Here is a 144,179-nt window from a genome sequence, read left to right as displayed (position 1 = left end):
CCCTTCCCATTACACTCCGTATGCTACAGGGATCTGGCCTCATAGACATCCAGAAATTGCACAGCCTTTCACTAATACTTTGGATTAAAATACTTTTTTTCTGCCTGTGATGCACGCAAGGTATCAAAGCTGCTGCAAAGGAAGTCGCTAGCACTCAGTTGCCCAGCCTGTGCATTTCTTACTGTGCATAGTGCTGAACTGCTCTCCAAAATAATCCCATGGATAGTAGGATTGTGGAAAGTGACACCCACTTTTTTGACTGTGGTCAAAGCAAAAGTCATGTCTGGTCTGTTGAGGATTTTCCTTTTATTAGAACCACCTAATCTCCTCTGCAAGATTTTTATATCACACCTTGTCATAGACTTGCTAAAATTTTTGTAACTTTAGACTGTCCTTCCTTTTTAAAATTATGAAATAGCATCAGGATTTTATTTTCTTTTAAATGAAGTCAGTATAACCAGTTGATACTGGTACCAATATCCATGAAGATTTTTTCCCCAACCTACAAGAATTCTTTAAAGTTTCAAGTTTTCTCTTAGACAAGAAAACTTTTCCTGTGGTATTGTAGGGTATGTACATGCAAAGTCAGTTACTTGGCAGTCTCTTCCTGCAACTGTACCACTGAAGGATGAGGAACATTTGCATGTCTGCAAAGAGAAGAGAGGCAACAGACTTTTTTCCCTCCCCAAACACACTTATTCCCTTCAGCCGCCAGCACTTTTCTCTCATGCTTAGGGCAATGTTTGGTGTTAGTCTCCCAATAAGCCTATCTGGAGAGAACATCAGCAGTGCAGAGTTTTTACCCAGGACAGATTGCAAAACCAAATTGCTTCTGTTTTTCTAAGCATTCGGACGGGCATCTGCCAAGATTCCTCAGTCATGAGCTACTGCAAGAAGCACTGGCCTCATAAATAGGGACAGAAATTCCTATGACACTCCAAAAATTTATTTCCAAAGAGCTCAGATTTTTCTAGCAAGCCCATTATCCTCCCAGCTCCTCTGTACTGAGTAGCCAATAGCGGCCCCAAAACAAAAATGCTAACTAGAATGATCTTCAGCTCCGAAAATATGACAGTTCACGCTGCTGACCATTACAACACTCCCTTTTCTCACTTTCCACAACATTTCTGAAGTAATGCCAAACCTACAAACACATTTTCTGTAATAGCAACAAAACCTCAGCACATTCACATTTCTGTGCATCTCAGGTACAGGACTGCTTACCTACCAATGCACTGGGCTTTTTGCCGCTAAAGTGCCCCCCGTTGAATGATTCAGTGTTGCCTCTGTGTTTAATTTCAGTCTGGAAGCTTTAAAGTTAGTGAAGGCTACCAGATGACGTCATTATTTCTTGATCCAATGGTTCAGCTTTACACTTTGGTAAAACAAACTGATGGGAAATGGCATGCTTTTCAACATATTCAGCATAAAATTTTTTCATACGGCAAATGTTTTTAATAAGCAGCAGTTCTCAAATGAAGCCTAAGGCTTACCTTGGTACTTCTGATGCTGTTTTGAACTTATGCACTCATTTCATGATCAGCTTTTCCCGGTACCTGTTTTCAATTGAAATGCTTCTTCTCATTAGTGCTAATTTCACTCTGGAATTAATGATTTCTTTCCCAATACATAAATGGTTCTCTTAGAAGCCTCTTTTCTGTCACATATATTATGTACACGTTGGTGCTGAAACATAGTGTTTCAATCACAGCATCATTTCCATCCTCCTTTTCCTCAGCTCCTCTGCAGTCACTGCTACTTCACATCATGCTCAACAGAACTAGGTACATATTTATTCATCCTGACCCAAAAAGTAATACAGTAATACAACCTGTTCTCTTTGTTCATTAGCCGATCGCCTGCTGGAGGAGAGTACAAGAGGGCTGAGCTCGGCAGAAACTCTCAGGGCACAAAAAAAAGCTTCCTATGGCAACTCTAAGGATGGTGCTTCTGGTCTGTCACCTCAGACAGACTCCCCAGGTGCAGCAGCTGGGCAGATGTGAGAGGCACAGAAAGCATTTACGGAGACACGGGCACAGATTTTCTACCGGACACTGCCACAGGCATCCTGCAAGTGGGTCTCGCTGTAGCAGACACCACGCTGTGGGGCTGAAACCCAAAAAACTCTTCTGGTAATTGCATCATTCCCCAGCTGATACTGCTATTAGTTGAGTACAGGGACCTCAAAAAACAGTGGGGCCTCTTTGCACTAGGTTATGATTTGGCCCAGTCTACATCCTTCTTAGTAAACAATGATTAGTTCCTCTGTGAAATCCTTCTCTTTGTCTTTAGTTAGGTGAAACATACCAGCCTATGAGGGACACGCCGGTTGGCAAGCTGAGCCTACAAAACAGTTGACTGATTCTCTTGGAAGCTCGCTCTCTCTTGCCTGGCTTCCAGTAATGCCTTTTGCTAGAAGCAAAGACCCTGAAAGATGCAGCAGCTTTGTAACAGACCTGCTTCCAGGTATTTCAGCCTGAAGGTGTGTTCTCCAGGCCATGGTATTAATTGTGTTGTTCTAGTTAGTTCAGCCTGATGGCTGGATTAAACTATCAAGGGCTCGCACCAATCCAATGACTAAGTGTCTTTGCTGACAGATGCTGTACATTCACCAGAGACAGGTCAGTCATATTTGCTCACAGGAATTGCCTTTTCTGTTTGTTTTGCCAGATTTTCACTTGTTGAGCTCATCAGGGAAGCTCTTCCCCACTTTTAAACTGTTTCATAATGACAGTTCAAAATCACCGGTATTACCAGAGAATTTCCATTTTCATTTCTTTCTCAAGGTAATTTTTTTTTTTACTTCTTTCAACCTGGCTTTCAGCCAGGTTTCTGAATCTTCAGAGATCCAGAAAGCAAAACTTTATGAACCCCACCTGGCTTCTAATGCTAGTATTCTCTTTTGCACTTCCCAAGTGAACTGATGTGCTCCACAGACAGGGGTTTGTGTTGCTTCTCAGTTGGTGGCATTCATCTGACTCAATATTCACATCTACAGGGCTCCCATCAATCTTTGGGCAAGGCACCCCTTGCACCCTTTATTGTCAAGGTAGGAAAATACAGTGTGATGTATCACATCTGAAAATAGACCTCCACCTACGATCAGGTGAATTATACCTCAAAAGTACTAACTTCCCACTGATCAGTAAAAATGTGTCTCAGACATAAATGTGTACGTCACAGGTATCTGAAGCTAGTGACATGAATCCATTTCTCCAGTCTCATTCTTACACAGCTCCCAGTTTTCCCATTGCCTTGTTCTCCTTGGCTTCCCACAGTAAGGGATGCCCCTATAACTGGCAATGTGGACTCAATTTTCACCTTTTGAACAGTGACAGTCCTGCCAGTCACACTGTGCAAGGAACATGCTTTTAGAGAGCACGCTAGAAATGCTGATCCCAATTATCTTTGTACTGGAGTTCTGTTTACTTCAGTGAGAATTTACATGTACCCCAAGCATGCTGGGGTCCGTCCAGGTGCACCTCCTGAAGACAGCAGAGCTCACCATACATGTGACTGTGCCTACAGCCACCAAAAGAAGTAGGCGTTGTGAGATTGGCACCTTCCTCCACACAGCATCTTCTCTAAGGGCAGCTTTGCGTCGTAGTCAGCACAATAAACACTCCCTAAATTATCTGTACCTGAGCCACAATGAAATTGATTCAAGATGAAGAACTTTTATTTCTAAGCAAAGTGAAGGTTTTGCCTGGTAATAGATAAAATTATAGTTTAACTGGCCCTAAAGGTGGCTGGCATGGAGTAAAGAGGCCATGTTCTCTGGTTCCTACTGTACTAAATGCATCTTCTAGCTGAAAGAAAACAGTGATTATCAGAAAGTCAATTGTAATTCTGCCTCTTTAGAAAAATTCCCATTAAAGATAAAGCCAATTTTAATTAGATTACGTATCCAATTACTGTAATTACATTTTTAAAAAATTCACATCATGAGGATGACCCTTTTAAAAAGGGTTACAAGAATAATTAGTGTATTCATATTAACCAAAATGTATTGGATAATATTTATACCCAGAAGGCAAAGTACATTACACATATTTCACCTTTGGGGAAAGCTTGCAAATGTTTTGGCAGTGGTATGAATATTTATAGGGAAGAGCGTGCTTTAGCAAGATTATATGAGAAAGCATTTATATGCTCACAAATTTTTACCCAAGGGTAAAGTATACATAAAATGTAGTGCAGAGATTATGGATATGCAAAGTACAATTTAAGCGGGGAATTTATATCGGTTTGTTTAATTAATTGGAGCAGAATACTACTTCCCTTATTTTTTTTGTGACAGAAGGGCCTACAGAATTCAAGTCTGAGCTTTCTTTCTGCTGATCAATGACAGCAAGAAAGATGCAGGGAAAGGGTCTTCCCCCCGCAAGGCATCACCTTGTCCATAGGTTAAACCATCCCCTTTAATGTGCTCCTGATCACACTGTGTATGCAATCTCATCTGTTACCTGATGTTACCTTATCAACTCACCAAGGAGTTGGAAAACACACAGGCAGCCCCTTGTCAACACTGCTCATTTAGGGGCAAATCCTCCAATTCTCAGTATGGGGAAGATTTGAAGATATGCCAAATAGGTTTGTTCATGCACAGAAGACAAGAAACCACATCCTTCTTCCAGGCTACCCACAGAAGGCACAGAGGATGTGACCCAATTTTACCGCTTAGGTACAGCACTGGCTTAGAATACTGCAAGGATGCGAGCTGTGCGAGCTCTTGTGCTGTGCACAAAATCCTCGCTGCAGACTACCAAGCACAACATACCACAGAGGTCTTCCCAGCAAATACTGCCGGTGCAGCCTAACCATTGGTTTTCGTCTGCTCTGCAGCTAATCAACAGATTTGGGAATTACCAAAGCATTATGTTCTTCCTCAGAAAAAAGCTCTCAGGTTTCCTGCTGGTGTTTGCGTTTACCCAATACTGCAGCATTTGGCCCTTTACTACTAAGATGCTCTGGAATGAGAAGTATGCTTGCAGCATGCACATAGACACCTTCCTAAGTTAGGTGAGAGAAGCTGTGATGGCACAGCTTTTGGCGAGACCTAGACATATGAGGAGGCTCTTGAGTCATTTGTTAGTTTGATTAAGTTAAGAAATTCATTCCTAATTCACATTTATATCAAAAATTTTTAATTTCTATAGCAGTTTGTATGTGGCCAGTCAAGAATGAGCAGACAAAAAAAGAGACAGGCTTAAAATGATTCATTCAAGTTCTTTCACGTTAATTTTCTTTTCACTGAATTATCAGCAATCATACTCGAGAATTCATGCCTTTCCTGTTTTTCAGAATTGTTGAATATTGTTTTACATAATTTGTAGCTGGGTATTCATTAAGCCATAGACTGTGACTCCTGCAGATCTTTACCAACACATGTGAAAAAGGTTCTAGCTTCTGAAGATGACCCTTCCCTTATGAAAGGAAAAAGTTACAATAAGTTGCAAATATTAGTGAAAATGGATGGTTGCTTCAATGCTGATATTGCCAGCATAGATAGCAGCATGAACGTGTACAATTTCCACAACTCACACTGTCATTTCCTGGTTTTTGTGCTTTCTTGCAAAATAAAGTAGCTCATGAACATCCTTAGGAAAAAAGCATAAAAACAAGAAAAAAAAGAAGTCTGATTCATACTGGATAAGTTGTCTTTAAAAACTGTTTTCAACATTTGTCCCACAATAAGGAGAAACTAGGAAAGTTGGTAAGTATGGGATAGCAGAGAGGCAGGTAAGTGGGAGAATATCAGGGTTAAATAAATAGGAAGAAAATGAAATTAATTTCTAATGTTCCTTTCCAGAAGTTCAAAATAAATAATCTGTAGGAGATTGCTATTGATACCTGCTGAATATCTATTATGCTACCTGGCAGGTATTTTGCTATGTAAGTGTTGTTTCTGAATACTATAAAGGCTGTACTTATATCAGCTTGGAAACACAAATCAAACAAGATATTTATGAATACTATCACTTATGAGGACATCATTCTGTGAAAAACATCTCTTTCTACGTGACGGCAAACACAATTCAAAGCAATCTAAATATAGGGAAATCCACTTCATGAGGTTGACGTTTTTGAGGCCAGTGTGAGCAATCGGTGCATTCGTGGTACTCAGACTGTGGTCTGAAAAACACATATTCAGATCAGAATATATTTATGGTATTTTCCCTTTCCAGAAGGTAAAATCATCTAAACCAACCTCTTGATCTTCTTTGTTAGGATGCTGTTTTCAATGGTTGTTTTGTACGATTAGAAACAGGTTCTACAGCAAGCTAAACCAGAAGGATTTCACCTGGGATTTCCACAGACAAAGGACTGGTCCTGTCCTTTTTGTGAAGCCCAAGACTTGTACCCTAGGCTTCCCCTGAATGAGTTCTGCATTTAGCTGTAGAAGAAAATAGGGTTTATCAAGTCCTCCTTTTTTTTAAACATAACGCTTGATGATTGAAGACTTCACAAAGAGTCATTATATCTATGCAGTCTCTACGTATAATCCTAGTATTACATGCCTTGCTTTGGCTTTGAGCTGCTGTAGGCTTCTTGAGTGGCCATGGACTAAGAGCCATGCTGGGATCAGAAAGCCAGCGATTCCACGTGAAATGCTAGTTGTAGAGCATCAGTCTCCCCATTCCTCCTTGGCTTTGAATGGCGTGGGGAAAAATACTGAGAAAACTGCCATAAGCATTTATTTCTTTCTGCCAGTGACCTTCTTAGGAACAAGGTAAGAGTGGAAAGGCAATCTGCTTCATCCAAACCTAATCACCAAGGAAGCCCCCAACCATCAGTGTTTTGAATCAACTACCTTGACAACACTCACAGCACTTATAATGGTGAAACCACCCTTTGACAGTTGCAGGTAACGCCTAAAGAGGCGCAGGTGGCGGTGCTCTCCCACTTGCTGTTTGTCCTTCCTGCACATCCCAAGAGTTACAATGGAAAGAGAAGTGATCTCCAGGAGTGCTCTGCCAGACCAGTGGTGGTCACCCTGTGGTCATGGAAGGTTTTGCTTCTGGCTTAAGGACTGATGCTTTGGGTAACTTCAGTATCATGAGATGCTGAAGATGACTGCCCTAATCAACTGCAAAATCTCTCTGCTGTACCACGCTAAAAAGCTTTTTCTCCTCAATGAAGAGACAACAGCTGCTGCTCATGGTAGTACATCATTGCCAGAGAACAACAATATATTTTTCATGACAGACTGAATGAATTATTTGTTGTTAGTGGACTGATGGCATATTTCTGATCAGGGCAACGCTCCTTTTGCTGGCCCTACCTGCTAACTTTGCCACTGCAGGCATCAAGAACTGCTGGCAAGATCGGGAAAGAGGCATAGACACCACAACAATAGTTCCCCCAATTCTTATTTCCAGGAGCAGAGCAGGGAGTCCCAGAAGTCCTCCTGTGAGGTGCCTGAGAACTGGTGAGTGAGTGGTGGGTGAAGGAGCTGTGGAAGGAGACAGACCAGCCAGGTTAGTCCGGTAACGGTTAGTGGGATCTGGCCAAGGGCTGCTGTCACCCTAGGGAGGAGGTGCTCAGTGAGAACGATTTCTGGAATCGTCCGCCCAGTTCCAGCTGTTCAGACAGCCAATCTCTCTTTTGTAGTAATGTACGAGTCTGTGGCATTCTGCTGCCGTAGTGGTCTGCAGCTTTAGTCAAAGCAACTCTGCTCTCAGCTCAACTCTAATTAAGGGTAGCTCTTGCGTAAAGTGAGTTAAATTCAGTAGTCACAGCCTAGACCCCATGGAAAATAGTCTAATTCAACTACAGTAATACAGTGTAATATATATATATAATGGAAATACAAAACCATGTAATTTAATTTGACAGGACTGGCAGTTTTTTGCTTAAGTCGGTGAAAATGAATGAGTACAAACAATGAACTTCCCTCTTTACTTCGATCTTTTATTGTTAGTATAGTAGGAAGGTGGTTTCAGGATGAGTTTGCACAGCAGCAACACAAATGCATTGACAATATGCAAATGTCGAGCTCTCTTTCGAAAATGCACATTTATAACTTTTAAATTTCTTAGATAGTTGCAGCAAATTGAATTAATTTTAAATATGGTCTGGACTGTTCTACATCTGTCCCATGTGCTCAAAGGAGGGAAGCAATTCTTCATGGAGAACCCAGGCGAGCCATGGCCTCAACCAGCTCTTTTCACCGAGACGCTTTCCTGCCCCTGCAAGTCCGACTGCCCTCGCCACCGCAGTCCTTCCGCAGGTAAGGCCCTGGCCCCTTCCCAGGCCAGGGAGAGCACCGGTAACCGCGCTGCCGCTACCGAAATGGGCTCGCAGCGTGGCAGGGCACTGCCGAGCTTTCAGCGCCCAGGGGCCACCTGCTCTGTTCTGCCATCACTGCTGCCCACAGAGACCAGTCGTGACACCGCTGAAACCCTTCACAGGGGAGAAAAAAAGGCACAGTGTAGATTTTTTTTTTTTCCCCTCCCCCCTCCCAAGAAGTTTGCAGTGCTACAGTCAAGGGGGGGGGACACCGAGTCTGGAAAACACTTGTGGTGGGACAGGAACGAGGGGATCCAAACGCCCCCTCCTGCCCTGGCCTGCGTTTTTGAGGCTCAGGGCCGTTTCCACAAGGACCCAGCCCCGGCCGGGACGCGGGCTTCCCACAGCCCGCTTCTCAACACCTTCCCGGCACAGAGGACCAGGCTGCGCGGTTGGGGCTGAGAGCGGGACCGAGAGCGGGACCGAGAGCGGGGCCTGGGGCTGGGCCGCGGCGCCCGCCTCCCTCAGGTTCCCGCCCGCCTCCCTCCCTCCCTCAGGTTCCCGCCCGCCCGCCTCCCTCAGGTTCCCGCCCAGCCGCTCACGGCACATGCGCGCGCTGCCCGCGCCTGCGCAGAGCCTGGCGGTGCGCTGAGGGGCCGGTAACGGCTCCGCGACGGCCGCGGGTCGCCATGGCGTACTCGACGTGCTGCCGGGTGGCCGTGGTCTCCTGCCTGGTGCTCTGCGTCTCCCTCCTGCTGCCGCGGACCTTCTTGTCTCGGGGCGGCGGGAGGCAGGAGCCCGGGGCTGCGCCGCTCGCAGCGCCCGCGCCGCCCGAGGGTAAGAGGCCGCCGCGGGCCCCGCCGCCGGCGGCGGCTCCGCTGAGGCGAGGGCAGGTCGCTCCTCGCCGCCAGTCCCGTCCCGTCCCGTCCCGTCCCGTCCCCCGCACCCCGTCCCGTCCCGGTGCGCCGAGGTCCGTGTTTCGGCGGCTGCTCGGGGGCCGAGCGTAAAATGCGGGCGGCGGCTCCGCGGTGAGCCCGGGGCGGGCCGGGCCCTCGCCGCCGGCTCGCTGGGCGGCGGGCCGCGCTGGGCCCGGCCCCGGGGCTCTCCGGCCCCGGGGGTGCTGCTGCCGCCGGCGGCCGGGCCGTGTGTGAGCGGTCCTGGGTTGCACGGCGCGTCTGGAAGGTGCTCTGCCGCCGGGTATGAAAACGTAGCGTAGTTAATCCTTCCCATAAGTGTTGCCCGCGTCACTCTCGTGCTCTGTCCGTAACCACGGGTGGAGAGTCAAAGATTGAATTTACCGTTCTCGCTGTGATTTACCTTTTTCTTTTCGCTTCAGAAAAAGATAGTTTAAAATCCTCCAAATTTCATTTTATTTGTTTTATGCAGGTGGGGTACTTAAGCTATTGAAGAGAGACATACTTTTTTTTTTTTTTCATTGTGATACATCACTTTTTATCTGAAAGCTTCATTATTTTGTTATTTTCTGTAAGGAATGCTTTTGTTGTTGCATGTGAAATAAAAGTTCATTTGAATTGTCTTCATTGTTTAGTTTCCTGCTCCACTATTCTAAACTTCGTTTTCATGCACCAGATTCTCATAATAAATGTGCCACATGATGACTCATTTAGACTGGTCCTGTCCATGCAGTCCCTTGAGCTGTGTCCTTGCCTGCCCTCCCACTCTGCATGTCCCCTCTTAAGTTCTAGAAGAATGGGTTCATATAAGCATCTCCCATTCTTTTTCTGTCTATTGCCTTTTACTGCAGGTTTTTCTCCCCAAGGTACTTCACAAAAGTAGCTAGTATCATAGCCCCAGGCCTTGGCAGAGAAAGAATTTTGCCCAGGGCTACCCACAAGCCAGAGGTGAGGCTGATGGAAGTACAGAGAACTTCTAAGTTGTGCTCGACGCTGTACAGGGACTCATGTTCAGTGACGTCTGCATCCTTCCAACAGCCTGGTTCTTATGTGACCATACACTTCAGTGACATTGATTTCATTTGGCCAGGGATTTTTAGGACATTCAGGCTGAAGTTACTGCTGAAACAATGTTTGTTGAACCGAAATACATGACTCCTATACTACAGCTACCCTTCCATGCTTGCTGTGTGTATTCTTGGTCTTTAGGAATTTGAATATAGGTTCATCAGCATTGCAGGTCTACGGGTTTATAGTTCTGTTGCAGAATCTCTTAACACTGAAAATCTGAATGGTAGCTGATTTTTTTTGGTCTTGCATCAAGAGCGGTACTGTGAGGGCATGGTGCTGGGCCCTGCAAAGGCCCAGCAGACAGCACAGGGGCTCAGTGAAGACTGGAGAGTTACCTGCCTGAAGCAGGGATGGGAGCTGACACTCTGGGAGGTGGTACCTGTCTCTGTTAACTTCTGCCCCTGTGCAGCTCCTGACTCTGATCCCACAGTGATGCCAGGTGATGGAGTTTGACGGACCCTTTTCCCACAGCAGTGCAGTCTTAGGCAGTTGTCAGTTAATGTTCTGGTGCTTCTTTCTTTGGCCAGAGGATGGACTGAATTGAATTGATCTGATAGAAAAAATAGCTTAAAAAAAAAAACAAACCAAAACCAACCAAACTTGCCCCCAAATTCTTTTCAGTGACATCTGTTTGATGGATGATGTTCATACCTGCTCTAGCACAGCCTGCTTTAAGCAGTGCTGTCATAAGCTGACTAATCACAGCCACAGTTAAATGCTTGAAATAGGTAACATAAATACTCTTTCCATCATCAATATGTAGTATAAATACTCTTTCCATCAGGAAAGGAGATCACAGTACAGCATGAGATAGTGTGTGCCTGGTGCAGAGCGAGCGCTTGGCGTGCTCTTCTGTTGCACTCCAGTGCCTGTCTTTGGCTGAGGACGTAATGCCTCACCTCAGCTGATCCATTTCAGATGAGAATTTATAGTCTATATTTTCAATTTGATAGCAAGAATTTCATTACACCTGCTCTGTAGACCAAACTTTATTTCACCTGAAGTTATTTTTTTATTGGAAGAATAAATCTTGATTGAACAGTTCGATTCATATATCTGTCATTAGTCGTCCTCTTCAGTGAACTGATAACTGCAGTTATCTGACAGAAGTTTCAGGGACTTGAAGTAATCATGTCATTCTTGAAGTTAATGAAGTGCTTATTGTAGTTGTGGGGGCAAAATGCCTCTGAATAAAACATTCTTAAAGTTTACTACCATTTATTAGAACTCAATGTTACCAGAAGGTTTCTTTTAGGAAAATGGTGAGCATAGCAGTAAAGAAGTTAGTATTATCTTTCAGACCGAAAGGTTGTTCTTTTTCACAGTAACAGTTTCATGTATATGAAAGAACTTATTTAAAGAATTTACTGTCAATGTATCACATTTCTAGTTTACTTCATGGACAGGCATTAGAATTTTTTTTTTTCTTAAGTCTTTTGGAAAATAGCAAAAAAAAGAGCTACTAGCAGTTTAAAAAGTACTTTTAGGTCTAGTGTTCATATATATATGCCATGCATTTTGTAAAGCTACTCTCTAAGTTGGTAGTTTAACAAAAACCTTACAGCTCTATGACAATAGGTGTATAGTCTGCATTCTTACGAACAATTGAGTGGCATCAGCTTTACAAGAAAAATACATGACTGTTCAGGTAAAGCCTCTGCCCAGCTTGGATTTGTGCAATGCACACATCAGTTGCCTGCAGGTGTCCTTACTTAAGAAAATTAAGATAATTCCATTTTGGGTAGCTTTTGTGTTCCTTTTTAACCTCCACCTGCAGTATTTAATAATGTTCAAGCATTTGACTGTGTCCACCTGTGTGGTGGTTTAAAGTAAGGATTTCAAAATTGTCATTCCTTCTAACCTTTTTTGGATAGGTTTTTAAATTTGTGTTGTTGGGAACACAGCTAGAGCTATTTTGTAAATGTCAGTAAAAGAGCAAGAACTAAATGGACACATACTGTGTGTCCAGTTCATCTTGGTGTTACGCAGTCTGCCAGGATGAGAAGTATTTATAAAAAGATTTAGAAAAGAAAAATATAAATGACTGCATGTGTAAAAAATCTAAAACATGGGTCTTGGGATAGTGTATAATACTGAAATAGAGTGGAGCCTCAACAATGAACCAAACATGAACTTGTAGTGTTATAAAAAAGCTTAATTACTTGGGCTTTCTGTGGGCAGAGGTGTTGGGGAAATTAGAGGGTGTTAAAGAACAGCAGCAGAAATTATATAGTGGCTTGAAAGAAAATTTAGATTAAATGTCAAGAACACAGTTTCTGAATAGATTATTCTAAGCCATTATACTAAACATGGACGCTATGCAAGAAAACCTAGGAGAACACTTTGAGTATAGAGAAGATCAAGTTACTTTATCACGGAATCTGTGTTTCTTTCTGTGTGTTGCCACTTGCAGCTTTAGAACCCTTTGGCCGATTCATCTCATTGGACAGAGAGAGAAAATAAATGTCTTATGAAAATACACTGCTGGGAGGGGCTAAAGATTGATTCAAGTGTCCTGAGATGAAGGCTTCAGTAGAAATGCTTCTTTATTGGCATCTACCAGAGAGGGAGGTCTTGCATATCCTACTTAGCAAAAGCTTTGCTTAGAGCACACATCTTCTTTAAATATCAAGTCCAACAGAGCAGGGGAGAAAAATGTACAAAACTCTGAGTTCTGGTTTACAGAAGCATTCATTTCTGATCTCTGTGACTGAAAAAGCAGTGGTTTCCTTTTTCAGTCACTACGATGAACAATTTACCAGGAAAATGTAAATGGCACCTAAGCATGCCTACATGTGGGAATCAGAGTGTAGTTTGAAGATAGGTCTGAGGACTGGAATTTGCATTGCTGAGGCAGGAGGATTGTTCTGTATTCTAATGTCACATGTTTTTTCAGTTAAAGCTTTTGCAGAACATCTAGCTGGTTTGTTCTTGGGCTGTGGTTTTTTTTTTTTGTTTGTTTGGTTTTGCTTGCACAGTAAGGAATAGTAAATGTCTTACTGGGAAAAAACATAATCTTAGCATTTCCACACCAAAGTAGTGTAACCATGGTTTGGGGATGAAAACAAAGAAAAAAGGCAGAGCGCCTACTGCAGAGCATGAGCAGAACTGTGGGTGCTGTCCTCCTGAGGAGCAGCTTGGTTGAGATTTGAGGAGTGATGAGAACAGCATCCTTTGCTTTGCTGTCAGCTTGGACAAGTCACACACACGTCCCAGACTGCCATTTCCCATCTCTAACCCTCCTCCTATGCTTCCTGGGGTCTGAAGAACATGCACATTTTATAAATTAAGTCATGTATTGTAAATCTCCTGATGAATGGAGTGCAAACTTAATGTAGCAACAGCCCATATATACTGTATGTCTGTAGTGGTTTAACCAAACTTTATTTTTTTATTATATGTGTATGTATGTATCCCAGCATTTTACAGGTGGTCACATGTTGCAGAAAGACATATTACTGAGACTAAGAGTTGCTGAATTATACAATAACTTAAGTCTAAATAACTTTATAAATAGTCAAGTTGGGCTCAGTAGCAATTCATAAGCCCCATTAGGTAGAATACATAACAGCTTTCTTGGAAAAAAGACACTGGGATGGTCTGAATATTATCAGCTGATTGGCTGTTGTATTAGGTGTGCTATAAATATGCTTTTTAAGATTTGCTTTTTTCAGTTGAGTGTTAATATTGTTAAAAGATTAAAAAATCCACAGTAATTCTGACGTGATACTGCTGTTAAGGACTTCATCTACATTCAGAAACCTACAGTCTCTTCAAACAACAGAAATGTTAGCTGGGGCATAATTTCATTTGTGGACTTAAAGCTATTGAGGGGACAGGATTAGACAAAACATGCTCTGCTTGCCCTGTAGCTGGTTTGCAAAGATGATCTGAAGCATTAAACTGACAATTAAACGTGTTGGGTAGACCTTAGGTAAAAATATTGCAAAGCCAGGTAGGTTGTACTCGGTGGAGTTACCATACGCAGCAGTCAGGTCTGCGTGAAGGCAGCCCTCAGGCTGTCACAGGGGAGTTGAGAAATGTTTCAAAAGCAGAGCAGCACTGGGGCACCCTTCAAAGCCAAATGGATGTTAGTGCTTTTCCCTTCCCACAGCAGGGAAAGTGTCCTGCTGAAGTACTCGCCATGAGCACTGGCAGCTGGATGGGGCAACAAACAAGGACCTTCTGTGCTCATGTAGAGGTGTCACTTGATTTTATTGATGGAGAGTATGTTGTTGTCTCCATTTGAAAGTGGTTTGTTTCATCCCTGGAAGTGTGGAATCCAGTACCAGTGTGTGCGTTAGGGTGCTGGGTTTTTTCATAGCATGAGGTACCTTGTTTAATTGACAGTGGCACCCAAATCACTATGCATTTCCATTTATATACTGTGTATTTGACAGCATTGTGCATATGATGCTTTTAAGTTGCCTGTGCCATCCATTTCCTCTATAATTTGCATGGGTTTTTCACCAATAACAAGCTATGGAAAATATTTTTTTAAATGAGGAAATCATTATAAAAGTGTAAAAATCAACAGGGAAGATTTAGAACTAGGAGCTATGAAATTCCCCTTTAAAATTATTTTGATAATGAAATTACTAGTGTGTCCCCCTTTGGCCTGATTATCTTTAATTGAATTGAATCTTTTAAAGCACAAAAGAGGCCTTGTGGATAATTCAGAAAACTATTCCCTTTAAATACAGTTTCACATTTGTCAATTATTTTCTGCTTTCTTCATCTCTTTTTTTTAATAAAGAATATTTGCATGAGTATAAGATGTTTTACAAAGGTTTTCCTGCCCTGCTGTTTCATCCCCACCTCAGCAATACTGCTCTCTACCTGACATCACACTTGTTTCCACAGCGACCTACTGCTACAAGGCGTTCCTGCTGGAGCAATGGGACTTTCTTGTAAATAAGATGCTATGCTTTCCGTCACAGACTTTGACTAATTCACTGAAGTTAAAGTGCATGGTAACAGCTTCCTCAAAGTTAAGCTTGAGCTAATATGAGAGTGGTTTTGGTCAGTGGTGGTATACCTGGGCAGTGTCACTAAAGCCTACAGCACTCAAAGAATGTATGCCATCACCTACAAGAAAAATGTGTTTTTAATTGCAGGACTTCACGAATTTTGATATCACTTCCTAGTATGTATTTACTGTAATTTTCTGTGCTCAGGAATTTAGCTGCCTATGATGCTGTTTCCTAGCAAGAGCAAATGTGAATTTAATCTAATTTTCTCTTGTCTTGCTTCTCATAAAAAAATCTGCAGCTGGGTACTCACAGAAATAAAGTTAGTTATTTTCAGTGCTATTTCAAACCTGGGGTTTGTTTTCTTCCTGCAAGTGCATGCAGCCTGCCCCAGCGCCAGTGAGCAGCACCCCAGCTGCCTGGCTTTCTGGCTGTGTGTGCCAGGGAGGGAGGGTTGCAGATGGCGTCAGGGGGTGAGCTGCAGCCTGGCCTGGCAGTCCCCATCTCTCCAGCCTCCGTCCAACGCCTCCTGTCACCAGACTTGGTGGCGGAGTAGCTGAGTAATTCAGTGCAGTCCCAAACAGTGGAAGAGAGCGCAGGTGCAAGTCCAAGCTGGATATGGAGCTAGAAAGCTGGATGGCAAGGACACAGAGGAGTAAAATAGTGATTTTTCATGGCAAAATTGTTGAATTGATGGCAGCAAGAAAATCAAATCGTGTTTGAGCTTAGATTTATTGATATTCCAGTGCCTTTCAGTTGAATCAAATTGTCCACAGCACTGTTTCAGGCTCTCTGCAGTCTTACTCTAGCATCCATGCATCCATTTATGCTCACTCCCCTTTCTTGTTTTAAATTATCTCTGCCTTTCTCAAGGCTAGAAACCATTTTTTTCCCCTCTAAAATGCCAAAGATAATATGTCCCAAGCCATATTCAATCTCCTCTCTTACTTTGCTTTACCTAACACCTTCTTAAGGAGAACAGTTTGAGGTGCCACCACTTTTCTTTAACTTTTTTTACTGATTTGGTAAAATCAGGTAAAATACTATTTCTTATGGCAATAGGTGAAAATCTATACTGGGCAAACACTGCAGTCATGTATCAGGATGTTTGATGAGTAGTGGTTTATACATGAACGTGCCTTTGTGTAATATTGAAAGATTAGGTTCACAACAGAAAACCGATAACATTGTTGGAGTTTTTTTGAGCAGAGAACCAGAAGTAAGAGTTAAGGTTTTCATCCTGTTAGGGGTGCCGATTCATAGGATCTTTGGACAAGTAGATACCTGTTAAAATCCATGTTTTGTTAATTGCCCTGCCAGCTTTTCCTCTTCTTAAAATCAAGAGAGTAGTAGTGCATACCTGCTCCTAGCACTATATATATTAAGTGACTGAGGATTGAGCTTACAGACTTAGTACTTGCAGTCCAACAAGTTGCTTTATTCATCACTGGTGGTGCATTTAAAAGTAGAGAAGATAGGTCAGCCGCACCTGCTGCAGTTTTAGGCTGCATGTAAGAGGGTGAAAAGTAATAGAAGAAAAATAATTGTGGGGTTTTTTTTTGCAGGGAAGCTTGGTCGCTTTCCACCAAGGATGCATTACCAGGCCACTCCTGACAGCCGAGCTGCCCCTCATTTTCCACGGTCTCACCTTGCTGAAGCAGTTGCGAAAGCTAAGGCAGGTGGAGGCAGTGGTGGAAGCGCTGGTGGAACTGGGAGAGGTCTTGTGGGGCAGATTATCCCTATATATGGATTTGGCATCTTCTTATATATCCTGTACATTTTATTTAAGGTAAGAAGACCAACATAAATTGAAAAGTCGGGGAAATAACAACTAAAAAAACCTCAAAACAGAAATGGAGTCCCGTTTTTGTGCCTGGTTCCATTTCAGCCTTGCTCAAAAAAAAAGAAAGCTTATGCTGGACCTTTTGACTGGTGGTTAAAAGACCAGTGTGTCCTGTGGTTTTTGCTATTGCAAAGACTGTAGCTAAGATTGCAGGGATGGGTTGCTGTGATCCTGTATTGGCCTCTGACTTCTTACAATTTTTTAAAGCAGTTTTTTTTCCGATGGAAAATGTGTATGTCTAGAACAATGTTAGATTAATTTTGAATATACACATAGTATTCTTTTCTATTATGTGTGACTACATATTATATATACTGTATATGTCACATGTGTTATGCATTTAAAGTGGGAGAGAGGGAGTATAGTTATTGCATACTTTCTGGAACAAAAGCACCATGTTGTTGGAGAATGGGAGTTTGTAAGGTTGTATTGACCATGCTGGAACTACCCTAGCTGAGGGACTGGTTGAAAGCTAGTTTAAAAAAGCACAGCCCAAATTCCCCTCAAGCGTTTCACACATGATTTGAACTTCTCATAGCTTTTTGTTACACAGACGTAACTTGCATGTAGGTGATGACAGTCAGCTGTGTGGGAGGAGGGAGAAGTGGACTTGTGGAAATGTTTTTTCCTTGGAGTGGGGGCTGAATCCAGACTGAGCAGTGTCTAAACAGTTGAGCCTGCTCTGGACAGATAGAGGCAAGAACAAAATGAATTGGGTGAACTGATCAAACACAGAGAAGACAAATAGATAGCCTGCAGCTTCTGTATAGAGCCAGCCAGTATCTTTGCTGCAGGTACAAAGTTGGTAAGGAATAATGGCAGAAAGCGTTGTGAGAGGGACAAGCAGGGTCACATATAATCCCTTCAGAACCTGTCCTTTATTGCACAATAATTGCCCAATGAGGTTTTTTCCCTCCTATATGCAGAAGAATGGAACAGATAAATATTCTAAAATGAAGAAGTTATTTTTGATGAGTTACACTTTCACTATGCTTAAAAATATCATTTGTTCCAAGTGTCTTTCAGGAGTTTTCAGGTGGCAAGATCTCCCAGGCATCTTTCATGGCTGTCTTTTTTTGCTGCTGGGCATGCTTTTCTGTCGTTACTTTCTCGCATATTTTAGTTTCCTATCCTTTTTGCTGTTGCCTTTGGGGCTTATATATTACTATTGCAGTAACTCATAGAAGGGTCATCTTTTTTCACACATCAGCTGGCTTCCAAAGGAAGAACTACCGCTGGAGAGCGGAAATGCCCTACTGCTGCACCTGGAAACTTGAAGAGGAAAATCAGTGAGTATGACTTGTGAGTTACATCTGTGTAGCTGTTGACTCTGTAGAGGCACAGTCCAACTGGGTTCTTAGGTTCTGGGCACACTGTAAAGCTGCTGTTCACCCCCGTAAAGAACAAGCCAGAAGCTTCTGTGTTGGAATGAGCAAGAGTTAAAGTGAATTACTGCACCGTCACTTTCTAATCTCATTCAGCTAATGAGACTCTGTGATACTAGCCTGATCCCAAGCCCCCCTGGAAGCAATGGCTTTTCATGAGGTTCACTGAATTAACTGTACGGATTTGCTGAAAAGCTATGTAGCTAATGATTAAAAATGGATAATAGGATGTCCATCTATAATTATTCTATAATCCGTAATATTCTAGTAATAGTATATAAAGATATTATTAAAAGCTACCTTCATTTTTTTTTAATTTGTGAATTCTTAGCTATCACCAGGCACTTCCCTACTTTTTCCCTTCCCTTTTTGCAATGCTTGAAGTTTTGATAAGAAAGCAAACAGTATTCTGGAATGTTACTGTGATTTTACGTAAACATCAGTGGGATAGATTCAACTATTTGTAGACATTTATTAGATAAATTAATAAGCTTACTGTTGAAGATTGGATGAGTAGTTACCATAACAGTATTTAAATGTATTGTGTTTAGCTGGCTAAGTTGTAATAAGAAAGAAAAGTACTTAAGGCTTTATAGAAAGTGCTGGCTGTAAGGTAATTCTCTTAACATAGCTGTAATTATCTTGACATTAATGTGTATATTAGGAATACCTAATGTACTCAGTGCTATAGATTGTATTTTCAGTGCACTTGTACTGCATTGTGCCTGGCAATTTTGTGCAATTTATTAGCAACGGTAATTGTAATTTTTTCCTCTAATGCTTGGTAAGAGAAACTAACTTTGCAGTAAGTTAAATATTTGCCATCATTACAACCCAAAGAACTAGTGATGAAAATTATTCTGCCTTTTCTAGAGCTCTTAATTTGGATTCCTAAAGCATTCATTGCAAGCTGTAGCAGAGCAGGGGACAAGTCACTGGACTAGGAACCACTACCATAATGACTTGGAGGGAGTAACTTACTTTCTCTTTGCCAGTTTTCCTTCTCCTATTTTTAAAGTCTCAGACGTGCAAAATAATGACATCAGTGGCAAGTTAAGTAACGACATTCTCTTCAGAATAGAGATTTTTCCAAAAGCAGGATGGTTTTGGATGGCTTTCTCCATTCCTACTATGTCAGAGTTCCATTGTGCCTTTGTGCTGCTTAAATGGGTGTGACTGTAGCAGCTGAATATTTAACTAACCCAGGCTGGTTTCATTTTGTTCTGCAGTGGGGAACAACGAAGTCTCAGCTATAGGATTTTGAGTGTGAGCTACAAGAGCCAAACAAGGAGCTCAAGCATTTTTATTGACATCCATGATGTTGCATCTTTACTGTTAACGCTTTTGGCTAAATTAAAGCCAGTATGGGTGTTCCTGCTTGTATTCATGTGTGTCTACTATTGTACTATGGACACATTTTTTGAAAAAAAAATGCAACCATGGAAATACTGTGCATTGCTCCCCAGCCAGACTCTGTGTGGCTAGCTGTTGTTCATCCCTGTAAGCCTGGCAGACTGTTAGCACTCACTGCCTACCCTGGCATACCTGTGCAGGGTTGGATGCCATCAAGGCCATGAACTTTATTCTCTTTGATAAAGATGTGGTTTCTCAAATCCTAGACTCATTAGAAAATGCTCAAGAGACCTTGTGTCTCTGTTCCCAAGGACTTAACAGGGAAATTCCACAAGAACTATTAATTCTGCAGTAGACAGTAAAACACTATGGTTTCCTTAGGGGGAAAAAAAAAAGTATTTTCTTTTCCCTGACTTTAATCTCCAGGGCATTTACAGTGGCTGACTCACTCTGCTTATTGGGAGGTTGCTTGGGACTCTTTGAAAGCAGGTGATTTCTGTGTGTCCTATTACCCTTGGCAATAGTCTTCACCTTCTTATACCAGGAAAAGTAGGTAGAACTGTTCTAAGCTGCATGCTTTAGTTTCCTCACAGCCAATTTGGTTTCGTACAGCATATGCTACCTGTGATAATGGGACAGGGATACATTTTCAAAGCTCCTACTGACAGATCTTGGGATTTTGTTTGTTTTACAGCTGACTATGAGCTCACACAACTCCAGGAAAAACTGAGAGAAACAGAAGAAGCTATGGAAAAATTAATCAACAGAGTAGGACCTAACTGTGACAGGTATGTTTCAAATTACAGCATTTTAAGGAGAGATTCTGCTCTGATTAGAAATTAAACTTTCCTACATAGGCTATATTAAAATAGCATTTTTATTACTACTTCAAATTGTAGAAATTTGATTTTACACATCACACTTTTTGTTCTTCAGTTTTTCTCTTTTCAGCATCTATGTTTAAAATAAATCATTTTTTCCAACTTCATTTTCCTTAAACAGAAAACCAACTATCCCTACCCTCCCCCTTTGTACAGTGCGTTATTTGGAAGATAATGACAGGTATGTGTAAACGGAAAATAAAACATCTACATTTAAAGTATATAAAACAACCTGTCTTATGTGACCAAAGTAATACTGTGAGTGATTCCAAAGAGACCCATTTGTTTTCTGTTATTTTCCAGTTCTATGGATTATTTTTCTAAATAGGAATGCTGTTATAATCTATGTAAATGCCTGTGAGAATATCCTTAAAATATTTCTTTAAGGGCAGAATTGTATAATAATCTGATTCCATAACTTAGTTCCACCCTGTAACCAGTAAATCCATGGATTTGCTTCTAAATATAAAAGAAAAAAAGAGTTGTAAAATCAGGATTTGAAAATTTATTATGTTTACTGTTTGCTATAAATCTGAGATCACTATTCTACATTATAAAGAAACACTGGGAACAAGTCTATGTTTTTCATAAGGAGTGTAACAACACATCAATAGGACAATGCATAACTGCAGTATTTGAAAATTTAAATACCATGAACGTTAAGGTGATGTTTGCAAGTAAAAAAGCTAGCTCTTTAGGTTGTAACGCGTGTTAACTTTGTCTGGATCAGTCAATGTCTGTTTTGACCCATTCTGTAGGAACAATTCTGTGCCAAACTTGCACGTTATATTCATTTATGCTTTAAACTGCATTCTCTTTGAGCATGTAGTTTTGCCCACTTTGCACTGTATCCTGGATTGCGGCAGCACTCGTCTCAGCAAGACAAGGTGCCAAACTTGTCTGTGTTAGGCCAGGTTCCAGCAGGAGAACCCCTAAGCTGCCCTGGTTTTGTTAGTGTAACAGAAGGATACTATTTTGATGGTTACTCTTCTCTGTTTTGGCGAGCTGACGCAGTGCTCTATGTGTACCTTTAAGCTGCCAGAAACAGGCTTATGAGCTGCCCAGATATTGTACTGACTCTCAGGATAGGATATTTTTTACTGAGAAAATGGGTTTAGAGTCTGACCCAGTATCTGTTCCACTCTGTGTTATTGGCTCAGGGCCTTTATTTAGTAGAACTTCCCTTCTTTGTTCAACCAAACTATTTATATAGACGGATCTAAAGGCCTCAGGGGAAATCAGAATCTGAATCTAATAAAGAATTTTGTATGTAGCCTCTTTAAAGAGAAGGGGAAAAGCACCTCTAGATGGAGCAAATAGGCGTTTTTCAAATACACCCAGACTTTGAAGCTTTCTTAATCTACACTGTGATACTCATTAAGTTCAGTAATACTGGATGAATGTCTTAAAATAAAATGTATGGCTAGAAAGTGTAATTAGAGTACAGTGCTAGGCTTATTCAATCTGGATGTTGATAGATTTAAATTAAAAGGAAAGAGGAGGAGAGCAAAAATGACTTGAGCTCCATTTATTAATATGCAGTTAAACAGAAATCCTTATAACAGGAAAGTCAGAGAAAGAAATAACTGGTATCAAATTTGAGCTAATGCTGAAAGACCCCAGGTGAGACCATGGCCCATTATACTAGATATGGCAAAGCAACTCCAAGCCTGCCAAATGAAATATTGGTAACCAAACCAATTGTCACAAAACCCAATGTATTGCTACGAGGATGACGATCCTGCAGTATGAGAAACAAACAGGATGAACTGGAAGCGCTGGTCAGCTCCCAGAGCTATGGTATCCTTGGTATTCCTGAGACTTGATGGAATGAGTCCCACGATTGGAGTGCAGGGATGGAGGGCTACAGGCCATTCAGGAGGGATAGGCCGGTCAGGTGAGGTGGAGGTGTCGCACTATATGTAAGGGAGAGGTTTGATTGTACAGCCCTTGGTGATGGTGTGGTTGAGAGCCTCTGGGTGAGGATTAGGGCGATGGAAAACAAAGGAGATGTTGTAGTGGGTGTCTACTACTGATCGCCCAGCCAGGCGGTAAGCACTGGTGAGTTATTCTATAGGCAATTAGGAGAAATTTCAGGATCGGTAGCCCTTGTCCTTATGGGAGATTTCAACTTCCCAGACATCAGCTGGGAATATCATACTGCCGAGATGAGCAGGTCTTGGAAATTCTTGAAGTTTGTAGGAGGTAACTTCTTGTCACAGGTACTCGGTGAGCCAACTAGGCAAGATGCCCTCCTAGACGGGCTGTTTGTGAATAGAGAAGGACTTCTGGGGGATGTGATGATAGGTGGATGTCTTGGCCACAGCGATCACAAAATGGTCGAGTTTAAGATTTTCAGTGTAATGAGAAAAAAGAACAGCAGAGTTGCTCCTCTGGACTTCAGGAGAGCAAACTTTAAGCTATTCAGGGAGCTATTTAGCAGAGTACCCTGGGAATCTGCTTTTGAGGGCTTAGGAGTCCACGAGTGCTGGCTTCAGGAACCACCTTTTGTCTTAAAATAAAATGTATTGTTAGAAAGTGTAATTAGAGCACAGAGTTCTTGAGCTCCGTTTATTAATAGGCAGTTAAACAGAAATCCTTATAACTGGTATCAAATTTAATGCTGAAAGACCCCAGGTGAGACCATGGCCCATTATACTAGATATGGCAAAGCAACTCCCAGCCTGCCAAATGAAGTATTAGTAACCAAACCAAAGGATGTATTTTGCATTGTCACAAAACCTGATGTATCACCATAACACACAGTGTCTGTAATAGTGCTGAGGTCTGAGCTTGTGCCTCAGTGTTTGCTCACTATACTTCAGGAGCATTCTCCTCCCAGCTGAACTGCTCCAGGATTCATCCTGGCTTTTTCCTTCTGGTGAAGATTCTTAGAATCCCAAGACATTCTAATTTTGTATGTTTTCTTAAAAAAAATATTGCTTTTGAAATCCAGATGAGTTTGGAAGGACAGTTTACTCTTAGATAATGCTGTACCACAGAAAGAAATCCTGTTTCAAAGGAATAATAAATACTGTGCTGTGCAATTTTATTCTGCTTTCTTCTCTAGCAAGTGTATGTGTTGTTTTCTTGCTGTGGCTTGTCCTGCTCATTTCTTTTCCTTTCAAAAGCATTTGAGTGAAGTGAGGCTGGAAGACATCTCAGTACTATTAGGTGGTTTTCTTAGATGGGATAGCTAGTATTATCCAATCCTGCGTTGTAGAAGGTAGGCAGGCAGAAACTCAGATTTGATTTTTTTTAATGAGGCTTGAAGACCAACCTCCAAACCAACTAAGGAGACCTCCTTCCAAATCAGTACACCAGTTGGAATTGCTACAGCCTTAAGTACAGAAACCCCCTTCCAGAAATGCAAAACTTTCAAAAAGTACAAGTACAGGTACTTTTAATAAGGCCTAGCATGTATTAGCAAGGACTAGAAGCAAGGTAAAGAAAGCAAGAGGAAGAAAGAACTACCTGGCTGGGTCCTCAGCAATGTAACCAAACTTAAACTAAGAGATAGAAAAGGTAATTGTTACCTAATGCACACACTTAAATAGGTAGTACATAGTACCTAAGGATATAATGATTCACAGCTCTGAGAAAATCTGGCACGCTTCCCAGCTCTTTTTTCAACAGGTTATAAATTTAAATTACACAGTTTTGTAATTTATCATCACATCCTATCAGTAAGGGGACCTCAGTATCTCCAGTTTCTAAATGTAGACCTTTATAGTCCAGTATCTCTCAGCAAAGATGAGGAGCCTTGCTGGGAATTTGATTATTCAGAAATAAAGATTTGATTGATGGGTATATAGGGCTCTCTGCATTAAAAGCATGCATATTGCTTTTTTCCAGCCTTTTAGCAGAGTGTTTCAATGTTAGGACAGTGATATAATGTGTACAAAAGATTTCCCTACCCATTCTCACAGATGTCTTACCCATATTCTTTTCACCACTGTCTGTAAAATTTGGTATTTTGAAACCACTTTAAATTGAAGAATACTCGTAAATATTTTCTCAATGGGAGTATTATGCAATACTCTCTTGCAAAAAAATCTCAATTCCTGGTAATTAGGTAAGAGGTAAAAGTAATGCAACTTGATTACCTGTTTTTGAAGTCCTGTTTACCAGGCTGTCAATTGGAAAAACTTACCTTTTTACCATAAACTGAGCCAATGTGATATGGAAGAGAGGGGGAGAGAGAGAGAGAGTCTGTACTCTGTGGGGTGCCATTTTGGGGCTATAGCTGCATTTTAATAGTGATTATTTTAAGATCATGAAGCAAAAAACTACCAGTTGACATGTCTGAGATACCATGTTAGATTATGGATTTTCACTGCTGTCATGATAGCTCTTTAGGAAATGTTCTGATCTCAGCGTAAGAATACAAAGCTTTTATATTACCTGTTAGTGAGCACTTTGGGACTCTACAAAACATAAGCATTGCCACTATGAAAAGTAATAGCTGTGTTGGAGCTCCAAACACACAGCAAAAATAATGACCTTTTCTTACACTGTAAACCTTTTCCATCTGTTGTCCTCTTAGTATTCTTAAGTGCATTATACTCTGGTAAATCTCCTGTACACAGGCAGCCAGATGTCTTATACATTGCCAGCATCCTACGGTAAGTCTTCCTAGAGGCCTTAAATGAAGTAGAAATAGTGCATGGGCTTTGGTTTCTCCCTCTCTACAGGGAAATTTGTCTTTTAAGCAAGGTATCTGGAGGAGGAATAGTCTGAAATACAGAGATCTTATGTTGCAATAGGACAGTAGTGCTTTCTAATAAGAGCATCCAGCATATTAGGAATTTTCCTATATGAAATGCCGCAGTGATGCAGCTGCATTGTTTGATCCTATTGTCTGCGCTAGCATATCTCCCCATTGCGCTCAACAGATAGGCCTCTCTGTCTTTATCCAGGTGATATATATTCAAATTACATACACTTTTGTCTCTAAAAGGAGGATTAGTTTGGCAGTTCTATTACAGCTTCTGTCAAAGGCAGCTAGCTGATGAAACCATTTCTTTTTGTGTGCCTCTTAATGCACATCTCAAATTCTACATCTGCATAACCCAGGCTTTTGAGCAGATGCTGTCTCACACCTTCGCTTGTTCTGTGGAACAAACTGCCACCACAACTTGAGGGGACTCAGTGCAACCTCCATATAGCCTTGGGACCGTATCAGCTTTTCAAATTGTGGGGCAACGTGCCCCTCAGGGGAAGCGCAGATAAGTGATGTTTAGCCTTGTGATCTCAATCAACCAGTTTAATCTGGGTAGCTGCTAATGAAACCAGTGGGCCTGCTCCTGAGCTAAATTCAGTTACAGACAACTGTGTGTGCAGCTGTGCACAAAATCTAGCCCAGGGTCAGCACTTTGCTCACCATCGCACAAACCAGCAGTATGATGCTGATCTTTTGGCTTTAAACCAGTATGACTCTGCTGCCTTTAGGGGAATAACTATCGTGTCACCATCATTCCCGTATATGTAGAGTAGCACAAAGTACCTATTAAAGTGCTGCTTTAGTCACAACAGTTAGTAAGAGGAAAAACGGAAGATGGACACTGCAAGTTTTCAAGTTTATGAGAATTCAGGCACCTGAAACAAGGTTTAGGTAGATACTAATCACCTAAATCCAAAATGATTAATCTCTTTCCAGCTCCCCTCTTTCCAACTCACCCCTAAGATTCACTGAGCAGCTGTCTAATCTTGGAGATTATCTGTCTATATGATGGTCTGGAGATCACCAGAGATCATCCGCCTGAGCTCACGTACCACCTACAGTTCAGCATTCTGCACATGCCGAGGGCCACCCTCTCTGAGTAACTTAGGGGCAATAGATCCTGCCTAAAACACAGTGAGATTCAAAAGAGCACCAGCATAGTGCCTCAGTCCCCCGAGAGGCTTGAACTGGCACTTACACAGAGATCAAGCACCTGCTCAAGAACAACTTGAAACTCAAGATAAAACAAGCACAACAGTCAGAACCATTTTCACCCCTAAGTACAGCCAGTGTCTTTCTTATTCTGACTTACTGTGCTCAGATCTCCACCCTCCAAACACTTCTTTTTTTTGTCTGTAAGATTTCTAGACTATTTTTCTTCCAGAGAGAATAACATGTAATGACTACATGATCTTATCTATTGGAAGCATTTTTGTTAACAGCAGTAAGTAATTGCATTACCTGAGCAGTAGTAATTACTAGAATCAGCAGTGTAGAACCAGACAAAATTATAGTTTGCTTTTAATCTGATAAAAATCTCAGTCCTCTCCCAGTCTCCCTCTGATTCTAAAGGGCAAGTTAAAAAGTTAAATGTAATACCTTCTTCTCATTTTTAAATCTTCCTTCCTGCTTCTTCCCCACCTCCTCACCAGGCAGCATTGTTGACTCTATAACAACATGATGATCTGTCCAACTGACATTTCTTAATGAGGCCTTGCAAATTTATTACCTTTAATGGTCATAATTAGGGATCATTAGACTCTTGAGACTAATGTCTGTGTGAGAGATTTTGATCAGCGCCACAAGTTGTTTTAAATGTAGCATAGATTCTGAATTACATTTTCTTATACTGCTTCAAAGAAGGCTTGGCCCTCTAATTCTCACCTAACACTCTTTTAAAGGCCAGAAATTTCTGTAGTGACTTTTGTACCATAACTTTTGCTTGTGTGTCACTTCCACCTTGCTCTCACATTGTCTATACTTCCTTCCTTTACCTGTTTAAGTTTGCAGGCTTTCTGGATAAATGGATAAACCTTTGTATCAAGCTGAAGTGCAGACCACATGGAGGTGTTGAATAGTGATCATACTGCAGCCAGGTTTCTTCAGACTGTGCTGCTGGGATGGACCAAACAGTTGGATTCAAACTCTGTTAATAGTTTGTAATAATAGTGGACTGAATTCTGGTGTCTAATATTTTCTAGCAGGACTCAAAATGTTACAACAGACCAGGAAAAAAGGTTACTTCAGCAACTCCGAGAAATTACTAGAGTTATGAAAGAAGGAAAATTCATAGATGGCATCTCTCCTGAGAAGGAAGCTGAAGAAGCTCCTTACATGGAGGACTGGGAAGGTAAGCAAGAGCTTTTCTTACCATTACCCTGATGAGAAAAATGGAATAAGGATTACGTGTTCAGATCCTTTCAAAATTTTTGTTAACTTTATCCGTCCTTTTCGGAAGTCAGTGTTCAAAACTTTGCAAGAGGCAGTCTGATTTCCCAACCATAACAGAAAGAAAATAGATTTTGAGGCATCCAGCATTCCCTTCAGTGTAAACACTACACTAGCATCTGCTGCCAAAAGTGGCATATGAATATTCACATATGCTCTATCTGCTGCTGGGTCTTGGCTGCTGTAGGTTTATATCTTTCCCTTTCTTTGCTGGCCTAGATTTCATGCAAAATCCTAAAACCCTTGGAAATCAGAATCAATACGTTTTGGATAATTTACAGTTTTTACTTTTGATTAGTCATTCTTTGTTTGCTCCAGTGTTGTAAAGTAAACTCCAGGAAGTCTCTTTTAAGAATTCTTTATTTTAATGTCCTTTCCATTCCTTGGCGTTTACTTGATACATAAATGTGTTTTCAAGATATCCTAGTTGAACTGCTCACTATCATAACTTTAAATGCAGACTTAATTCCTTGTTCTTTAAGAAGCTTTCAAAAATGATCCAAAACATAAAGCATAAATGGTGGCCTTGAGCTCTGTTTTCTTAAGTCAAGCTCATGATGCATTTTCTAAAATGAAATGCAGAGTCATTGACATACCTGTTTTTTCAACTTTATAAATAATGCTGTTTATAGCAAAAGTCTTCAAAACCTGAATCAGTCAATCTGTAAACAGAAACAAACAAAAAAATGTGATCTATTTGAAGATCTAAGACATGCAATTTTCACCTGTTAGCTCCCATAGCTTTCAGCAAAGCTCAGATATTCACTCCTTAAAGTCACGCTTTATCCTGGCTCCCTAAAAATAAGCGGAGTTTTCTCATCATCTCCCAAGAAGTCATGTTTTGCACATTCTTGCCATGGATTTAATACTGTGACATATACCTGACATTAAATAGATGACAGTTATACTGGCAGTGCTAAAAACTGTTCTAACAAACTTGTGCATCCATCACTGAAGTTGGCACTACTTTTAAATACTGGTGACGCTTCAAGCTGCATATCACTTTATTCCTAAGGTTATCCAGAAGAGACCTATCCTGTCTATGACAATTCTGATCGCTTCAAGCGCAAACAGGACACGATCCTTGTAGATTACCCTGACCTGAGCCAGCCCTCTGCAGAAGAGCTGGCAGAAAGAATGGAGGGCATGGAAGATGAGGAGCATCTGTGCAATGAAACTCTGCTAACTGATCTCCCCATGGGAAGAGACAGTCATGATTTAATGCAGAAAAAGGATGAGGTAACTGGCATCAGTGAAGAGGAGAGGGACCTTCATCACAGCCAAAGCACTGAGGAGTGCTGCTGTTGCTACGATGATGACGACCCTGCTGTCATAGCGGAGAATGCTGGATTCCTCTCTGAGAGCTGCAGTGAAGCAGAAGAGTCAACCCAAGAGGACCCATCTGTGGAGTCAGAAAATGAAAACGCAGCACTGAAAAAGCAAAAGGCCAGTCATTCAGATGAAACAGGCACACTGAGAAAGCGCAACACAAAAGGACTTGAGTAACAGGAACAATAGTGGATGTTACCCAGATGGAGAAGGTAGAGGTCATAAATTGTCGTTCGTGTGGTTTTGTTCCCAATGAAGAATTCTTTGTGTTCATCTCCTTGTACCAATTTCATTCCCATGGTAACAATCAGTCATGTTATCTACCTGAACTGGAAGCCAATGCCTTCATTCAGGCAGTCTTGTCATAGCTTACCATGAAGCTGCCAACAGCGCTTTGTCTTTGTTTTTTGGAGACTGGTATCATGGAGCAGATTATTCGGTTCAGATATTTGTGATTCTTTCTGATTCTGAAGAAACAGTCCATGTTTTGCCCTTTGTCATCCCAGAGTTAACCAAATGTCTCTTTTGACTTTCTCAAGAACATCTGTTTGTGTGCTACCAGTTCTGAAAAATAATCAAATCCATATATATTTATAAGATTACCAGGAAGCTGGAGGAGAAAGTATGCCTTTTTTCTCTCACCTGAATGTTAACTGATCAGCAGAATAGACCACAGTCACACATGTGACTCTTTCTAAACCATGTCATTGCTGCTGTATGCCCAAGAAACTGTTGTCACTGCAGTCCACAAAATTCATATGCTACCCCAACCCACAGCCCATTTCCTAGCTTATTCTGTGCTGCAGGACCAGTAGCCTCAACTATGTTGTGTTCCACAAAGAGGGTGAGCAAGACTGAAGTGTTACAAATTTTCTTTGTCTTTGCCATAGCTGTGGTGAAACCCCCGCATGAGTGCAGGAATCGGACCATACCTTATGCTAGAGTAGAATACTAAAAATATCTCCAGGGATTAAAAATAAAAGCAGCAAGAAGGTTTGTCCTTAAAAGTAGAGAAGAGAGCAAGGGTGAACCTCAGACGGAAAAGAAACCCCACCACTTCCAGGCCCCAAGGACCTCCCTCGGTGGCCTCCAACAGAGTCCTCTCACGGTGCCGGCCCAGCGGCCCAAAGGACGCCAGGCCCTCTCCTCCTCTCTCTCTTGGGCTCCGTGCAGAGGAGATGGCACCTCCCCACGCTCCAGGGGCAGGCCAGGAGACGGGGAAGAAGGGCCCACGCAACACTTGGCAACCAGCAGTTCTTTATGGAGCGCTGGGAGGCCTTGTGCAGGCCGGCTGTGTCTCCCTTTCCCACCGATGGAATGTCTGGATGCTTCCCTCCCTGTCAGCCACTGTCAGGCACGGGGGGCTGCGCCACTTGCAGGGAGCTGGGTTGTTGGGGGGTCACTGAAGACCCCTGACCCTCCTGGAACACCGTTGCCGCCACCTTGCCCAGGGGAGCCCAGGCGTGGGATGAGGAGGGGGCTGGAGCCCAGGCACACGAGGGGAGGTGGAGGGCAGTGCCTGTGCCCAAGGGGCAGCAGAAGGGCACAGGGGAGCGATCCCCAGGAAAGGGGCCCTCAGCCCCCCGACCCTCCTCCTCCTCCCACTTGAGGACATCTTTCAGGCCACAGGCCCCCCGGCTCCCAGAACAGCCCTATTTGGCCACATGTTGACACCACAGTGGCCTCCTGATGTCATGAGCTACCTCATTGTTCTGGACCCTATAAATACGGGGATTCCGGCAGCTGGCCCCCCGTTCGCTGAGCTTCGAGGCACTCGAATTCCAATCATGATTGGAAGAAAGAGGACCCACAGCAGCGAGGCGAGTGGCTGTCCCCTGCGCGGGAAGGCAAAGAGGTGGCTGCAGGAGGGGTGGAGGAAGAGGAGGAAGCGTTGGAGGGGGGGCACCATCAGCCGCAGGGTAGCGGTGGCCGTTGCTCGTGTGGCTGATGGTGTGGAGCCCATGGAGGTGGATCCACCGGAAGACCGAGAAGAACCGATGGAGGTGGATCCACCAGAAGACGAAGAAGAGCCGATGGAGGTGGATCCACCTCCAGCGTCGCTCCCCTGGCACCACTACACCGTGCCAGGGCTCCCCTCCATGACGCCGTGGCAGCGGCGGCGCAGGAACACCCGGCCAGCGCCCTACCATCGGCCCAGCCACCGCACCCGCCGTTAGCCGGGAGGCCCACCCTCCTCGCCTGGCCGTCCTGCGGGCTCACCCCTTCCATCTCCGGGCATCAGCACTTCTGGTGCTGATTGCCATGGGTAGTGTGAGCCCGTCTTTCCCATTCCACCCCTCACCCGCGCCCCTCCTGAAGGGGTGCCATCCATCTCCTCTGCTCTGAGCCCCACGAAAGGGGATGAGATGACCTGGCTTCCACCAGGCTGCTGTGCCGGGGCGACAGGAGCTGTCCCTCAGAGGACCACCGAGATCCCTGTGGCCTGGAGGTGGGCTTTCTGCAGTCTGAAGACAAGAAGGTTGCCGGATGGGTGGCTGAAGGTGAAGCCAGACCCTCTGCGGCGGTGCACGAAGAACAGCAACAGATCAAGCACAGGAGTTATTTAGACAACTGTTCCTTTGGAGAAGCAGAAGACTGCAGCCCTGCCAGGAAGAAGTGCTGGCCTTCAGCATGAAGGTCCCTTCTAGGTGCTTCAAGAGGAGCTCCTTTCAAGGTTGGGCAGTAAACAATTTTAAACAAACCCGAAACAATAAACCCAGAAAACAACCGTAAAAATGCTTTCCTCCTCTCTTGTTTGGTACTTTGGCGACTGCGTCTGGACTCCTCTGTCCCCTCCTGGTCTCCCCAGACCAGGAAAGACACTGACGCCTGGGGTGTGGGCCCAGCCCAGGGCCTTCGAGATGGTGAGGGGCCAGGGCACACGGCACACGAGGGCAGGCTGAGGGTGGGGAGACACTGGAGCAGGTTGCCCAGAGAAGGTGGGGATGCCCCATCCCTGGCAGTCTTCAAGGCCAGGTTGGCCGGGCCTTTGAGCAACCTGGTCTAGTGAAAGGCACCTGCCAGCCTCACCTCTGTGCCTGGGAAGACCAGGAACAGATCCTCCTAGAAGCTAGGAGTGAGCCCAGGATATTAATACCTGGCTCAAGGACTGGTGCCTGCACCAAAACTTTGGGGTTTTAAACCATGGAAGAGCCTTTGAGAGATAAGGTAGGCTGGGCCCTGATGGGATCCACCTGTTCTGATGGGGAAAATGCGTCTTTGGGCGTAAACTGGTAGGGCTGATCGAGAAAGCTTTAAACTAGAATCGATGCAGGGAGGGGATACCAACAGGATTGGAGTAGGTAAGCCAAGGGTTGGCATGGCATCACCTGAGGGTGGCACTGCTAGTGGGAACATTTACACTGCTCCTGGGAGCAGGGAGACCTCAGGAGCATATCTGAAATGCTTGTATGCCAATCCATGCAGTATGAGAAACAAACAGGATGAACTGGAAGCGCTGGTCAGCTCCCAGAGCTATGGTATCCTTGGTATTCCTGAGACTTGATGGAATGAGTCCCACGATTGGAGTGCAGGGATGGAGGGCTACAGGCCATTCAGGAGGGATAGGCCGGTCAGGTGAGGTGGAGGTGTCGCACTATATGTAAGGGAGAGGTTTGATTGTACAGCCCTTGGTGATGGTGTGGTTGAGAGCCTCTGGGTGAGGATTAGGGCGATGGAAAACAAAGGAGATGTTGTAGTGGGTGTCTATTACTGATCGCCCAGCCAGGCGGTAAGCACTGGTGAGTTATTCTATAGGCAATTAGGAGAAATTTCAGGATCGGTAGCCCTTGTCCTTATGGGAGATTTCAACTTCCCAGACATCAGCTGGGAATATCATACTGCCAAGATGAGCAGGTCTTGGAAATTCTTGAAGTTTGTAGGAGGTAACTTCTTGTCACAGGTACTCGGTGAGCCAACTAGGCAAGATGCCCTCCTAGACGGGCTGTTTGTGAATAGAGAAGGACTTCTGGGGGATGTGATGATAGGTGGATGTCTTGGCCACAGCGATCACAAAATGGTCGAGTTTAAGATTTTCAGTGTAATGAGAAAAAAGAACAGCAGAGTTGCTCCTCTGGACTTCAGGAGAGCAAACTTTAAGCTATTCAGGGAGCTATTTAGCAGAGTACCCTGGGAATCTGCTTTTGAGGGCTTAGGAGTCCACGAGTGCTGGCTTCAGGAACCACCTTTTGGAAGCACAGGAGCAGGCAATTCCACTCTCTCGTAATTCAAGCAAGCAGGGCAGAAGATCAGCTTGGCTGAACAGGGAACTCTGCGTGGAGCTCAAGAGGAAAAAGAAATTGTATGATCTCTGGAAGTGAGGTTAGGCTTCACAAGAAGATCACAGTTTGTATATGCAGGAATTCAGCTGTGTCCTGTGAGTTCGTCTGGTGGGCCCACACAGTCTCCAGAGACACATCAAGCACACGTTGCACTGGAGTGTGAGATGAGAAATAATTCTATCATCACAGCACTAGTGAAAAAACAAACTGAAACAAAAAAACAACAAGTTTTCCTTCACCAACTCAGAGACTAATTGTTAGGACTCCTTTTAATACCTGTGACAGAGATAAAGACTTTGTATTTCTTTGCAGCACCAACAGGAGAAAATGATGCTGGTGCAGGTTGACTGTGTGGTGTCAAAGAGTCTCAGTAGCTCAGTCCTGAGGTCTCACCCACAAGAGTTTCTCACCAATGGTGTTCTCCATCCTTCTTCATTCTTTCCAAGACATGGTGTGTCTTTCCTGTATCATGATGAACGGTGATTAGGGGGTTTTGTCCATTGTTTTGGATGTGTTATAGCAGTTGACGCAGGTTATCATGTTGTAGTAGTTTCTTCGCCAATGTGAGATTCATTCTGATGGGGGTAGGCAATAAATCTTGACTCGATGTATGATTAGATTGTAACAATGGGTAAGACCTAACAGGAGCTAAGTAATTAAAGTTCCATCCCATAATTTTAGTGAAGTTACAAACACAAGTATTTGAGTGATTGCTTGTATCTACAGTAATGTTATCTACAAATACAAAATCACAAAGGGTTCTCATACAAACACATCCTTTTCCAGTATATACAAGTACAATTTCAGGGGTTTCATCAGCATGTAGTTCACAATGACATTTTGTTCAGTGTCAAGACAAATGTTTTGGGCTTTGATGGTGTTACTCTCACAAATAAATCCTTGTTGTTCCCATACAACACATACATTTAACATCAATAGTTTGCCATTTGTTTCCATTTCATTGGTCCCGTGCTCTATGTTCTGATGGATAGAGTATAGCTCCATTGTGATTCAATCCTAGCACAATGATTGGGCATATGGTATATACCAAAGCATTGCGTATTGCTAAGACAAAAGTTGTGGCCTTGTTGATGGGGTCATAAGTAAAACTGAGTAATTACCACTAGGATTGGAATTCCTTTTCAAATTTAGTTGCATTATCTATCTCAGATTACCTTTCAAATTTCAGTGGGTAAGGTGCCATCTTCACCTTCTCTTGTAATTGCTGCTACCATAGATTGCATCCACAGTTGAGCTTGGATACAACTAAGAGCTTAGAGAAACATTACTTTGGGCTGCACAAGTGCATCCATAATCAACTGGTGGTCTCTAATTAATTCTTTCCCACTGAGGCAATATATCATATAAGAGCCATTGGTTAGTTCCCAATGCTAACAGAGAAGACTGCAATGGTATTCTAATTTGTTTAAATCACTCATTGTTGTGGAGAGTCCGAACAGGTTACTCTCCGTTAAAAAGAAGGAAAAAATCCATCTTGCACTAATTCTATGGTTTGCACCGCTGCTATCAGTAGCTTCCCAGGCAAGTGGGCCAAGAGGCTTAGTTAAAAAGTCATAGGCACAATACCGATGGCTTGACCATCACAGGCTGTCCTGGCTGTAATGTCATCAGATATTCTCTTTTCCCAGTAAGTGGGGTGCTAAGCTCAATTTTTACAAAGAATGCTTGGCTTACAGGGCTTCGCAGTGGGCCCATATTGATTATTTAATTGATGGAGTACTTTGGAAAGTCTCAGATCCCATTAAGCCTCATGTGGTTTGAGATTCCTTTTCAATAAGCGATTAGCCCTTTCTACCAGTCCATTTGACTGAGGGTAGTATAGGGTCTAGTATAGCCATTTAATTTCCTCTTGTTCTGCCCAATCTTGCACTTCCTTACACAAAAAATGTGTGCCATTATCACTTTGGATAACATCAGGAGTAGGTAGATTTGAGCACCAATAGCCCTTGCACTGTATTATTTCACCCATCAGCTTTCCAACACTTGGTCACCATAAACAAGCCGGAGACTACTTTCACCCCTGTGAGGATGTATTGATATGCCACAGAGGATGTGAATGGTCTGATATCATCAGTTTGCCATGTAGACCATAAAGTTTTCCCTTCGTTGATATGTAGAGGTGGTGCTTTAGCTACACCGGGGACATTCTGTAAGAATAGTTTCACAAGTTTTTCTCTTTATAGGCCAACCTTTACTCTGTGGAGCAAAGTGCTTCTTTACCTGTATGGCCTAGGTTTTGATGTAACCATTCTCCCAATCAATACCACTCAGGACTTAAGGTGATTTTCCTAATTTTAGTTAGCTTGTCTACCTTTTAATTGCACTTTGTGGCTGGTTGATTATCCTTAGCATGAGCTTTTAGCCATCCCATCTGGCAAGGTGTTTTCCTTGCTATATCTAGTAATAATTACCAATCTTTACTTCACCAAACTGGGCATCTATTTACTTCCCAATTCAAGGTTTGCCACCGACAGAGCCACTGTGTGGCACTAGCCCACACAGCATAAAGGTCTACATATATGATTTTTCCTCCATTCTGTGCTGCCAAAACAACTGCTCTTATTTCTCCTACTTTTGCACTCCCTTCACCTTCTTCTATTACTTTTTTGCTGGTGGTAATATCTAATGCAACGGCCTTATATTGCCATTTACCATTTACCCTTTTTGCTGAATCATCTGTAAACCAAATGCGTACCCTCAGTGAGGGGCGGTGCATCCAAAAAGGATGAAGGTTTAAAAGGTTGTTGTAACACAAAAGGGTCTGTGTTTATGGACACCTGCAATTCGGAGATCTTAGTGTGTCCTTCAGTTAATTGCATATTTTCTGCAACTCCCGTTAGGTAGGCATACCATTTTCTGATAGTGGGCTTTTGTGCAACTCCTTCTGGGGGAGCAGTCGCCTTTAGAATTGCTTCTAGTAAATTAAACAGTCCTCTAGTTTGTACGGGTTGTCCCTGATGTATTTTCTCAACTTGTTTAACTGCTCAGACTAAAGATAAAAGTCCCTTTTCCCATTCAGAGTATCGTTGTTTCTTTAAATGCAGTTGAAGTAATCAATAAAGGTCTTTTTGGTGCATTGGAGCCAGTTTGGAACAGGTTACAGTAAGAAGTAGCGTGTTCAGCGAAACCCCATTCGGCAGCAATAGGGTCGCGGTGGTGTATTGGTCCCAGTGACTGATGATAAGTTTTTAATTCTTCAGTTAGATTTTTGATTGCCTCTTTATTTTCTAGTTTCCACTCCCAGGATTTGCCTTTCCATGAGTATAATGGATGGGAAATGATAGAAAATCCAGGTACGTGCTTCCTCCAATATCCTAAAGTTCCCATTAATTGTTCTAACTCCTTCCTTGATTGGGGCATTCACAGCTCTTCAATTTTTCTTAAGGTATCTGGAGCAATCACTGCACTGCCTGCTATCCACCAAGTACCTAAAAATTTTACTTCTTTACTTGGTCCCTGACATTGTCTGGGTGGAATCGCAATTTCTGCTTTATTTAGCACTCGCCATACTGGTGCTGCTGCTTCCCCCATCTTCTCAGGGGAAGTTTCTCTAATCGAAATATCATCTATATATTTTGGTACAGTTTCACATCTCAGGGGAGTGAGACTGTCAGTAAAAGTTCAGCAAGTGTGGCATGAGCAATTGTGGGTGAATGTTTATACCCCTGTGGGAGTCTGTTAAAGGTATATTGCATTCCCTCCCAAGTGAAAGCAAACTTCTCTTTATCCTCCTCCTTCAAGGGAAGCATAAAGACCATATCTTTTACATCCATCCACGGTTGTGCAGCTGTTAGCAGGGCTGTACCAGCATTCGGATGCCGATAAGCAATTGTTAAACACCACCTCCCGTCTGGTTTCCGAACTGGCCAGACAGGTGAGTTCTATGGGGAGTGGGTTCTGGAGATCATTTGTTGTTTCTCTGAATCAGTTATGACATCAGAAATTCCATTTCACACCACAGCAGGAATCAGATATTGTGGTATGTCAGTCATTGTTGAATCGGGGAGTGCAGGGGCTGCGGGAAGTATCTGCGCTGTGGCCTCCCAATTTCTGCCGGGGCTGGGGTTTAAGCTGAAGCACCACACACTGCCATTCAGCAGGCGCCAGGTTTGGCCATTTAAACATTGAAACTTCATGGTGATCTTTAATTCCAAAGCAAGCAGTCGCCACGTTTTCACCCAGGAGCCATAAATTGACCTTGCAGTTTGACACACAACATCTGCTCCATTCACACTGGTGATCTTAAATCTTTGCGTTCCGGATTGCACAGGCAGCTTCTTGACATCCTGTTGTGTTAGTATTGAAATTTGTGCTCCTGTATCTATTAAAAACTTCACCAATTGTCTCTTTACATTAGAATGTATCAGCCATCATCACTTAGCCACTGATAAGCCTCCTGCCTTGCAGACAGGCAGGCCCAATTGCCTTCCAGACATTACTCATCTTTTGACTTCATGTCCTGCAGTTCCTCCCTAGGGGGGAGGAAGAGGTTGCCTCCCTTTGAGGGACTGGCACCGGAGGAGTTGAAATATGTTCCTTCCTTTCACCATTACCTTGTTTCTGGAATGCTTCAATCAGACTCAAGATCAGGCTGACCTTGCATCTCAGCTCCGGGAATGCCTAGGGCAATAGCTTCCCAGTTATGCCAATTCTCATAAGCCCTTTCTTCTGAGAAGTTGGGACTCGGATCCACTCCATGCCTCCTTATCGGTGATACTACTTGCCATCCTGCCAACTACGCCAGTTTGTCGTGGATGGAGCGACGCACCTCACTCATAAGAGAGAAGCAGCAATATGTTTATTGATATAAAACAGTGACTTAACAAAGTTTGATAGGAAATGCAACGGTAGTTTAACAAGATTTGATGGCAAGGTACACTTGATTATTTACTGCATAGAGGACAGGGTCAGACATAACTGTCAGGGAGACCCTCCCAATGAGTCAAGGAGGTTCAGAAAGGACTCTCTTCTCAGAGAGGAGTTTTGGTGCACCTGGATCCAGACTTAGTCCCAGACCTGGTCAACAGTTTATGTCTAAAGGACTATAATATATAGTCCTCGAGGAGTAACCTTGCGAGGTGTCCCTACTCAAGGGGAGATCCTGGCATGCAGCCCGCTGCCGTGCAGGAGAGCTCCAGGGGCCCTGGGCTGTCCACTATTTATGGAGTAAGATAATTGACTTATAGTCATATTTACATAGCAATTACAGATGTTAGTTTCTTCTGAATTTGGCTTGAGTCAGACATTGACCAGCACTGTGGTTAGGTGGGTGCATTGCTCAAATTAGTCCTTGACTGTTGTGCCGTTATCCATCTCCTCCAAAACCACACAACCAGACACATCCATTATGACTGCCACTGGTGGTTACCGCTTGAGCAGGGTTATGGGAAATAAAGGTCAGGTGTGGGGGGGCACACCTGACAATATGCTCATTTTTCTCAGTGATCTTCCCAAGATGGCTTAGGTAGTGCCCTGAGACCACTCCTCCTCCCTACTGGTAACTACTGTTGTGATCAACCACCTGTCAAAATGCAAGATTATCCAAACCTATATTGTTCCCAATGGAGGAAACTGCAAGTCTCCTGTCACCGAAAGCTCCTCAGATAAAAAGGTCTGTTCACTAGCCTTGTAGTCAGAAAACTTTCTCATGTCTAAGCCGACCGCAGTTTGAATTAGTTCTGTCTATCAGAGATATGGAGGACAGATGCTTCTCTTCTGCTTCCCAGTAGCTTTTTACATGTTTGAAGCTGAGGGGTTTTTTGTAATTGTGCATTGATCATTCCTGCCGAAGTATAGTTCTTTGCTCTTGTCCTTCCTGAACTACAGCCCAGGTTTTTCTGGCCATTTTCCAGACTAATTTTGGTAGAAATGAGCAAGCCAAAAATTCAGTCCTTACCAACAGCTAGACTTGGAAAGAGTTGGTTTACCTCACAGCAAACAGCAGTGAGGTGGCAGGAACGGGACATGGTCGTTGGGCGGTAGGGACCTAAGGCAGCAAACAAGTGGGCCTCTGCTCAGCCAGTGTTCATTGGCAGTCTCGCTGTCCTCTTCATGAAAATGGGTAAAAGGAGTATTTCTACAGTCTGTATCAACTTCAAGTCTTTGAGCTCACAGTCTGATAAAAGTTACAGGCTGAAAATGACTATAGGCGTCGTAAAGTCAGGACTGATAGTATAACTTTCTATGGCTGTGTGTTCGGTTTTGAATTCATGTTAGTGTTAAAGGTAAAAATACAGTTTAAACAGTACTGGAAACTCCTTATGTTAAATAACTTCCATACTCAGTAGGTAATTTATCATGGTATTTCTGACCTTGGGTAGGGAAAGACATCGTTGTTTCAAACAAATTAATATTTCTGCACAGTGTTCTGCATTGACAAACACTGGAACCTCTATACATACACAAGGTAAATTATGTGAAAATACAAAAATCACTCATTGCACATAGCAGTACATAAATACATTTACTCCAGAATAACAAAAGAGTTTCTTTAAAAAAATTACTTTGTAAAAGCATGTCCTTTCAGGTTTATCTAAAACTCTATATAGGTCTGAACAAAAATGAGATGCCTGGCTGCTTGAAACGGGTCAAGAGAGTCTTGTGTGGAAAAAAACGTAATGTATTACAGGCATTATGAAAAAACATGACTGGTTAAATATTAGTTATCAAGATTAAGACATTTTTTGTCAATTTTGATATTTTCCTCTCTTTAAACTCCATATAATGTAAAGGAAATCTAGACCATAACATAGTCAAATTCTACCATATATCATTGATTTATTTAAGAAAGGCAAAGAGATTAATTAGATGATGTTTACTGTGGGAATAAAAAAACCCCTGCAAAACCCCCTAACTAAACTGCTTTTTCATTTTATGGGGACAGAAATATTCATGTACCACTTAAAATTTCTGCTTCTCAAAATTTAAGTAAACAAGTCAGAAACAAAGGTATATTTTAATTTACAGGCAGATACACTCCCAATACATTCTAAAATGGGTATTTCTACAGCTGCTCCCAAACACTGGATCTTTCAGACTGTTATTAGTTGGATGAAAACAGTGTTGGGAAATAGAAAAACAGTTCAGTGTCTACTAGGAACTGCCAGAAATTAACCACTTCAAAAGTATTTACTTTCTGAGATACTTCTAAAGGTGTATTGAATTACAAAACATCCTCCACAGATGTTTTTTCCCTTGTTCCCCTACTTGAGTATAAGAAATTGTTCAAAAAGGAGAAACATAAGCCTCAGTCTTTAATGATGGGGTATGGATTGACTCACTGCATGGATCAATCCCACTGATAAGTCAGCTCAAAGCAAAAGGAAAAGCAGATGGCTATCTGTAATAGATACAGACACTTACATGGAGAGCATTTAAGAGAAATTTTTTAATCTTTTCCACAGAAAGATTTCACTTGTTCAAAATTATTTTAAAAAGTTTCAAGTAACAGACTCTTTCAGAGATATTTTGCAATAATTAACACCAAGACAAATTAATATCATGGTTTAAGCTGTCAGTATGAACAGTGGGAAAGAAGGCTGAGTAATCAATCCCCAGATATCACCAATAGAAATTTTTTAAGACTACGTACATATGTATATGCATGTGTGCACAGCACAAATGTTCGCACATCTAACGTTGGAAAATGTTGGGAAAGTCATAAATTGAACCCACTCCTAATACTGAGAATCCTGCCATACTGGGCAGGTATGTGTGCCCCCTTTATACTTTGTATATAGCTGCCAGATGACCTTATTTTCCTGTCACAGAGTACAGGATGTTTTATTTGAAACAAACTGTTAGTTTCAGTCACAAGAAAAGATTTTTACACTTTTAAGATACAAACAAAATTAACAAAGCTCCAATATTTGTCTTTTTTCCTACATGTTTTACAGTAACCCACTGTAAGAGGTTTCTTTCCTACAGACCTTGTTTCTTAGGGAAACTCCCTGCGTGATTTGCTACTTCTTGTGCAGGGTCAGTTATCCACTATTACCCCTTAAAACATGGGCAATTATTAGCAACATTTTGGTTTTTTTAAATGCCCTGTTTAGTTGCAGTAATGCCGTCATAGAATTTGATGGCACATTTAATAGAAAAGGTCAACTTCTTCACCAATAGATGTTTTAGATTCCCCTTTGAGTGTGAACAAGGCTTCACGGCATGTACGTAAGAGCAAAATTTGGCCTCCCTTCCAAATCCAATTTTCTGAAGTATTCATGCCAGTAATGCCCGATTTTTGAGATCCAGATAAGCCCACTTTTAAACACAGACAGATGAGGAAACATTAGGACTCTTGTAGAGACACACAAGTGTGGCATTATGGAGACACAACAGAAGTTAGAAAGAAATGTTCAGTTACACCAGCAGGCTTTGGATTAGGCCCTAAATAGAAATAAATGGGTGAAAATGTCATCATGAAGACATAAATCAAGCTGTTCAGGAGAGAAACAAATGGTCTGGGCAGAGTTCTTACCAATATAATGCAACATGAGCGGTGACCGTCATAGTCCGTCAATGAATACTGAATCCATTGCTCACTCTAAGCGATGCCAAGCAGCGTGTCAATTCTCTGGCAAGAAATCTCCCTACTGTCATTCCCCAGCACTTACTACTGCCTTGCCTGCACACTGGAGTTCCTCCACATCTGTAAATGTTTGCTTCTCTGTAACTGTACTCCTTGGATTGCATGTTCCTTTTTCGGGGCTTAGGGCTCAATGTAGTGCAAGTATAATAAGGAAGGGTTATCTTCTTACATGCAATGCAAACACGTGGGAAGTTCAAATAACTTAGTGCCACAGGTCCCAGTTTTTGCCTTCAGGAGGAACTCTTTCTTCAGTGTTAGGAGAGCTGTATCTTAATGGCTTCGGTTCTGCAGTTACTTTGCTAAGCCTCCATGCCCGTCTTTGCAGCCGCGTCCTCTGACTGGTGACAAGCACACAGGGTGGGAAACAGCACATGGGGAAAAACACATGCTGTTACATAGCAGGGTGACAGTAAGCACGTAATAGTTGCACTGCTTAGTGATAAACCCATCTGTAATAAACCCGTTGTGTGTGTTTTTCTTATATGGTGGCTGCTTGCATGAATGCTAAGAGGGGCTCTCGTCCTCCAGATCCAGGCAGATATAAAGGAAGAAGAAAAAGAGAAAGGAATATTATTTTCCGAGAAACAAGCGTATCGCTGATGGGCACTGTAAAAATAAACGTAGTTATACTGGCATCATTTACACCATGCTCCTAGCATCAAGCTCTGCTATACTAGTAAAGCAGTTGCTTTCAGCATACAGTCCCCAGATCCCTGGCATCCACAAAATCCAAAGAAGAAAGCACACTGTTGTCAGGAAGCTTAAATTCATCATACGGGTGGCAATAAATCAGAGCACTGAAAACCACTGTGGTAGAAAAAGAGAACTTCAGAAACATGGCCTCTAGTGTGTAGGTGTTGAGCTTTGCAAGTACAATTCAAGGAGCCAACTGTTAGAAATGCCATACTGTAAGTCACAATTGCCACCTTGAGAATACAGAAGGGTGAATCCCTTTACATATGTTCTCCAGTATCTTGGTCAGAAACCTATTCAGCACTTCAAAATTCACCAACAACCTTGAACTGCACGATGGGATGAACACCCCCGCTGAGGATTATGCAACCGGAATTGAAGGCCACCCTACTTGGAAATGAGAACATATACACAGGGCTTTAACACACTTTAATTCACAGACATTAACTTTATAGGTTTCACTGACTTCACTTTCTGGAGTGTTCCCATATGGAAAAACCTGTACATGTTTGAAACAAGAGAAATTTATAGATGGAAAAAAAATATCAGGGAGCTTCAAACAAAACAAGGAAATTGTAGTAACACAGATTACTAAGAAGCTGAAAAGCATTTACCACCTGCCAAGAAAGTATTTGAAGTGATCCCAAATAGGGATTCATCCTCATGGATTTGTGCTATGTAGTCCAAAAGACAGAATAACCAGTGCTTTTGAAAGCAGGTTTCTTTAAAAAAAAAAAAAAAAAAAAAAGAGAGAAGAGAAGAGAAGAGAAGAGAAGAGAAGAGAAGAGAAGAGAAGAGAAGAGAAGAGAAGAGAAAAACAACAACAAAACCCCTTGTCATAGTGTCACTGAATTCAGTAACTCTTGAGGATCCATCATAGTTTAAGAGCCATATTCCACAATCAGCTTTTTAGGATGACATTGTTACAAATCTTCTAAGAGTAAGCATCCCTGCTGTAGCCCTACTTTAAACCAGAAGTTAGAATTCACAGTACACAGCATTTTTATATTTGCAGCCTACATTATGAGACGCTGAATGTCCAGATAAATACAGTTAGGCATGAAATACAGCCCCACTGTTTTTTTTACTTGGGAAAACTCAGTGGGCCTGATTTAAGTTATTTGCTGAGCAACTTTTCAATTCCTGACACTTGCATAGCACCCTCATGTTTGTTCTGGGCCGTCCTCATAAATTAATATGCATGAAATTTGATTTTGGTGTAATTTCAATTGCCTGATGAGAACTCTCTGTAGTAATGTGGTTTGGTTTACCACTATTCCAAACTGAAGTGAAACAGTTTTATTCTTCACAATGAAGTTCAAAACAGAGACCCTCTGTCTACTAGTTGGTCACCCATGGCAATAGCTAGAACACAGGTTTAGGGACTAAGAACTTAGTTCTAGTGCCAGCTCTAAAAATTACTCTTTGTTTCTTTGTCTGTTTGCTTTTATAAGCCGCAAATTAGAGCTTCACTGCCATCAAAAGGATACTAATACTTACCTGCTGCTCCTGGACTGCTGTAAGGCTTTACTAGCTGACATGTAGCATCTTTGTGAAGTATTTTTAGTTTGTGGGTGTTTGTTGAGGCTTGTATTTACTAACCTAATCACAGATTGGCCCCAAGATGGAAGATACTGCAATAAGAATAAAAGTATCAACATAACCCCCCAAAAAAAGAAAGTGGTGCCATTTTGGTGAGAGAGGGCTGTATCTTTGGACCAGGTCCTCAGACTGTGTCCCAGATGTAGTATGCAACAGGGTATCACAGCATGTTTCATGGCACACACTGCTCTGCTAGTAGTAAGATTCCTGGCTGGAAAAAAAAGCCCTCTGTCAATCCAGGCACATAGCACTAGAAGTTAATGATTTTGCCTAGAAATCCTGGGTTTTTTCTTAGATGAAAACTTTCTATTTTTAGTATCAAATACCACATCTCCACATGTAAGGCAGCAGAAAATGAGGCAGAGACTTTAGTAGAAAACACTGCTCTATTTGTGTTTAGCACTGGAAGTGCTGACCTTCAGAAATAAACGTAGTGGTGCACAAAAAAGCAGTATCATAAGGCAAAACACAAGGAAAGCGTATTATAATAGCTACGTTGTATTTTTCCAGCAGGACTATCAAGCACTGCTCACACGTCAACTGACAAAATTGCTGGAAAAAGCAGCTACCTCTCAACAAAACCGACTTGGTACACCTATAGCTACTTCAAAGACTATTTTCTCTGAGCTCAAACTACATCTTTGAAAACGTTTTTAGAACAGCTAAAAAATACCATAATGTTTAAAGACACATCAGGATCAATATAGTTCTACTTCTAGCCAGCAAGGACAGGAGATTCTCCCTAGGGAAGAGAACAGGATCGTAATAATTGGGTTATCTTCTGATATCCCCAGACTGGAATGAAAACCTCCTTTTACAAGGTGCCAGAGCTCACCAACTTGTTTGAACACTGAACTTCATAGCGTGAGCAGTGCCCAAAGCCCACTGTCACAAAACATACTCTGGTTTTGTGTACTTGTGAGATTTTCTGCATTGGCAAAATAAGCGATCTCATGACATAATTTTCCAAGACATCAAGACTAAATGTCTGATAAAATTACACTTGCCTAGACAGTAAGCACAGCCTTTAAAAAAAATTAAAGAAATTCAAAGGAAGTGAAAATATTCCCAGTTATTTGGTAAGTCAACATAGGAAAGGTACATGATTTCTTACATGATGTTCAAGAATGCCTAAGAGAATTGGGAAGTGCACTCCTGTTAGGATTGTGGACATCCCATCACTTACTGTGTCCTCACCACACTGACAGATTCCTGCAGCCAGTCTGGCAGTCTGTATAGGCCAAACTCTATTCTGCTTGCACAGATGGAGCTGCAGGACCAGGAGCTTACTGCTTAAACGAGAGCTCAAACTTCAAGACAAGCTTAGGCAAGACAATTTTGAACAAATAATTTCCTTGTAATTTCACCCAATCTGTAAGCATTAAAATCAGCTAGATTTTAATGTTAAAATCTATAAAAATGTTTATAAATTACAATCTGTTACTTTGAGAGAGTTCACTTCATAAATTACTGATACTTCTAATGGCATTGTGCCAACTGAAATGTGAGAAACAGATTGCATTGTAAACATCCCATGTGAGTATAAAGGTAGTCATAAATCATGAGACTCGTTGTTTTTAAATCAGATGTGTGTGACAGAGTCAAAGTCTGCAGTATCAACAGTTTTGAACAGCTGAGTCATATCCAAGAAAAAAAAAAAAACAACAGAAGTACAAAAAGGCAATTTGCAGCACAATCACTGAGGGTCTCAGTTTGCTACATAAAAGCATAAATAGGTGGTTGCATTAACTGAACCTCTGCAACGTGTTCAGGAATAATAGTTTTAAAACAACTGATTGTGCAAACTAAAACATAACCAACAACACGTCACTGTGAGAAGGAAAAGGGTATCAGATGGTTTGTCCTTACTGTGTTTTCTGCACATTTAGTGACCAAAAATGACACAAGGTAAAAAACTCAAGCCTCATCAAAATCATTGACAAGATTTCCACAGAATTCAACAGTGTCAAGATTTTATCGTAAGAGATTGGTTATCTATACCGTTTCTACACAGGTGGCAGAAAACTGTTCATATTTTACTGTGGTTCGTTCAGTGAGAATTAAATAGGGTACTTGGCACGCGAGCACCACCTGCCATCCACCAGCCTCAAAACACTCCTGAGAAGCCTCTCAGCAGAGCAGGGACAGACACAGGCAGGTCCGAAAACTATTATTTCCATTCAACTCATTGGAACTGAGGCACAAAGAGGTTACAAGATGTGTACAAAGTCACACAGTCAGCTGGGATTAAAACCCAGGTGACCTGATCCCCAGGCCTGTGTTCTAACAGCTGTTGGACCGCCTAAAAGACTAGGCTGATTTTAACACAGGTTTGTGACTCTTCAGGACTTTTTTTGCATGCAAGCAGTACCTAAGCACAGAATAGATGCAGGAGTACTCACTGGTACTTGCTGGGTTCTGACTCTCAAGTAGGACTTCATTCGAGTTCATGTGCTAGCAAGCTTTTGTCAGAGTAATTTTCAAACTGCCATTGTAGACTTAAATAAAACAATGATAAGCTTTCAGTGTTATTGCATAATCCAATTATAAAAGGAATAGGAAGGGTTTTTTTCTCAAAAACGTAAGCGTAAGTTTTCTGAACTCTGTCCTCCTCCTAAAGCAATTTAGCAAACCAGTGTACTGGTTCCATTAAACAGTTTTAAGAGACCCAGTTAATTCAAGTCTTCTCAGTGAAGGTATGAATAAACATACCCTTACTGAAAAATCTAAAATTTCCAGGCAGTTAAATAAAATACAACATATAAAATAAGTTTTAATGCACTTTCATCCAATATACAGGCATTTGTGAGTATCAGCTACTGAGCTATAGTTCATAGCAAAATACCAAAACATCGAGATAGTTGTGCAAATCCTTTTCTTAATTCCTTCACGAGCCACAGAAAGAACTGAAAAATACCTACACAACTAATTTCAAACACTTACAGAGCAGAACCCTGGAAGGTACATTTCATACATGAAGAACAACAGAAACCTGTTTTCATTAAGTAGCACATACAAGAGAAGCCTACAGCTACAGTTAGATTAATTCTAGTGCAAGATTTATACGTATAAAACTACTTTCTTCTAGTAATCAAAATGAGTCCTTTTGAGAAATCCGAGTCATCGGCCCATAATTCTAATAAAGGTGACCGCTGCTTTATCACATCTGCTGTCCTTATTTGCCAAGCAAAGATATTTTATTGGTGAACACATACTGCTCTAAAACCATGAAAAAAATCTTGCAAATGTTGTAGGAGAGCAATGGGATAGTATTGGGGAACTAGTCAGAATGTCACAGGATCAAACCCAAAATCTTCCCTCTGACACCTGCCACACACCAGGAGAAACTCTTTGTGCCCAAAACACCAGGCAACCCCCTGTCCTATCCTACTAAAATAACCAAAGAAAAAATATTCTGATGCAGGTCTAGAGTCATCGTCTCTTCAGGGCAAGAACACGCTTGCCATGTGACATCCAGCCCTTGTTGTATACTTATGTGAAATCACTAATAATAATAAAATTTGTAAAAAGCTAAGATACAAGAACGGGAGTGATTTTCTTTACTAAGGTCTGGGTTGATTTCCTTCTTTTTTAATGGGCAACTCTCAGGTAGGGTAAGATTTTTGTAGGTAGAAAAGTACGTCTAATGCTCAGTACTTCTAGAGACCTCACTGATGTCTCTGTTTGTTGAAAATCCCTCCTTTTGTTCATCAAAAGGGAGCAAAAAACCAGAAAGTTCAAATTGATGGCATTGGTTCACCATGACCAATAAAACTCAGTGGTGTCATTTGACTCCACGATGATGTTTCCTGACCATGCAGCCAGCAGGTTTTATTACGGAGCCCTTTTCACTAAAGCTCCTTCAGTTCTAGTACCTCATGAGGACAGCCAGCTGGGAACTCCTGCACTATTGTAAGGCAACTTGGATAGCGAGAGATTTACCTAGTAATTATTACAAAACCATTCTCACAGACTTCTTGGCATCAGAATTTGTAACGGTGGCCTACAACATTACTATTTTATGTGCCATGTATTATCCTGCAAAAGGAGTGATGTCTAGCTTTTAAAAAAATAAACTCTATTTTAGGGCACCAACACACTTCAGCTCACAAAATCACTTTCAACCTTTTGAAAAAGGAAAAATAAGGCAGGCCTACAAAGGGAATCTGTTTAACAGTCTGCCTCCAGGCTTGTGGACAGTTTTGCTCATTGATTTGCAACCAATGGTTTGGAAACTATAGTAACCAAATGTTTACTGAGAAAAATTCTGATTATATTTTAGGCAAGCTTTTTTATTTGCTACCTTTTAATGTGTTAATTTACTCTAGTGAAAAGCCAAAGGGCCAAATTCACCCCTCTGATAAGGCTTCTATTATAAGAGCATCACTGGATGTGCACCAAAGGCACTATTCATCTGTGGAGAGATCACTGAGTAGTAATGTCAAAATAAATACTTCCAAGTTGCACATCCTTGAAGAAAAGATAAAAGGATTGTGAAAAGAATAAGAAGGAACAGAACATCAGAGATAAATAAAATTAGATAAAGGGCCAGGAAGAAACTGTTTGATGTAAACAGAGTGACAAGTTAGTTTAAGAACTCTCATTAAAGCATGCAGTATTTGCCTATAAGCAATTCAGGCAAGGAATTTTGTTTACAACTCTCTGCCAAAATCAACAGCAGATGCAAAAAAATCATCAATATTGGAATTTTAAATAATATTAAAACTACTGCATCCAAATACTCACTAGGGCTGTGTGAAGGAAATACACAGCTTGGTGCCATTATATGCTTTGTCACACTGAGTAAACAAGGTTATGCCCTGTGGCACGTTGACATGCAGGCCCTGCAGAAGCTACTACTAATATGAGTGTGCCACTAACTACTCCTGGGTTACTTCAGTATTCATATATATCTGAAAATACATACTGGTGCCAAGATTTTATTGCTGGTGTGGAGGAAAATCTAACCTTGTGAGGACTGTGTAATCTCAGGCATGACTGTACATTAAGACAGAACCTGCTGTGACTTTACCAAGTTAGGAAAACAAATTTGGAGATGAGCTGGAAAGCTTGTGATATCACCTTGCATTGACATGCAGTAGTGACCTTCACCAGAAAATGTCCATCAGAAATTATATAGATGCTAATTTAAAAGCAACCGCTTCCGGAGCAGATGGCGATGGTCAAGTGAATCAAAATAATCCAGTACCTTGCTCAACAACAGTGAGGAATTAGGGTTTTGGCAAAGGCCACTAGGTGCAAATCCTATTGTAACTGAACCAGATTTAATGAGAGCTCCTCATTCCTCTTACCCCCTGGTTAACATCTCCCTCTAAGTGACCTCAATTTATGGTGAGGGTTTTTTTGTTCAGCAGCTTGTTGGCTGATGTCCCTGTATGATTCTGTTAAGATGATGGGAATTTGAGTCACCACTTTCCTCCTGGCATGCTTACAGGTTAAAAAAATACCTGGCTGGGAAGAACACGCAGTGAGAGTGAAGTTACACAATGTGCTGGCAGCAAAACTGTCCCAAGAAGCTGAACTCTCTGCCTTTCCCCAGCCCCTCATTCTCACCCTTGTGCAGGAGTTCACTGCACATCAGCTTCCTTTTCGTGCCGATTCCCTGTGGGGACACAATGCAAGTCAGACTATTGTTATGAGCCGCATTAAAAATAACCCTTCCTAAACCAACTCCACTACTAAAGCCAACAGACTGTATATTTGCACCATAAGACACTTAGTTCCTTTGACACAGTTGTGTTGTGCACAGAAAGAGGCAGAAGAACTATGTCAGGTGCTATTTTCTCAGGCTTCAAAGAAAACGTATGACTGGCAAGCCACAGAATTAAAGCCATGCAGAGTCAACCATTCCCATGCTGCAGAGTTCTGGAAATCCACATCATACCTAAATACCAGCAGTGGGAATTCCTGTCTGTTTCTGCAGTAGTCTAAACAAAAAATTCTGGTTATCATTGGAGCTAGTTTTTAAAGACTGACCTGAGGCAACCAAAGGCCTAAGGGCCTTCTCTGTCAAAATCCAAAGTGAGATGACAGATGGGGATGTGAAGTGGTGGGAAAGCACCAACTACAGGGGAAAACAAAGCATCCACGTGCAAAGCCTAAGTATCACACTGTGGCTCACGACTCATCATTTTGATCATTCATTGAGGGAAACCACTGCTCATTTTTCTCAAACAAAAGGTGTCTTTCCATTTTATACCACTACATGGAAAGGCTTCTTGTAAAAAGATTTGACAAAAATGACAGACCCTCCTGTTATTTAAAGATGACATTTGACAGGCTGAGTCCATCAACAAAACACTGTTCAAAGCCAGCAGAATTTTTTCCGTAAATTTTAAAAAGGATTAGAAAAAATGCTGGCAATTACTTATTTCCATCTCTTATCTGAAATTTCCTTGTCTGTATACGGGGAGGAGACCTGAAGGCAAATGTGAAGAAGAGAGCATTTTTCTTTTATTAGTTGCAATTATGCAGTCCAAATGGCACAACCTCTCCTTATGGCCTGTCCTCTATAGTCAAAAATGGACTGACAGCTATGAGACAGGCAGATCTGATTCTCAGCTTCTCATTACATAATCTTTGGTTGTGCAGTGCAAGAGCCTATAAAGAGTAAAAAGGAGGATCTGAATACACACAGTATGAAACGCAACTACTTCTTCACTCGTATTGCAATACCCTTCTGGTGAACTACATACAAATTCTACTACTTTGTGTGCTGTTTAGAATAACATTGTACAGAACAATGGCAGAAAGATTCATTATTTTTAAAGGTGTTTTACAGTGTGCTTTCAGTTGCAGCTCTTGGCTTTTGAGATGCTCAGAAGAGAAGAGAATAGCTTGTTCTTTGCTTGTGTTTTGAAATGGTATTTGTTTATATATTCCAGCTAAATCAGGAAAAATGAAACAAAAATCCACACTATTTTAAGCTATTCTGTGTCCTGCCAGTGTCTCATTTGTATGCAGTATACACTAGATTTGCCTAGAAGGATTTAGCTCAGTAGCTGGCACGTTTACATTAGAGAACAACATACAGAGTTTCAATCGATATCAAGCGTTCTTACAATGGGAAATAAATATGAAAAGTGGTTGTTGCTTAAAGTTCAAAAAATGCAATCAACAAACTGTAAAATCACAAAAGGCCAGACAAATTTAATAAAATATTTCCATTTACCTTCCTCAGCTTTACACAACCTGTTCAAAATAATAAGATTCTCTGTGGAGAGCCTTTATCCAACTGTTATATCACTTCATACAAAATATGTGTTTGAATTACCACAGCAATACAAGGATATAAATTCCCAACACGCGACATGCCAAATTCAACTTAAGTTATGCTTTCTTGGCATCTAGACCTTTTCCTTTTCCTTTTCTGTATTCCAAATACATTTTCATTTGAAACAAATTAAAAAGCACGTAGATGTTAAAACATAATGACAGCTTAGAATTCAAGTGACTTGTGCAACATTGTTTTGTGCTTTCTACTTCTCCATTTCCTCCTACTGCAATTAAAATTCATCATGCCCTACTACATATACAACAGCAATGCATCAAGTTCAGTCCAGTATGGGTTTTCAACCTTCAGACTTGGCTTTATACTACACGAGATCCTTGCACATTCAAAACAGTGCATCTTTTTTATGATCTTTCTTTTACGCTGGATGATGTGAAGCTCTGATTAGTCGATGTAGGAATGCAACCTTGAGGTATGATTGCAGCCTCAGAATAATTCTTAAATGTAAAAAGAAATTTTTCGAGCGTGCACGCCCTTTCTGGATTTAAAAAAAGACACCGTTATAATGGTGCTACTAGAGCCACGGTACAGTACATCATGGCACATCTCCATAACATAATCAAGGACATGAGATAGAACTTCTATTTACACAAACTTGATGCCACTTCCAGAAAAATATGACAGAAAAAAAAGGAAAATGTTATTTCCTGAATGTCCTGAATTTTAAGAAGATTCTTTTTCTGTTCTCTTCCGCAATAGAGTGGTCCTCCACAACTGCATTTTCCCTGACCTGTTTAGTATGGACTGTAAGTGACAGTGGCAGGAATTGGGAATCATATGGCAAACTGCTTCCTTTGAGAGGATGCTCACCCATGCCCCTTTACTCACAAGCCAGCTTGCTGTCAAAACTTGAAAGGGCAATAGCAAAGGCTTGTAGTGCGCACATTGGGTAGTTGTAGTCCATGGTGAACACATCCTCAGCCACGCGGCCAAACTGCATCACTATATAGTCAGCTGCAAGAAAGGTCATAAAAGGTGACAAAGCATTATTTTTGTTTGCAGCCCTTACTAAGTAAGTATGCATTCAACATCATCCTCTGGCCAGTTCAACAAAATACAAACAAAACATGCTCACTCATCAAATTTCGCAACACTTATTCATGCAATCGGGTGTGCTGATAGCTTGAGTGAGAAACAGTTGAGTGATAAAGGACTGCAAGATTTGTTACTCAAGAGGAAATCTCAGCCTCATTCACAGTTTGAAATGTTTAACTGCAGAAGCAGGTATAATTGTTTCACCTTATAAAATGCAGCAAATGCATACACCAATGTTTCGAATTCAAGTGTTTCTCTCGGAGAATGGCACAGCCATTTTCACCAGTTTCCAATATTCTACTACAGTCTAAGCATGGCACTGGTGTAGCCCAGTGCGCTCCAGCACCTAGTGACTATGCCTGCCTAAAGCGAGCATAAAGTGGGGCACTATCACTCCGCTCCAGCACTTGTCTTTATCCCTGCTCCAACAACTGTACCTAAGCTTGACAAAAAAGGGGGCTGTACATTGCTGGCAGAAAACAGCACATCGGTAAGGTCCTAGTGATGGTGTGAAAGGCAGCCCTGACATTTTCAGGGTGTCCTGTAGGGCTAATGCTACAAAGACTAGTAATGGCAAAGTGGATGTGCAGTGGGATCAGTCTGACTGCCACTATCTCCAGCTGGGCAGCATATGGGGACCACAGTGAACAAAAAAAACCAAGGAAGAATTGTGTGATACAAGTGCTTGAGCAGAGTGATACTGCCCCACGGTCCTGCTAACTGGAAGTACCGCAGCTCTAAGAGCAGAAACAACTCTAAACTGTTGCTCAGTTCACAGGCCGGGCAGCCAAGGAGAAAACTTAGATAGCGCATAGCAGAATCACTTGCCTCAAGCATGAGCATTTAAACACCCAACTTGCATCAATGTCATGGCCACAAGCCAGAGCAGCATTAAGTTGGATCCGCATAACTACATTAAACTCGCTCAGGTAACAACAGTAAGGGCAGAATCACTGTCAGGCTGGGTATGCAGTACTGCTTCTACGCATTACAGACAGCAAGCTATACTTACGATCGTTATCATGAATAATTTGGAAGTTTTTCACTGAGGCCTGTGTGACTCGACCATGGAAATTTAAAACATAGGACTGGGTATCATCATTCCAGACTGGTGTTTTGTTATGCAGCTCAATGACACTCTCTGTATTTTTGTTCTGCCATCTTGCAAGAAGTGTCTCATGTTCCTGCACACACCACAGATACATGCTTCAGTTTAACACTCTCACAAGACAAAAAATAAATTCACACGCACAAAAAACCATTCATAAATCCTAGTCCAGAGACTAAACTGTCACCCTCAAAACAGCATCATCAAATGGAACAGAGAACTCTGAGTTTCTTAACACGAATGTGCGTTTGAGTGCTTTCTACAGCTTGGAAAAGGTTAGTTGTATCTTTTGTTACCAAAACACATTATTATTTGTAGTGCTTTTGTGAGTCACAGAACTAGTCACACATCCCATTGTTCTGCAATTGTTCAAATACCTTTTTTTTTTTAAACCTCTAAACCTTCAGAAATGCAAAAAACCAACTCTAACTGCAAAAGAATTCAAGTAATTTTTATCGTTGGCTGATAGTTATGACTTACATTTCGTGGTCTGATGGAAACTCTTTCGTGGTCCATATTCATTCCTGGTATGATCACACTCATTTTACGAGGTCCTTTAAACCCCAAGACATTTGTTTCCTAAAAATGTTTAGAAAAGAGTTCATCATGTTCTGTATTTTTAAAGTTAATTTCTTCAACAGAGATACACAGTGGCAGCCCAGGGAACTTATTTGTTAGTCAACTGAAAAAACATCTTGAAACTCCTACCTTCCCTGGCACTGCCAAACATTCTAGCTTTGTCTTATAAGCTCTGACAACAGGAAAAATGGAAATAGAGGGGTTTCCAAAAACACTCCTAGCATTGGCTGCCAGCAACCTTAATACAATTAAAAAAAAAAATCCCTTCGTTAAAGAAGGATATGAACTAACCAGATTGCTTGGCTACTGCTAGGTCCCAAAATAAAGTAGTTGTAATTTAAAAATCATAAAATCCAGTCACACATTTTGATGAGAGACAAAATTAAATATATGGGACCAACTCCATTTAGTCCAGAGCCAGCACAAAAGCAAACAAGAAGAAGCTGCCAGTAAGAGCATCTGTTAGCAGTGCTGTGGTTTTCAAAGTCTTCAGATAATGTTATGCTTAGAGATGAGCATGGTAAAAAACAAACACATTAGCATGAATGCAAATTTTTGAGCTATGAAGGCAGGGAAAGTAAAGAAATAACATGGGCCGCAAAAATAAATCCATGGACAATACAGGTGCTTCCATTAAACATGATCTGATGCCTTTCCCACCAGCTTTTCACAAAAGCACTCCAGTATTGCACTATCCTCTCAAAACACAATCACTAAAATCTAAATACGCCTAAAGTCTTATTTTTATCTGAGGCTTTCTTTTTTTTTTTTCCACAGAAGCAGCTAGGGCCAAGTATTTCAGTAAGTCATCATCTACTTTTTCAAAAGTCGGGGACGATACTTTGCAATCCACTCAGTAAAACCTGATTGCCTATTTTAGCATTAACTCCAGTAAATGAAACAGTGACACCTCTGAAACTCCATCTCCTTGTGTTTTGTGCTACCTTTTTTTTTTTTCCAGTCACATGCATTTTTTCCCCTCTACCCTTCCCAAGTGAAGGGCTGTGGACACACACTAAAGAATCTCATGAAGGAAATTCCCATTGGCGCTATTCCCAGCAACATACCACAAGATGCCAAGAGCTGGACACCCCCACTGGGACATTTAGAAGTGATGTACTCAGATGTCTCTGCCTTTATGTATTTAATTAAAGCATCCTGATTTTAAGGAACACTGAACTTTTTAAACCATCTCTACTTTTGCACATAAAAATCCATGCATCTCAACTCACTAGAAACATCTGAAAATACCCGCCTAAAATTTACTCGTGCAGAAGTTTTGTCATCCATCAGACTTTTGAAATAACTTTGGTTGTTTCAGCAAACTGTGTGGAGATTTTAAACAACTTATTAAAGATGCAAGAAAAATTCCACTGAGTTATTTTGCCGAATACTGTGGAAGCAATGCAGGTATATTCATATATCTTCATAACTCCATACATTAATGGGAAGATTCTACCTCTTTTCTGAATCATTTATGTCATGGCCTTCGGCAGAGTAAACCAGTGTTATCAGTTCACTTGGAAGCGTATGGTTCTGCATCATGGCAAGACTCAAACTAAAATGACTGCCAGTAGATTTTATAAGCAGGAGAGACTCAGCACAGCAGAGGACAATTTCTAAGAAACGATTCATGCTTATGCTTATTTTCCAGTAACTACTGACAATTTTGGTCTTCTCTGCAACGCCTTACAAGCTTTTCTTCTCATCAAGCTGCAGTTATGCTATATATAATTAATTTAGATGCTGACTTGTTGAAGACATTGTTCAAGGTAAAATTAAATAATAGCGCTGAATCACTTCCCTCCCAACAAGCAGTATTATCACTCTGGAAAAACAGGACTATATTCTTTGGATTTACTCAGAAACACTAAAATCAGTACTTCTGCTAAATGATAAGGGAATGGTTTCTAGTTGCACATTACATCAATCACCAATTATATCAAACGTTTTATTGGCAAATGCTACCCTTTTGCTAAAAACAAGGTACAGAACTGAAAATCTACAAATGCAGAATACATGAGGAAAACAGTAGGAACAAAAAAGGATCTTTAATTAAAAACAGACTCTTCCAATCTACCTGCATCCAAACAAAATTAATTCCCCTTACCTCCTATCTCATTCCCTGCTTCTATTTCCCTCCTCCACTATTTTGTATGTGTAAATTCAAGACTACAAATGGTATTATTAGGGGTGCATAGGCCAAATTCTGATTTCACACCATTTTAATGCCACTGACAGTCTTGGATTACATAGGAACTCAAAATAAAGGTTGTCAGCTTGCAGAGCCCTATTGACTCAACCAGCATGTCAATGATTTAAATCAGCTAAGGACTTGGCCTAGTATTGCTTAGAAGCTGCACTTTCTGCCTTAGCCCAGCCAATAAGCTGTTCTGTGAACATGCATCACAATAAACTGGACTGTAAAAACACAGAGCCTCTCCCCAAGGTTGCTTTTAAAATCTTACACACTTTAATAAAATTATGTAAGCATTTTGCTATGGTGGCAATACCTGCCATGATAAAAGCGGCAAGGTGTATATCCCAGCAGCTCTCAGGAGAGTCACGATTTAATTACCCCCATTTTCTTTCAGCCACTTCCCTTTCTGGACTTGATTCACACAGCTGTGCCTTGTCCTTAATACACTCTGTAGAAACTATCGTTCCATAGAAAGCCCAAAGCACAGAACCCACTACATTGCAGCACAATGCAAGTGATTGAGGCCTGAGTAGAAAAACATAGTTTTATTGCTTTCCTGAAACCTGAGTCACACCTCAGAATATCAGCTGAGCTCCCTGCCTTCGGAATCTGACACAAGCTGAATTGTGAGATACTATGGATATAAAGGAATCCAGCACAGAAAATCCTGGTACCAATAGTACAGTTACACCTCACTGCTTCTTGACAAATTTTGCCAAGCAATTCTGAAATCAGCCATTAGGTGCTGCTGCAGTTTTATTAATATGCTAGGCTGCCATCAGCAGGGACAGTAAAAGTGGTTAACCGCACCTGATAAAACTCGGTCCTTGCACTAACTTTATTCCTGTTGCTTGAAACATGCCCTAAGGTGACCTCCACAATGAGAGTTCTCAACACATTTATCCCACAGTTAACAACAGAAGCATGACCAGCTTCTGCCTGTATAAACTAGACCTGCTGAGATGATTCAGCAGGTCAGGTTCAGTAAGTTGGTGGAAGCAGGTACAGCTTGTTCTCCAGATGGGTACTTGATCAGATGAGCTGAGAGACAGCAAGAGGCATAGTGGTGCTTTCAAAGTATTGTTTATTGTAGTTTTTGCTGCAGGAAAAATCTCAAGGCAGGAATTAAAAAGTTACCTTAGGACAAGGGTTTTTCAGGAGTGCTCTTTCTGGCATTCTTTGCTGCGGTTCTGCTGCAGCCAGAAACAATAATCTCACTTTAGCAAACCTGGCTAGTAATGAAATATCATTCTGACTTCCTTTTGTCCTCTGGCCACAGCACACCTGCCAGCCTGCTGCCTTTCTCCATGAGTATCAAAATATCAATGGAATGAGTCATTTTCTTATACAGATGTACAAGTTTTAAACTGCTGATCTCAAAATAGACATAGAAAAGCAGCTTAGCTTAGCCACATCCTCCAAACCCTGGCCATGGTTCTGTTCTTTCCAACATTCACACTTCTAATTACCTCTGCTGACTGCAACTCAGTTTTTTATTTGGTAACGTTAATGGTTCAAATGTTGTTACTGTAGACTGAAACAAGCAATGCCTAAAATTTTCAATATGTAACTTTTTTTTAAACTGTCTGTTTTCTCCTTGTATTTCCAGTGTGCACCAGAAGATTAGTTGCCTGGCTCCAGGGAATGCCCTCCTACATAAACCAGTAAAAATACCTTTATTAAACATGTAAGTTCTCCTAGATTCCTATTGAAACTTCAGTCAAACTCTAAACTGACATCAAATCCTGGACTCTCTTGTTAAATCCTGTTAGCTGGATTTTCTGAAATTCTCAAAGATTTTCAAATCCAACAGGAATGGAGGGATATGTGTGTGCGTGTGCCTGTTTGCAATCAGAGGCCATGTGCCTGAATAATAGCACGTGTGAACAAACACACTATTTATACTACATTCACAGAAAAACTGCATCCTAAGCAGTAGGAAAAGAACACGTTAGCAGCTAATACTGTCACCCTTCAGTGCTCTCAGCACTTTGCACAGAAAGGATGCCTCTCTGCTTTCCTTCTCATGTGCAGAAGACTTCCAGAAGCATTGCTCCCCCCAACCTGAAGCTGGCTTTTCCAGGGATGCATTCTGTGCGTATGCAGGGTATATGCTGGGCTGGCTGGACCTTGATCTCACAGATTTCCAGGCATCCTTGATTAGAGCTGGGCAGGAACTTTTCAGAAAAGTGGTTCTTGGGTAGTTGTGTCAGAACTTGTTGATGTGTGAAGATAGAAAACTTTCTGTAGCAGTGTGTGTATCAATTTTGACTGGAAGAGTTTCTTGGGCCCAGAGATTTCTGGACAGAAAGGATACTGTCACCAAAACAGTTAGTCATCCAGTAATCATGAAACAACAGCAACTGTGTTTCAAGTCTTGATTGTCTGCACTGCCCCTGACAAATGCTATTTACCGTCCTATAAGAGGCTGGTTTCTCTCAATCAATTGAGTTTTGGATTTTGTTTGGGGCTTGTTTGGTTTTTTTTCCGCTGGTGAAGAGGAGGATTAGAGTTTTATCCCAGTCTCTCAGCCACTGCGGCAGACCTAGCTGTCCAGCTACCTGTGTTCTGGATCAGAGAGGCCTCCTCCAAAACGCCATTACAAATGATCATACTTTAGCGCAGTAATTCCATGTGCACAACTCTTTCCAGTTCAGGAGGCTCCCTCAGATGGTGCCTGCAGGCTGTGAGGCACTGTACCCCTTCCAGGGGGTTATGTAAAAGCTCCAACACCTTCTGACCAAAAGTGAGAACTGGGCAACCTGGTTCTGTGCACGTTTTTCAGCTCTACTTTCCACTGAATCTTTTCTCTAGTGAAGATCAGCTGTTTGATTACATCAAAGCATGAATGCTGATTTACATAATCATAAGTGAGAAGGAAATTCAGTGTGCTATTTCAGAAAGTGAACTGCCATTTCTTGCGTATTTTGCCTGTGAGCGGTACTTACATAACAAATAGCAGCTAGCTCCTGACGTAGGATACTCGCCTCCAGGCTTGATGTTGTTTTCATTGGATTTACTCCATTGTCATAAACTGTAAACTTAGTTCCCATAAGATTTGATCTATCAAAAAAAATGGAAAATCCAATCACCATTTATCAGTAATGCTGCTCAAGACATCTATCCTTTACTGCATTGTAGCCCCAAAGGAAAGACAGATAATCTTGAGCACAAATAGTTGTTAATTCTAATCCCAACTAAATGGCAACACCTGGATTAAAGGCCATCACAAAAATGTAAAGGTACAGTACAGCAGAGTATACTAAAGGTTCCTTATCATTACACTGGAGACTCTTCATGACATCTTGCAAACTAGTAAACTCAAGAAAGCAATAAGGAAATACTCAGGTGGGGTTACTTTGTTTGTTTGCTTGGGTTTTAAAATATGCTTACTGTCTACAAAACTATCTGCTTTCTTACCTGACTACTAACTCTATTAGAATACAGAGAGTGATTTTTCATAAAGTTATAAATAAGATCAGTCCTTCCTATTTAAATGGAAATTACACCGAGGAGTGCAAAATACAACTTAGAACATACTAAAACCACATTATCCTCATTCTGTGTCTGCACTGCAGTAAATAGCACATGAAGTTCCAAGATCCACACAGGCAAATGGCAATTAGCAGCACAGTCCCTTTCCTCAGGCAGAGACGATCTAAACACATTGAGACGCTCCACGTAGGTATCAACAACAGACTGATGTATGATGGGGTGACAGACAAGAAAAGAAATATGTGGTTCTGAAAGAATTCCACTAGTTGTAAATAACTCTAATTAGGATCTTAAGAAATGGCAAAACCAAAGAGATTTTCAGATTGTGTAACAGACAGAACTTCCATTCCAAGGTATTTATATCAATAAGGGCTAGACACAATCTACTTGCGTACTTCTGAAAATCCCATTAAGATAAGTTGTGCTCATACACCCTTGAGAATCTGGCCTTTGAGCGTTTAAGAGCTTCGATCCTGCTGACTTTTAATAAAATGTGATCTTGTAAGTACTTGAGACATTTTGAAAACATGCCTTGGATACTGGTGAACTTTAAGACCATTATCACATGATGTAGTCAAGCCTCTAATTAAGAAGTCATAGTGGCTTACAGGCTTCTTAATTTCAAATGAACTTTATATTAGATACATAAAATTCTTAGATGTATCAGTGTTTACCTCAGTTTTCCAATAAAACTCTCTCCACCCCGAGACAGGTCAGTTGGGTCTATGGAGATGAGGTAATTAGAGGTTTTACTCTTCTTTCGTTTCCTTCCAGCTAGCAGAAACACCTAAGCAGTGCAAAAAACCGATATTCTAGAATGCCAAAGGGGTTAGCACACACCACTTCCTGCTTTCATATAAGGAAACCATAGGCAATTTTTCTGTCTTCCAGCATCATTAGTGAAGTAACAGAAGGTCTCCTGGGACTAGGCAAAACTAGATAAAAATCTGGAAAGGGAAAGTGACTTCTCAACCACTCAGTCCATAATTTATGGTTTAAATAATTAAATTCGATCTATTTTGTTAAATGTTTCATTCTAAGTTGCTTTGGCTCTTCCAGCTGAATTGAAAATGTATGCTTTTCAGGCCACAGAATGCAGAGAGCCCCAGCTGACTGTCACACAAAGGTGCCATGCATGGATTATTTAAAGGGCAAAGATTAGACATATGAAGAAGGGCAGTAGAACAAAGTGATACTATTGTTTTGCTTTTGGAAGACTGTAGGGCAGATCTCAGTGAAAGTGAAAATACATTTAAGATATATTTTCTTTGTAAGACTTCTTCAGACTTTTAATAACTTTTTTATATTCAGATGCAACTGGTATGCCATTCAAGTTATTTTATGACCTTTTTACCATGCTCCCTTTCCAAGTGGAGGTAATAAGTAGGGTACATCCCTCGGTCCATTCCCTTCTTGTCTCTTGTGATTCTGCATTTGACAGTGACACCCTGTGGAGCAGGTCTTACGGCAAATTCCTCCAGGTCATCAACATCTATGAGAGGCTCATTTGTGGAAGGACTGGGGGCTGAGGCCGCTTCCTAAAACAGTAAGCAAAACTCAGGTTTCCTCAACTTTGATTTATGAGGCTATCAGTACAAAGGAATGACATTTGATAGAAGCTGCACTTTAAAAAAAATAAACACAATGGACATAGTCTTCCCCGTTCTGATTCCTCAGCAGCCTTGAAGGCAGCTTATCAAGCTAAGGATCTCTCCCCATCCAGTCGGTCAAGCTTTTGGCTACCAAAGGCCCAGGGAGCAGTTCTCTGCACCACTGATGCTCAGTGTACAGACACATCTGGCAAAGCAGAACAGGGTGGACGCACAGGCAGAGTGCTGTAATGTTACAGAGCAAACCCTGGCTCACACCTTCCCATCTCACCACACTGTACCCAAGGACAGTGATGGCCTTTGATGCTGTCATAATTGCTAATACAATTGGAGGTGATTCTTTAAGCGATCTGAACCCCTCTCTCATTTTTAAATCCCCCCGTGATGGATGCAAGGAAGAAATGGGATAGGGAGAGACAGATTAAGCTAGATAGAGATACAACAGAGATGAGAAGTCAGTGCAGTATGTAAGAGTGGAGCACCATCAGCTGTTTTAGCAAGAGCTTGTGGTTTAGAATATTTGAACAAGCCAAAGGCTTATTTTATGTTCAGATGGTCGCAGTGAGAACAGGGTGGGAAAATGCTCAGAAAAAGCCAATAGAAACAAAAGATTCTTCTGAGCACCTGCAAAAGGTAAAAAGGTAAATATTTACTGTTTACCCTTCTCTTCATTCAAGTTCAGACAAAATTTGCTATTCTTTTCTCCAAGTCATTATTTTCATTGCTTGCTCCTGTGAACCCTGACAGCTATCACGGTAAATCACCGCGGAGATACTCTAGTGCACATTAAAAACAAAACAAGAAAGCCAGGCCTATCCTGACTGCACTTTCAAATCACACAGTAAATAGCAGCCTGCATGCTCCTTCTTCGGCACTCACCCCTTACCTTATTGGATTTCTTGCTCGTGGCAGAACCAGGCCGGGTGTTACTGTTTAACTGTGAAGAACTGGAGCTGTCTTCATCTTCCTCATCTTCTTCCTCATCAAAATTCATGCTGCTTGAAATGCCTGAGGAGAAAGCAGCACACTTACATGAAATACTAACACATTAAAGCTGCCCATACTTGCTGGAAAACATCACTTATTATACTGTTGCACCCTTAGGCTCACAGGTGAGAGAGGGTGTGTGTGAGGGGGGTTCACTGTGCAAGGCAGTGTACACATACATGGGTGAGACAGCACCGGCCCTGAGAAGCCAAAACATTTCAGCAAATGAGAAAAGAAATATCATGGTTTCCATTCCACAGAGAGGATCAAGTTATCCAGTGATACAGGAGCAACATCCAGTTAGGAATTAAATTCAGATCTTCTTCATCCAATCAAGTACTTCAAACACAATGCAAAATCTTAAACCTGAAATTGGAGCTGAGTGGACAACCCATCACAGCCACTTGGAAACCTTAACAACTAAAATACGAGCCCTTCTACAGTGCACTTTTAACTGTTCCTATATGATCTGATGAAGAGCAGATCTTAGACCAAGAAGAAACATTCACATCAAGGAAATGTTCTCATGCATATTTATTTCGCGTAAAAAACAGTATCAGCCCAGGCCAAAGGAACTGCCTTACAGCACTTAAAAATTTGACTTTACAAGTATTCAAAACCTCAGACATTTCAAAGGGAAACACAACTTTGAACATCAAATAGGACTTAGCAGCAGGAAGCGTCAATGGTGGGACATTTGCCAGGCCTAGTTTTTCAAGGAGAATCATGCAGATGAAGCTACCCTGTATTCAGGTTCAAACTCTAAGTTCCTCCTATTAGAGGCTATCTATGCAGTATGTTTTCCTAAAACAAAAAACAAAAAACAAAAAAACAAAAAAAAAAAAAAGAAAACACTTGGTCCAGAATTTCCACTATAGGTAAGTCCAATGCAGAAGGATAAATGAAACGCAAAGACTTCCAGAGCCAAGCAGCATGGGCATAATTAACTTTTTCCTTCTGTACTTACCAGGAACATGATCCAGGGCGACAAGACTGGATTGGGAGGTGGAAGAGGACCAGGATGTATTTGCATGGGGATCTGGGAAAGGAAAAAATCCATGGGCTTGATTCTGCAAACCCGTAAGTGAGTGAACAAGCCTAATTTGCCAACAGGACTCTGCATAGGGCTAAAGGCTTACTGGACGGGGCCATAATGCTGCTGCCTGAATTCTCAATTATGGACATTTTATCTTCCTGCACAATCAAATTCACCTTCTACCTGCTTATACCAGCTGTCACCTTCTTTTTTAGTACTTTGAATAAAGTTAAAAAGCCCTGGATCACAGAGCTGAAGCTTCAGAAAACATCATCCATGCTAAACGGTTGTGCCACAAACCCTTCTGTGCACAATGTGCCCTGCATGGTAGGTTTTTGGCCTACTTCTGCATTCTAACACACAAAAAATTAAAACTGATCGACACAAGTGATATACAGAGACTCTACACAAATACCCATTCAGTAACATTGAAAAAAGTATTCAGACTCATATTCAGATTGCCTAAATTCTACCTAAATCCCTGTGTCCAGTGTGTCCTCATCATCTTTCTCAGACTCTCTAAAGTGTTCATCCAGGACTTACAGGGATATGCATAGAGATCTTTCATGTAGCTTAGTCTTTTGGAATATGAGCTTGGTCTGTAGCAAGCAGAAACTGAACCAAACTAAGGTACAGAAATATAAACGTTACAGATAGTATCAGTAATGGTTTTCTTCAGTTCAAATGTTGGAACAGAATGAGAAAAAAGAGACACCAAAAAAGGCATTTATATACTTTTTACATTATTGCTGCTCCCAATAACTTCAATGCTTTTGACACCAGATGCACACTGGATAATGAAACACCAGCAGAGTAGTAAGAGTGAGTGTATAAAAGTTAAACAGAAGCATATGCAATGGCTGTATTCCATTCAGCTGCGCTGTGAATAGTCTCGTTATCCACTTCTGGACGTATACCACACAGTATGACAGCAAAAAGTTTCAATAGGATCTAGTTATGCAAGGGAGGCCTGAGTTCACAGGTCAATAGATATTTTCAAAGCCTGTAAAACTCACTCATTATTAATCACACACTCATTAATCACAAGCATTATTTCTTAATAATGACAACCACATTCTAGTCAACTATGCATGGGTAATAGAGACAGTCCATCTTCTCAGCCGGCAGCTGTGCAATAAAGCCATACTTCATACGCACAGACGTAATCAGCCTATTTCTACATCCATGCTCACTATTTCACCACCAGTATTTTGGTGGTGAAAATTCCCTGCCAGCCTTAGAAAAGTCTGTACTCATGATCTGTGGGGAAGAATGCTTCAGAGAGCTCCTGTTTTGTTTCTGAACCCAGAAATCAAGTCTATCCCTTCCCTAAATCTCGAAACAGTCGTAACTTCAGGTGGCAAAGAACTAAGACCAAATTGCTCATTCCAAGTCTTTAGAGACATACAGGAAACTGATAAATGTGAAGACTAAACGTTAGTTATTCATGTTAAAACTTATGGAAGTCTGGCTCTGTCCTAGTGACTCATTTGCCAGAGAGGAACTCTACATATTAAGAATTCTGAAATCAAAAGGACAAATATTTCCCGCAGGAAGAAAATTATTCTAGTATGGCAATTTCCAACAGATGGAGAAATCAAATGAAACATTTGGCATTTTCTTGCAAGTGGCATATTCTTTTCACACTCAGGTAGCCTATAACCCCTTGTCTCGAAACAGAACTTGACTCACTGGGGAAGTAGAGACACATGCTGAGAGAGGCTTCTCTCCACAAAGTTAGTGTCAGAGAGCAGAATGAGCACAAATCAGGGCTTCGCAAATCTGGTGGGAGTCAGCCTTTCCCATTAGGCCAGTTAGCATTTATCTCTGTGTTTTTCTCCTTTTGCTCTTATTCCATGCGAGCAAAGGACTGATGGGAGACAGCAATTCTAAATGCTTTTCAGACCAACAGGGATGTGGCAGTAAGGACACGCCACAAGCAGTGAAGTGGCAGTGGGAATCCACATGAAAAGGCCTACATAAAGTTTCCCATGAATACTGGGATACTCAAAACTTTCTAACAAGCCTCCTCTGCTGGTATAAAGTGGCAAACCATAGATGCGTAGTAAAAATATTTTATGGAGACACTGCTAGTTGCAGTCTTGTCTTAATACCTTTCTTTGTGTCTCAGAGCATAGCTCTGTTGTTAATAAAAATGAGTAAACCTCAGCATTCCCATTTAAAAAAGTAGCCCCCACACACCTTGAAGCATACTAGTGGTCCACTCTTGGTACTGTCTGTTCTGATCAGGAGTATACTCAGACACGGTAAAAAAAGGTTGTATCATATATTTAAGAATATGAAGCAACAAAGCAAAGCAAAACCAAAACCAAATCAAAACAAAAAACCACCACCCACTGCTTCTATTAAAAAATAAACAAAAAACTGGGGAGAATAAAAATATATCTTAACCTGGAAAAACCATCAAAAATAGAAATGTCCCCCAGAGTAAAAATCTGAGTGCTTTGACCTAATTTGAGAAGTCTGTTGATAGTTTTTAAGTCAATCAGCTTTAGTAAGTAGTGTGCTTGATCATTAAATATTCTGAGCCATGGTCTAAGGCAAGACAATCACCACACAGATCAGAACTTGTTAGTCATGCCAACATCCCCTGGACTCAAATGCCCAGGAAATACCACACTTGGAGAAAATCTGCCCATTTCAGTTGAAGTTGCTCACATCTGCAGAGTAACGTCCCAGAAAAAATGAAATAGTGAGAACTGCTCTGCAGACAAGAGGCAGGCATTTAGGTATGAATAGACTATTCTAGATGAGTCAAGTTTGCACTTACATTTTGCTCTTTATACACAAAGAGTTTATTCTTAAAGCATCAGAGCACTCTTGGCTTGAGCCATCTTTGCCTTAAAAGCTGTACACTGAAGAAGAACAACTCCAAAGCAAATGCCTTCAGAAAAAGCTTTGTGAGGATTTTAGGATTTTTTTTTTTTTCCTTCCTACGGTTAATGTCTAATGAGAGATAGGAACAGTGCAGGAAGGAAGAGACGGATGCATGAATGTATACATACACAATCTATCTCCCAAATCATGCATGCCTCTAGAAAAAAAAAAAAAAAAAATACCAGCACATTTGAGCACTATGCATGGGAAATGCTGCAGAATACACAGTGCTGTAATTTTCACCTCTGCAAGCATGAATACACATTATGAAAACATGAACAATATCTAACTGACAACACAACTAAAATTAATATTCTGGTTTGAGTGTTGCTATTCCACACTCTTTTTTTAACCCTCAAGTAAGTGATTTCCAGAGTTGTACAATACAAAAATGTGAACAGATGGATATGAGCATGACATCTGCCTGGTACCTTAATAGCAGCACTGCACTTCAGACGGGAAAGCCACATCCCAGAGAGCCTGGAGACCTCTTGTTCTTTGGGACAAGAGATACTCCACTCCCCCCCACCCCCCGAGATAATAGAATAGAGCCTAACAGGCTCGAGGAGAAGAAACACAGAGTAACAATCTCTGCTTAGGCTAGGGCTGAGAGCAAGAATAGGAAAAGGAATCAATGTACATAAAGCAACCAATGAGAACATAAAGGCAGCTTTGGCTACTTACCTTTTTTTTGCATTGCTGTTCTAAGATCTTGTTTGTTTTGTTGTTGTTGGCCACTAGCCATTTTCTCTCCATCATCTTCATCATGGCTAGACTGTCCAACGGTGAGAATTTGCACTTGACTTCCTATCTTCTGAACATCATCTTGAAAAGCAGCTGGGCCATCAATCCCTGTCAGACAATGGCAAAAGCCTTAGTTGTCTTTGTGTCAATGGAATTGCTCACTCACAAAAAGCATCTTTTCTAAGAATCAGAAATTCACATCCAATAATCTTTCTAGACTTCAACAAGACTAAACTAGCCTCCAAGGCAAACATCTTTCTTCCCACATACTGCACTAGAGAATCTCCAAGAGGTGATCAGGATTTCACTCTTGCCCTCCTTAACCCCAAAGCACAACCATCCATGCACCAGAAACACTGAAAACTGAACAGAAAAGAAATTTACTGGAGATGACCAACAAAGAAAACAGATGCAGCGTTCATTAGGACACACAACTGGTCCAGAAACAGATAAGCCTGAGCCCCAGATTATGCCATAACCCCTAATAAACAACACTGCTATTATGAAACCATGCTTCAAAGTTTCAGAAACTTGGAAAATCACAAGCAGATCTAGCAGCATATACAACAGGATGAGCAGCACATTAGCAAGCCTAAATATGCCTACTGAGTTAGTAAATTGCTATACAGTTAAAACATCAGAGTGAAACTATAAAAAAAGATAATACATATTCCCTGGAACCTCCATCCTCCGAGATGCTCAAATTCTGACCGGGCACGGTCCTGGGCAACTTGCTCTGAGCCAGGGTGTGGGACTAGAAAGTCCCCAGAGGCACCTTCCAGCCCCAGCCATGCTGTGATTCTATGGCTTCTGATGACAGCCAGAAAGAAACTATTTAGTCCTTACAGCTGTAAATCGCCTCTGAAGACAGAAAAATGAAAATATGGGGTGGGGTGTGTTCTTATCACAAGCTAACTTAATTTTTTTCTTCAGGGCAGCAAATTAAAACATCAGATTGCAAATGTACTTCAGCTCTTAGTTTAGACTTGGTGCTGGTATATATTACTAAATTAGCTATATAAAAATGCACTTTTGCACCAATAAAAATAGTAAAATTATCATAGAAAGATATAGTAAATAACATAAACCTGTATACTGTTGCTGGTTTTAAATTTTTGTTAATAAGCAAGCAACATTGTGGAGAATTAGCAAGCATTACGACGAGTTAGTTCAGTAAAAGAATATGGTGCTTCGCACACCAAACAGAGCTGACTAAATCCTGTAAGAAGGAGCTGTAGGGATTGGGATTTCTTGAGACTGTGATCTGTAGCATAAGTCTCCAAGAATACCATTTCAACCTGCTTTGCCAGCAGCTGTCAACTTGCATTAAAAGACAACTGGATTATACATTTAGCATGCTTAACTGTACTTTGCCATACGTGCTGTCACCGCTGCTGCAAGATGAAGCATAAGTGGAAAAGAGACTGGCCCACACCCTCAGGAATAGCACTGGCTGTGCAACTACCTAACAAGATGCAGTCCGACACTGCAGAAGTATTAAATTCAGAGTTCAAGACCACAAGAAATTATTGACTCATCTGCATCACACAGACCCTAATCTGGCAATTCCTGCACCAACCCTGTAAATTCTGATTTACTTACAGTAAAACTAACAACAGCAGCTAACAACAAATAAACAATCTGTCTATCCAACCTTGAAGGATTAAATAAAGTCCACGGAAATGTTTCCCTCATCTTGGTAGAATGACAATTTCAGACAGACGCTCTGTGTGATGCAGAATGAACAGTATAATTTCCTATGTTGCAGGTATAATATGGCAGTGAACACAATAGCATTTTTCTTAAAAGTTATCTCAGGATAAGCACTACAGCAAAGGCACTCTAGAACAGACAGGTAGCTGCTCAGATCCACTGTGGTATTTTTAACAGCTTTAACCATATTAGCCATTATCATTAAAGTGGCTACCTAAAGTTCTTACCTTAATACTCTGAATTTCAAAAGTATTAAGCATCCATGAGTTCAACAAGATGCTCATACCTCATGCATATCTACCTAGCCCCTCATTAAGCTTTGGTCGATACAAACCTAATTTCGAGAACCCATTTCAAAAAGAACAAAACACCTTAATTCTTCTTCTTCAAAGCAGACACTGACCTGCAGCAAATTAAATGCCTTTGACAGCATTAGCCATTGCACTGAGGCTGCTTTTTTCTGATGCCTGCAGAACATCTGCGCTCACATCCCATGCCGTCAGGAACATCACGTATTATTAGGCGTTAGGACAAAGGCTACACTAGCAGGTCACACTTTTAGAGAAGAAAAATCAATTTCAGTGTTCTGAAGAGTGCATCACTGGTAGAGTGCGTTATTAAGCATTATGAATGGTTCCACTGGTGACCCCATTTAAGGGAATGAAAGACATAGCCAGACAGAGGAGGCGGGGGGCGGGGTGGGAAGACCCTCTGCTGCATTAGAATACTTTAAATGGTTCGTGGAAAATGCAGCATTAACTATTTAATATTTGTGCGTGTGCATGCATCTTGGTAGCTATATATGCATGTGTAAAACATTATTAAATGCAAGCATACATACACATCTCTTTTTTCTATATTGTGAGGTATAAGTGTATCTTTGTAAGTCATAGTTCAAAAGGCAGCTTTACCATCACCTACCTAATGTCTGAAAACACTTCCAAGCTTGTATAAACGTGGTACTCAAGGTGGATCTCTCCCTACACTCTCACTTTCTTTGCCTCGCTGACTCCTTTTCACCCACTTACTGGGAGGATGGTTCACTGTGCAATAAAACAAACCATTCATGTCTACAGTTATAAGTTTAAGGACGGGGTCAAAAGAGGCAAAGAAGCTGAGCGGGCTGTGCCAAAAAGAAAGTCTTTATTAACTACATTCAGGGTTTTCTACAGCTTTTCCTAAAAATCAGGTAGAAAAAAACCTGACAGAGATGTCCTTGAATACCTGCTAAGAAGAAAAGGGAAATTTTGAGAGGCAACTGTGAAGGAGGGCAGGGAGGAACCCCCAGAATACCAGTCCCTTCAGTAAAGGCCTTCTGGAAGACTTTGACATGGGCATGCCTCAGACAAAACCCAGAGGTACCAGAAATGAAAACAAAGAAATAATGAAAAAAATGCAACAGAAAATTGGCATTCAATGGCATTTCCATCCTATAAACTACTATTTATCAATGCCTGTATTTGTTAGCAGCTAAAATCTTCTAGGCAATATTTATAAATAGACAGTACTATGCCCTTAAAAGCTGGTAATCTAAACTACCATGTAGAATGTTTTATAATCTGAATTCATCTAAATTCTAAGAAATTCAAAATACATAAAGTGGACATGCACTTAACTTTGATCTCAGGTATGGGATTTTTAGATAGGATTTTTTTTTTCTTTTGCTTTAAACACACAAAATGTTAACTATCTACACAAATAATACTACAAGACCCAGGTCTGGAATGAGGGGAGAGAGAAAAAGGTATGGGAAAAATAGAGAAGACAACTGCTACTAAAAGCCTTGGGAAAGGAATAAAGTGGCAAAATTTTGCTTAATGTTCATGATGTCTGAGAAACACATCTAAGCTTCTGTGCATTTTATGATACCACATTATGCCTGTTTGAAACTTCAGCTTCTAAAGGATGGACCAACAACCCAAAATCCATTCAGTGTCACTGGACTTAGTAATGACAATACATTTCAAGGATATGAAGTTCAGACCTTGTTTTATTGTTCCAATCCAGCAATTAAAGGAAAACTTTTTATGGGAGGGTCACCAGGCATACATTTCTCTACCCTACATGCCCAGCAGCCTTATGCTGAAAAGTTTCCAACCATTTAGATATGTCCTATAGATAGACACTAAAATGAGTATAGGTGAAACATCTTAGTTCTACTAGACATAGTTATCAAATTTCTTTCTCACAAACTAAGCAAGTACAGACTACATGGAATGGAGCCTACAGATCCTGAAGTATATCCCTCCTCCTTGGCCCTACAGATCTAGAGGTTGTTGTGGGGTGGTTTCTTCCCCCCACAATAGCCCTAGTAAAGCATTACAAGTGCAGTTTTGAGTATCCATTTGAGCCTCATGCATTTTTATTTCAGCTTCACAATCTTCAAAATGATTTTGCAGAAAAGAAATACATTTCCTAACCCTATTTGCAAGTGGGAAACTAAGGGTATAGTCATGCTGAACACAAGGCTTAGATCAGTCTGTTGAATACTCCTGTCTAAACCAAGAGGTCCGAGTGGAACTTCCTCTCAAAACTGGACAGAAATTAAGCATTTCTAGACAGCCCATCAGAGAAATTCTCCAAGTCATCACATTCTAATGACACTGTAATATTACAGCAGAATAAGAAAACTGAAGAGGATAGGCCAGAACCACAATTTTGATTATTTCATTGCTCAAGAGATAATCAAGAAAGTGTATTTAAAATTTTTAGGGGGTGGAGTGGTGGGGGGAGAAGGCCAAATGGGAGGAAAAGACTACATACTACCAAGCTATGTATGACCAGGGAAAGTACAGAGAGGCAGCTCTGTGGCCACCACGGATGAGCATGAGACCGAACATGAGGAAAGAATTTGCTATCTGACAATAGTGCATAGTGCACAATGGTAGTCTTGAAACAATTAGTTACAGATTAAATATGTGACAAACTACCTAGCAGCAAATTGCAGGCATAAGCATAGTGAGTCAGCTCTCCAAAACATTATTTAAATACTTGACTATATACTACGTGAATCCCCAGTAATTGAATCTTGCAGGAGAAGAATCTAATTGTATTTATACACATCATGTTCCTCTCTGCATGTATTTGTACATGCAAACATTTTGCTGTGAAAAGATTTTCAGCAAGTGTTATTTCCTTTCGGTTCTTTTACATGAACTTGTAAGTACAGGAAAGAATGATTAACTGATTACTTACAGAGAGTCTTTACTGCACCTAGGACACCATGAAAAGAGAGATTTCTAAATTATTTGAAAATAACTGTTATAATAAATTAAGAATTTCTTCATAGAACATTTGCAAACTAAGAAAGAAACTAAAAATAAAACTATCATACATCAGAGAAATAATTGAGCTCAGTGATTGAATGGCAAACGAGATTACATATCAGGAAAGGAACACAGCATAGAAAACAAGTATTTCTGTCCCTACTTATACAAATGAGGAATTGCTGGATACAAAAATTCTTGTTCTCATTTTATAAAGCATTTAAGACACAAATTCAACATATGAGGTCAGGCATATTGCTCACAGACTAAGTTTTAAGATTGTGCTTAGGTCCTTTGCAGATCAGATCTGAAGAGTTGACCGAGGTCAGGCAAGAGGTCTCTGGAAGAGAAAATCTCAAGCCACATTTTCTGACCTAAGGTACATACAACAAAGGTTCTACAACAAGTATGTCTTTCCTCTGCAAACATGCTGATAGCAAATGCAGGCACACTAGAAAATTTTCTCTCTTTTTTTTTTTAACCATGCCTTCAAAGGCAAGATACAAGGTTAAATAAGCCCCTGGTCTGACACAGAAGTCATATCCACATGAATAACACTCAAGGCTGCAGGCAGCAGGAACACTGCAATTGCTCTTCAATAACACCGCAGAGCAGCTCCTTCCTCCAACTTAGGGATGGCAGCATAACCCTTCAAAGGCCAGCTGGCCTGCTCTGAGGTCAAGGACAGGGAGTCTGTCCTCAGAGAAATCTGTTCTTATTAGACTGACACCAGAACAAATAGCATTTCTGTCCTTTAAAGAACTTGGCTTAAAGTAAACCCTGCTTTTGCTTTTATCACCTCAAGTGATTTACATTTTAAATTAAAAAGACAAAACAACACTTTATTTTTTTTTTTAAATCTGCATTTATCAAGAAATGTGACCACTGAGAATAACATTTATTTCCAGAACAGTGGTACAAGAAAGTAGTATTGCACAAATCAATAAGTGAAAAAGGTTCTCTCAGAATGATTGCTTAGGAAGCTCTAATAAAATGGCTAAAATGAAATATCATGAAATTACATCTTCTAGAAATTTAGAACTCCACTGCTTTAAAAGAAATTTAAAAAAAAAATCTCTCTCTCTCTCTGTTGGGTGAAACTCTCCTCAAAAGGAATTTACTGAAAAAGCAGAATGTGTAAAGGGAGGAAAAACATTTTGGGGGTCTATTTTCAAGGACTGAATAACCTTAAGTATATTGTAGCTGTCAATATTTTGTAAGCCATTTCCCAGTATACGCCTGTTCTCATAGGGACTGCGCACCCACTGATATGGGTTCAAGCAACTGCAAAATCACAAAGGGATTTGTTTATAAGGAAAGAGGGCAAATAGAATTTTTTTTTAGAAAATGACCGCTGGAGGTGATTTAGTCCAAAATTCCACCAAAAGAAGGACTATTGCTAACACCAGATCAGGTCACTAAAAGCAAGTGCTTGAGCACCAAGCTCTGCATTCACTTTGATGAAACCTAGAAAACTGTGGCAGGAACTATACTTTCATAAACCTCTATCCTGAGGAGGCCAAAATGACTTCTTCAGAATCAAGTTCACATGTTGCCAAAGCACAGCCTGAACGGGTTGTCAGATCTAGAAATAACAGGAGTTTTCTTAGTGGAGGCTCACTTATTGTTACTCCTACCCTTTCTCTTTAATGCACAGGGAAGCTGAGATAGATCTACTCCACATGAACTTCCCTTCCCCCATCAGAAAGGAAGTGTTATTGTGAGAAATGATGCTTCTTATCCAACAAATGATTCTGCTTTCTTAGTCAGCCAGCGTTAATGTAGTTGCTTGTTACACATAAAAATGGGACATGATGCACAAATCAAAACAGACAGACAGGCGTGAAAGAGAGAAAAGAAACACAGAAGAAGCAAACCAAATCAAAACATGAAATAGTCGCTCTGGCAGAAAAAGAGCTGTGTGTCAGAGCAGCTCATTTGCTTTTTGACTTTCAAAGACAGCAGGGAATACCCAACATACTAACTACATTTAATGCATAACATAAGAGAAAAATTGCCGGGAAGGTATTGTTTATTTGAACATTTTATACGCATCCAGATTCCTGATTTCAGTGACAAAAATCTTCATTTATATTGCCCATGGCAGGAAGTGAACCAATGCAGTTCACAGCAGGGTTTTCCTATAATGCACTTACATGCTATAAGTGCAAGAGTGCAAGGGAAAAAAAACAACCACCCAAAACCAAACAAACCACAACAACTTTTCACAAAATGATTCCTGAATTTTCCTATCAGATTTCACTTTGAATTAACTCCTGGCCTTGCATGGTTGTCCAGGTTTTTTTTAAAGGTTCCGGGTTTTTTTAAAGGTTCCATTTTATCTTCCTGATTTGTTTTTGTCCCATTCATGGCACATAGCCAAAAAAGCACTTTATCTGGTATATTTATTAATTTCTTCACAAACCTATATTGGAGGAAAGAAACAAACCAAACAAAAAAACCCACACCACTATGTACCTGTAATACTTTCAGGAATCTCAGTTTTTAAAGAATCATCAGGGTATTTGATATCTAAAGATGCTCTGGTTTTGTATTTGTAATACTATGCAGGGTGCATACTTTTCATAGGTTCCTGCTGCAACTATTTTCACTTGTTTGCATTACTCTTCCGTTGAACCATCTAGCAATACTGTACACCAGGTTCACCAATATCCTTAATCAACCCTCACTAGCGTCACAAATCAAACCAGAATTTGATCCACTATCTCCACTGGAAAGACAACCATTTTACATATTTGTTTGTTACATTTGGGGTTTTTTTCCAGTACTGAATATTATGTCAAACAATAAACTGGGAGACCAAAGCTTTCAGAAATACCAGTTTAATTAGCTAAGCTACTACAAAATGTCATCATTTCACTGCATTTGTAGGCTCTGTCCCACAAAAATGATGTTTCTTTTTAAAAATAGGCACAGTGTCTGTCTTAATACTGCCATTAAGAATGAAATACCAGTAATAATCACAGATTTAGAAAAAGTTTGCTAAATATTGTACTATCCATCACAGAATTACAAAATGCACTGACCAGTAACTTGACAGGCACCATTAGCTCTACATGAGGAATTAGCCACATTCCTTTTCTTGCCTTATATTGGTGTAACCTCATTAAACCTAATATTTCCCTTGCATTTGTCTTTAGCACATTGTTCTGATCATAGTTTCATCGTCCTTTGAGCCACTTAAAAAAGCATTACACATCTAAGACCAGACTACAATCATTACACTACAGCTTCAAGAGCTATTCATGTATAATTCAACGATTTTTGCTCTGAATTAGCTTATTATTCATAGGATCTGGTCTAAAGGTTCTTTTTTCTTAAAGTACAAAGAGCTTGGCTGTGCTTAGAAAGGTAATGCTCACTATAGCTAAATACTAACAGAAACCTTTAAAATGCTATTTTAGTGTGTAAAGTGCATTCACCCCTCAGCGTTCAGCCTGCTCGTTTACAGGACATGTAAAGGTTACAGTCGGAGTGGAGACAAAACCTGAAGCAATTGCAAAGCTAAAAGCAGAAGCTAAAACTTCCAAGATTTGGTCTAATTACCAATGAACTTCCTCCAACAAAACCTCTTGTGCCACAAAATGGTATAAACCCATTTAACCTTCACCCATTTTCATTAGTTAGATCTGAAGTTCTAAGCAAATCCATTCCATTTTCTTACAAAATCTTTTTTTAAGACTCTGTATTGGTTTTGTGTGGCAAGGTTTTGGTAGCGAGGGGGGTTACAGGGGTGGCTTCTGTAAGAAGCTGCTGGAAGCTTCCCCTGTGTTCGAGAGAGAGCGAGCCCATACCAGTCGGCTCTGAGACGGACCCGCCGCCGGCCAAGGCCGAGCCAATCAGTGATAGTGGTAACGCCTCTGTGATAACATTTTTAAGAAGGAAAAAAGTTGGGAGAGTGAGAAACAGCCGCAGGAGAGAGGAGTGAGAACACGTAAGAGAAACAAGCCTGCGGACACCAAGGTCAGTGAAGAAGGAGGGGGAGGAGATGCTCCAGGCGCCGGAGCGAAGATTCCCCTGCAGCCCGTGGTGAAGACCCTGGTGAGGCAGGCTGTCCCCCTGCAGTCCAGGGAGGTCCACGGTGGAGCAGATCTCCACCTGCAGCCCGTGGAGGACCCCACGCTGGAGCAGGTGGGTTCCCGAAGGAGGCTGTGACCCCGTGGGAACCCCGTGCTGGAGCAGGTTCCTGGCAGGACCTGCGGATCTGCGGAGAGAGGAGCCCGTGGAGCAGGTTTTCTGGCAGGACTTGTGACCCCGTGGGGGACCCGCGCTGGAGCAGTGTGCTCCTGAAGGACTGCACACCGTGGAAAGGACCCATGCTGGAGCAGTTCGTGAAGAGCTGCAGCCCGTGGGAATGGCCCACGTTGGAGAAGTTCGTGGAGGACTGACCCCGTGGGTGGGACCCCATGCTGGAGCGGGGGAAGAGCGTGATCAGCCCTCACCCTGAGGAGTTGAAGCGGCAGAAAATAACGTGTGATGACCGTAAACCCCATCCCTGTCCCCCTTGTGCCGCTGGGGGGGTTTGGTGGAGAAATCCGGGAGTGAAGTTGTGCCCGGGAAGAAGGGAGGGGTGGTGGGAAGGTGTTCTGAGATTTCGTTTTATTTCTCATTACCTTACTCTGGCTGATTTGTAATAAATTGAGCTAATTTTCCCTAAGCTGAGTCTGTTTTGCCCGTGACGGTAATTAGTGAATGATCTCTCCTGTCCTTATCTCGACCCGCAAGTTTTTGTTATATTTTTCTCTCCCCTGTCCAGCTGAGGATGGGGGAGTGATAGAACGGCTTTGGTGGGCACCTGGCGTCCAGCCAGAGTCAACCCATCACAGACTCACACTTACTCTTAAAAGTAAATGAAAAAATTGATGCAAGGTCCGCTACAGGGTTCTGCTACCACTTGCATTTTCTTCATTCCTAAGTAAAACAAATTAGCTATGTCTGTAGTGGATTCATCAGTAAAATCCCTCTGGAATTTTAAAGTCGCGTTCGGTTTTACTTGTTCATCCAATAACAAAATATTTTGCAGCTTCAATAAAGATGCAAGACTGGGAATCCAGTTACAATCCCCTGCAAACGCTCCAAGTTTACACTATCAAAGGTAAACTAGATACCATTCCAAGGGCGAAATTATACATCAATGAACAGTTAAATACCAGTGTGTGGAAAAAGTAGATGAGCTGGATTAGAAGGTGCTACGCGTACACTCTGAATATGCTTTAACTGACAGGGATACTTTTTACTTGAGATTTGTTACTAATCATCAACATACACTTCAGCAGAGGAGGTACTCAAAACTTTCTTTAGTATAATTGATGAATAACACCTCCACTCCATGGAAACATACCTAAGATGCCACTGATGGGCAAATGCTGAAGGCCAGGGAAGACCACGCATAGCACAGCAGGATGAGCAATAAGAATTGCAGCAGAAGCAGAGGTTTCGATAGCTAACAATGTTAGTTTCCAACACACAGAGCAGTACCAGCATGCAAAAGTTCTCAGTCTACATAAAGTGACATTACTTTTACTGACACAAATTGCTTCTATTAAAATCTGCCAACATTTGCCTGTTTGGGGAATTCTTCAGAAAATAAATAAAAATATTATTGGCATATGAGACAAATACTAGGTGTTACCTGCTGTGAGGTAATAAAAACCAGTGTAACTCCTTCACAGTAAGCACATGCTGCTCATGGACTAACTTGCCTACATGTAGCAGGTAAGTTTGAAGAGAGCTATCCGGCAAATGCAGCCCCAGCGTGGACGTGACCAGCGTCTGCAGAACAGCCCTGGAAATCACACACTCAAATGAGTAGTTTCTTGCTATGAGCCTCACTAGGCCTGCAGCTAGGAATATTCATGGAATATTTTAGCCAAGAGCTCATCAGAAAACTGCCTAGAAAACAGGCGAGTGACTACACACGTTGGTGTTATACAATGCAAATTTGTCAAACCAAACCTACTGTAACTGACCAGCACAGTATCTTAAGTTCTGGACATAGTACAGACATAGACACCCCATAAAGGCAAAACAGGTATTATATGAGATGAAACAGAGCCTCAAGGTTATGTAGTAACCATGATTTAAGTATTACCCTGAACAATGCTCAGTTACAGCCTAAGACAGGTTTTCTTTTAAACTAGTAAAAGAATTTTTACTCATCAGCAAGATGTACTTCAAAACAGAATTTGCCATCTGTAGTACTACGCTGGAGTGGCATTACTTTTTCCATTAAATTGAGAAACGTTAGCTTTCTGTTCACTTATTTTGCCAACAAATTTCACATTGTTAATTTTAACCTTTGACTTTTACTTATTATTTTAAGCCTAGGTACTGACACACATCATCTTATTTTTCAAATATATGAATAAAGTCTTTACCTCAGGGCCAAACTCTAAAGCCTGTCTAACCTAGGACCTCCTTTGCAGCCAGAAGGACTACAGACATGAAGACACTGTAGATTCAGGTCTCAAGAATTAAGCTGCAATATGTAAAGGATGTGTAAAGGGTTTTGATAAGGTAGGCTCAAGTCCTGCAAAATGTCTATAGGTAAGCCCCAATACTCTGACCTCAATAATTACCCTTATTAGTCATTGCTATCTTTAAATAGACTGGTCAAGGATATATACTATTTTCTTACTTAAGCAATAACAGAGAGACTGTTGGACATATACAAGACAGGAATACAGTACAGTCCAGGCAGGATAGTGTTACAGTGGCCTTATCCAAGAACTGCAAATTATTGGAAAGGTATTTATTAATTTCATTAGTCATTTGCCATCAAATGAAAAGAAACTGTACGTGGTACAAAAACCTCTCTTTTTGTGAGCGTGCATATAAAAATAAAATTTTAATACCTCTAAAGTAGCTCATGTCAATTCTTCCATCTAGTCTATGTAGTTCAAATAGTAAGTCTAATAATGGCAGTGTCATTTCTACCAACCCTTTTGTTATTATCAGCAGTGTATTTTTTTGTCTATCTAATCTTACCCAAAGTCACTGCAGAAAATTTTTCATACAAACACCTCCCATATGTCAACCAGGTGGGACAGAATAACACTAAGTAACAACTTGAAGAACCCCTTTGAGGATGTTGTCTCGGTTTTGTTGAATTGATTTTCAAAATGCCCACTTAACCTCTAATTTGTATAGTTTAAACCTCAATAAGAGTCTGGACAGAAATGACTGCAATTTAAGGCTGTTTCTCCAAATTACATTACATGCAGATAGTCTAAAAACCCACATTGGTGTAAAATGGTTCTCATTTTTTTAACACTGCAGGAAAACACCAGCATCTTTCCATCAGTACTTTTTTCCTTCTCTGCAATTTAAACAAACACTCTCCTTTGGAAAAGACTCAGTTTACAAATTTTAGCCCTCCTTTACTCCCAGGTTGTACATGCCAAGACAAAACCAAGTCACTCACATTTTCCAATCTCATAAAAATGTCAAGAAATCACTTTTAGGCAATTTTCAGAATTCAAATAAATAATAATTTAAAAAAAAAAGTATTTTGCAGTCAATTCAACATCTGACATTCAGCCGCATGCAGCTAACCTTTGTGTTTCCCTTTTTTCTCCTTTCTGGTGCTGCCAGTCTGACAGCTCGCAGCTGCTGCCTTGGTTTTTTTAGTTGGTTTCGGAGCTTGGGCATCCACTACCACCTTTACATCTTCCTGTTCGGCCTCCTGCACTGCTTGAGAGATTCAGGGTACCCCACCAAAAAGAAAAACAGAGAGAGAGGAGAGAGAAACGGGGAGGGGGGGGAGAGAAAGAGAGAGAGAAAAGAGAGAATGAATTGAGAACTCCGTGAAAGCATAAAAGAGTAAGCAGACATAGCAGAGTTTGTTTGGTATTTCAGACAATGCATGCAGAGAGGAGAGTCAAATAAACCAGAATTTGCAAAGCTACAGTAAAAACCTGAAAGTGTTAGGTTAGCTGGGATGTATTTCCTAACATTTTTCCTCCTTCCAATAATGTATCGGCTCCTAACTTTCAGGCCAAAAGTGACATCAGAATATTAATGTGTTGCTGAGCTATTGTAGGAAGCACTTTTCCTCGTAGTAAAGCTCTGCCAGACTGATCATCAGCAGTGGCAGCACGAGGCAGAAAAATTTTCTTTAGACTTTGTAGTGCCTATGTTTAAAGCTACATCCTAACCCCGTAAACAAGGAATCATCAGAAGGTTTTTTTTCAAAACGCATCTTGCACAATTGTATATATCACAGTAAGATGAGTAGAATGGCCATGCATTTTGTGGTGAAACTATACCCAAGCTGAAATTAAAAACTCCTCCTACTTTGTAACATACACAAATTAATTAATCCCTTAGAAGTCTCAACATAATATGCGTGGCATAAACTGTGAATGTCAGCATAATTCACGCAACACTAGTTGTTTTCAAAGTAAAAAAAGGCTTTATCATTTTCTAAAAGCATGACACACTTTGTGGTCAATATTTGAATCTGTGAAAGCAACACACACAATAACTCTTTCTTCTGGCCAGTCCAAGCCTTGAAGTGAAATAATAAGAGTTTACAAAGGCATAAAAGCAATTACCTCTGTGAAATACATAAAGGAATCACCAAACTTCACAACCCTAACAAAACAACCTGTAGGTGGGCACTAAGATTTTGGTGCCAGCTGCTGGTCACTGTCAATTGCTAAGCCCCGCTGACTTTAGGTGGTGACTGTGGTTTATCTCAGAGGAATGTCACCCTGGCACTTGGGGCCTCCCACCATCCCTTTCTTCTTCCCAAAACTAAAGTGCTTTCTTTAAAAGGATAAAAGAAGTCCACTAAGAAACCTTACTGGAAAGAACTGATTGCCCATAAAACTACTTCAAAAATATCACGACAAACTTCATAAACCACCAAAAGACCAAATGATGCTCAATGATGTGTGGATTGCGAGTAATCTCTCTTTGAAGGGGGAAATTCTCCCTAGGCTTCTGGTCTGTGAGGCAACTTCCCTTCATGCGCATGAATATCAATAGAAACAGCAACAAGACTCTCAGAGGAGTAAGATGAAACGGATTTAGTCATGTCTGTGTAGACTGTAGTTTACAAACCCACAGCTACCCTCCCCAGCACAGCAATCTGTTATGGATAGCACCACATTCACAACACAATGAGCATCTGAGGCACTTAATACACACACCCTCCTTTTCTCATTATACAGAGAAAGAGTTCAAGTTTTATAGAGAATATACATTAACTTGACTAAAAGCCCAAAGAAATGGCTTGTCACTGACCAACTCCTCATTCATGTCTTTATCATACACTAATTACAAGACTGCAGTCCCTTTGCTGAGTGTAAAGGAGCACTGGAAATGAATAAGATATAACCAAAGGAGTAAGCACACAGGATGCCAGGGAAAATGGCACATAAGAACAGTACACTGAGTCCTATTTCCATGGGCATGGCAGCCTGGGACTAAGCAGGCAACCAAAGAGTCCCCACTCCACAGTCTTTAAATAGGTGTGATTTGCCAACCCAGCAATCTACCCCGTATTTGTAGCTCAGTCTCTCTTTAAAAACTAGGGTGTGTTCTTTCAGTTGTTTTAAAGATGATCATCCACATTATAATTAAATTCAGTACTTTACAAATGACCTATATTAAATGGCCAGACAGTTCTCTAAATCGTTTTAAATATGGCCATGCTCATTCACTCAGATGAAGCATCATTTACTTGGTCCAAAGCAATGATTAATCAGCAAAGGATGAAACAATCCAATATTGTTAATTGAAAAATTAAAGACTTATCTTCACTATCTTGTCAGCTATCCTTTGATCTAACAAGTAAAAAAGCCTGAAGCTTTTTGAATTACTTTTGTCTCATAACTTTCAGCAAGAGACATCTGACTGCAAGTACAGTGATGGAGCTTCAAAGGACAGAGAAGGAAATATTTACATTGCTTTACTCTATAAGGCAGAGAACAAGATTTCAGTCCAGCAGCCATTTTGAGCATATACCATCACTCCTGTCTATGGTAAACAGGACTTTCAGACACAAGTGACGGAGGCTGCAAAACAAGATTTAAACCATCAATGTGGAGATACTGCACCTGGCTTCATGAAAGGAATTGGCACAGAATTTCCTGTTTCTACAGGATGCTTTTCTGAGCTCTATCATTACGTTTAAAGCACCACCTCTAAAATAAATCCAAATCGAATCCTGAAATACCATCTCCACCACAAAACCATCTTATTCTTAGCTACTAACTATTCGGCAAAGAGCAGAACTAGGGAAGGCTCATCCACTCACTAATATTTTCTCTTGTGACTGCAGGTATCAAAGAAATTACGTAGTTTTGCTACTGACCGTACAAATTCAGTTCAGGACAGCACTGCGTTCCAGGGGACTTGGCTACGTACTTGCATTTAAGCACAGCGTAAACACTGGTCTCCCCTGCCCATCAGCACTCATCCCCCCAAACGCCTCCCGCGTAAGCGCTGCCCACTGCAGTGTGGTAGGGAGTGAAGTTCAGGCAGTGCAGCAGCTCCTCTGAACAGGGCCAGTCACTACTTCAGTCCTGGCAGAGGAGGGGGCAATGGGCTATCTTCTGAAACCTGCCGACCTACAGAGAGAGGTCTGGGGGCCTACCTTGCTCAGTGGCTCCGGCAGATTTAGATGTGGAGCAAAGTAAAAAATTCTATTTTCTGTTTCCAGTGCTTTCTCCTGCCCTGGAGAGTTGCAAGAACAACCATTTCTAATACCCTCCATAGTCACTCTGCAGCTGGTCATTAGCATGTGGAGCTTCGAACTTATCAAACCAGCACTCCTTCCAGTCTGTCTTTCTGGAGATAAGGAATTCATAGAGGCAATGTTTATCGCCAGCCATGTTGTCAGGGGATCAGATGTCTTCCCCTCTGCCCTCTACTACATCTTTGGATCACTAAAGTAACAGTCTGACAAGAATTCCCCTTCCCAGCAGGATGGGAACCTCGAGGCAAACTCTAACCTGCATTCTCCACAGACTCTAGACAGCCTCGTAAAACAATTTACAGTTCCCTGCAAGAAAGCCTGAATAAAAAAATGAGATAAACTGGCCTCCCTAGATAATAGTCACTGATATGACAATATGATTATGTCCTTAGTTGGATGTTAAAAAGTTAAAAACAATGATAGGCAGTACCACAGGATAAATAAATTAAGAACCTTAAATGCAGCTATACAGGGATGGAGTTTCAAAGACTGTCACTCAAAAATGCATTGATTTCAGTACAAAAAGAAATTTAGGCAACTTTAAAAGTCCCCATTGATAGTTATCTTAAACAATAGGAGACTACATTTGAAAATCTAGCCCGACACTCCATATGCCCCATCCCAAATAATTAAAATCTTCACTTTAAAAAAATCCCACAGATTTTCCTTTTCTACTAGAATTATTTGTTTGTACTAGAATTTGCATTTAGACAAGACAAAAATGGAAGAGCATGTGTTGCCATAAGACAGAATTCCAAAGAGCAAATAATGCTGGACTCAGATCTGGTGTTTCATTCTCATTTGGACTCGTAAGAAATAGTTTTGAGATAAATGGCAAGCTCTCAAATAAAACAATGACATGATTTTAATTTTAGTGTTATTCATCCATGTTCATTAAATCAAGCACTGACTACTAACCTCAATACAGTATTAGAAAAAAATACTTTTGTGGAGACAGAAAAGAGCACAGATTGCAATATTAATTCAGGACCTGAGCTGAAAAGAAAAGAGGAACAACAAACAAATAGTCTATTAGCATAGTACAAGGTGAGTGTAGAAGAACTTGCATCAAAGCAGAGGGGGTCAGTGTCCTGGCTTTGCCTTCCATCACCAATGGCCTAACTGCTAAAAGTGGGAAAAAGAAGCCTCTCCCACGAATCAGTTCTGTGTTGGACAACACTGCATGTTACAGGGATAAAGCTACAACACACAATCAAACAAAAGGATGAAATCTGTAAGTGAGTAATCAGTGATGCAGACAACACCGAACTGAAAAAAAAAAATATTGAAAGATAGTTATCCACACATGTTTACATGAGTGAATAAAATGAAAAGCATGTTTTTTCATCTGGCCCTCATGATGAGAAGTTCACACAGGAAATTAGTTTCAAAGTAGCATGCAATGAAAATGCAGAATTTTTTTTTTCCATTTGCATGACCATTTTTCTTGATATGAGTGCTTGTACACTCTTATGATCTTAGAGGAAGGAGGAAACAAACAAAAATTTTATGAATCACAACTTACCAATCTCTATCACATAAAAATGCCATGTGCTAAAAAAAAAAACAACTGGTTTTGATCAGTACAGTATGCAAAGAATGAAATGAGTGAAAAATCACAAAAAGAAAAAAAAACTTTAAGTGGATACATTAAAAATGTGTGCAGTCTGTCTAGAAAACACCTTAAGTAGAAAGAGGCTGAAACAGACAATGAGGTATGCGAGGCAAATCATTGGCTTAACTGCATAAGGCAAATATTCATTCTATTTACCAACATCCTCTCAGCAGTAGAAGTGAAATCCAGAATGAGTACCATGCAAAGAAAGATAAACTACAGTTCAGTCAGGATGGACCTTAACAAATCAATGCAAATTCGTTGTCCTTTTCTTACTGTTGCCTGAGATGCTCCTGTGTTTCACTGTCAGAATGACTTGCTCTTTTACTTTGTAAAGTTCTAGCCTTAGTGAATCTTGCTGCTTATTTGGGCTGTCATTCATTATTACTTTATTTAATCAACTTAGATTCTGAACTGGTCTCGCATTTCCACTATCATCTAAAAGATGCTGGATTCTATCAGAAATACTTGGAAGATGGGCAAACCCACTATATTTTACAATGCAATGAAATAAAATTAGTTAAATACAAGGGCCTGAATTAGGGCAAGGACTCTGGTATGTTAGTTACTATTTAATCCCATGCAAAGATTTGATTTCTGCTTCAAAATGCTTATAATCAAAGGCATTACCCCTGCAGCTAGTAACTTACAGTCAAATTCCAGATTCCAAAAAAACTTGTATCGCCCATAAATCCCCTGTGGCTCCTTGCAGTTTACGTATCTAACACTGATGTGTTGACCAGGCTGATTTTACAAAGGTGAAAATACTTGTGAAACTGAATGTGAACGGGCTGAGAAAAAAGGAACAAGTGTACGTGAGAACCTGGTACTGCTTAAGGACATTATTAAAAGCTCATTGCTCTAAGGAGATCCCCTCAGAAAGAACAAAGGAAGGAATTAAACAAAAGATGCTTCTTAACCCCCACATATCTGCTGTCTGACTCTGGGGAGGGGGAAAGAAAAGGGAGCATGTGAAATGGAGAGTTAATAGCAATGAATTGGACTCTCTGGGAAAGCAGATGGCTAATAAGGAAAGCTAAAATTAGCCATGAAAAACCTATGCCAGGAAGATTAAGGACAGTAAGAAATTACATAATTATTTTACGTATGGTGGCCCTGAGGGCACGAGTAGGCTTTAATTGCCCTGACGAGCCTCCCTGGGGGCTTCCACCCACCCCCTGCCCGTGGGCTCTCTTCCAGCTCAGCCCGGGGCTATGCTGCAGGTACGCTGCTGCCTAGCTCTGCCTCCGGGGAGGACCCCAGTGCCACGCCAGAGGTGGCTCATCTGCTCCATGGACCCTCCTACGTACACTGCTGCCTCGTCTCCTGGCCCTGCCTCCTTTCTGCCCGGACTGGCACCCTGGAGGGCCCTGGGCCCAGTTCATCCCTTGGCGCGTCTGGGACGGCCGAGAATCCTGTTAGTAGCAGCCGGCTCTGCCCGCTGCGTTCGAACCCTGTGGGATGGAGTTCCGTCTGCGAGGGCATCGCCCGTGCTTGGGGTCACCCCCACCTCCTGGCCCTGCTGCTCCCGGACACCGAGATTGTCACAGACAGAAAATAATGGCTAGTTTGGAAGTAGTAACTGAAAGTAAATACACTTTAAGTGGGACTTTAAAGCAAAGAGAAGGGAATTTTTCAAGCAATTGTGAGCAATTGCCTCTAAACTTCTTTCTCAAATCTTCCAGTACCAAGAACCGCAAGAAGACCTCTAAGCGACTTGCTACCCACTGCTCTCTGATCGTTGCTGCTGGGTTAGTTTGTTTATTTTGGAAATGTACTAGCACAGTAAGGACTGCTGATAAATCAAAAAAAGATGCTTCCCCTTTAGACGAAGGTGAAGTGACTGCGGCTGAAAGGGAGATTTCAGAATATATGCTTATTGGAAGTTAAGTATTTTGCCCACATGATACTTGGAGTGCTGCCTGATCTCTCAGTATTAATAGTCTTGTGCACAGAACATTCCTTGCTATCTTCAAAAAATAAACTAATACCTTCTCATTTCAAGGTCAGTGGAAAACAGGGATGGCAAGACAGTGTTTTGATGAACATGCAAATATATGCTTTTTTAAATGAATGGTTAACTGATGCCATCTTATGAAGTTGACAGCTTGATACTCATCAGAAAACTCTCTCTCATCATTCATGGTAAAGGAACAGAATGACACATCAAATTTAACAATCCAGAGCTATGACTTGTCATCAGAAGTCTATTCAACACACCACACAACCATTGCATCTAGATGTGCTGCCAAATGTCAAAGGAGGAAAGTAAGAAAGTAATTTTGCCTTTTTACACATGGTTAATCTAAATCTCTAAATTGGAAGTTGCCATGAAAATTACTCTGTGAGTATCTAATTGAAAACATTTTTAATTTCAAGTCTTTAAAAAAAAAAAAAGCCACAGCTGCAACGAAGTATGGTAATATTAATGAAAGCATATCTGGCACTCATTCAAATCTCCGCCTTCCTCAGTGCTGTGAAGAGAAAAAACGCTCCCCAATGGAAATTCACAATTTTCACAGAAGTAAAATTACTCTTCTCTGTAAAAACGGTCTTTCATCATTTGCATTAGATGTAATTAAATAATGTAATTAAATTGTTGCAGTAACTAGTGTATCTCTGCATGCTATTTGGCTCCAGGAATGCTCAGTATGTATTTGCAATCCAGACTGAAAAGAACTGTACTCATAGCAGCATTTTGCAAAGTCATATCAGGCTAAAATGTTTGCTCAGGTTTTCAACAAACTTCACAAAATAAGTGGTGTAGAGATACATGAAAACAAACCAGCAGATGCGACTGTGATGCATTACACAATGGCAAGTAAAATTTAATAAAAACTTTAAACAAAAAGGTAGCAATATGTCCTTATGAAGGACACTGAATTAAAAATAAACAAGAACACAAGAAGAGAAGACAAAGCAATTTGTAAGTGATCTCTCCTACACAGAGGGATTAAATTTATTGCAGTGAATAAATGACTTTGTTGTCTTTTATATACGACGTGGACTTAATAGCAATACAAAATGTTGTTACTGGTTATTATTTTGCTATTTATAATGATGAAATAGCGATGAAGTTGTATCTGGTACTGCAAGAGAAAGAGGCATTATTTGTAATTGTAACAACTGGAGCCAAACATGACGGAAGTTAATGGAAGGATACCTATTGCTTGAAGTGGCAGGCAGATAATTTAGGGTCTAACCTACAAGTGTGGTCCCAAAACTATATTAATACCTTCATTTCGGGGGTGATGGAAGGACACTGCATTCATCATTTTACATGAACACTTTCTGTTACCTCCATATACTCAGCTTTATCCCGGATTTATCTAGAAATGCTGCCATGAAACTATTACTCCTACTAGCGTGCCTATGTTCCTAGATGCACAGATTATAAGAGAAAAGGTTTTGTTCCCATGAAATATATCTCTATAATCCTTTCCAAGTAACAAAAGCAATTTCCTGTACACTTGGTCCTACCTGATCTACAGACGCTGACAGGCAAGCGTTGCATTACCACTGGCTAATACTCCAGCTCAAACTAACCACTCATGGACCAGAGTGCCAAGGATTCATTTTATCTCGAGTTGGCCTTTCCAACTTAATTCATGTCCATTCCCACAGATAAGTCAAATGCTTTTGTTGTTATTAGTTAATTAGGCATTATGCCAACAACGAAAAGGTTTTAAAAAGATATACCACATGCAAGTCATTTATAAGCAACAGGATCTGAAAACTTTTCCCTGTAGGTGCAATATGGGCAGGGATTGAGAAGAAAAGATCTCTCTGGAGACTTGTGCATGGTGAATTCTTCAGAGACACTTCCTCAGTGGAAGGGCACCCATCTCCTTAAAAGTCTCAGGGCACCCAGAAGAATTGCTAGTAACACTTGGCAGGGAGCAGAGATACCATTTCATCTTACCAACACGTCAACCTTGTGCTTTGAAGGTATCTAAGAAAAAATTACGGCAATCCTGGCAATACTCCTCCTTACTCTGTGGAGACATGCTTTCAGCAGAGCCATTTCGCTATTTATTGAACTAACAAAAAAGAAACTCAAGAGCCCTGTACAAGCTCAGTTTCACACTGAATTAAACTGGTCCCAGCATTTTCAATCCTGAGCAACACAAGTGTAGGAAAGCCACATTGGTATTATCCCCTCTGAGCTGCCCCAGTTGAGCTCAGTCACAGCCCTTAATTAACATCCCTCCATCCTACTGCATCTAACATTTATTTGCACTTCCCTTCAGCTCCAAGCTAGAGGAAGCAAAATACACATGCAGCCAGAGGACTACCAGCAATCACCCTGCAACTCCCTGCAGAGGTTCGAAAGCAGCCAAGGACTCCTTTATATGGAAAAACATATTATCAGCTTTAGTAGCGAAATATGCTGTTCCACTGTATCTACCTACAAATAGCTCACCAGGTGATATTCTATTCCAGAACAAAAGTGACTGACTTTTTACTCCACACACTGATAATTATTCTGGAATGAAATGAGGTTTTATTCCAGAGTAGAGTTGCCCACCAGGGAACCACTGCAGCACAGATAACTGCATCAGAATAAGCTATGGCAGTGTATGAAAGAAAATTTCCCAGTGCAGAGAGCCTAACATCTCAGAATTGCTGAGATGTTATATCTGACCTACTTTACTCAAAGTACCATAGAGATATCTCCACACAGGCATCCAATTATTTGTTGAAATCAACAAGTACTTTTGTGCTACACAGAATTAGTACAAGCTAAAAAAGAGAGTAGAGGAAGATGATTGGCGGAAAGAAGTGTTCTTTTTGTAGCATTTGCCGTACAGGAATTGATTTCACAAACATGCTCATCCAAGCAATGTAGTTCATTCAGTAGACCATCAACTCCCATCAAAGAGTCATTCTTAACCTAAAATCAGCATGCCCATAACAGAAACAAATGAACGGAAAAGAGCAGAATAGTTCTTTAGAAACAGCCCAGCTGTCTCATGCATCCGACACTCCCACATACAAATGTTTTCATTGAAGGGGAAAAGAGTGCTAACCCTGAAGCTGAATACCATAGTTAAAAATGGCCATCAAAACCTAACTATGTACCGTGCAAACACCATAACCTAAGACACTATGCACATTCCCAGAGAAGACCACACCAAAAAAGGACACTTCTGGAGTTCTTATAATATTTTCAAAAGCAACGTTCCTAATAAAGGATTTTACAAGGCAATAAAATACTTTACTAGGTAATTAAATTCTCCTAAGGTGGCTTTTGCTAACTGCACACAGCTTATTGCAAGGACAGCTGTCCCCAGGGATTAACAAACTCCAGGTTCAATATGAGAAACATTACTATATTTTTCTGCTTCTCTGAAACTTTGTGAAATATTGAAAGGGTTTGAGAGACAAATTTAGAACAAACTGATTTAAGGAGAATAAATTGGTAAGTACTCCAGTAAATGGTGTGGTGTAATATTACAGGAAGGGTCACTTACCTTAAAAGCACAGTTAATCTCACTTAAGTCAGAAAGTCCACTTTGGTGCAAACTGTTGCAAAATTTAGCTCAGTTAGTGCAGATATGAAATTTGCTACCATTTATGGGACAGTAATGTCTGTTTCTCTGATCTGTGAAAATTAAAACCTTGTTCAACTGACATTACAGAAGGTTTAGTATATGACAGCACCTCTGTACCATAAGATACTATTTCTTAGAACAGTTCTTTGCCTTTGATAAGTTATTGAGTGAAAGAGGAAGGAGAGAAAATTTCTGTTTTCTCTGATTAAAAAATAAAGAAAAACTAAAATTCTGTGCTAAATTAGATTCTTAGGTCAGACTGGAAAGAAATTTAGTTTCATCTTAAAAATTTTCCTCCCAGACCCTAAGAAAAAGACAGTAAAGAGAGATAAATATTACTAATGCTTTTCATATTTATTAGAAAAACATAATTAAAATTATACTAAGGGAAAAAATAATTCTCCATCTGAGATCACTTATGGGAGTCTATCTGCTTGCAGAAGCAAGATAAAAAAGGCCCATTATTAATGAAACCTTAACATTTAATCAACGCAATTTCCAGTTTCTAACAATAAATTCTGTAGCTGAAACCACACCAAAAAAATGCCACCAATTGCAAATCAGGGGTAGCGACTCTGAAACCTGCACTTCTCACAGCATGGTTAGTTAGTCCAGTAAATACCTGCCATCTCCTTGTTGAAAGATGTGACCATCAACTGAAAATGAAATGACAGGGCAGACAAAAAGTATAGCACATGCAGTGTACTTGATAGAGATCTGAACTGAATGATGGATTAAGTTTTTGTTTGTTTGTTTAAGAGTACGATACTGATTGGTTTGGTTTTTTTGTCCAGAGGTAGACTCACAAAGGCATCTAAGGTTTTGGGTTTTAGACATTAAACCGTAAATACTCTGCCACCTAGTAGCATTCCCAACCTGAAAACAGCCACCTGTGTTCCCAGCACCAGTAGGTTTCAGCTCCTGTCTCACCCACCCATCAATACTCAGGGAAGGAGGCCTTTTGCTATTGAGGCTTATGAATCCCTTATGAATCAAATTCAACTAAACAATCTGCAAAACAAGAAAATTTGAAAATTACTGTTCTCTATAACTCTTGGAGGTGTTAGCAACCTGGAACAAGACCTACAAGAGACACAATATAACAAGGGTTACCAAGCTTCCCTCTAGGAAATCCTGAGGAAAAGTATGCACCTACCCTCACTAGGGGGCCAACAAGCATGGGCCATATGAGCACAAAACTAAATAACAACTGGTTTCCTTAGGATTTATTTCTGATGATTAAATTCTTTGAAGTCTAACAATATAGAAATGGCATTATAACTTTTTCCCTACGGCTGTGATACCTGAAGTGTCTCTGTCCCTTCTGGGTTTTGTAATCTTTAATAAGGAAGGGTAGACCACACTGTACAAGCTTGAAATGTTCTTCTCTACCTACTCACCTATTTTAATGAACCTTGCAGAAACACAGTATCTTTGAAATTATTATATGCAAACTTAGGCTGAAATTAATTAACAGGTTTCAAATTTATCATTAACACTGTCAGGCCTAAGCAAAATTACGTACAGAGGAACACATAGAGTGGAACAGCATAAGCTTTAGTTCAGTAGGAACCACGGCTGAAGACAAATATTCGTGGCAGAAGGGACAAGCCACTCTCTCTTCCCCACAGCACTGAAATGGCAGCTAGTCACCTCACTCCCTCCTGTTAGGCTAGCATTGCAAGTTCTGACTTTTTTATCCCCAAACACAAGTGTAGAATATCAATTATTTACTAAAAAATCCCAAACAACAACCTTTGTTCTCATTAGCATAAATTTAACATGGAGAGCATCATACTATGACTTGCAGTAAATATACACACAATAGATCATATTCGTATACCATGATATATGGTGCTGCTGTTGCTGTTAAGATACGATTCAACCAATGGTGCTTGTTCTTCCGAATGTTTCATTCTACGTGTTCTTGTGCGACTGTCCACATTGGACTGAACCATTAATGGCTCCTGGCGCTTTTTTTTCTGCTTCTGTTCTAGCAATGCTCTCTGAGGAAAATACAAAGAAAAGCATCTGTTACTGGACTCCAAACAGTAGCAACGTATGATGACAAACAATGGATAGCTTTACATTCTCCAGTCAGCGGCAGCAGTCGGCAAGTGGGATATTGGGTTATAGGAAATCTTTCCAAAAAAAGGACAACCAACCCACTGCTAAAACACCTTCTGCTGAAAGCAGCAAATAATGAAAACAGATCTTCCTGAGCAGTCCACCAGCTATCAGAGCTTGCTTGGAAATAATCCTTGGGAAAACAACAGTGTGAGAGTATTGGGTGTGAAGCAATGGGAGGGTAAGCAAGGGCATGAGGCAGAGATGCCGATTTAAGTTTCTGTAAATTAAAAGCAGGTAATCTGCAAACTAGAATTGAGTGATAATGCTGGACATGACCCTAATTTAACAACAATATAAGATGAAGTTTAATTAAACACTGGAATTTCTCAGCTAGACCTGCTGAAAACCAAAACGTTCAGCATCCAATGGCACCATAGGCATCTCTTCCTTTGAGCCCTCTTCCACAACTTCAGAGAACTGAACTGTTAATTTTACTTATCCATTACCTTATGTATTGAGTTTGCGTGGCAAGGTTTTGGTAGCAGGGGGGCTACAGAGGTGGGTTCTGTGAGAAGCTGCTAGAAGCTTCCCCCATGGTCTGACAGAGCCAATGCCAGCCGGCTCCAAGTCAGACCTGCCGCTGGCCAAGGCCGAGCCCATCAGCAACGGTGGTAGTGCCTCTGGGAGAACAGATTTCAGAAGGGGGAAAAAAAGTTGCTGGGGCACAGAAACTGCAGCTGGAAAAAACAGTGAGAACATGTGAAAGAAAGAACTCTGCAGACCCCCAGGTCAGTGAAGAAGGAGGGGGAGGAGGTGCTCCAGGCACTGGAGCAGAGATTCCCCTGCAGCCCATGGTGAGGAAGACCATGGTGAGGCAGGCTGTCCCCTTGCAGCCCATGGAGGTCCACAGTGGAGCAGATCTCCACCTGCAGCCTGGGGAGGACCCCACGCTGGAGCAGGGGGATGCCCAAAGGAGGCTGAGACCCCATGGGAAGCCCACGCTGGAGCAGGCTCCTGGCAGGACCTGTGGCCCCACGGAGAGAGGAGCCCAGGCTGGAGCAGGTTTTCTGGCAGGACTTGTGACCCCGTGGGAGACCCACGCTGGAGCAGTGTGCTCCTGAAGGACTGCACCCTGTGGAAGGGACCCACGCTGGAGCATTCGTGAAGAACTGCAGCCCATGGGAAGGACCCATGTTGGAGAAGTTCATGGAGGACTGTCTCCCGTGGGAGGGACCCCACGCTGGAGCAGGGGAAGAGTGTGAGGAGTCCTGCCCCTGAGGAGGAAGGAGCAGCAGAGACAATGTGTGAGGAACTGACCGTAACCCCCATTCCCCCTCCCCCTGCACTGCTGTGGGGAGGAGGTGGGGAGAACTGGGAGTGGAGCTGTGCCTGGGAAGAAGGGAGGGGTGGGGGGAAGGTGTTTTAAGATTTGGTTTTATTTCTCATTACCCTACTCTGGTTTGATTGGCAATAAATTCAGTTAATTTTCTCCAAGTCAAGTTTGTTTTGCCCGTGATGGTAATTGGTTGAGTGATCTTTCCTGTCCTTATCTCGACCCATGAGCCTTTTGCTATATTTTCTCTCCTCTGTCTAGCTGGAGAGGGAAGTGATAAAGCAGCTGCGTGGTGCTTAGTTGCTGACTGGGGTTAAACCATGACACCTTACCATCTCCATGCTCCTGTACAATGATTTTTTGCTTCTAGAAAGCAGATAAACTAAAACTGAAGAATAAGAATGGAGAATGGACTCCTTCAGCTCCATAAGTTGTGTGGAACACCTCAACATGACTTCAAAATGATTGGAATTTAGTACAGGATTATGGCATAAATAGAAAGTATTTTAATTTGAAAATGAGATGCTGGTAGACATGCAAGCTGATAAATCAATGGGAAAAGAAATGTATAGAAAAACATAAAATTAAACTCACAACATTTAACTATAAATGTGACAAAGTTTGTGAAAAGGAGACCACAGAAAAATCAAAGGAAAAGTGGAAACCTCAAACCCCACTAAAACTTGATGGCAAAATTCCCTGAGATTTCATGGCAGAAATTCTGAATCACTTTCTGGTACAAGTCATGTAGGAATATAATAGCAAAATAGGCAACATAGCACATAGTGCCGCTAGTTTACAGCCACAAGGGCTAAATCCCTGGAACAGAAAGAAAAAAATGTAAAAACTTTGTGGTAAACCTCTGTTGGCTGGCATGTCTGCCAGAACCTCTTGTCCTTTCTGGTCCATCAAAGGGGTAACAAATACATTGTAAGTCAACTTAAGACAAGTCCGAGGCAGTGGAAATGAGAATCACTCAAACCACAGCGATAAGAAAAATTTTAAATGAAGTCAGACTTCTAAGCAAGCTGTAACCTCCACAGACCTCTCTTTTGCATTCCCTGATCAGAGGATGCAATTTTCTATCAATTACCAGATATATGTCAGTGATTTCATTACTCCAAGATCTAGACTTCAGAGAGCAAGAAAGTCCCCCTCCAAAATCTTACCTGCCTGTCAAGCTTCTGCTGACGCAGGCTGCTCCCCTCATCATCCAGAACACTGCAAAGACAAAGAGTACGTAATTGGAACAAATTTATCACTCAAAACAACACGTAACAGCAATCACTGGAGCAAACTCTTGCAGGAGTTTTCATTTAAAACTCCCACTATGTTCCATGGAAGTTTGCCTGCCCTAACCTGCAAAAGTTGGCTCAAGAGAATTTAAATGCAGTCCATGAAAAATTGAAAAACTCTGGCTCACATAAACTTCAACAAATATATGTATTCAGCCAGTTCACAAAGAAATGCAAAATCCACAGTCTACGGCTTGTTTTCTTCTCTACTGTGTTCTAATGCAAAATGTCAATGTATACAGCAACAGGGTTTGATTGCAAATTTGCACATAAAGCATATAAAAAGTGAGAAGAGAGCTGCTTAGCAACTCAGCAGTATTTAAAATTACATTAGGAAAATTAACTGTCTAATCTTCTGCACACTGAAAACCACAATTTATTCCTGAATATCTGAAAAGTAACACTTATTCCCATGCATTTCAACTTTTAGAGACTGGCAAGACACACGGTATTGCGCACTGCCATGTTTCTGCTAATTTTTGCTAGTTGGGAGATTAGCCCCTGCACATTCAATCATTTTCATTAATTAGATGGTAAAAACTAATGGCATTGAAATCAGAAAATTATTTTTGTGAAATATTTTATCAAACTACTGACTACACTTTATTTTTCTGGAGAACAAAGCTCTCCCTTGTAAGAACATTATGGTTAAACATTGAACATAGATAATTAAATCTTTTAAACTGTAATATATCTTCTACAAGGAAAATAGTGCTATAGAACAATAAAACCCCAGCCTCTTACAAGTAGAATCCATTTTCTGTTACAACACATTTTTATAAAAGATTAGCCCCCTTTTTTATAATCACTCTTAACAATCAAAAAAAGAAAAAATCCAGGACAAATGAATCTGGATTCTGACCTATATACAACCAAATTGTATTGCAATGGAAATTTCATAAAAAATGTGACTTCCCATGTATACTTTTTAGGAGACAGTAACATTATAGTAGTTAGACAAGACAGCTAATAAAGGCATGCAGAATGCCACCTTTCCAATGCCAGCATTATCAAAGACCTCTAATTACGCATTATTGGTAGCATCAGCCTTTTACAATTTATACTCACGTTGTATGTTACAAAAGGCTGATGTTCCACAAAGTGAAACTATGCTGTACAAGTACCTCGGGTATGAAATTACACAGTCTCTTGTGGAGGTAATGCATTACTCATAGTCCACAAAAAAATTAAAGAAAAAACGCTTCACACTCACAAAAATGTTCTACTTTACACCAAGCATTCTTCATTTGACAAATTACAGAAACAAGTTATAAAAAGAAGGCACACATTCCTCCATGGTATATAATATCAGGTTTTTTTCCAAGAGTGCTTCACTACAACTGCAATACATATTAAGTGCACTCCTAGAAAGTAAAACTACCCTAACAGATATCTTTGGCCATACAATTGAGTAAAAGATGCCTGAGTATAAAGTTTCAGGCTTAATGGCCTGAACAAGTCCTCCTCATTTAAGACAATACTTGAAAAAAAGCCAAAACCATGCAATGATGCTAATACAGACCATAAGAACTGCAGAGGCAGCAGTGCATATATATAGCTCCAATACACAGAGAGGTCAAGAGCCAATATTGCTGCACTCCACCAGTCGTTTGCAGAGCTAAGGAGACAACTCTGATCTCTTCTCTCCTCTCATCTTCTGCTTTATAAATCAGACTATGCTGACTGCCTCACATATGTTAAATGAGCTATATATACACTTCTCAGACGTTCCCATAAACCACCAGTTCAGTAATTATCTTTATGTGAATATAATGGTTTTCAGTATTATGCTAGATTGGCTATAATTCTAAATTCTCTATCGCAGACAAGATGTCTAAGCGCTCTGGATGACTCTAGCTTCCTCTGCTTTCCCATCACACCATATCCTGGCATAACACACTGCACAGAACAAGGGAGCAGGGAAACGTCCTCTGTCAGGTTCTAACCTTACCTGTGACTCCCTAAGAAGCCACAACAAGATAAATTCAGGTTCTGGTAAGCAAGCACAGCTCCCACAGGTCTCTTTATGCCCAATCTTACCACAGTAAACATGACATTTGAAGTAACACCACAGTAAACATCAGTCAGAGGAAGGGTGTGATTTGCATTGATTCAGCATTCCATGAATGCAAAGCAACTATCAGACACACTGCCAAAAAAATGGAACTCCATCCAAAAACTATGGATGCTGTAACGCTAGAACATCTCTCCATATTGCCCTTCTACTGTAAGACGTTGTTTTTATAGCCTCTGAATATATGCAATCAAAGCTGACACCAAGAGCAGCATGGCTTGAAAAACAGCTGACAAGCTTGTCTGGAACTTCCCGGTCCTTCATTCTCTCACTTCATATTTTATGAGGTTCTGGGTAGTCTTCCACAATCCTCTTGTAAATATGCATTAACTACAAGCCTTGCATTATTTAAGCTATAACATTCAACACTATAATTGAACTCCAGTTTTCTTCACTGAGGTTCAGTAGAATAGCTACTTCAACAATTCTCTCCCCCTCCAGATTACTGGACTTGTATGAGAATGCCTTACTCCCACCAGACAGCCACACCACTCTTCTGAATCCTTCACAGTGTGAAAAATGCCTCATTACCAAACTCTATTCTAACAGTTACCCAATGCCCGTATCACTGAAAAGCTGCAGTTCTGTCCTTTCTTGATGCCTAAATAATGTTTACGCAAGTCCAAATAAAAAAAGGATCCAATTTAGCCTACATATTGTTCTGCTATAATAGCAGAGCACTTCAGTTTGAGACTGTGTATATAAATAAAATATTAGCCTAACAAGGTATGTTAATATTTTCCACAGGACTGGTGGACCTTGGAGTTGCTGATTAGCAGCCAATACTTCACATTTCCTGCTTTTCAATAGAACAACTCTCCTGAGACTGGGTGACTTCCAAGATTTGCCATTAAGGGACATCAGGGTTTTAATAAATACATAAATAAGTAAATAAATAACACAACCTCTGTTTCCGTAGCAATTCCGCCAGGCCCTCACTCTTTCTGCCTTGAAAAACATCTGCAGCGGACTCTGAGATGCAAGTGTGTAACCACTACTGACCCTTTTTCTCACGCTTCAGTGAAACCTTGCAGAAAGACTTAGCAGATGATCTTGCCACAGCATCTGGCAGGCCACGCACTCTGACAAATGCTCCAGGGTCCAAGAGCTGAAATCCAGAGAATGTACCCTTTTCTTTCTTTGGAAAACACAAAAGTCTAGGAGCAGAAGCACGGCCTTCGACCTTCCTGGTCTTTAAAAAGAACAGAAATCAACCACTGTTTCCTTCGCAAGAGTTGTGCACGTGGTGAGGACCCAGCCTATCCTGCCCAGTTTCAGAAGTGACCATGGTTTTGTTGCTCAGTGGTCCAAATAACTGAGATGGTCACAGACTAAAGGCCCAGTACAGTGGAAAAAACTATGGCTGTGACATGGCAGGACCACTACAGGAAATAACCTCATAGAGCATGAGGCTTTTAGAACAATTCTGCCTACGTGTTTGATGTGATGCTAGAAAATCCCAGCAGCAGCATGAGACTCAGTCAGTCTTAATAGAGAAATATAACTTTACCATTTATGAAAATTGAATTATTGAAGGGAATGCATACATATTAGCAATCTGCTGAGCGTGCTGAAGCATCCTGAAGATCCAGCGTGGTTCATTTTTGCTCCTATTTAATCAAGTATCATGTATCCACCTGGCATCTTGGCTATGGTTTTGACACATTTATAACAAAAAGCAATTTCACACTATATATAATATTGTAAACAGTGCTTCAGGTCTGCAGTAATAGTCTAGTCCAAATGCAGTTAACAAATCAGAGCTTGTATATATTTCCTTGCAGATAATTATCCAGGGAAGACCCATCCATCTATATACAACTCGAACAACCAACCCATTAGAGCTTACTGGATATGTTGGGCTTAAGAAGTTAACCATATAGCTATATATTGTAAAGATTCATATTAGCAGCCTGGATGAATGCTCACAGAGACTTAAGTATTAAATTTAGATAGCATTATTTTCAAATTTTAAACATGGCATTTGATTCAAATATCCTAACCTCCTATTTTCTAAAGGGAGATACATTAAATGAACAATCACCTTTTAGCCAAAGTATTACTTTCCATACCACCTTTTTAAGACACAAAATCTATTTTACAGAGACAGTTTCAACATTAAATTCAATTTACACAAAAATAACCAGGCTTTCTACACTGCTGCATGTTATAATGAAGACCAAAATATAAGCAAGAATTTTAGTATTCTAAGCTCTTCACAATCTGTATTCCTTAAAAATCATATAGAGAGAAGCCTAAGACCAAGCAGGTTTTAAGCATGAAGCTTTGTGATTACATGAAGCTCCACAATTTACTTCTGAGATGAGGGAGAAGATTCTGTAAATCAAGATCTTGCTACATTTTACTGTAATTCCACATGGACTGATTTCAATTTAAGTAAAATCAGAAAAGCCTTAATTCAAATAACACATTTCACAGCAAGTACTTCACCTTTACTCTTTGAATATACAAACTGCTCACATTTAAGTAAGCCATTGCAAGAAAAAAGAATTAAGAAGAAATGTTTTCAATTAGAATGTGCAAAATGCATGTAGTTGCTGATTTATTTTTTTTAAAGGAAAAAAGTCTGACACAGTAAAGCAGCTCTATTGTTTCTGCCTGACAAATGAGGCAATGTTTTTGCTCCTTCCTGACACTGCTTCATAAAGGAACATTTTCCGTGACAATAACTTTTTTTACCAGGACAAAGGTCCAAAATCATTATCTATCACATCTCTGCAGCCCAGCACTAATTGCAGTGAGAAGTGTTCCCAGTCAAACAAGCAAAGACACATATTACCACTACACTTTCATACACTGTTTAACAGTGTCACCCTTGCACTTTCTCTTTCTGCTGCTTCATGATAATACATTACTAACAGCAGCACCCAAAACCACTACATGAAATCAGGGACCTTTGCACAAGCAGAATTCATGTACACAGTCAGGGAAAATTCCTGAAACAAACCGTTCACTTTATAAAAAGATGAGGAATTGGTTAAGAAAATAAACCAGAAGCAATGGAAAGTTAGAGGAGATATTTTCATCTCTAGTTTCTTCTGCCACATAGTCAACTGCAATTCAAAAACAATGGATGATCAAACCAGATAGGAAGAAAAGAAAAAAAAAATACACCATACCATACCAATCTTCAAGATCACTCATCTTTTCCATCCACTCTTGCTGTGAAGAAAGCTGGTATCTTGCTATGTCAAGAGAAGCAGGTTACAGGATCTTTTAGAGCACAGCTGACTCAAAAGGACAAGTATGCAAGTATGGGTGTAATGTGCCATTTGAGCACTACAAAGTCTCTAAAAACATATGAAATAAAATTCCTGCAAAGAGATATCGCTTGGCTTACTGGATACCATCTGTCATATTCACCCAATTACACTTCTCTATAATCTCTAGACTTCCATAAAGTCTCTGCAGTTCCATAAAACCCAACTGCTCTGGATAATGTTACTGTTAAGCCTTTAGGAACAAGCTTTCCAGCAGCACTGATGAAATGCTACTGTAAAACCCCATTAACAGGGTCAGGGACCTGCAAGCTGAAGTCATGCTCCAGAAGGAATGCCACGCTGTTAGGTTCTTCAAACAAGTGAAATTCAATAATTCCTAACCAATGAAGCCAGCAATCTCTGTAAAGTGCCAACACCTGCAAAGACCAACATCTGCAAGTCCCCACAAAAAATAAGGTCTGTTCCCCCATGTATGCCATAAGCTTAGTTCACCAGAAGCCACTTGGGAGAACATTATTGTATCAGACACACACCCTAATCAAAGACTTTTAAATGGAACAGATCATTCTGAAAGACTGCAAGGGCTCCCCTCATGCTAGGAATCATCAAGGTTTTCTGACCCCAAAGCAGTTGCTCAGACATCTGATTTAGAGTAAAACCTCCAGCTACTGTCTTTATGGTAAAACGAGTAACTTCTTTCCTGGGTTGTCTAAGCAAGCAAAAGTCTGGCCATCATCTTCATTGAGGAGCGGCCCAAGGACATTCAATCTTAGTTTGCCCTTCTACTGCCAACAGCAGCAACAGCAGATGCTCTTGGATTTCTCCCATGCCATATTCATATGGCAGAGAGGGCAACAGCCTACCATTATTGGCACATCTATCAGTTACCACTGAACTGACCAGTACAGACACCAGGAACTGCTGCAGAAACAAAGATTACATTTCTTTATGTGAAGCTTCAGAAGAATAAAATCGTTTCACTGTGTATCTTACATAGTAAATAAAAGCATGCCTGTCCAGGAATACAGCATTGCTTCCCCTGCCCGTGCAGCTGTTCTGAAGACCCTTAAAAAGACTAAAAGAGATAAAGCAAAAGGAAAGGGGAAAAAAAGCAGGAATACAAACACAGATATTTATATCAGAATTATCAGCATCAAGTCAGCCACAAAACACAAGAAGATGTAGAGGATCATACACTGTGCCAATGATCCAAATGGCACTAAAAGTAATGCCTGCAGGGCAGATGGCTGAAAGCAGAGACTGAATCTGTAGTTGCACAAATAATTACAAAACCAAATGCTTTATTTTCTTTTCAAATCCTGGCTGGCGAGCTAGCTTAAAAATCAGTAAATGAACGAGACCTTCCCAAACTGTTTGTCCTATTTGCTTCAGTAAGGTTTATCTAAATGTCCATTGTACATTAAGATCTATGACACTCATTATGTCTGTCCAACAGTTCTGTTTGGGATATTTGAAATGAACAAGAAAAAACTTTTTAGCACTCTGTATTTTTCCAGTAAGTCAATGCAGAACATTATTTGTTAATATTTTTCTCTTACATCCCTCCTCAGTCATATGATAAGTATTTCCACCTGGGCAAGAGATAACATCTCTATCAATGACCTGGAGGAGACAGCTGAGTGCAGCCTTATCCCACGGGCAGAGGTGACACCAAGTCGGACGGACCGGTCAATCTGCTTTGGGGTGGAGCTGCCATCCAGAGGGACCCTGACAGGCTGGAGGAATGGGTCAACGGGAGCCTGATGGAATTTAACAAGGACAAACGCGAAGCCCCGCACCTAGCGAGGAAGCCTCCCCTGCACCGACACCGGCTGGGGACCGTCTGGCCAAAGAGGACCTGGGGCCTTGGCAGGCAGCGAGCTGGGCACGAGCCAGCAGCGTGCCCCGGCAGCGACGGCAGCCGACAGCACCCCGGGCTGGACCGACAAGAGCGTGGCCGTTGGATCAAGGGAAGAGATTAACCCCCTTCCTTTTCTCTGCACTTGTGAGACCCCACGCAGAAAACCGCATCCAGTTTTGAGTCCCCTGGTACAAGAAAGGTGTTGATCAACTGGAGCGAGCCCCAAGGAGGGTGACCAAGGAGATCTGGGAGCTGGGCTGGAGCACTTGTCCTGGGAGGACAGGCTGAGGGAGCTGGGTTTGTTCAGCCTGGAAAACGTATGGCTTTGGAGAAACCTAGTCCCAGCCTTCTAATACCAGGCAGTCTGGAAAGATTGTGCAGTCTCCACCCTTGGCATTTTCAAGACCCAAGTGAATAATGCCCTGAGCAACCTGGTCTGACCTTACAGCTCACCATGCTGTGAGCAGGACATTGGGCTGGAGAACTCCAGAGGTCCCTCCCAGCCTCCAGAAGCCCCTTCCAGATTTGTGAACAGTGTTGTCCTGGTTTTGGCTGGGATAGAGTTAATTTTCTTTCTAGTAGCTGGTACAGCGTTATGGTTTGGGTTTAGTATGAGGATAATGTTGATAACACACTGATGTTTTCAGTTGCTGCTAAGTAGTGTTTAGTCTAAAGTCAAGGATATTTCAGCTTCTCATGCCCAGCCAGCAAGATGGCTGGAGGGGCACAAGAAGTTGGGAGGGGACACAGCTGGGACAGCTGACCCAAAATGGCTAAAGGGGTATTCCATACCATGTGATGTCATGTCCAGTATATAAACTGGGGGGAAGTTGGCCTGTGGGGTGCAGAATGCTGCTCGGGAACTAACTGGGCATCGGTCAGCGAGTGGCAAGCAATTGCATTGTGCATCACTTGTTTTGTATATTCCAATTTTTTTATTATTATTATTATTGTATTATTAGCATCATTATTATCATCATCATTATTTTCTTCCTTTCTGTCCTTTTAAACTGTCTTTATCTCAACCCACAAGTTTTACTTTTTTTTTTCTGATTCTCTCCCCCATCCCACGGCGGGGGGGGGGGAGTGAGCGAGCGGCTGCATGGTGTTTAGTTGCTGGCTGGGGTTAAACCGTGACAAGTGTCCTCCTTTTGGATGTCACACAGAACTAAGACATCAGTGTCCCAACTGAGCTACTTGGCAGATTATACAAGCAGATTAACTAAAAGAAAATGTAACAACAGGAATACACATTAATAATTTTTTTTCTTAATTCCAAATACATAATTGTTAAGCTAAACTCCAGCCAAATCCTCAGCATGACCACACAATTGTATTTTTGCTCTGTTTTAATTAGCACAGTTCATCAAAATAGATCACCGATTGTTACAACTCCAAGGGTATATGAAACCAACAGAAATTGTAGAAATCAAGCCCTCTAAATGTTTCACTCAGAATAAGTTTAAAAAAAAAAACAAAACCAACCAAACATTAGAGTCAGGTAAAAATATATTGGAAGATGGGTGTATTACAGGATATATACAACCAAGCACTGACCAAGAGCAAACAGCCCAACAGACTCAGTGCTGAAGGGAACAACAGGAGCTTTACAGATCTATTTAGTGCTATATACTTTACAGATATATTTACTGTAGATATGCTTTATATTAATGAAATCCAGCTTTGAGTTCAATCAGAAAACTGCTATTCACCTTCCAAGAACAGAACTGAAGTTACTGGGAAAAAAACCCTACAGTTCAGGATCTGAAATGTCTAGGCTGACAGCTTTCAGTGAGGATGGTAAGAAGCCAGGAGAAGCTCTAATGAGAGGAAAAGCTAAACTATTCCCTAAAGCACATTGCACGTTTTAAATAACCCGAACTACAGGGCTGCCACTATTGCCCTGGAAATACCAGTTGAACTAATATTTGTACAGATTCATTCTCTGCAATTACACAGAGGTGAGTAAGATAGCACACAGCAGTAAATTGGAGGTAATGAAAATAACACCTAAGGGAAGAGTGGATGGCTGGGCTATTTCTTGCCCTCCCTCAACACATGCAAACTCTGAATGCAATGTTAGAAGGAAAATCTATGTCCCAAAAGAGAGAGGTGAATGTAATAAACGTGAATGATGGAACACAAACACACAATAGCCTTTGGGTATTATGTGAGCTATGCTAAAATTGTATTTAAAGTAGATCAATGAGAAGTGTCTGAATAGTAGCAAACTGGGAAGGAATAAAAGAAAACCCTGACCTGGAGATACACTACCTGCAATGCAGATGGATCCAGATGACAAATGACATGACTTTCAGCAAGTACGTTTATTGAAAACGCATTGCTGCCAACCACAGGAAAGATCCAGCCCTAACAGCCAGTCTGATTTCTCTTTCAGTACCAAAATTCAACCAATCTCAATCATTAAAACAGTAAAATATACACGCAAACAAAACCAACCCATTGACATACAAAGCATTAATGCACAAAGCAACAAACAGTAAATCAAATGAGCAGAAACTAGGGAAAACTATTGTCTGGATAAGGAGACTGCACTTAACATAACATTGTAGAACAAGAGTCCTCTGCCTGGACCATGACTCTCCCATTCCACTACTGCTGCACTGGTAAAAGATGTCACCTAGAACAGACCTCTGTGATTCTAATATGGAAAAGACTGTGAACCACTGCAATAAAGAGAAAACCTGCGTAAAATGATTGCTGGCTCCTTTTCCTACCTCTCTTATACCTGTTCTATGAAACATGGTTTTGTCCAGTTGGCAGCATACTGGACCTACTTTATATCAAACAGTATAACCTTCCAAGACACCTGTAAAATGAGATTAACAAACAAGTCTTAACTGCTCTTGGAAACACCTTTGTGATGCAAGAATGAAGCATTACAGGTACAGTAACTAACGGCCTTTAAAATAATAGTATCATCATGAAGTGTTTAACAAACAAAACACTGATCCCAATGATAGGGTCAATGCTGCAGGTGTTCAGTGAGGCTTAACCCTGCAGTGGGCGTGTGAAGACAGACACAAATATGTAGATCAAATATACTGCTGCTGAAAGATATGGTATCTGAGGTAATTCACTAATGCCACAACTTACTAACAGATGCCACCGCCTACCTGTGTGTTTAGGACAGGATAGGAAAAAGATACAGGTGTATTTATTGGATTTTTAAAGGAATAGTAAAATTAAGCTATCAATTTATTGAAAAAATGAAGGCAAAAGAGACTACCTAGTCTCCTTTAGCTGCTTTAATAATCAAAACTGAAGAAAAATCCAGTAAGAATTACAACTCTGATAGGAGATGTTAGTGAAGTGAAACAGCCAAGCTCCTTTTTCCTTTTTACAGGTGGTTTTACAGCTTCTATGGGATACAGTTTCTAAGGAGAGACATATCATTTCATGATAAATACTAACCCTGAAACAAAATATTTTGTCACTTTCCCCCCACACACACATACTATCTTTATAATCCAATCTAGTACTCTTTTGCTGGAACTGAAGAAAGCAGATTTTTCATTTTGGTTTGCATTCATTCTCTGTAGTTACCTTCTATACAAGTAACAAATTCTGACAGTCCTGGACAACATTTTCAGTGGAAAAATGAGTTCGTCAGATACTAGTGCCTGAGTACACGATATGGATTTCAAGATTGGTAAGATGTTGATGGCTAGCAAAAGTAACAAACACCATCTGGCCTAGATTTTGTACCCAATAATGAAAACTAAGTCATTATTTCTAACAGCACTCTATGCAGATGAGGTATTCCATACAGTCTGATCCACATAGTTGGGCCCTGATCCCAAACAATGTTAATTCAATCTTACGAAAATGTACCCACTAATTTCACACAGCATAAAAAGATGCATATATATAAACCCTTTCAGGTTGGGATTTTTAATGATAAACTGGAGACAGAGAACTGTTTTCACAATGTGCATATACACTGCCTACACAAAAGAGACACTTTTTCTGACGGAGTCTTCCAGGTATTAATACAATCTTAGAAAAGCATAGTAATAATCAGGTTGGGATGGTGACTTTTTTCCCTTTTTGAATGAAACAGAGGTATTCACTCCTTTCTAAAACATGCTAATGTCTTCAGTGTTCAAAGATAATTTCAAAAGAACTTACACATTTCATCTTTTCTAATTTATCAGTTCCCTCTGAAAAGACGATCTTGTGAGTAAACAACCTGAAGAGCATTATTCTCCATTTCAGAACTAAGCCAATCTCTTTCCTTTGCTTCTGTGTGCAGTCAAAGGTGGGTAAGTGGAATCCACTGTCAAGACCTAGGAAACGGCAGGAAAACTTTACAACGTGGTCAGAGAGTTTTCTGCTGCTGTGAAGCAAACAGCTACTGAGAAGCAGTGGCAGATAACCAACATGGGAGCTTTACTCACAACGAGAGTTATTAATGAATATCCTGTGAAATCTAGTCCCTCTAATTACCTAAAAGCCAGTCATTCTTCTGGGAGTTTACAGTGAAGGCAAACCATCTGGATGGTGTTGCACAGTGAATGATTCCTTTAGGGTACCTGATCCAACATGTAGGAAAGTTCTTAAGGACTGACATTCATATATATGAAGGCTTCCCAGCGCAGCAGACATCAATGAGACCTGTGAGCCCATCCTACATTCTTGGCCTCCACTTAAGAATTCTGCTCCTTGGAGAACTGGAGGGGGCTCTACCCCACAAGGCTATGGCGGCCTACCACAGCAGGCTCCTGCCAATGGCAGGGCTGGTTAGAGAAAAGTCATTCGATTACATTGATCAGATCCAGATTTTGAAATCTGACATCCTGAAATTCACATCTGCTCTAAATCAGAAAGAAATCCAAAAGCATTCAAATTTTCTATAGAATAGATAAAACATCTACAGAATTGAGCCCCTGGCAGCCCTGGGATCTCTAATCCCATGCTTGTCCACCTGTCTGACTGCCAAAATAAGTGACATAGAAGACCCCAGAAGCTACAGTATACAGAGTCAGTAGCAGAAGAGATGGGTCATGTATCATGGAGGCTACTGAGGGGGTAGGTGGGCAAGCAACCAAAGAAATTCCCAAAGGAATTTTGCCCAGTAAAACTTTTCCAGTATCAGGCTTTCTCCATGAAGCATTTTAAGGCAATAAATCAGCAAATTCTGATTAAAACTCTTCCCTTCCCAGCACATACTAGTATGCAAATAACCAGTTGGTATTATTACATTATAATTATATTAATATTATATTATTACATATCATTATAGGAAACAGTTGAAACTACAGTAAAGCCAGCAAAGTCTCTGTCACTCATTAGATTTCGGGGTGTTTAAGATTATTAAGAAATCATGTTCCACAACTTTAGCCATCAGCCCAGAAAGCCAACTGTATCCTGGGCTGTATCAAAAGAAGCATGGCCAGCAGGTTGAGGAAGGTGATTCTCCCCCTCCACTCCGCTCTAGTGAGACCCCACCTGCAGTACTGCATCCAGCTCTGGAGCCCTCAGCACAGGAAAGATGTGGACCTGTTGGAACAGGTCCAGAGGAGAGCCACAAAAATGATCAGAGGGCTGGAACACCTATGAGGACAGGCTGAGAGAGTTGGGGTTGTTCAGCCTTGTGAGAGACTGAAAGAGTTAATGTCTCAAACACTGTGGTGGGGCAAGTTCTGCTTAAAGACAAACCCTGCACAGCAAGGAACCAAGGTGAAAAGCCCATCAGCTCAGACATCAGCAACAGGAGGGGGAGGGCATGCTGGAGGGTCCGCAGCTCCCTGTTCTGATACAAAGATCAAACAATGGCCGTGTCCGCAGGGAAGGAGAAGTTACTCCACAAACGACCCCCAAGCCCAAAGGCTCACAAACTGCTCATTGACCTGAGGAGTTCGGGTGCCCACCCGAAGGAGGGGCAAGGATGATAAAAGGACACAAACTGAAGCCCCGGTTGCACAAGCCCACCGGGACTGGACCCCTCGGCTGACTGAACCAACGCTGGACCCAGGACCGGTGAAATCTTTCTCCCTTCCTTTTTCTCTCTCTGCCTTCTTCTCTCTTTCCCTTTCCACAATCCCTATACCTCATCCGTTTCAAGATATAAACCGCTGACCAAGTCTGAGACTACGAGTGGATCCAGCCGCCCCTAGACCCTTCTCTGAGGAGGAGTCTGGAAAGCAAGGGGGTCTGCTCTGAACCTCGTGACTCAACGGGAGGGATCTCCTTATTCCCTGAATTGATGTATATGGTTACACGGTTTACAGAAGTAGTCTTATGCCAATTCCTGTTGTGAGAAACCCTGCCACCTACTACCACGCCTCCCCAGTTCAGTTTGCTTCTGCCATAAATAAAATCTTTAACTCATCGTTTGGTGTCATTTCACCTTAATTTAGCCGGAGGGAATTTCAAATTAAACACGACTCCCTGGTCTGTCCAGTCTGGGTCGTGACAAGTCTGGAGAAGAGAAGGCTCCAGGGAGACCTTATTGTGACCTTTCAATACTTAAAGGGGCTTCTAAGAAAGATGGGGACAGACTTTTCAGTAGGGCCTGTAGCAATAGGACAGGGGGTAATGGTTTTAAACTGAGAATAGATTCAGACTAGATATAAGGAAGAAACATTTTATGATGAGGGTGGTGAAACACTGGAACAGGTTGCCGAGAGAGGCTGTAGATGCCCCATCCCTGGAAACATTCCAGGTCAGGTTGGATCAGGGCTCTGAGCAACCTGATCTAGTTGAAGATGTCCCTGCTCACTGCAGGCAGTTGGACTAGCTGACCTTTAAAGGCCCCTTCCAACCCAAACTATTCTATCATTCTATGATATACCTTTCCCCTTTCTCCATGGCAAGTAACTTCCTTTCAAAGATACTACTAAGTCCAGGAGCTGTGTTGGAAGAAGGCAGCGTTGGAAAGGAGGCAACAGAAGTCACACTACTGTCAGGCAAAGTGCAATGGCTCTAGCACACAGGTGGTAAAATTATCTCTGCTATAAATTGTTCTCTATGGGTGGAGGAGAAAAGTATGCATTATTATAAGGCATATCAGCTTTTTTCCTCATTGTTACATTAAGTGATTTTCTCCACATCTGTGTGTAATTCCCAGCCAAGGAAGCTGAACTACCACATGCAGATTTCAGGCTGTGTCAGTTTTCAACTTTCTCTAGTAAAAATATTGCAGAGAGAAAATAAACAGGAGGAGGGAAAAGCATAACAAGGAATAATACTGTATAGAATCTCATGTCATAGGACATATTAGGAAAAGGAACAAATACTACTTTTTGACACATTTTAGGAAAAAATCTAACTTGTCCCATTAAACCTATATTTCTGTATTCTGACTGTACTTTATTTAACCCCAAATATGCTGGCATGCATTTTTGTGTTTCAAATTGAGAAAAAATATTCATTTCAATAGTAAAATGCATTCACTACATTTACAAGTACTTGGAAATGTCACATCAAGTAACAGTCTCAACATTGTTATGCAACATACCTCTTTTTGTGCATACTAAGATATGTACATTGCATAAATTTTAATCATCTTTGATTTTTATAAATATTAGCTGTGCTCACCAATTTGAATTTATATACCTAGTTTAGCATATCAGCTTTAAGTATTTCAAATAAATTAGTCAAATTTAAACCAGATCAAATATTTGTTATTGCAATACTTTTATTTCCATCTTCATTATATGAATCATCAGTACCAACTATACGTCTTCATGACTACCCTGTGACCATTTTTGTTACATGTCACAATCATTAGGTACCTTTTACCTAAGTAAGCTACTGGAGGAAATTATATTAGGAAGTACAAACAAGCCTGGATTCTTCTTGTGCCACACAACAGGAAGATTTTGGCTATTTAAGTCTCCTACTTCTATCATCAAAATTCTGTCACAAAACTACAATCCAAAACAATACCTGTCCACTCAGGAAACTCCAACAGTTAATGGAAATCTACCCTGTGATCTTTTGACTCCATTTCTGATACTTCCTCACAGAACGCTTTAGTTTCTAGGGTTGTAGCAGTCTTCCTTGATCTAAGAAAGATTCCAGCAGCTAGAATTATCTATCCTGATAGGAATTGTGAGCACACACGAATCCACCTGGTTTGTAAAGTTTTAGGTTCAAATCAACTATCAAGCTAATACGTTAAGCCAGGACGTCTTTAATCAAATCTTCAATCAGAATCTCATGGCAAATGCAGCACAGTTGAAAAACACTTAGTTCACAAGGGCAGTACCAGAGAGCACAGGTATATTGCGAATTGAAAATTATAGGAAACTACAGAAGGTAGACCATATAAAATACAGAGAGGGGGTTACACCTCAGGATTTTCCCCAGTGCTGTTCCAGATATTGCATATGCCATTAATATTTCAGCAAATAAGAAACCTCAAATACCCTGGCAATGAGACCTCTAACAGATTAAGATTATCAAGTTGTCTTCATCTGGTTCTCTCAAACTGCCTCCAATGAAGTTATCATTTAGTCTAATAATTATTCCGGATTGTTCTCTCAACACTGTATAATACATTGTGTGGAGCTACAAAGAGCTATGTGAAATGCCTTGCTGTAGTGATACATAAAAATACAAAAAAAACATTTAATTACTAAGAAGTGTGATGACTTGAAAAAAGTAATACATTATCTGCTCTGCCCAGCTTGACCTCTCAACAGATAACTGGACAAGACATTATTTCCTCATATTTAGCTATATATACATAGATAAATGTATGTATATATTAAAAAAACTGGAAGAGAAAATCTGGAAAACTACTACTTTTTCTTTTAAATACAGTATGAGAAACTATCATCATTAACTGGTGTAGCGTTCGCTACATATCAAGGTGCCACGCTTAGATCACTGGTCGGCCCAGACCAGGGAAAGAGACAGATAACACACACAGTGTGAGCACCAACTTCTGCCTTTTATTGCGCAGTTAATTCCTTTTATACTAACAAGGGGAGGTGGGGTTACAGGTACATCACAAGGCTGCGACTAACCCTCTAACTTTCTGTGACATCACGAGATCTTCCAAACGCCGAACCCTACAAACTGGTACGACTCGAATGTTGGATTCTTTCAGCATTGGGCTGTTAATTGATACAGCAATCCCTCCTTTCAAGACATAAAATTTTGCTCTGTAACACGTATGAGACATGCAAGAATGTGTGCTGCCAGCAAGAAATGAGAATTGTGGGAAAGGCTGTGGCAGAGGAGTCAGCATGCAGACTCAAGGTTTCAGAGTACTGGAAACTGGTATCCCTAAAAAGCTTTGGATTTCTAGCTGAAAATCTCCTCTGCAGTATACAGCTTATAGTTGACACAGTTATCAAATTACTGGAAAACTAAGGGCTAATTATCATGACCCAACTAATTCATATTTCTAACTGCAACTATCTTTTCCAAATTACTGTTCTAGGCTTGAAAACATCTTCACATGAACAGCCTGTGTGGTACTGTTTGAGAGCCTCCATCGGTCCCCCATGCAAGACACTTCAGACTCCAGAACACCATTTTCACTATATTTGAAGACTGAAAATAGAGTCTGATATATGCACACCACCTAATTTTTAGGGTTCTGATCCTGAACAGACTAATAAAACTTGTTATTGCTGGACATAAATATTGCCATCTGAGCCCACTCAAATAGCTACGTATTTGCAAAATAAAAGCTTATAGCATGTGAAATGGTGAACACCAAAAGAAAAGGCTGATAACAAATCAGTAATTTTTATCTTTTTTGAAACTGCTTGTCAAATATTCACCAGTTCCATCAAACAGTAACCAAGGAGAAAAAAGATGAAAATAATAAGATGCTTTTTCTGATTTTTTTGAAAACTCCTAGGATTTGCACAAACATTTTACATGCAAAAAGAGTAACTTCTTCTTTAAAATAAAGCATGCATAAGATAATTAGATTTAAAAAGGTGTGTTGACTTTAGGTGGGTTTTTTTCTTAAATTGGCAAGCAGCTGTCATCCATAACTGTAACAAAATATCCAAAGGCATTAGATCAAAAAAAGATTTCAGCATTTATCCAATCTACTGTTTTTTAAACTGTTCTTACCTGAGTTAAGCATTACTTTTCTCTTTCACCATGTGAAAATTGCTAAGCAAATAGGGTACCATGTTTTATAAATCGAAGAAGAGCTATCATACAAAACCACAAGCATTCTTTGCCAGTCATGTACTACTACAGATTTTCAGTACAATCTGACCTCCCAAAATAGATACAGGATACAATACCAGCATGATATCCAAAGAATTAATAAGCAGTGTAATTCTCATTAAGGTTGTGCCATTAAGCCCTGCACAGAGCGTACTGAAAATTTGCACTCAAATGATGTATTTCTAGATATTGGTAGAAATTACAGTTCTCTAGAATCAGATTATAATTACACAGGATTGCAAATTGTACGTTTGTCAGTTCCTAGAAACAAAATGGATAGCAAAATCTGCAATGCTAATGGCTGTTTTCATACTAAATACAGATACTGAGAACACTGCGGTTCATTTACCAATTAAGACAAAAATTGTTTCCCTTGCCTTTTTCTTCTCTCTCCTCTAAGATTCGGGCATATTATGAACCCACAGAAAGACAGAGATAAGTTTATTGGCCAGAAATAACATAAGAAAAATCTACTGACTCTACTTACTGCATAGAATAGACAAACTCTCCTTTTTAAAACATTATTCAGACGTACAGAAGATTGGTTATCACTGGGTTTGGGGTTTTTTTTATTCCCTTTGTTCTTTAAGGGAAAGATGAATGATAGTCCTATACTGAATTTCAACCTGTGGATTCAACCTGTAGAGCTTAAACAAATCCTCAATACTCAATTATATTGTGAGAAGTACTGCTTCCTATGTGTTTACAACTTGAAAAAAACCAGCTTTGAGATACAAAGAATAACCAGAATCTAGATTTTCGTAAATGTCACTTTCCATGTATTCAGAAAAAGGGGAAAGTTTCCTATCCCAAATGTTTTAATAACAAAATTAAAAAAAAAAAGAAGTCTGTACAAAACCACATCCATTTCTAATTTCAAAACCAGCACAGGTTTAGAGAGATACCACTGATGAGAGCCATGCTCTTTGTAGCATTAAGCATGACAGAAACAGGTCCCGAGGTAATTCAAGATATTACAGGTCTAGAATTTTGTGCTTTCCATTTTTCAACAAAGAAAACAAGCATAAACTAATTTGCTGCAGTGTGGCATTTAAAAAGTCTAGAGATAAACCATCTTTAGTTTTGTGTAACTAAACAGATCACAGCTGAACCTGATCAGATTAACTGCTGAAGAAAGATTGTGTTTACAAACAGTACAGAAAAGTTTATCAACACTTCTTGTGGATACAAAAAGCACAGTAAAACATACAAATCTGTTTGCCAGGAGGCTGTCTTAAGTTTGTTTTTAAATTGTAAAGCAAAGGCTGGAAGAATAAGATGTAAAGGGGTTTTATTGAACGACGAGCTGTTCAGGTGCTGTGATGTTACTAGCAAACCATTACAGGAAAGGGCTTTTCACCATCCTTTTCATATTTAATATGTGGCTGAAGCTGCCATTTTAATTATTCCACTTCACCTACTAGAATGCCTGTTAGCAACAATTATAGCAAAAGCAATCTCCACTTGGGGACTGAAGCACCACATAGAGCCTTGTCAGTGGACACATTTCTAAGCCTGCTAGTTCCCTCCTATGAAACATTTTCAGTTAAGATGTGGGTAAAATCTGAATAAAAATATGTGCTCATCAGACTGGTTGCTGATTTCTAGAACAGGAAGTAAATCACACCATGCAAGTAAACTTAAATTCAAAACATTTAGGTCTTTGTCCAAGAAGAATTTAAGTTCTCTGTCTCATGTGAAACGTGTGTTAATGCTGCATTTTGTGTAAGAGTACAAGACAGAAAGCAGTGAACAAGTGTATCTCTGGAAGTTTCAGGAATAATTCTCATTTTCACAGCGGTTCTGTAATAAAATTTGACCAGAGCACTCGAACTTCAAATTCCTTCACTGACAATTCAGTATCCATAGAATGAGGGGGTTTTGCTGGTTTCTTAAGGAACAAAGATTTATGCATTCATAATGTCTCTTTTTTTCTTCAGTTGATTAATTTCAACTAAAATTAAAGAGGGTTAAATCTAAGTCCAACAGATTTCATGATGACGGTGGTGGCTGGGAAGAGGCAAAGACCTTAAATAGCCTCTCTGTGGAGAGGAAGGTGTCGGGCTCAGCTCAATAATATTATTAGAGTAATGAGAAGCCATATAGGGAAACATTATGAAGGACAGCTATAGGAATTCTGGTTTCGAAAGCTGTATTGATCCTAGGACCGCTTCTTACAGGTATATGCAGAAGATCCCTTCCAACCCCAACACACTGAAGAAAGTTTACTGGGTTCATTTTTTTCTTGTCTACATATGCACAATTCTTATTATCTTAATTTGGAGTTTTTATAAACAGACAAACAGAAATTCAAAAGAAATAAAAAAGATAATCTGTATTAGAGGCAAGAAGGGTGGAAGTGGAAGATAAAGCAAATATAACTCCCTCCCTGATCTCACTACTGAGTTTTTAATCCCAGAAAAGCCACACTTCTGCTGTATGTGCAGTGTCCCAGTCTGTAACACAGTGGTAATATGCCTCCGCCTTTGCAACATCTCCCAGAGCTCCACACAAAGCACAGCATGTGAGGGTGAGACACGAGACGGGCAGTGCACTACAGCACCACGCCAAGGTGCACCCAGACCACTGAGGGACCTGTCACACTGACCTCTCGAGCCACGGCCACACCATAAATCACCGGGTGCGTGCCAGCAAAAGCAGACAACAGTAGGAATAGTAAGTGAGCAGGCATACTCTCAGATAGAGGAAGCTGTTTCGGACAAAGCTGGAGACCCCCTTTTAACTGTATCAGATGCAATTAAACCACTTCTGGCACTGTGTGAAGCTATCTCCAAATGCATTTGAGCAAGGCAGAAAGTATCATATTAGCTGTTGGACCATTTAAAAAAAGAGTGAAAATAAGATTCCCCTTTGGGTCTAATCAACACTCATACACCAGCAGATGTTTTTCTACTCCTCTCAGACTGTGTATCTGCTGGTTTCTTTATGGAACACTAATTGCCCACTGCACAAAATGTCTAATTGACGTAGCATGTGATCACTGTTATTTGCACATTTTTCATAGCTCTAATATTTCAACACACAACCTATGAGTTTGTTTATTGTAGGATACAGGATTACAAGGTGAGCGATTTCAGCCTGCAGGACCATCCACTGAATGTCATTCACCTTCATTCTGTCAGATTCAGAGGGCTCCATTTCAGGACCCTTTCTCTTTCAGGACCTAGCCAAAACTGGAACAGGATGAGGAGGAGTTCAGCTGAAGAATTATGGAAAGAAAGCCGGCTGGCACAAGCAAGCTAGAAATGCATAAGGCAGCAACAGCTTCCTCTATGTGACCCTTCAAAAGTGTTTATCGTTCTGGGATAGCATTGTACTGCTACCAGTGCACACGCTCTTACCTTTATGTGCGGCAAACTGGGAGCATGCAGCGTGCTTCTCTGGACTCCCAGCCTCACAGCAGTGACCACGGCAGTGATCAGAGACTGCTCGCCCACATTGCTGAAGCTATGTCTGCATGCAAACCATGCTGCTCCCCAGGGAACGCGTCTGCTCTCCCCTGCTCCCACGTGCTGACAGAAGGACCTCTGCTTGAATCTGAAATCTACTTTAGAAAGACTTTTGATGACAGTCCCTTATGGGAGCACAGATGTGAAATCCTGCTCAAATATTTATCTGCTTTATGATTATTAAAAGATTTAATTTAAGAAGAGCTGGAAGATCATAAGGAAATACTGCCATTGACTTACTGGCAAATTTAACTCAACCCATATTATGTCCAGGCACTCTCCCAGCAGCACATACACTGTGCTCCTCAAAACCAACATCAGCCATTTGACAGCGCACTGGACAGATTACTACAGATCAAATTTCCAGATACAGAGGACTCGCACGAAAAGGGCAAGAACCACAGAAACAAGCTGAGTAAGATTCCTTAAGTATTGAGTATCATTAGAATACAGAGGTAGGCATTTTGTGATGTAAAAAGAAAACAAATGCCTTTCATTTCACAAAGTAAATAACTTAGGGAATTATTAATAGTGACTTAATCATTGTTAGTTATAGACCTATTCTAATGGAGTGAAAATAAAAAACAGAAACAATATCATAGCCATTTTGATGAAAAATTAGCAACAAGATCGACATTGTGAAGTGCAAAGTGAAAAGCAAAACCATACAGAACACCATCTTTCTATTTACTATTTATCAGTCTGCAGTTATGTTTGGCATTGTTAATCCAAGTCCATAGTAAATGCAACATTGCAGAGCTGCCTGTAAACTAAAACCCTTTGGGCTGAATTTTCATCCCAATGCACGAGTTACTTTGAGGACTCCTTGCAATGTCAATTGGGCATATTTACAATTCATCATGCAATGCAGTGAAAACTTCTATGCCTCTAATATAGCTTAGTTTTTCTTCAGAATAAGCTTTTTCAGATGAGAATGAGTTGTTCTTGCCAAGGAACACACAAAAACTGCAGTGTGTTATACACTGTTTGTCATTTTGACTAGACAGCACAATAGTCATTCTCCTCCCTTCCCTCTCCACCACATTAAGTATTTTCAACAGAAATTTCAGATTTTCAAAAACGCTCACAATTAGGAAATAACATGAACAGGGAATCAGAGTGACCCTGAGCACTCTTGAAAATCCAGCCATAGACTCTTCAAGGCTCCCTGTGTAGTATTATGTTCCATCCTTTCAAAGGCCTATACCAGCCTAATGCTAAAATACAGCTATTCTGCATGTGTTCTTAAATCTTGTTTCAAAATCTTTATATTTTAATGGAATGCAACAATCAATAAACTGAAAGTCCAGCAACTGGATAGTCATTTCCAATGAGCTCCTAGTTGCCTTACTATCTCCTTCAATTTTTGTTATGGCTTACATTATTTGGTACCACTTCAATGAAATGATGGCTTTCAGAAATTATAATTGATTGTAAGTAAAATTAATTTTCTAAGCCCTAAATCTTTCCTTCTGAGTCTAGAGTTCATTGGATTCTTTTGCCAGAAGTCTTTGTAAAAGAATGCCAATTTGTCAAATCCAAATCTTGTAAACTCAATGACCTCCAGAGATTCAGGAGAAAATTTTGGGAGGTGGGGGATACAGGCCCAGCCCACACCAACAAATAACCTGAAAGTCCAGGCACTCATCTGAGGTGTTAGAAATACCTTCCTAAGGAATGAAACACACAGGGCATACACTTGAATACTTGAATTTGCATATCCCAATTTCCAGGCTATGCAAAGTAATTTCACATTTCTTCCAACAGAATAATCTGGAAATCATTCTGACAAAAGGGTGCACAGGATTTGGAAACTTTTTTGTCCTTCCTAGAACAACCTCTATCTTGCAAAGCCTCAAGCACATAGCATTAAATTAAAAAAAAGTAACTGAAGGTGCCTGAGAATCAAAACAGGAAGAGAGAAGGAAGGAAGGAAGGAAGGAAGAAAAGAGAGAAGGAAGGAAAGAGAGGGGGAAGGAAGGAAAGAGAGGGGGAAGGAAGGAAAGAGAGGGGGAAGGAAGGAAAGAGAGGGGGAAGGAAGGAAAGAGAGGGGGAAGGAAGGAAAGAGAGGGGGAAGGAAGGAAAGAGAGGGGGAAGGAAGGAAAGAGAGGGGGAAGGAAGGAAAGAGAGGGGGAAGGAAGGAAAGAGAGGGGGAAGGAAGGAAAGAGAGGGGGAAGGAAGGAAAGAGAGGGGGAAGGAAGGAAAGAGAGGGGGAAGGAAGGAAAGAGAGGGGGAAGGAAGGAAAGAGAGGGGGAAGGAAGGAAAGAGAGGGGGAAGGAAGGAAAGAGAGGGGGAAGGAAGGAAAGAGAGGGGGAAGGAAGGAAAGAGAGGGGGAAGGAAGGAAAGAGAGGGGGAAGGAAAGAGAGAGGGAAGGAAAGGAAAACCTTTCATTTCATTTAAGTTTCTCCAGTGCTGGTTTTTCTTGATCTTTAAAAATCTATGAGTGATATTCAAGACCCAAGGAAGTAATTAACAATTTTTCAAGCTGCATCAATACTGCCAAAATACTACACTATATCGTTATTTGAAATAGCTAACGTTTAGAAGGCATCTTCCAGGATGCCTCAAACTTCAAGCAATGTCATGATCTTTTTGCACTGATATGATGGCCCAGTTTCTCTGAGTATTAATACAGTATTCCATAATTAATATATCTGGCATATCCAAGAATAATTATCCTAGTATCCTGAAAAGCCAGACCCTAGATCAGGTGGCGCATAGGTGGCTAGTGCTCTTAACAGCCAAAAAATTAACATTCTTAGTTAGACCAGATAATGAATTTTAAATTAAAAGTTCCATCCACATTGTGGACTGTGCTATGATAGATACCCAGCTAGCTGTAAACAAGCTAACACATATACTGGAAACAATTTAACTATGGTAGTCCCCAGCTCCTCACAGACTGAACTGCATTGCTCCTCAAAGGAGTAAATCACTTCTGCATTTTTGATGTTGTTGTACAGCTTTCTGTGTCAGCTCGTATGCAGCTCGCCCAAGTGTCTCTCTACTGCACTGCAGTATGCAGCATGGACATACCACAGAGATCAAATACAGAAGGAAAGAATTTAACTAATTTGACACTAAGCAAAGCTACAGGGTTCTCTGTGTCTCCATCATTACATAGATTTAACAACACACAATATGCAGAGTCACCTGAGCTCTGCCTTAAGGACAGGCAATAAAACAAAGCTAGTGTTATTCTAGGGCAAGCACAAAAACTTTCTCTAAAACCTTGTACTTCACTTCTTAAATCTGCAGCAACAGCCAGTGAAGTGATTTAAAATTCAGTAACCTGGACGAATCAGTTATCAAGCTCTGACTCACTGGTGTGTAGAGACATCTTTAATGTTATTTAATGTTGCTCTACAGATGCATTATTTACCTGTATAACTAACTTAGAAGTTTTAGATAGGCATGTAAGAGTTCATGCAATCCCTAGGTCCGCAGAAGATTGATTAATGGAAATTCACACTTCTGGCTTGAGTCTTGGGATTTATATCTGCCAAATATAGTGGGATGCATTCCAAGGTACAGTAAGTATCTTACTCTTTCAGTTGCCACTCAACCTGACTTAAGCAGTTAGTCTAAGTCATTGTTCAGACAAGTTATCTATTCTTTAATTTCTACAATACATCCAATCATTTCCTCAAATTTTCAGAAGTGAGAATTGCAACATGATGCAATGTTTTTTGGTTTTGTTTTTTATTACTGCAGACAACTGAAAATGCTGCTGTAGTAGTATTGGTTAGCAACAACCTCCACTGGAAAAAAGAGAGACCAATTTTCCTTATGCTTCTTGCTGTGGCACAGGTACCATTAATGGAAATACCTAGCCTTTAATTTTATTCATTTTGCTTTCAAACTGATACCAAATTTGAAAGACAGACCTGTTTTAATCCCTTCCCTAAACATGGATCAAATACTGACATATCTGTATTTCACTTGCAGATACAATTTCCAACTTAGTCATCATTTGAAGTTAATCAAGGAATTTCTTCATCTTGTAATTTCTCACCTGCAGGTAGTTAGAACTGTGATTACAATTAAAATTACCATTAAAAACTTCATGCTGTGGTTTCATTACCTGTGCCAAATGAGTTATATTAATTACAAATTATGATATTCACAGACTTGTGTTAACATGCATCTCAACAGGAACCATGAGGTTTCCACTGAAATCTGCAATTCAAGACTTAATTTTGGTAAACATCTGAGAACTCAAGCTAAAACTCAACTTCATGAAAGAATGGCTCAGGCACTTGTGTTGTCAGAGAGCAAGATAAGTATGTCACTCACAAACAAAGTGCCCTCACACATTCATATTAATGTATTATAGACCGCTTCCCATTATTTGCTCAGCTAAAACATGAGCTCAGAGAAGGCTGTGGAACCAATCCAATTCCCTTTTAAGTCAATAAAAAGGCTCTTGTGGCACCTCTTTGTGACTGCTTCCTGCAAGCAACCACACAACTACACGTAAGGCAGAGGGCAGTCTTAGACTCTACAGCATCCCTACCTCCAGGTATAAGGATAGTAGTCTGACTGCACAGAATCAGCATCCAACATCTGCACAGTTCTTGTACCGGCAGAAGCAGTTACTATCCTTTGCTGTATAAGGCCCTCCTGCACTTCCCCAAATGAAGTGTTTTAAATTGGGTCACTTTTTCCCTTTAAGGATAAATAATAGATAACCATGTAATCTCTCAACTTATTAGCAATCCAAAAGCAGGAAAGCTACTCCTGCTGTACTCACTGAAAGGAAAGCAAGATATATCTTAGCTTCTTATTAATGTAAAAGAAGAAAATACAAATACATCTAGTAAATAATTTAATTACAGAGCAAACTGAGCATTTAAAGACCTTCCTAAGCATGACAAATCTACACAATGTAGACATAAACTAAAATTAATCAGTGGATGACCCGCAATACATCCACAGTTACTGAACATGTATAAAGCAATAAAAAAGCTACATTACCATCAAGTATTAGATAAAACAAGCTGGTGTGACATCAGCAAAAAATATGGTTTCATCTTTTACCACCTGTACTCATCGTGTTTCAAAATAATTACTCCAATCTTTCTACCTTCTCCCATAGTTACCTTTGCATGCTCTATACACCCTTCTCTGGGAGCACGTTTCTTTATCTATTTAAGTCACTATCCCCTTACTTTCCATTTTCTTAAGAGTAGGATAGTCAAAAGAAGCTGATGATCATGTCTGCAACAAAAATGAAAGCAAAAAGGAGTATGCCAACAATCACACTGATCTTTCCACTTCTATTTTGTGCCCTTCTTTTGTATCTATCTTCTAAACTGAAAAATTTTCAGACTGAAGACTGTTTGCTGTAAACTACATACTATCAGCATTATACAAATGATAACAGAGCCCAGAGAGGAACACCTCTCAGCTGAGAGTCATCAGAACTTGCTGGTATCATCCTGCCACTACGTCATGATAAAAGAGATTGCAGACTGTGAGGGAGCAGGTCTTCATTCCCCACCACCCCCCATCTGCATGACACAGACTATCACCAAGAAGGGCATCTCCTAATCCCAGTTACAGGCCTTCATATACTATAGTAACAAAAGCTTCAGCAGTAAGTCAGATATAAAATAAACACTGACTTTAACATCCATGCTTAAAGCAATAATCTTTGAATAATCTGCTGCAAATACTGAAATTAATTCTCAACAAACTGCAAAATAAATAATTTCAGCTTTAAACAATTGCGAACAGTACTAACTACTTCAGTAATACAATGAGAAGTTGGGATGAATTTATTCAAAAGTTACAAACAATAAAATACAAATTGAATAGCAAACATTTACAGAGAAGGGTATCTTCTGCAGGCACCATATAGCTGGCAAGACAGAATTCTATTTTCATGAATAATCTCAAAGTGGGAAAGAGAAGAAAACAAAAAAAAAGAGGCAAAGAGAGAAAGATGTAGGGACAAATGGCAAAAAGAAATCTGTTCATTAAGAGAAAGAACAGAAAAGCATGTATTGGAAAATAAAGTCAGTCATTAGTGTGAGGGGAAGAAGAATGAGGAGGAAATGTGAAAAGAATCCAGCTCTCCAGAACAGCAATTTCTAGTTACTAATAAAAAGTACCACCTTCCAGAAAAGCTGCTGCTTGTATGTCTAAATGGATGCCACCTAAAGGAAAGTCCAAAAAAACCTCAGGAATAAGAGTCAAAACTGTCCAACTCAGGGGACTGCAAGAGGAGACGTAACATTTCAGAACCACTTTCTGGCTGTAATCCAAATCTGGCACAGATGGCTTGTAGATGATTGTCACTACCAGAAACCCATTGGCCTATTATGAAATGAGTTTTAGTCTTGATCTGGATGTTGATATTGCAAAGGTGGTCGGGGGTGACAATACTCTAGGACAGCTGGTGCAGCTGCTTATCTGCCACAAGGCCCAAAGCGCACCCTGCAAGAGGTGGCAAAGGCCCTTCAGCCCCTTGCTTCAATCCACCTCTGGCACACTGCAAAGCACAGGACGACTACGTTTCACTCGCAGCTCTGCAGCCGAACTCCCTTGAGCCTTGTCCCATTTCCATTGAAGCCAACTCCCCACAACTTCCACAGGTCTGTATTTCCCTCGCTGGTAAAACTGAAGTGATACTTTATTTTCCTTGCCTCTCTCTTCTGCCTGGTTGATTTAGGCTATCAGCTTCAGGGTAGCAATTGCCTCTGACGATGTGCTTCTACAGCTCCCCAACACTGATGCTGGGCAAAACAGAACTTTGATCTCAGCTGGAGCCTCTATGCACTACAGCAGTAACACCCTACATAAAAGCACAGACCCCCATTAAGGGAGAGCTCTAACTTAAACGTTTTAAAAGGACATGACTAGGCTAATTTTACACATTGCAATAACCTGAGACAAGACAGCCTAATTTAAAGGAGACACACGCTCTTAGTATCCTTTTCCTTCGAAAAAGCAGCGCTCTCATAAATTATCAATGCCATTCCCCACAGCAGGCAGCCGAGAAGGAGCTCGCATGCATTGTGAGGCACTCAGTCACAAACTGCGCCTTGCAGCGGGGTGAGCACTCTACCTGCACTGCTGCCTTTAGAATGTCGAGGCTTAAGGGTAGATGATCTCCCAGCACCCCAAGTAAACGCATAGAAATGAGCGTGGGACGCCGCTGGTCTTCAAGCCCATTCCTGTTCCAGGACTTGTTTACACATCACACTTTCAGAAATCTTATCTGCTCTAATTGCCATGAATCACAAATTTACACCACAGCTGTGCTCCACAATTTTCATCCAACTGTAATCCTTCACTTTGCAAATAAATAACTAGTGACTGTTTATAGCTGCAATATCTAAGCACAGCCCCAAAACTTCAGAACAAATTCATAAAAGCTACAAAAATTGAGCGTAATAAAAAATGTCACAAATAAAATAATGTATATTATTACCATCAACATGTACATATCAAGATATATTATGCCCCTGCAAATGCATGCTATGTAATCTGCTTTAGACGGCGCCCTCCACACAAAATGCCAGACCCCCCGTGGCACAGTTCATGGGTTCCCCTTGGGCTACGGCAGGTTTATCTGCACAAACCAAGTCTCAATAGAATTACACAGACGCTTTACAGAGAACTCTGGGGACTTGTGGCAAATTTATTCCTATGTGGACTGTGCTTTTCAGCTGATAATGTTTATATATTTCTCATTAAACAGGTCAGATTGGTTTTGTAAAAGCTGCTTTTTAAGTCATAGTATTAAGATCTATTGTTAAAGAAGCAAGTGAAAAATATCAGAACTAATAATAATAATAACAACAACAACAACAGGGACTGGGACCTTACTGTGACTGAGTTAATTGATACTCTTATCTTAGCGAGCAACAGCTTCATTTAACTATAGTTATCTAGTACCAGGACTGTGTTTGCTTATTCAAGACACACCAACATAAAATAAAAATGAAAATGTTAATTTCAGAAATTCTATAAATTAAAAATGAGTTCAGGAAAAAGATATGAAACCAAAACATATTTTTGAACAAAACCCCTGAACTCCTGTGAATCTGTAATGATTCCCAGATAGTTCTGCTTTGTATTTTCTACTGGAAACTGCTGAAGGACACCAAAGGAAAACACTACTGTGCTAATTCCTCAGGAAGCTACATCTTACTCCTAACTGCCATCAGGAACCACCTTTGGGGCTGGGGGCAGCTACCTGAACTGCAACTGATTTTTTACTCGAGTCTAAACTATTTTGATTCTTTATAAGAAAGGACAGAAACACTGTTAAAAATGGGTTCAATTTAAAGAATTCCTAGCTTCTTGTACCTGGTGTGTAGCTTCATATAAGTGCTTAATCACATGCTTGAATTTCTATCTCTGAAACAGTTTAATGAAAATAAATACAATATATTTACTTTTAAAAAATAATTTCTCAATTGTATTTCATACCATTAGCAAACTCAAATCCCCTCATCCTATCACTATTAGGGTTTTGGAAGCAGAATACACAAGAGAAGAAAAGACATTAAGGGCCAAATGCCAAAATCACAAACTCCCAAATAATATGAATCTTTTATCCACCTCAGCATGACAAAGGTAGCACTGACACTGAAAGAATTGCCTACTATTTTTTGTTAATTCACCCAAAATGTTCTCAGCATCTGTTTTGTGAGTTTTGGACATGCAGGTGGATTGCTTAATGAGTTGTGCATGACACACGCAGAACTGATTCCCTCTGGCTCATTTCACTTGTAAGGAAAAATATGACATTTCACTAAGGAATAAAAACACTTCTCTGCTTGAATTAATTCAGGTATATAGCCACATATACGTTCGATTGCTAGAAGGAACAATGTAGGTTTAGGAGTCATGCTACCATTTTAAAGTCCACGCCAAAGTTGAAACAGCTTTGCCAAGCTCCAAGAAGGGCTTGCAGCATTTTCTAGCACACTGTATGCACATCAGCGAGGCTCAGGCTATGTCACACACGTCTTTACAGACTGCAGCATGCCCAACAGCCTGTGCTCTGTCCCCCATGCTAGCAGCAGTGACATTGCTGGCTGTCACATGCCACCCAGGCCATAAAGAAGGTGGGAAACAGGCCTCCAAGCTTTGAGTCAGCAACCATTGAACTCACTACAGTAAGCAAGAATCTGAAGCAACGCAGCAGATAAGCGTGGGGCGTTTTGCTCTCATAGAGAAGATGAACTATCCTAAGGGGTGCCGATCAGGCCTCTCCTTGTGTATTTCATTCCTACAAAATGACCTAATTTACCAATAGAGTGTTTTCACGTGTAATCTCAGTCACATATGCATTCAGAAACTATTGTTTCCTGGGTAAGTACATTTAGGGTATCCTGGAGGATGCTTTAAACACGGAAGTTCAATGAGATTTCCAATGATATGCCTCTAACTCAGAAATTAGCTCTGAAGACTGAAAAATAAGTCAACTTCTTGAGAGAACTCTACGTTAGAAGGCTAAACAAAGACACTTCAGAGCAGAAGAGTGGGCTTTTTGCCTTTTGGTTTGGGGCAGTCCTCAGCAGTTTCTGGCCATAAACATATGGTTAACATTCAACAATAATATTATATTAGAAAAGACATGAGTACCATCAGATCTGTGTTCCTCTGGAGATCTACTGCTTTGTCTCCCTTTGCTTCACTGAACTGCACTGAGCAGAAAACAGAAGAGACGTTTTATTTCCTTCTTCAGGGCCACTGCTACAAAACCCCTCAGCAAACTTTTGGCATTGGCCTCCGCAGAGCCTTGTGTACACTGAGAGAACGGAGAAACAGTTCCTCTGCTGCTGGGAAGAGCCATGAACAGCTGTTCTGGTATTTTTGCCTTCATTACAAGGCTTCAAATTGCATCAGAATGCATCCACTAGTCATTTTTGAAGCCTTATTGCCAATTCCTCATGTCTTTTCAAAACACATGGTCTGAAAGAGCTACTGGAGAGAGAGTGGTGATATTCTCAGGTTCATTGTAATCAGATTTCTTTCTTTCTGATTCTTCTATTGATTAGAACTACCACGCACACAGATTAAACCAGCAGACTTCCACTTGTGCATCTATCATTTCATTTTTTTCTCTGTATTAAGGAGTGATTTATTTGTGTTTATTATATCGCACTCATTGTGGCATATGGTCGCTACAAATATTGTCATTTAGAATGGGGCAAACTACAACTGACCTGCTTAAACAGCTGTCTTTGTTTTAAAATGCCCTCTGTAAATATTTTTAATTTCACGATTCTCTAAAAAAGAAAAGTTTATGTTACTGTATCTACTTTGTTTTATTTACCACCAAACAAATGAAACAAACGTGCTTTTTAACGCCGAGATTTCTTCCTGCAATAGCTCAGTCTGAAGAAGAGACTTTGATGAAAACTAAAAAACCCCGTAACGTTAACGTCACTCCGGACAGAAGATTGGGAAACGGCTTGATTATTGTCCCACGGCACAGCCCGTCCCGCCCGGAGCTCAACCTTCTTTGGCTCGCTCTCTCCTCGCACCGGCAAGTCAGAAACAAACTCCCCTCGCATCCCAGCGGCAAGCGCTCCCGCTCCAAAACCGGGCGCTCGGGGCAGACACGGCAAGGGCACCGCAAGGCGCCGGAGGGCAGGGCGGCCCCCCGCGCAGGGCGAGCGGGGCTCCCCACGTCCCCGGGCCGCCACCGGCTCCCGCGGCGCGGAGCCCCCGCCGCCGCCCGCCGCCTGCTGACGCACGGGGGCTCCCGGGCAGCAGCCGCCGCGCGGCGGCTCCCGTAGCTTATGGCAACGGCGGAGCCAATGGCAGCCGTCCGCCGGGCGCTGCCATGGCGATCCCGCTCCTCGCCATGGCGGCACCACCGGCCGCGGCCGCTCCGCTCCGCGCTGCGAGGAAGCGGCGGCCGCGCCCGCGCGCTGCCCGGCCCGCCGCCCCGCTCTCCGCGGCACCCAGCGGAAGGGGCGGCGAGCGCCCGCCAGCGCCCGGCGGGGCCGGCGGTCCCCGCGCCCGAGAGGCGACGGCCGCCTCCGACGGCGCAGCGCTCCGCCTGCTGCCGCCCGGCCGGGGCGGGGGGGGGGAGCCCTGTGGCGGAGGCAGGCAGGAAAGCTCTCCCGCTGCGGAGCGAGCGCGGCTCTCCCGCTCTCCGCCGGCCTGACAGCTCTCTCCCCAGAGACCAGCCCCCGAACTTCGCGGAGCGGGACCGGCCCGAAGTTGGGAGGCGGGACCGGGCTCCCCCCCCCCGCCCCGCTCCGGGAGCGCTCGCCAGCCGGCGGGCACGGGGTCCGCCCGCGACCCGCTCCCCCGGGCGGGACCCGCCGCCTCCTCGCCGCGCCCCGGGCAGGGTCCGGCCGGCCCGGCCCCGCCGCCGAGGCGCGGGTTCCGGCGGCGAGCCCCCGAGCCCGCCGAGGGGCAGCGGCTCCAGCCCCGGGGCGACCCCGGTCCCCCCGGCCGCGCCCGCACCGCTCTGCCCGCCGCCCTACCTGTAAGGGATCCAGTCCGCCTGGTGCCTTGAAGTCATCTCTCCCCGGCGACGCTGCCCGGAGCCGAGGAGGGGGACGCGGCCGCTGCTGCCCGAGTCGGAACCCGCCACGGCGCGGGCAGCATCCTCCGTCCGGGGCGGGGGCGGACGGCGCGCCGGTTATCCCGGCAGCGGCCGCAGAAACATCCCCCCGGGGAGGGCTTCCAGCGGCGGGCCGGGCTGCATGGGGAGGGGGGCGGCCGGGGGCAGCGGGAGGCGGCTCCCAGCCCTTCCTCCCTGCCCGGAGCGGCCGGCTGAGTCGGGCACCGGCGCGGGGGAGGGGGGGGGGGCGCGGGAGGGGGCGGAGGAAGGGCCGGCGGCGGGCAGGGAAAGGCAGGGCAGCAGCGCCGCGTCCCCGCCGCCGCTACCCGCCCGCCCCCCTGCTGCCGCTGCCGCCGCGCTGAGGCATCGCCCGGGCGAGGCGGGCCGCGCCGGGCCGAGCCGAGCCGCCCTCCGCGCCGGGCCCGCCCCTGCCCCGTCAGCCGCGCCGCCACTGACTCACGGCCGGCGCCCGCCCCGCCACTGGGCATGTGCGGCCGCCGCGGCCGGGCAGGGCTCGGCCCGGCTCGGTTCGGTTCGGCTCGGCTCGGCTTGGCGTGCCGCGCGCGGCCCCCGCGGCGGGCAACGGCCGAGCCCTGAGGCGGGCAACGGCCGCGGCGCGAGGCGGGCAACGGCCGAGCCCTGAGGCGGGCAACGGCCGCGGCGCGAGGCGGGCAACGGCCGGGCAGCCCTCGCAGCCGACTGAGGCGGGGGAGAGGTGCGAGGAGAGCTCAGCCTGCGCTTAGGCTCTTCTCAGTCCAGCCCTACCGGCAGAAACCTATAAATTTCAGCAACTCGACCCAAAATGGCTGAGGAGCCACGGCCTGGGGTCTGTTAGCAAAAGTTTAACGCGGCCCTCAAGGGAAAAATCATGTTGTCTGTTTGCCAACACCGGACTGGCGTCTCGCGGTGATGCAGACCCGCTGGGACATGGTGGCTGCGGCCCACCTCTGCTGGCCCTGGCACGGCTGCCACCGCCAGCAGCTCTCCTGGGGACGCCGTGCAGAAGGCTAAGGCTGCCGGGGAGCAGAGCGCAGTCGCGGCTCCCTGAGGAGCCCAGCTTTTGCTACACAAGTGTGTCACAGGCTACCATGCACTCATCCCGGCAAGACCACCTCCGCTCCAGCTCTGCAGCCACAGCAGCGTTGAAGCCCTACGGACCATGTAAATCCCTCCTCCTCTTGGTCTGTGTCAGGCTATATGCGTACAGAAACAGTTCCTGACTTCATGGAAAAAACATGATCTGAAGAAAGAAGAAATTAGTGAAAGATAAGAGATTAATGAAAAATATAGTCCCTATCTATTTGCTTTGAATAACGGCAGTCTAGCCCTTAATACCTCAGAAGTTTTGTTGTAGGCAACAGTTGTACTGTGTGTGGAGGGGAGATTTAAAGAAAAGACTTAGGACTTAGCTGAGGTCACCTTTTCACACAGAACAGGCATTGTGGAATAAACCATCAAAGAGTTAAGTGTGGCACCCTCTGTACCCGGGAAATGCTAAGATGGAGAGGGGTACCTAAGAGATGAAGACGTGAAGCTCTGACCTGCTAAGCCATTCCCAAATTGCAACATTGGTCTTCTGCTTGATGGTGTGAACTCGTGCAGAAGGGGTATGGTACAGGTTATCCCATTGCAGGGTATTGCAGAGTTAGAAGGAAGGATGAATGATTAAGGCTGTGGAAAGGTGCACATCTGAGCAGAGAGTGAAAAAAACCACTCACCTAAGAAAACAGAGACAAGGTTTTTAAAAGTAAGTGTCTAGAAATGGTAGAGCAGAACAGTAGAAAAAGAACTTTTGTTCTCCTGGTTTTATAGCATAAAAAACCAAGGAGACAATATTATAATTTAGCAAATTAAAAACAGATTGAAGGAGATACTTTTTCATGCAACATAACTGTATGGTAGAGTTCACTACCAAAAAACATGACTGGGGCCAGGAAGCCAGCAAGAGTCAAAAGAAGATGACACGCTTAACAGATAACAGAAATGTTACCGTATTTATCACTGTCATAAACTTTTGAAAGGCTATTTTGTTTTAAAGCCAGAAAGCAGAATTTAAACATTTTCCAGAAGTCAAATGAGATCTGCCTTTAAGGAAGAATTATCTCACATCCATGTGGATAAGATAATTTGCTGCTTTCTTGACCAGCATCATGCACTGGACTCGACAGACCTCAGTTCCAGTCAGGCACAATCTGGAACTGTAAAACAACCACCACCACCCGTGAGTGTTATTAGCATGAGGAGGTGGCTGCAGGAGACAGATCCCATCTCCTGGTATTCAGCTGCATGCTTTTTAAGCATGCCCATTTACTGAGGCTTCTGTAGAAAAGAAGAAAGGAAAGATGAAAACTAGAAGAGTTTCATGTCTTCAGAGTCAAAAGCTCTCAAGACTGATGATTAGAATATCTATTTTCAAAAAGTCAAAAGTGCAAAGTCTGATAGATGAGCTAATGCACACACATCAAAAAAGATCCCTCTGAACCTTTGAGTGATGTGAAATATGGAAGTGCTTTACTGTCATTTAAACAGCCCAAGACCATGTTTCTGTTAACAAACACAAAGCATATGGGTTTACTAGATGTTCAAAATGGGAGACTGTCAGGGTGTCCCAGAAGATGGGGGTGCACAGAGCATAATGTCAATCTTGGGAGAGCTGACACAGAGGAGAGGAAAGATCAGGAAAATTGCATGGGGAGAAGGGAAAAACAATTCTCTGATATTTTAGCTGCTTTTGGAGGGTTTACTTATGCCCCCAACCTCTTCCTCATCCTCCCCCATCCTGATTCTCCCTCTTCCCTTTACCATCTTGGGTCACTTGCTTTTATACTGCCTCACTCTCCCGCTTTGGTTCTTTCTCATGGTCAATGCTCTGCCCCCATTTCTGAAGAAGGTGAGCTGAGCAGAAAGGTGAATACCAGCCGTCTGCAGCTGGCAGCATTAAGAGCAGGGTTACTGCACATCTCTAACTCTGAGCAAGGTCCCAACTCACCAGTCTCCTATGGATGTCACTGTGCTTTGTCTATGTGGCACACAGAGCAAATTCTGAATGACAGGACAAGAGTTAAAAGAGAAATCCTTGCCAGGCAGATGACCAAGGTGTTCATTTTGCTGTGTAACAAGCCTCAAGATTTCACCTTGAGTTGCAGATCCGTTCACTGACATTTCTAATAATTTTCAGCAGCTCAGGGAACACCTGGCTTTTGCAAGTGCCAGTTTCCCCAAGTACGACTACAACAAAAACTGGGAAAAAATACCAGCGTGTAACAAATAACCCTTACACGCAGTGATGATTTCTAGGTGCTATCTGTAAAGAGAATTGTACTTCTCAAAAGCCATGCTTAATTGGTTTCAGCTACCAGCCTGATGGGCAACGTAGTCTATTAGTAAAACAGTGCTTTAAAGGTTCAACAATGGATATATGAAACAGATGGAAAGGAGCAGCGTAGATGCAAACATAGCTCTTCCACTGCCAGACATGTCTCACTGAGTACCATCTTCCTCTATGTACAGCGTGCTACCTTTCCAATTATTCCTATTTTGTCCTTTGTGTAAAATAAGTGTCCTACTAATACATTTTTTGATTGAGATGATGAATAATACAACACAACTATATCTAACACTTGAAAACACCTGCATTTGCAAGTGAAAGCCTTCTGGCAATCTGGGTGGAGAGCAAGACATCAAAGCAGAACTCTGTTGAAAGGGAGTTGGGAGAACCTAAGCAAGCAGTAAAATAAGAAACTGATGTAAGCTCTTTCCTAAATGTACAGATTAATAACTTTTAAAAGGCTAATTTTCCCATGATGGGAGAATTAATTTCTTATAATTTAGCCTATGAAAAAAAAAATCAAGTACTAAATGTATATACTGATTTGAAAAAGTGCACAGAGTATTTTTTATAGAAAGGTTTTTATTTATCTATATTCCTATTGTTTCTCTTTCTAGAGCCACTGTTGCTTCTGCACTAGTGGGCACGGCACTGTTCAGAGCTTGTGTGCTACAGATAGAAAGGTCTGCATGTTGTGTGGTTTAGAAAGTTTCCTACACCTCATGGCTGCTATAGTAGGTTCAGGATATGTATTGAATTAAACTCCTGTCTCATTTGCCTTTTTAGCTGACCTGAAAGAAGACTGATTTTAGAAAAAGGAAAAGTATAGTAATGAACACCATAGATTTTCTTATTTGCAGACCCATCCTGGTTTTACGCTGTGGTGTAACATACATCCTAACTCACGGTTCCTAATCCATTCATAAGACATCTGAGAGACTAATTCGATCTTTACTTTTTAGGTCTTTTAAAAGGGCAAAAGCTGACAGTTTGTTGTCTCTGGATCAACTCAAGCATAGTGCAGAAAACACTTCTATCCAGCATTTTAAATCTTATAATAGCACAAACAGGACAGATTTGGCATAAACGTGTAAGGATTCTGGGTTTTCCTTTATTGGCCTGGACATTTCTAACTTTAAGCGCCAAATGACAAGGAATAGGGATGTGTTTGTGCTGGCATAACTACAGAAGTAGTTGTGTTTAGATTTTTCCATTCCAATGTGTCTAAAATCAAGCTATCATATTTGAAGTAAAACCATGCCAAAGAAAACTTATCTGCATTCATTACAAACCTAGAGTTCCTAACAAAGTTCATGAACTTTGCTGTATAATGCTCAGATCAGTTGTGAGCGTATCTAGGATATTTTGTTTGTTTGTTTGGAAATCAAACTGTGCAACTAACCAGGACCAGATGCAAAAGCGGAGATTTTGTATAATGAGCTGAAATTCAGCAAGTCCAATGGATTTCTTTCCAAGCAGTGAGTTCTGGAATGTGTTGAAACAAATTCTCAATAAACTCCAGAGATGATAGTAAGGGCATTAAAACTTTCATAAATCAAAAAGAAGAAAATGCTCACAAAAAAAGCTAATAAAATTAAAGCCCTGAATGGTAATTTTAGCCATAAACACTTCAGTAATACCAAGGACATGATAGAGATAATTCTGTTCATTGTTGTGGGCTTTGGATGAGGCTTATGCCAAGTTCACTGTCCTTGTGCCTTAAACAGAAAGAAGCCCCGGTTAAATCTTGTTTCCCTAGTAAGAAAAAAAGGCATTTTTTTTGATAGCCCAATTTCAACTATAAGAAGAAAATTTTGTGGTAAAGGTGAACAATTTGGAGGTGAAACTCTGGGAAGGAAACAAATTGGTATATGAAGGATTTATTGCAGCCTTTACATGGTTGATCCTCTCCATGTCTCCCTGAAAGTTCACTTTTCCTTACTGTATTTCATCTATTCTCATTCCAATAAAAATATTTCTGTTTCTTTATTGTGAGGCTGTGAAGCATAAATACCGATTGGTAACACACTGAAATAAAATCTATTCTGCAATAACAGAATAGAGTTCCCTCGCCACCCAGAGTGATTTTTCACTTTTGTCACTTCAGTTTGAACTTGCCTAGCTCCACTGAGATCCTGTCTAATATCAGGTTTTTTACAATTAATATCAAGCTGACACCTACATCTACATATTCCTATAAAATAAGTAACTATGAGAAAATGTTAACTTTTGAGGAGTGAAAGTTAAGTTCACTTTGCCAGCACTAGAAATCAAACCTTGTACACCACTGTCCTGGTGTTTGCCACTAGTGGCTTGCTTTCAACACCTGCTAAATAAGTTTTTAGTTCAGTCTGATAGCAGATCCTGTAACAACATTTAGCATATCTCTCAAAATCTTGCACTGGATATATCCAGTGCTTTGATTCTCCACTGTAAATAATAAAACCTGTTACTAAGGTGAAAAACAGTGTCTCTTGCACAGAGACAGACTAACCTACATGACTGCTGTACATAAAACTTGAGTAAGAAGCTAGTATAATCATAATTAGAGCTCCTGTCATCTTTGGAATTGCTGTCCCACTGAGCACTCATCTAAATCCAGTGGGAGTGCTAGAGGTGGATTCTGCTATATATTGCCTTCAGACTCCCCTTTTTACTGCCCTCTAACATTATTCCTACATCCTGATATCTAAAATGATTGTTCATGAAGGATGAATTTTCCTATGATAGTGCTTAAATACAAAATTGGATAATCCTCTCCCATTTCAGCATACTATTTCACATAGGTTTTGCTTTTAAAGGTTTCTTTTCCCTTTGAAGGTTATTATTAAACCAAATTTTACACAGTAATTTTGCTCTCATCTCTTGCACTGATGCTTTTTGAACTTTTCTGAACCATTCACACTATTTACATGTCACTCAAGGCAGTTAGAACACCAAATCAAAAAGACATTTTCAAAAAGACTCCCCCACCCAAAGTACATCTCTCTCCTATAAGACAGGTCTAAATTCATAGCAAACCAAATGCCAGTTTACTGCCCCTGAAAACTGTAAGTCACTTTTTGTTTGTTTTCCCCTTCTAAAAATCAAGGGTAGTTTTCAGTTCTGACTCTTTTTTTCCTCCTCCCCCCCCCCAGAATCACAGGATGGATGGCAATGGAAGGCATCTCTGGAGGTCATCTTGTCCAACCCCTCTGCCTAGAGCCATGCCAGCTACAGCAGGTTTCTCAGAGCTGTGTTCAGGCAAGTTTTGATTATTTCCAAGAATGGAGACTCTGCAATTTCTCTGGGCATCCCGTGCTGCTGTTTGAGCAGCCTCACAGTCAAAAGGTGGTGTCTTACATCTAAATGGAATTTCCTGTATTTCAATTTGTGCCTGTTACTCATTTTGTTCCTCTGAGCTAAGATGCATCATTTTGCACTCAAACAGCAAGCGGGGAACATATTGGATCTCCCTTTGTACTCATGGCAAGTCCAGAGGACCCTGAGGTGTCCTTTCAGGACAAAAATAGGCTCTTCCAACTCAGACTGTGAGAGCCATGCTGAAATTCTCATAAGCTGTTAGCAAACGAACGGTAGCATGTTGTAGCCTACTGAAATGATAAGCCTCAAACTGTTTTTTCATATTAAATAGTCTTTCCTTTGCAGCATGGTGAGTAGGCAACAGTACTTAATACTGCAAAACCTCGGGATTAATCTGAAGCTAAGTACATCCTTCATAACTGTTCTGTAAAAGCATGCATAGGCACTATTTCCAGTTAATGTAAATTTAAAAAAAAATGCATTGAAGTTAAAGGTCTAAAACTGTCTACCCCAGCTGAGGATATAATTTGAAATATTCATGCTTGGCTATCAGGGAGCTAAACAAAAAAACCCAAACAAACTCCTGTCTAATCTCAGAGATGTTTCCAACTCATGGATGTTTTAAACTCAGACATGACTTATCAGCCCTTAAAAGCCATTAATTTCACCTGACAATGAGCCAGAAAATTGAAATGCTCCCAGCAGAACTTGTAAATAGAACCAGAAATGCTTTGCCATAGGTGTTTGTTTGGAACATCATGGTAATGACCTTCTCATTTTATACCCTCTAGATTTCTTCTTCCATCAAACATGATTACGCAAAGAAGTCAGTTTATTTAAAACAAAAAAGGAGCCACAGGTTTTGAAAGAATTAACATTGTATTACACTTTAGCACAGAGTTGCATTCAAATTAAAATGAGGTTGAGTTCACTGTACAAGGAAAAAAAGATTTGAATAGTTTTGTCTGGAGTCAAAGCAGCTAGAAAAATAGGAAAGTAGCTTTAGAATAGCTGAGCATTTTTATAACTAGAAAACATTCTACAGTCTTCAAAGTCTTCAGATTATATTTAGATTAAATAGTATCAAGTTATTATTTTCATTTGTTTGCTTTAAAATGGTATAGCTAGTAAAACTTCTCAAAAGGAGCAGGAATAAGTATTTAAATTATTGGTTTTCTGCTCTCTGTCCAATAGAATGGGTTAAATATATTTGAGTTTGCAATGGAAACACCTGATTTTCCTTCAGAATTTATGCAACTTACTAGCTTGACTTACTGCAATCATCTGCACTTCTGGCCAATATATGACACTTCATAATATGACAGCTCTACATCATCTTTGTAATGCAATAAAAGGCCACATTCCCATTAGAGATGATAAACTGAGGCAAGAGCTAGATTATTTAGTTTGCCTACAGTTATACAGAAAGTCTCTGGATAACTTAGGAGTTCATCGGTTGATCTTCACTGAAACATCCATCTACAGTGCATACAAATTCTATTCTGGATATTGTGTACCAAGCACTTTCTGAGTCCTCCATATTTGCCAGTACAAGGACAGGATGAGAGTGTATTGCTTACTCAGTGTTTCCCTGAATTACATTCTAATGCAACTGGTAATAATTTCAAATATACAGACACAATAAATTAACTTAAACAACTGGCTGAGAATTTCTGTTTGCAAGAGCTATGAATGTTATTAATTTCACCACACTGTTTTTTCACTTTACCTCAATAGAAGACTGAAGCTGTGGCCAAATAGTTCAACATAAGCTAAATGTGAGAGACTGTGTTCAATAACCTGGTCCAGCCTAAAGAGTCTTTTTCTTTTGTTATGTTTTAGCATATTCTTATAAAATGTTTTAGTTCACTGTTTACCAGGTTGTCAGTGATTTGGCTGTCAGAGTTTAACAGATGCTTGCTGGGCAGCTCCCACTGGAGAATGCCAGGACAGTTTCCTTCTGACTGGTGAAGAGGTAGGTCCCCATGTGGGCACCTGGGCACTCCCTGCCTACAGCCTGGGGGTCTCCGTGGGCTCACCATGCAGGCCAGTGCCCACCTCTAGCACACCTTCCCACCAGCACTTCACGCCCACCCTTGGTGGGGCCCTCCTGCACTCCCTTGCAGAGGCCCCCCAGGCACTCCAGATGGTCATATCTGACTGCACGTTTGCCAGCCCCTCTGAAAGGCAACACCTGAAGGGTCTGGCTGGAAGCAGGTGAGGTCCCACCACCTCAGAGGGGAGGGCACCTGCATCAGGCCAGACCCTGCTGTGCTGCAGCCCTCAGTGCAACACTTTTCATTCAGAGGGGGAGAACCCAATGCTGAATTATTAACAGTCCTTCTGTGAGAACTGTATCAGCTGCATCTGGCAAACCATGAGCACGTTTTCCTCATTAACTTCATCAGTGGTTTGAGCAGAGTCCCCTCACCAGCAAGTACAAATCAAAGCAGTTTTGTTTGTTATTTTTCTGTAAAAAAAAGTTGGAGGAACTATTGTTTGCAAAACATATTTCCTGGCAGCCAGACAGGAAGATAAGCTTTTAAAATTTCCCTTCCAGACATAAAATGATAAGTATTTAAGCACCAATTAATTACTAAGCAAAACATATACTCGCCTTCAAAGAGCACTGAAAAGAAAACACGAAGGACACATTAAAACAAGACTTCTACTTTAAAATAGTAAATTCTTCAAAGAGACTTTTCTTGCAGGGCAGAAGATAAGGTAAAGCAACATTTCTTATGTAATTGTGGCATAAGAATTAAAAACAAAGGAAAATAAATCAAATAGTTTACATCTCTAGTAAATATTGTATAAAAATTACATGGATACAAAATTCTCTGAGCCTGTGCAGATTTTTCATACAGGGCGATGACTATATGAAATTTATCTTCTTTTTCTTCATTTTTCCTTTGCATAAACCAATCTTACTTTTTGGCCTCTCAGACCCTTTTCAGACAACATCTACTTTCTCTGAAATTACTACAGGTGGATATATCTGGATATTCTTCTCTCTAATATCCAACTCAGGAATTGCTACTTTGACTCCTTGGGATTTCTTCACATTTCCTTATCAATGACAGTTCCATGCTCTTCTTCTAAGCCAAATCCTGCTGCACCTTCCTTGCATTGATACCACATGTTCCCCTCTATCCTTCCTGTTGCATGGTCAGCTAGGTTCATGTGCCTGGTTCATTCACATGCCAAACACAGTTATTCAAGTCTGGATCATAGCATTGGTAATATGATTGTAACCACATCCTTCAACCTGCCTTCAGGAGCAGTAAGTTATAAAGACAAACTGACTGAGAGCAGGGATAATTCCAGATTTACACAGAATATATTATTTCTGAATAAATCAAAAGGAGACTGAGAGATCAACACAACATTCCTTCAGTGAACGTGCAGATACAGTATATGCTATGGAGAATGTGAAATCAGGCAGATGATCTAAATTGGTAAAAGACATGATGCATTCACTTAAAAAAAAAATTGTGGAAGCTTAGTCACAGGCCTGGATTTAGTGAGAGGTCTGGGGAGAGGAAAAAATTAAAGGGCATAAGACAACTCAGGATGTCAGAGTCTGTTACTGCCTTGCTGCTGGTGCCACCCATCATTCCCATTCCTGCATGAATGACATGGCAGTGTCTCAGTTTACCTTTCTTTCACAGCTCTGTCTCCTTTTCTTGAATTTAAAAAATCTATTAAGATTCTTCAGGAAAGATCAAGGTTCAGGTCTTCAGGAAGGGATTTTTACTGTCTCTGCAGTATTGCCCCACCTGCCCCTGGACAGCACAGTTAATCTCTGAGGGTCAGCACACTTTGACTGGAAGATAAGCAAGAAGGAAACCTGAGACAGGGAAGAAGTAGAAAAGAGCTGGGAGGAAGAGGGTATTACAAAATGGGAGAGGAGGTTAAAAAGAAAATACCAGATTTTCTGCATTTACTGAAAGTCTGTTCCAAAACCACTGATGGCCCTTTTCCCAGAGAATACTGGTATCTTTAGATATGTTCTATGTACATATAATATACATACATGTTGTACCTCTAGCAGCCGTAATGAAGCAATTGTGCATGCTGGATATTTGGCACAGACTTTTTGCTGCTATACCTGCTGTGTGACTGCTCCCTCTCATGGAGTCCTAACCATAACAATGCCCTTGAGAATCCACTCTGCAAAAAACACTGCCTCTTCCTCAGGAACTGCTGAGCAGTTTCCTCATTCTGACATTTGCTATTTATTGATCCTTGTCTACGCTGTCTTCCCTTACATTAGGAAGGTGGTAATGTAACAGTCTGTTTACAACCAGTGCTGTATTGTACTGTAGTATGAGAGAGAGGTGTTGAGACACTGACTCAAAGACCTAGAGAAATTCCCTTCTGTGCCTCTTGGCATGTTTTCCAATTTAACTCTCAAACAAACCCAGTCAACAATAAGACCCTTCCTTTATACAGAAATGTCAAAGCAAAACCAAGACTCAGTGAAGGAAATTAAGACAAGGAGAAACACAAAAAACCACAAAAAATCCAGGAAACATTGAAAAGGTTCACTAAAGGGTAATAGGCAAATTGATGTGGAAAAGGAGAGAACAAGATAGGGGAAAAAATATATACAAAAATATAAAAAAAATAAACCCAGAGAACAGGAGACTCAGGTCTAGAAGACAGAGTTGGAGTTAAAAGACTAAATACAGTCAGAGAAACTACACACAAAACATCCATATATCAGCAGGCTGGGGAAAAAAAAACCAAAAAAACCCAACCAACCCTACAACAATGAAAAGCCTCCAAAAATACCACGTATTGTAATAGGATATTGGAGTAAGTTGGTCAATTAGAAATGAGTCACAGATGAAATACACAAAGGTATGCAGCACCTGAAGTGGTACAGAAGCAGATGGTGGGTATTGATACTTCTTTTCTATTTGCCAACTTCTTACCGCTTGATGGCAATGAATTTTGTTGCACAAAACATGCCAGCCGTACCGTAAATGAGCAACACTTGAAACATACTGCATATTTTTCTGAATGACAGATTTGACTCCAAATTGTCTTTTAAAAACAAATCAGTCTGTAGAAAAATATATTGTGGTGCTAACTTTTACTGAAAGTGCCCAGGCTTACAGAGCACTGGTCTTGGGAGATTACGTGTTTCCCTGCTGTTGGCCCTAGCTGTCAATTACTAGTTGAAGAGTTCTTGGTTTTCCCTTTACTACTGACTTTGTGCACAGACACTTCAACAGATCTAAATGTATTATTGCATTGAGGTAAGATATTGTAGGGCAGTCTGTGGCTCAGGTGCAAATTATGTTCTGGAAGGAAACAATTGGCAATAAATAGACATTTCCAGAAGTCCATTGGAATTGGTGGAAGTATTTATGCACATTTATTCTATGGTCAGCTTAATATGGGCAAGGTAGGGATTCTGAGAAGAGGAAAACACAATTATACTAGCCAGCCTCAAGATGTATTATACCATGCTCTCCTAACGTCAATAAGTGCCAGCTTTCCTTGATGCAAATTTTAATTATCTGCAATTAAATATAACTGGATATTTAGAGAAAATTGTTCATTAATTCAAATATTTGGAAAAATCAATGAATATAATTTCCTTTAAAATGAAACCATTGACTTAACTGTAAATCAGAAAAGAATACTGAAAAATTTGTAGGTTTTCATATTGGCATCCTGCTTAAAACTTCACTGTCCACCGGAAAGACTTTAGGGTGGCAGTGAAACAGGGTGCCTCTGTGCACATTGCCCCTACCCTAAGTCTACTTTTCTCCTTCAGTATAGCAGTTGTAAAGAATATCAAATAGTATGAGTAGTCCTGCCTGCTTACATGACAGGCACACATTGACCAAACATAAAATGGAGACTCTGGGCTCTTTTAACACCTGTTAATGATTTGTGTCACTGCATAGAAATTATTTTCATTCCCCGCAGACATGAAATGAATTCTAAGCAGGTTTTGGGAGATCTGCCTCTGTCCCAATTGCAGTCTCAAGAGCAGAATTGATTAAATATATTTATCTTGAAAAATGTCAGGTTTTCAGCATCACAAATTTATTTCCAGAGATGCTTGAGTTACATTTCCTATCTTGTGATCAGCTGCATCCCTGAAGCAATCTATCACCCCTTTATTTAAAAGAAAATATTCATGAACAAGGGTAGTGTTATGAACACCTGTAGTCCCTGAAGAACAAGTGAACTCTGGGCATCAATGCAAAGCATCAAAAGAGGAAGCAAACTACGAAACTGCAATTTAACAAGACCACATGAGATGACTGAATTTCAAGTGAATGAGATTCTCAGTCCAGGGCCTGATTACCTGATTTTGAACAAGTCACTTCACCTTTAGGTCTTTCTTTCCTTATGCGATGTTTACAGTGTAAACACGCAAGGCAGTCAAAGTGTGATGCAGGACAGCCCCCAGATGTATTTGTCTGCCCTAACAGTGCCATTATCTGGATGAGGAGCTCTGCCAAAAAAACAAAAGCAAACATGGGGAAAAAAAAAATCTAGATCAGTTTACACTAAGCTGAATTTGTAAGCCATCATAATTTAAGTAAATTAAAATCTGTAGGGTTTTTAAGAAGGCCAGGTCACTGAAGTGCCTACTGAGCACTCAGTCTGGAGGTACTAAACATACTGTTTGCCATCACAGGAACATTTCTCACTTAACCAGCCAGTCCTCATGGGCAGGAGGAATTTCTCTCACTGTGTCATAATAAGCATCCTCAGCGGAGAAGTTTAAGAAAACACAGCACAGAGGTCTAATCCAAAGTTTTATGCCCTAAATGAGAGTCAGTTAAATCAACTTACAACAGACTGTGGAATCTGAGGTGGAAGAATGAAACTTACTTCATTAAACCAAAGGGAATGCAATGGTTTTAATCATATCCCCAAAGAACAGCCAGGCTGCTGACTGTTATGTAATTTACCAGCACTGGAAACCAGAGTTCAGACGTTATTCCGGAACACATCCAGTTGGAAGTGGCAACTTCTGTTAAGAAGCCTTGCAAAATTCCAGCAGCAGCCACTGAGCACATTGGACTGAAGACAAGCTAGGGTTCAGACTCCTTCCATACTTCATTTCAGTGACATACATGCTGAAAATTCCTCCAGGCGAAAGATTAATGCATGCAATCCTCCATAGCAGTGCATATAAATTACAGGTTATGTGCATCAAAATAATACAGAAAACAAAGATGGAGATACAACTTCTAGAGTTGAAAATCTATTTGACTGACAACAGTTCTGATAATCTATAACTGTGTTAACTCATCTTAAAAGAAGAACAATCCCCTCCTGTGCCATTATATAAAGGCACATGGAAGCTATATGGCTCCCCAACTCCTCACATTTCTTCAGAAGGAAGATTGGTACTTTAGCCCAATCTCTGCAATGAGTAAAAGGTGTCCTTAATGGTAGCAATAATGAAAGGTGCAGAGGGAACAGAACTTTTCCTTTACAAAATTTTTCCTACCCCAAATGTCTTAGGGTACCTGATGGAAGAGACCTGCCAGCCTTAACGCGTGAGGAGCTGTCTTGCCTGGACAGTTGGCTGTCTCAGTGGTTTCACCTACTGCCCTCCTTATTGCAACATATCTGTCATTGGCCAAGACATCATCAAAGATGTATCTGGAGATACAGAGGGGCAAGGACTAAATGAACTCTTGTAAATTGTATTTGCATCATTGGATGACAATTCCATGTGGCTACCACCCAGCCTCCCTCACCCTGTCATCCAGAATGAATGCCACATACTTTCATTCTGTTCATTCTTGTCTTGCATTTAAAACTGATTTCTTTCTATAAAGTATTTCCTCATTATCCCTGCACAGGGAAGGAGAAAGAGCAGACTGACTTTTGCACAAGCAGAGATGTTCCAGGGCAAGATCATCATTTATTTATTGGTTTAAGTCTGAATAGCTTCATCTGAACTAATAACTCTCCTAAATTCGTTCTGTGTGTGATTTACTCTGGCAGACAAATTAGTAGGCGTAAAGAGATGGATAGAGCAGCCAAAATCTTTTCCATTTCAGTTCCAAGGGAATATAGCTGCTGCATGGTAGCAAAACATTGAATAAGAGAATAAAAGTTCGAAGCTAAATAATTGAAAACTTGGTTGGGTAAAATCATCTCTTTTGCTAACCAACCCTGCGTAAGTGTTTTATGAAAAATACAGAGCTGGGCTCAGTTCCTGGATAAAACCTATAATTATTTTATAAAGACATATAGTAATTGAGGATGATTCAGAGATAGCTGAAGAAATAGCAGCTGTATCAATCTTTAGGGAAACAGTTCACAGAACCACATTTTTAAAGACTCCTCAAGGGCAACTGCTAGCTATAGTCCATCTGTTCATAAAAATCAAAATGAGGAAAAAAATCAATTATGATTTAAATTTAAATCAGATTTCAAGCCCAAAGCTTTTAAATTTCTTTGTCAAAGATTGCCAGCACACAAGCTTTGGATTTAAGACCTGCGTGATCTATTTGAAAGAATGGCTGGCAAGTCACACCATGACACTTTCAGGTCCCTCCTTTAGGCCAAATTTGTGAACGTTACTGAATTTTTTCCCCTTTAACTTGCAGTCAAAATGATATCCTAAACTTCAGTTTCCATAGCCCAGTCGCATAGAAGCCCATAGACCTTTTTTCTCCAGACCCCTCCAGGAACGTAGTTTGCTGCCCTGGCCCTCTGTCAAGGTAGGCTCCTGCCCCCCCAGGGAGACCAGGTGGTGGCTCTCTGGCTGTGTCTCTGTCCCCTCACATTTCAGAAGCAGAGAGCCCTGAAAATCAAGTCCCACATTCCTAGCTCAGATCAATGAACTGTAGGAAGAAGTTGGATGAAAAGATAATGACGGAAGTGAAACAGAGGCCACATCAAATGTAATTTTGCAAATGAACAGATTGGTTCAATGTCTTTCAGATCATAAGACACTGCGCATAGAGGTTAGTAGGAAGCAGAATTCAAAAAGACAAATTGATGGGTATTCTCACATGCAAGGGATGCAACTTGGGAATTAACAGAATTGAATTTGCTGTGGCAAAATAAACATCAAATTACATTTTTGCTGGGAGAACTGCAATGCTAACAGCTAATACCATACCAAGACCTCCTCAGTGTTTTTAATTGCATTAGCAATGGGAGGTCAGGTACTTGGCCTTTTGTGAGATCAACTTCATGTTATTAATCTGCAAAGAAAACTCTGCATTCAGATGGATTTATCAACATTGTCTGTTACTTGAAATATATACTGCAAACCCTGTGGAAGCAGGGAAAATATTGTATGTAACAATAAAAACTGCAAATCGAACTCCAGATTTCCAAAGGGACTAGCAGAACTTCACTGAGTTGGAGTGAGCAATGAAGATTTACATCAGCTGAGAGCTTGGTCCATTATTCCTGTAATACTACGTAAATCATCATAAACCATGACAGATGCAGTATTAATGATGAGCTGCTAAAACTTAACCAGGGTCTCCCTCAAACCTTGCTGCTTCAGTCAGTGCTATATAAGACACTTCTGGAATAAACTGCTCTTTCATCCCAAATCCATCAAATTTTATATTTTGCCTCTCCTGGAAGTGATGGATTTTTGGCTGGGATAAACTTTATAGTCAGGTCTTTGCTGATCCTGGGCTAGAGTGCACTTTGAGAGTACAGCCTTGCTCCGCTTCTGAGGACGTGTGAAAATTGTGTGTGAGTCAAGTAATCTGATGGGCAAACAAATTCCCTCTCACTGAGCCCAGGGGGTGAACAAGCTGACACTAGATGAGGTTGAAGGGGAAATCCAGAATAATGAAGAAGATAACTCCCAGAAACAAGCTTTCCTATCCTTCACCCTCCAGGCAGTGAGGAGAAGGGTGTGCAGAGAGCGCGAGAATAGCACTTTCGCATGCTTCAGCAAGACAGCAGCTCTGCCCGCAGTACTGCTAAATAAAGGATGGACACCTGTCTGTGCAGGAAGAAACACAGCACCTGCTTTTGCAAGGAGCTGCTGTTTAAGCAGGCACCAACCATCTTAGGAAGTAAAAAAAAAAAACAAAACACTAACTGCTGCTTAATGCTTTGAAGTAGAACTGCAGCACATCCCCTCAGACACACAGAATTTCTCTCCTTCTCCCACCACTCTCCATGAAGTCAGACAAGGCATTTGGATGATGTGTGGTGAAACTGTCCTTTGGGGCAGACCTGCAACTTGCAATGCACTTATATGAAGGCATGTGGGGAAAGCAACAGAATATTTAGCCTGCCCTCCAGCCTCTTGAGGC

The 144,179-nt window shown here is 41.1% G+C and overlaps 2 protein-coding genes across 5 annotated transcripts; one reads left to right on the top strand and one right to left on the bottom strand.

The window, feature by feature from the left end:
* Positions 1 to 8,877: 8,877 nt before the first annotated feature.
* Positions 8,878 to 29,336, top strand: RIC3 (RIC3 acetylcholine receptor chaperone). 3 transcript variants are annotated; one of them, XM_075048030.1, is made up of 7 exons: positions 8,878 to 9,069; positions 16,753 to 16,976; positions 18,241 to 18,319; positions 20,463 to 20,556; positions 20,771 to 20,830; positions 27,577 to 27,722; positions 28,836 to 29,336. In XM_075048030.1, exons 1-7 carry the CDS (start codon positions 8,922 to 8,924, stop codon positions 29,324 to 29,326), a joined length of 1,242 nt encoding a protein of 413 aa, XP_074904131.1. In that variant the 5' UTR covers positions 8,878 to 8,921; the 3' UTR covers positions 29,327 to 29,336. The 3 variants fall into 3 exon arrangements, with proteins under 3 accessions (XP_074904131.1, XP_074904133.1, XP_074904132.1); XM_075048032.1 differs by lacking the exon at positions 20,771 to 20,830; XM_075048031.1 differs by lacking the exon at positions 20,771 to 20,830 and having other exon boundaries at positions 27,574 to 27,722.
* Positions 29,337 to 51,477: 22,141 nt separating this feature from the next.
* On the bottom strand, positions 51,478 to 127,481 carry TUB (TUB bipartite transcription factor). Of its 2 annotated transcripts, XM_075048028.1 has the most exons (12): positions 127,186 to 127,481; positions 94,784 to 94,835; positions 92,055 to 92,217; positions 67,277 to 67,444; positions 63,626 to 63,697; positions 62,558 to 62,679; positions 61,408 to 61,599; positions 60,736 to 60,848; positions 59,515 to 59,629; positions 54,268 to 54,366; positions 53,692 to 53,863; positions 51,478 to 52,598 (listed from the first exon to the last, which is right to left on the bottom strand). In XM_075048028.1, the coding sequence occupies exons 1-12, from the start codon at positions 127,221 to 127,223 to the stop codon at positions 52,465 to 52,467; spliced, it is 1,440 nt and encodes a 479-aa protein (XP_074904129.1). In that variant the 5' UTR covers positions 127,224 to 127,481; the 3' UTR covers positions 51,478 to 52,464. The 2 variants fall into 2 exon arrangements, with proteins under 2 accessions (XP_074904129.1, XP_074904130.1); XM_075048029.1 differs by lacking the exon at positions 63,626 to 63,697.
* Positions 127,482 to 144,179: the final 16,698 nt, after the last annotated feature.

The sequence above is a fragment of the Buteo buteo genome, chromosome 16, assembly GCF_964188355.1.
Source record: "Buteo buteo chromosome 16, bButBut1.hap1.1, whole genome shotgun sequence".
In the NCBI taxonomy this organism is placed as follows: domain Eukaryota; kingdom Metazoa; phylum Chordata; class Aves; order Accipitriformes; family Accipitridae; genus Buteo; species Buteo buteo.
The sequence above is the reverse complement of the archived record's forward strand: the minus strand, read 5'-3'. Positions and strand labels throughout refer to the sequence as shown.

What these genes read in the sequence shown, in the direction of transcription:
- RIC3 (XM_075048030.1), top strand. Translation starts at nt 8,922, where the DNA reads ATGGCGTACTCGACGTGCTGCCGGGTGGCCGTGGTCTCCTGCCTGGTG. An exon ending in TCCTGTACATTTTATTTAAG is followed by an intron (nt 16,977 to 18,240) that starts GTAAGAAGACCA and finishes TTCACACATCAG; the next exon opens with CTGGCTTCCAAAGGAAGAAC. An exon ending in GTAGGACCTAACTGTGACAG is followed by an intron (nt 20,557 to 20,770) that starts GTATGTTTCAAA and finishes TTCCTTAAACAG; the next exon opens with AAAACCAACTATCCCTACCC.
- TUB (XM_075048028.1), bottom strand. Translation starts at nt 127,223, where the DNA reads ATGACTTCAAGGCACCAGGCGGACTGGATCCCTTACAG. An exon ending in AGCAGAAGCTTGACAGGCAG is followed by an intron (nt 92,218 to 94,783) that starts GTAAGATTTTGG and finishes TATTTTCCTCAG; the next exon opens with AGAGCATTGCTAGAACAGAA. An exon ending in CGCCCTGGATCATGTTCCTG is followed by an intron (nt 62,680 to 63,625) that starts GTAAGTACAGAA and finishes CTTTCTCCTCAG; the next exon opens with GCATTTCAAGCAGCATGAAT.